General features: G+C 42.3%; 5 protein-coding genes and 1 pseudogene across 13 annotated transcripts; 3 read left to right on the plus strand and 3 right to left on the minus strand.

The window, feature by feature from the left end:
* Positions 1 to 10041: 10041 nt before the first annotated feature.
* On the plus strand, positions 10042 to 33808 carry LOC132900539 (G1/S-specific cyclin-E2-like). The gene is made up of 12 exons (XM_060942696.1): positions 10042 to 10124; positions 10972 to 11027; positions 11116 to 11182; positions 15361 to 15411; positions 18242 to 18372; positions 25963 to 26098; positions 26450 to 26596; positions 26698 to 26793; positions 26940 to 27074; positions 27596 to 27707; positions 29933 to 30090; positions 32661 to 33808. The coding sequence occupies exons 2-12, from the start codon at positions 11014 to 11016 to the stop codon at positions 32787 to 32789; spliced, it is 1176 nt and encodes a 391-aa protein (XP_060798679.1). The 5' UTR covers positions 10042 to 10124; positions 10972 to 11013; the 3' UTR covers positions 32790 to 33808.
* ints8 (integrator complex subunit 8) lies at positions 33625 to 83638 on the minus strand. 4 transcript variants are annotated; one of them, XM_060942689.1, is made up of 28 exons: positions 83514 to 83638; positions 82964 to 83099; positions 76749 to 76923; positions 70038 to 70178; positions 69770 to 69841; positions 69523 to 69574; positions 66421 to 66603; positions 64761 to 64868; positions 61573 to 61728; positions 59073 to 59173; positions 55298 to 55439; positions 55131 to 55201; positions 54863 to 55038; positions 54325 to 54455; positions 50879 to 50989; positions 50541 to 50736; positions 50300 to 50421; positions 49863 to 50047; positions 47243 to 47276; positions 46586 to 46645; positions 42373 to 42434; positions 42036 to 42154; positions 39593 to 39696; positions 35704 to 35754; positions 34460 to 34533; positions 34302 to 34366; positions 34064 to 34107; positions 33625 to 33795 (listed from the first exon to the last, which is right to left on the minus strand). In XM_060942689.1, exons 2-28 carry the CDS (start codon positions 83091 to 83093, stop codon positions 33679 to 33681), a joined length of 2982 nt encoding a protein of 993 aa, XP_060798672.1. In that variant the 5' UTR covers positions 83094 to 83099; positions 83514 to 83638; the 3' UTR covers positions 33625 to 33678. The 4 variants fall into 4 exon arrangements, with proteins under 4 accessions (XP_060798672.1, XP_060798671.1, XP_060798673.1 ...); XM_060942688.1 differs by having other exon boundaries at positions 83447 to 83638; XM_060942690.1 differs by lacking the exon at positions 66421 to 66603 and having other exon boundaries at positions 83447 to 83638.
* Positions 83639 to 86256: 2618 nt separating this feature from the next.
* LOC132900220 (zona pellucida sperm-binding protein 4-like) lies at positions 86257 to 95708 on the plus strand. The gene is made up of 11 exons (XM_060942243.1): positions 86257 to 86518; positions 86604 to 86722; positions 86796 to 86997; positions 87580 to 87702; positions 87787 to 87959; positions 88043 to 88140; positions 88220 to 88353; positions 88473 to 88650; positions 93113 to 93254; positions 93325 to 93399; positions 95673 to 95708. Exons 1-11 carry the CDS (start codon positions 86257 to 86259, stop codon positions 95706 to 95708), a joined length of 1542 nt encoding a protein of 513 aa, XP_060798226.1.
* Positions 95414 to 98555, minus strand: LOC132900221 (3-oxoacyl-[acyl-carrier-protein] synthase, mitochondrial-like; annotated as a pseudogene).
* On the minus strand, positions 96552 to 112336 carry LOC132899988 (cilia- and flagella-associated protein 20-like). Of its 3 annotated transcripts, none has more exons than XR_009656745.1 (7): positions 112176 to 112336; positions 101649 to 101728; positions 101457 to 101568; positions 99551 to 99739; positions 99302 to 99412; positions 96804 to 96866; positions 96552 to 96719 (listed from the first exon to the last, which is right to left on the minus strand). XR_009656745.1 is itself a non-coding variant. In XM_060942024.1 (5 exons), exons 1-5 carry the CDS (start codon positions 112257 to 112259, stop codon positions 99302 to 99304), a joined length of 576 nt encoding a protein of 191 aa, XP_060798007.1. In that variant the 5' UTR covers positions 112260 to 112336; the 3' UTR covers positions 98142 to 99301. The 3 variants fall into 3 exon arrangements, 1 of the variants encoding a protein (XP_060798007.1); XR_009656746.1 differs by having other exon boundaries at positions 96552 to 96724; XM_060942024.1 differs by lacking the exons at positions 96552 to 96719; positions 96804 to 96866 and having other exon boundaries at positions 98142 to 99412.
* An 11691-nt stretch (positions 112337 to 124027) lies between these two features.
* Positions 124028 to 143052, plus strand: azin1b (antizyme inhibitor 1b). Of its 4 annotated transcripts, none has more exons than XM_060942692.1 (12): positions 124028 to 124231; positions 127130 to 127273; positions 129748 to 129923; positions 133024 to 133197; positions 133322 to 133494; positions 133580 to 133708; positions 133793 to 133874; positions 134818 to 134892; positions 135002 to 135167; positions 139539 to 139654; positions 139775 to 139992; positions 140082 to 143052. In XM_060942692.1, exons 3-12 carry the CDS (start codon positions 129822 to 129824, stop codon positions 140155 to 140157), a joined length of 1311 nt encoding a protein of 436 aa, XP_060798675.1. In that variant the 5' UTR covers positions 124028 to 124231; positions 127130 to 127273; positions 129748 to 129821; the 3' UTR covers positions 140158 to 143052. The 4 variants fall into 4 exon arrangements, with proteins under 4 accessions (XP_060798675.1, XP_060798676.1, XP_060798677.1 ...); XM_060942693.1 differs by having other exon boundaries at positions 139542 to 139654; XM_060942694.1 differs by having other exon boundaries at positions 135002 to 135155.
* The last annotated feature ends 1127 nt before the right edge of the window (positions 143053 to 144179 follow it).

A 144179-nucleotide genomic window follows, 5' to 3' on the forward strand; every position in this document is an offset into this window, starting at 1 on the left:
ACCAGACGCCAGTTGTGTGTGTGGCTGTCTGTGTGTTGGATTAGATTGTTCGCTGAAAAGTGTGACAATAAAACCGTTATCAACCTGAGCTCTGTCCTGCCGTCTTCTGTGCTCCGCCCATACACGAAAACTGCCACAGTGGTGCCGAAACCCAGGACGGAGCACCAACGCCGAACCGCCCCATGGAGTCTTCCCCGTTCGCCGACCTGGTCCACGCCCTCGCCACGGCCCAGCAAAGCCAGCACCAGGTGTTAGTCACGCTCCGTAAGGAGCAGGAGCAGCGCTTCGAGGCCCTGGTGTTGGCCCAGCAGGAGGACCGACAGGCGTTCCGGCACCTCCTCGCATCGGCGGGGACAACCGACGCTTCCACCGCGGGCCCGTCCTCCCTCACTCTGACAAAGATGGGCCCGCAGGATGACCCCGAGGCTTTCATCACGCTCTTTGAGCAAGTCGCGGAGACCTCGGGGTGGCCAATGGATCAGCGCGTGGCGCGCCTCCTCCCCTACTAACGGGAGAGGTGCAGCTGGCCGCGCTACAGCTCCCTGCCGACCGCCGGCTGGCCTCCGCGGACCTTCGCCGGGCCATCCTCCAGCGGGTGGGGCGCACCCCCGAACAGCAGCGCCAGCGCTTCCGCGCTCTGCGCTTGGAGGAAGTCGGCTGGCCGTTCATGTTTGGTCAGCAACTCCGGGACGCCTGCTGGCGGTGGCTGAGGGCCAACAACCGCGACGCCTCGGAGATCGTCGATCAGGTGGTGCTGGAGCAGTTCATCGCGGAGTGGGTCCAGTGCCACCGTCCGGCATCGCTGGATCAGGCCATCGAGCTGGCGGAGGACCATTTGGCGGCTGTTCCGGCAGCAGGACAGCAGACAGCCTCTTCTCTTCTCTCCTCTTCTCTCTCTCTCTCTCTCTCTCTCTCCCCCCCTCCTTCTGTGTCCCGTCCTCGCCCCATTCCCCCACCGCGGAGGCGGGGGCCGGCACTACCCCAGCCGGCCCGCCGCACCCACGGTGCCCTCCCGTTTCACCCTTCTGTGTCTGTCTCCCCCCCCCTCAGGTGAGTGAGCCCCAGAACACCGGTGCAGAGAGGAAGCCTGGGCCGGTTTGCTGGCGCTGCGGGGAACCAGGCCACCTCCAACAACAGTGCACAGCAATGGAAGTGGGCGCGGTGGTTCAGATCCCCCACGCGCCAGAAGCCGCCCTTGATCGGGCCGGAGCGTATCGCATACCGGTGAGTATTCAAGGGGATACATATCAGGCGTTGGTGGATTCCGGTTGTAATCAAACCTCAATTCACCAAAGCCTGGTGCAAAACGAGGCATTGGGGGGAGCACAGGGGATGAAGGTGTTGTGTGTGCACGGGGATGTTCACAGCTACCCTTTGGTGTCAGTCCACATTTTTTTCCGAGGGGAAAAATTTATAGTAAAGGCGGCGGTTAATCCTCGCCTCACCCACTCAATAATTTTGGGGACTGATTGGCCGGGATTCGGGGAGTTGATGAGCCGTTTAGTAGAGAGTGGGTCCTGCCGTACTTCAGCAGGGGGAGGTCCTGGTGTCGCCTTGGCGGGAGCAGCTGTCACAGAGCCATCTACGTCATCTCCGCGTCAGAGTGAGGAGCCACAGGCTCCTCCTCTCTCTCTCGGGGAATCCCTTGCAGATTTCCCGTTAGAACAATCGCGAGACGAGACTCTGCGGCATGCGTTTGACCAAGTGAGAGTAATCGATGGTCAAACGCTCCCGCCGAACGCCACCCCGTCCTTCCCCTATTTCTCTATTATGAAGGATAGATTATACCGAGTGACGCAGGACATTCAGACGAGAGAGCAAATCACGCAGCTTTTAATTCCAAAGAGCCGCTGGGAATTGGTATTCCAGGCGGCTCACTTTAATCCCATGGCTGGACACCTAGGGCAGGATAAGACACTAGCCCGAATAATGGCCCGATTCTATTGGCCGGGGATTCATGGCGATGTTCGTAGGTGGTGTACGGCATGCCGCGAATGCCAGTTAGTAAATCCAGCGGCCATTCCAAAAGCGCCTTTGCGCCCTCTACCTTTAATCGAGACCCCATTTGAAAGAATTGGGATGGATTTCGTCAGGCCATTAGATCGGTCAGCACGAGGGTACCACTTTATATTAGTTCTGGTGGACTATGCAATGCGATACCCGGAAGCAGTGCCTCTGCGCAATATCTCAGCACGCAGTATTGCGAAGGCGCTCTTCCGCGTTATCTCCCGAGTTGGAATCCCGAAAGAGATTCTGACTGATCAGGGCACCACATTTATGTCATGGACACTGCGCGAACTGTATGGGTTATTGGGGATTAAGCCGATCTGCACCAGCGTGTGTCACCCACAAACGGACGGTTTAGTTGAACGGTTCAACCGCACCCTCAAGAATATCATTAAAAAATTCGTGAGGACGCACGTAATTGGGATAAGTGGCTCGAGCCCTTGTTGTTTTCAGTGCGAGAGGTCCCCCAAGCCTCCACGGGGTTCTCCCCGTTCGAATTATTATATGGGTGTAAGCCACGCGGCATTCTAGATGTGCTGCGGGAAAATTGGGAGGAGGGACCTTCACAAAGTAAGAACGAAATTCAATATGTTATGGACCTGCGCGCAAAACTACACACGCTCACCCACCTAACCCAGGAGAATTTGCGGCAGGCCCAAGAATGGCAAGCCCGCCTGTACAACAAGGGTACGCGCCTTAGGGAGTTCACACCGGGAGATAAGGTACTCGTACTGTTGCCCACATCGAGCTCCAAATTGGTCGCCAAGTGGCAAGGACCCTTTGAGGTCACACGGCGAGTCGGGGACGTCGACTATGAGGTGAGGCGAACGGACAGGGGTGGGGCGCTACAGATTTACCACCTCAACCTGCTTAAACTCTGAAATGAGGAGGTCCCCGTGGCGTTGGTGTCGGTGGTTCCGGAGAAGGCGGAGCTGGGGCCGGAGGTTCAAAAAGGGGCATTGGCATCGCATACTTCTCCGGTCCCCTGTGGAGACCACCTCTCCCCGACCCAATTCACGGAGGTCACCCAGTTGCAGACCGAGTTTTCGGATGTGTTCTCACCCCTGCCCAGTCGCACTAACCTCATAGAGCACCACATAGAGACGCCCCCGGGGGTGGTAGTGCGTAGCTGCCCTTACAGGCTATCCGAACACAAAAAAAAGGTAGTTCGGGAAGAACTTGAGACCATGCTCGAAATGGGCATCGTCGAGGAGTCCCACAGTGACTGGAGCAGCCCGGTGGTCTTGGTACCCAAGACCGACGGGTCGGTCCGGTTCTGTGTGGACTATAGAAAAGTCAACGTGGTGTCTAAATTTGACGCGTACCCAATGCCTCGTATTGATGAGTTGATCGATCGACTCGGCACTGCTCGGTTTTATTCGACACTGGATTTGACGAAGGGATATTGGCAGATCCCCTTGACTCCACTATCCCGAGAAAAAACGGCCTTTTCCACACCGTTTGGTTTACACCAATTCGTCACACTTCCGTTTGGGCTGTTTGGGGCGCCCGCTACGTTTCAGCGGCTGATGGACAGGGTCCTCCGCCCCCACGCCACCTATGCGGCCGCCTATCTCGACGACATCATCGTCTATAGTAATGACTGGCCGAGGCACCTCGAACATCTAAGGGCCGTCCTTAAGTCGCTGAGGCGAGAGGGTCTCACAGCCAACCCGAAGAAGTGCGCGATTGGGCGGGTGGAAGTACGGTATCTGGGCTTCCACTTGGGCAACGGGCAGGTGCGTCCCGAAATTAACAAGACCACAGCAATTGCGGCCTGCCCGAGGCCCAAGACCAAAAAGGGGGTGAGACAGTTCCTGGGGCTGGCTGGCTATTATCGTAGGTTTATACCTAATTATTCGGACGCCACCAGCCCGCTGACTGATCTCACTAAAAAGGAGGCACCAGACCCGGTCCAGTGGACGGAGCAATGCCAGCGGGCGTTTTCTGAGGTAAAGGCTGCACTATGTGGGGGGCCGCTTTTACACTCCCCTGACTTTTCTCTCCCCTTTATGTTGCGGACCGATGCGTCGGACAGAGGGCTGGGGGCGGTTTTGTCCCAGGAGGTAGAGGGGGAGGACCGCCCCGTCCTGTACATCAGCAGGAAGCTGTCGGTGCATGAGGGGCGCTACAGCACCATAGAGAAAGAGTGTCTGGCCATCAAGTGGGCGGTCCTCGCCCTCCGGTAGATACTACCTACTGGGGCGCCCTTTCACCCTCTGTTCAGACCACGCGCCCCTCCAGTGGCTCCACCGCATGAAGGATGCCAATGCACGGATCACCCGTTGGTATCTGGCACTCCAACCCTTTAATTTCAAGGTAGTCCACAGGCCGGGGGCGTAGATGGTCGTGGCGGACTTCCTCTCCCGTCAAGGGGGGTGGGGGGGGAGTCGGCTGCAGGCCAGACAGCCGCCCGGCCTGAGTCGGGCGGCGGGGGTATGTGGCAGCGGGGGCGTGGTCAAGCGCCGGTCTGTGACAGGAGGGCGGAGTCAGGGAAGGTAAGTGGCAGAATCACTACACCTGACGTTAATTAACCTGTGTTTGTGTGTGTCTTCCCAGTGACCGCGCCCTATTTAAAGAGGGAGAGCAGAGAGCAGAGGAGCTCTCCCCCGAACCAGACGCCGGTTGTGTGTGTGGCTGTCTGTGTGTTGGATTAGATTGTTCGCTGAAAAGTGTGACAATAAAACCGTTATCAACCTGAGCTCTGTCCTGCCATCTTCTGTGCTCCGCCCATACACGAAAACTGCCACAATCGTATTTAAAAAAAGAACAAGATTTATTTCAAACTTCAAAAGCTGCATGCAAATGTAATAAAGGTGCAGCACAGACTTGTCACTTATCTTTGCCAAGTCACATAAAATACTTTGTTTTGAAATCGATAAAATAAATCCCGACTCCACCTTACCTTTGAATAGTTTTAGACCAAACTTCGTAGAATCTTTAGTACTTTTAGGAACAGCATTTTCTTCCATCATTTGTAATTCTTCTTGACTTACGGTGACAAAGTGTTCGGCCGCTATTTTGCCGAGTCGCTCGAGGTGATTATCGAGAAATAGTCCGAATTTCTTGACCAATTAGCATGCACGATTTTCTATAATTATCTGCATATTTACACTAAATTATTTATATATATTTGATGGGTGCCATTGTAATAAGATAATCAATGTTATTCACCTGCCAGTGGTTTTAATACTATGGCTCTGTGTGTGTGTGTGTGTGTGTGTGTGTGTGTGTGTGTGTGTTTATAGCTGTACTTCCACTATTTTAAAAGCTACCAGTCATTGGTTCATTGTCACATGTTATGCCATCCAAAATCAATATATAAATTGTATATACCTTATTAAACTTACAGTTGTCAGTGTTAGGACTTGAAAAAGAGACCTGTTCTTTTTGTGATGTTCAAAGTTTCTATGGCGAGAAAGGAAGTTAGTAACTTCATAACTTAACATTAACCATATTTACTTATTTTTATAGTATAAATATGTCACATCTATACTGCATGCTGTTAGTGTACTATCAAAAGCAAGAAAACTAGGCACTTTGGATGATTACTTGGAGAAAAATTAAGCTGTAAGCTTGCTACATGCACTGTAAGAAGTGATTTTGGAGAGTGGTAAATATAATCTATGCAAACCAGATAAAATTTACTCGATTATTGCAGTCAGCCAAGGATGACTGTGCTGACGGATGATGTTACTTTATGGATTATAAAGTAATGGGTAAACTATACATATGCTACCTATTCCTTAACAGTAACAACAGTTACATGGAAAAATACGGTAAAATATACCCCAAAGCCGTGAGTCCTGTGCTCCAAATGGCGCATGCATCAGACCGCGCATTTGAGTGAGCGGGACAGGGAACTCTCGGACTGCCATCTTCCTCTCTCCGGCTGTTAGTTTAGTGAGTTATAAAACAGGTTCATTACTTGAAATGTTGTGTGAAGCTGTTGTACTGCACCTTATTTTGTGTTTTTTGATCATTTGGTGCATCATTGCTGCATATAAACAAGGCGGTTCAGTTATTTGTTGTATAAATGCACCTGGACTGCAGATTTGGTCAGTCCAGAAACAACATTTGAAGCTGTTAGTTAGTGAGTTATAAAACAGGTTCATTACTTGAAATGTTGTGTGAAGCTGTTGTACTGCACTTTATTCTGTGTGGGTTTTTTTTTTTTTTTTTGATGATTTTATGGATTAAAAACATTGAGATGATGAACCATCTGAAAGTCTTTTTTGGGGGGTACATCTTACCTTCTCCGAATAAGTAATGGTTACTGAGTGATATTAATTACCTTTGATTAGTAATTATCAGGTATTACCTACGAGCAAACAAGAGATAATTTTACCCAATTTCAGTGAGAAAGTAGCTGTTGAATAGATACATAAATGTGAGGTAAATTTTACCCAATTTATTTAAGTATTTCATAGCTTTTTATTTCAGTTATTTTATACTCAATATATGGAATTAAATCTACCCCAAACAAGTCAATGCAAATTGTTACCTTAGATTTATTGGGTAAATTCTATAGGTTACTTTTTTCAGTGTGCAGAAAGTGCTATTCACTTATCTTCAAAATATCACCTTCTGAAATCATTATAACTTCACGTGCATTTAGATTTAGTACTTTTGCAAAGGTTTTAGATTACTATCAACAACTTACAAAGTACATTAAATGTCCAGCTACTGATGTCCATCAAGAAAGTTAAATTATTAACAATGTGTACTAATTCCTTTAATAATAGTTGCTTAATTACCAAAAAATATTGAGCTGAATTACTCACCGCTGTCATCTTTAATTCATTAGTCATTATCGTTCTCACAGCAACTATCCTATTTCCTCTTCTAGTTTCCTCTCTTTCTCTTCTCACTTCCTCCAAAGCATGTTTTTTGTTATTCTATTGTGGTGAACTGTAGGATGTCAGGAATGTGCTATAATGCTAGAAAACATTGTGTAATGTCACTATACCTGATACACCTGTAACAAGACCACGTCTACTAAAATACCAGTACCATGTCAGTATCATTGATTAATATGATGGTACCCCGGACAAAAAATATCAGGTTAGTGGTGGAAAGATTAAAGAGGAGCTGATAGATTGTTCATAGCAACAGGTGAGCTACTGTCAGTCATGGCTTGCCTAGAAATTGTAACTGCATGAAAGGTATACTTAAATACTTCGTAAGTGGGGCACCATTTCTGACCCACTGATATTACATAGGGGGGCAGCACGGTGGTGGAGTGGTGAGCACCGTCGCCTCATAGCAAGAAGGTCCTGGGTTCGAGCCCAGCGGCCAATGAGGGCCTTTCTGTATGGAGTTTGCATGTTCTCCCCGTGTCTGCTTGGGTTTCCTCCGGGCGCTCCGGTTTCCTCTACAGTCCAAAGACATGCAGGTTAGGCTAATTGGTGTCTCTAAATTGACCGTAGGTGTGAATGTGAGTGTGAATGGTTGTCTGTGTCTATGTGTCAGCCCTGAGATGACCTGGCGATTTGTCCAGGGTGTACCTTGCCTCTCGCCCACAGTTAGCTGGGATAGGCTCCAGCTTGCCTGCGACCCTGTTGGACAGGATAAGCGGCTACAGATAATGGATGGATGGATGGACAGCAAATTCCCCAGTGTTGAATGAACACTTTCAGAGTTTATTTGTGTCCAATTGGACATATATAAACACAGAAGGGTGTTAAATCAACACTCTGGGTGTTAATTCAACACTGGGGATTTTGCTGTGTGGATGGGTGATATTACATAGACAAATATGTATACGAATTACAGGTAAAAGACATTGGTAAATGTCCTTAAAATATGAATAAAACATATGTAATTAGAAAATAACAACTGTGCCTGTCCCAGCCCACTGTAACTACACTTTACCTTGAAATATAATCATATAAATACCTTGAAAATCTTAACTTCACATTAATGTGTAAATCTATTTCTCATCCCATGCTTAAAACCTCCATGAGTCATCCATTAAAGGTTATGAATAATGAACATTTTAGTGTCCCACAATCAATCCTCAATCAATTCACTCAATCCTGTTATCTTAACACGTTCAATCCTATTAAATATTTGGAATATTTCACAAGTCACATGTTCACCAGGACGTTACATCATCTGAATTCCCTGAGGATCACTAGAAGAACATTAGTTTCATCCTTTTTTTTATTTATTTTCAATGTTCTGATATTGACTCACTAAGTGAATTTGAATGTAGACCCCTGTTACCCAAATTACAGATGAAAGCAAGTTATTAATTTCAAAATATTAATTAAAAACACACCACTCACACTGCAATCTTTGCACAGTGGACAATAATGCACTACTGCTTTACAATGTTTACAATGTCTCTCACACACACAAGGTTTACATTTATTTATTCCCTTTTCATACTACCTCAATATGTGCACTCAACTCTGCACTTTATGTTGTATCGTTTATTGTCTGCAGTGTTACACTCGTTGCACTTTGTGTGTTGTAGATTGTAGTCCTCATTCTCATCTCATCTCATTATCTCTAGCCACTTTATCCTGTTCTACAGGGTCGCAGGCAAGCTGGAGCCTATCCCAGCTGACTACGGGCGAAAGGCGGGGTACACCCTGGACAAGTTGCCAGGTCATCACAGGGCTGACACATAGACACAGACAACCATTCACACTCACATTCACACCTACGGTCAATTTAGAGTCACTAGTTAACCTAACCTGCATGTCTTTGGACTGTAGAAGAAACCGGAGCACCCAGAGGAAACCCACGCGGACACGGGGAGAACATGCAAACTCTGCACAGAAAGGCCCTCGCCGGCCACGGGGCTCAAACCCGGACCTTCTTGCTGTGAGGCGACAGCGCTAACCACTACACCACCGTGCCGCCCAGATTGTAGTCCTGTGATGTTTAATGTAGAACTATGGTCCTGGAGAAACGTTTCGTTTTAACTGCGTACTGTACCAACTGCATATGGATGAAAAGAACCTTAACCTTAGATTTTAAGTAGATTGTTAATGTTGTAATGCCCTCATGTCCTAATGCTATTAGCATGGATGCTAGTTCACTACATTTTGAAAATTCTATGCTAAATTTTCATCACTGTTCATTTCGATTGTTTATAAGTATTTAAGAGAAAAATGAATTGGAGTCTCGTTGTCAGCAACGAAACCTTGTTGAAAATAGGATAATGCCTCACAATTTGCTCAAGCATGATCATTTATGTCAACATGTGTCTGCATGACTTGAATAGCAGTAACATCGATGGTGTGGCGTGACTTGACGCACAGGCGGCGTTTTCAAATCATGAAAAGGCGTCTCAGGAAAGAGTTCCTTCTTTTATGAGGCACGTTCTTGGTGCTGCCGCAAAATGGCTCTCTCTCTCTGTCTCTCTCTAATTGGACCTAAATTGAAAGCCGAATTCATGAAGGCGAAATTCGATATTACGCTGAAAAAATATATTTATTTCTGTTACTTTCTCTACACGTTTTCTTCAGCTTTTCACTCTTCCACGTGGATCTCGAAGTTTGTTTACATTCTCAGCGAAACGCACGTGGCCATAGAAACTCGCTACGTCATTGGTCAATGTAGCTCCAAGCCACTCCTACTGTCCTACAGACATTTGCTTGTGCAGATAAAAACCCCGCCTACTTGTTACCTGTTCATAGATTGGTCCGTATGACTTTAACTCCTCCTACTCCGGAAGTTAAATGACAGCAGTACTTTTAACAACGCATAGATAAGTACAATTACGTTTAATTTAATTTTATTTTAAAGTAAGGGTTAAATGTGTAACGTGGCGGTTTCACGACGTAGTTGTTTTAATTAGAGCAGGACTCAGAAATATAATTAAAAAAGTAATAATAATTATAATAATCGCTTTGTTTAAAGGCTCACCGCTGGAAACTCATATCAGTGTTGTGTTATAATTAGTCATAAACGTTGAAATAAGAGCAAGTTATCGCTCACTGCACGTTATAAACTTGTTATTCACGTTCATAACGCTCAACCCTGCTAAAATGTAAATATAAACGCGGGACAGCGCATGCGCAGTAGCAGCCAAGTGCCTCCCCTGTATATAAAGTGTTGGCGCCGGCGCGAGACGTTCACTTCATTTCAAACTGAGCTAAAAGGTAAGATCAGGAAGTTTATTTCTGCACCATCTGCTTATTATACTGCATCGAGCTAATGCTTAAAATAATCTTATTTCTGTAATAGATTTCTAAATGCGTGTTAGTCGGGAATGCAGAGCGATTTGTGTCAGTAATCTGTAATAACAGGATGACTCTTGGAGCTGGCTAAGTAGCTCCTAAGCTAATGAGCTGCAAGTGTTTGTGTGTGCAAAATGCAACAAATAAATGCGTGCATGGATTATTTTTAATATATATATATAGAAATGACACGAATGTTAACCGAGATTAGAAAAGTTGGATGGAGGGTGAAAGTATTTGCTGAAGATTTGGAGGGATGATGATGATGATGATGATGATGAGTGGTGGGAAACAAATTATACTTATATAAAACTATCATGTGTTTGCATGTATATTTTAATGTATTTTTGCAGCTAGGCTTTATATATGTCGTGGCAGATCTTATAAATGGAGCATATCTGTGCTCCAGATGTATATTTATTGTTGATAAAACCCTGGTTCCTGTGTTTGCAAAAAGCCCGGCTTTATTTTGGCGCGTACCTCTTGTCGGAACTGCACAGAAACTACTAAACTATCTCTTTTCTTCACTTCAAACTGGCAACAAAACACCACTAAGATACTCACATACTACCCAACTAAACACTAATGTAGGTTATTTAAGTCCAGATGACTCTGAAGTATGAATATTAAGGTTAAATGGCGCCGTGTGCTTGCTATTGTTCCTGGCGGCTAGCTTGGTTTCACAAAGCTAACTTTATCTGCACTTTCATTGGACCGTCCTTATAGCATTAATATAAATAAAATATATATGTGTGTTTCCTTCTTTCAGAAAACCAGGAATATACAGCATTACAATCTGATCTACAGCATAATGACCAGACGAAGGTAAGAAGCAGCTTGGGAAACTCTTAATACTGTTTGTGAGTAGTTAAGCTGTGCGTCTGTGAAACTCTTCCCCCCTCCTGCTTTGCAGTGGACGCCTTCAAGCTAAAAACGAAAATGGAGCCACTCATACAGACAAGATAACAAAAATCAAGAAGGTTTGTACACTTTAATTCTTGTTTTAGGAACAGTACCTGTGTCTTACAAATGCTGTCAAGCAAAGATGCTGTAGATCCAAAATAATAAACTAAAGAACACACAACTTTTATTCATCACACACATACACTACCGTTCAAAAGTTTGGGGTCACCCAGACAATTTTTTGTGTTTTCCATGAAAAGTCACACTTTTATTTCCCACCATAAGTTGTAAAATGAATAGAAAATACAGTCAAGACATTTTTCTGGCCATTTTGAGCATTTAAAGGGGTACCAAATATAATATATACAGTTGCTGATGTGACAAAGTAACGTATTCTTAAGTATTCTATCAAATTTATATACTAGAAAACAACGAAATATCTTGGTAATCTCATCTCATTATCTCTAGCTGCTTTATCCTGTTCTACAGGGTCGCAGGCAAGCTGGAGCCTATCCCAGCTGACTACGGGCGAAAGGCGGGGTACACCCTGGACAAGTCGCCAGGTCATCACAGGGCTGACACATAGACACAGACAACCATTCACACTCACATTCACACCTACGGTCAATTTAGAGTCACCAGTTAACCTAACCTGCATGTCTTTGGACTGTGGGGGAAACCGGAGCACCCGGAGGAAACCCACGCGGACACGGGGAGAACATGCAAACTCCACACAGAAAGGCCCTCGCCGGCCACGGGGCTCGAACCCAGGACCTTCTTGCTGTGAGGCGACAGCGCTAACCACTACACCACCGTGCCGCCCATCTTGGTAATTGTAAATATAATACTTTATACGCTAAACTGCACAAGAGTCGCCATTTTTAAAAGACCGTGACGTCGGCGCTACCCACTGCACTAGCGGAACTCTCCGAAATAGAGGAGATAAGCGTGTAATCATGGCGTCGGGCGCATCAAGTGAAAGCGACAGCTCTGTCGAATCATACGAAGAGATCCCGCAAGACACACTGCAAGCAGGCTAAGGCTTAGAAGGGTACCAGTTTGAACCTAGGAGAGGTACTCTCGACTCCGGTGATGAAATAAGAGAAGAAAGCTCGGGTGACGGCGAGGATGAGACTGATGCTGACCATGGGCATGGCGAGCGTGGGGCAGAGCGTCTGCGTGCAGGTGACACGGCGTGGTGCTCGTGCGGAAAATGTAACGTGGAGTTGCTCACGAGTCCAGCAGAATTTATTTGCTGCAATGAGATAGGCGCCACCCGTGGACTTGCGAAATCGTCGCAAGAGGCAGAAACAGGTATTTCACACGTGCTATTCCCAACCTCAATGAGCCAACACAACTGGGCACATACATACGTCATGAGTGTTGCACAGAGAAAATGAACGTGCATTCTGATTGGATAAAATTAATATCATGGCGGGCTGTTCAAACTGCGGAAATAGTTTGCTCGAGCTACTTTCAAAACACTATAACTTTCCAACCTTAGAACAAAAAACTTTTGTAAGTCTTGAATAAGGTTCGTTAATGTGTGTTTTATTGTTATATTTACTCTATATATTGCCCTCTGTTCCCCTTTAATCGACCCCACAAATGTGATGCTCTAGAAACTCAATCTGCTCAAAGGAAGGTCAGTTTTATAGCTTCTCTAAAGAGCTCAACTGTTTTCAGCTGTGCTAACATGATTGTACAAGGGTTTTCTAATCATCCATTAGCCTTCTGAGGCAATGAGCAAACACATTGTACCATTAGAACACTGGAGTGAGAGTTGCTGGAAATGGGCCTCTATACACCTATGGAGATATTGCACCAAAAACCAGACATTTGCAGCTAGAATAGTCATTTACCACATTAGCAATGTATAGAGTGGATTTCTGATTAGTTTAAAGTGATCTTCATTGAAAAGAACAGTGCTTTTCTTTCAAAAATAAGGACATTTCAAAGTGACCCCAAACTTTTGAACGGTAGTGTACCCAGAGCAGTGGGCAGCCATGCGAACAGCGCCCGCTGTCACGGTCTGAATTTATCAGGTAAATTTATACTGTAGCAGCCACGGTCTAACCTTACCACAGTATAAATTTACCAACTAGTCTGAGTTTACCAGCCTAATATGAGATTTATGTTCATACTTGAATTATTTACACTTTATCTTGATGAATATTGATTTAAGTAAGACTCCTCATGATTATAATTCAGTTATTCTCTCAAATTTACCAACTTGGTATAATTAGACTGCTGTCATCGGGCCTAGTCAGAATTTACCAGCCCAGTATGATAGGAGATTTATGATCATACTTGATCTACAAATAAATTTTCACTTTATCTTGATGAATATTGATTTGTTTGAGTGAGACTTATCATGATTATAATATAGTTATTCTGTCAAATTTACCAACTTGGTATAATTAGACTCCTGTCATTGGACCTAGTCAGAATTGGGTCATCTCATCTCATTATCTGTAGCCGCTTTATCCTGTTCTACAGGGTTGCAGGCAAGCTGGAGCCTATCCCAGCTGACTACGGGCGAAAGGCGGGGTACACCCTGGACAAGTCGCCAGGTCATCACAGGGCTGACACAGACAACCATTCACACTCACATTCACACCTACGGTCAATTTAGAGTCACCAGTTAACCTAACCTGCATGTCTTTGGATTGTGGGGGAAACCGGAGCACCCGGAGGAAACCCACGCGGACACGGGGAGAACATGCAAACTCCGCACAGAAAGGCCCTCGCTGGCCACGGGGCTCGAACCCAGACCTTCTTGCTGTGAGGCGACAGCGCTAACCACTACACCACCGTGCCACCCGAATTGAGTCTTTCTTTTGAAAATGGCGAATCGCTGGTCTCGTCCCTCTTTGGACTGTGTTTTGCTGAGCTTCATTTTGTGACTGGGAAATGATTGTTTCCTCATCCATATTCAACAGCTTGTCTACTGATAATCATATGTCACAATTCGCGTTCTATTAGTCCACAAATGTGTTGAAATGCTCGGTACAAAATCGCAGCAAGAAATGGTAAATTTAGACTTCCCGGAAGTTGACCGGGAAAAAAAAAAAAAAAATCGGTCTGCGCATGGTAAACTTATACCAGCACACGATCAGACCGTGACACCGGGGAGCAGTTGGGAGTTAGGTGCCTCGCTCAAGGGCACCTCAGCCCAAGGCCGTCCCATATTAACCTAACCGCATGTCTTTGGACTGTGGAGGAAACCGGAGCACCCGGACGAAACCCACGCAGACACGGGGAGAACATGCAAACTCCGCACAGAAAGGCCCTCGCCGGCCGCTGGGTTTGAACCCAGAACCTTCTTGCTGTGAGGCGACCATGCTAATCACTACACCACCGTGCCACCCAACTATTTACAATAAACAGTAACAAATGAAATGAAGACAATATTTGGTGTGATGACCCTTTTCTTTGGGTGGTCAAAGAGAGCAACTGGACTTGCTTGAAGATATTTATATTGGGTAGGGCGTCCTTCAAGCAAGTCCAGTTGCTCTCTTTTACCACCCACAGTTTACTATGACCTGGATGACTGAGAATCTTCACAGACATGACCCTTTTCTTTAAAAGAAAAAAAGGTTTTACAAAGTAATTATCTGGTAAGTTTTGCTGAGCATCTTGCAAAACAAGCCACGGTTCTTCAGGAGACTTTTTGATCGTCGTACGTACTACTTATTTTTGCAGCAAAACCCATCAGCCTTCATTATTTATCTCCGCCATTTTTTTTTTTTTTTTTTGGAGGAGGTTATGTTTTGTTTTCGCTTTTTGTTTTTGTCCCCAACATAACTTTAAAAAGTAGTGAACGGATATTGATGAAACATGAGCCAAGGAACAATCGGTTAGATTTTGATCCAAATCCAGATACGAATGTGGATCCAGGATTTTTGTCTGTTCCCAATGTAACTCAAAAAGCAATGGATGCATTTTGATTAAATTTATTGTACGGCTTTAGGATTAATATTCGATTTTGGTGTTTGTGGCCGGGTGGAGGTATCCACTCTACCACGTATACATATATTGCTTTCTTTACTGACGCACCAACATTTTTCTGTGATGTTTAATTTTGTGCTGGAAAACTAATGTTTGGAAATCTAATGTTTTTGTACGAACTCGATAACGTAGAAGTCGTAAAATAAAATCTATAACAAATAGAGTGCTTAAGACTTTTACACAGTGCTGTATATTGACTTGAATCATTGATTGTTGCTCTTAACCAATTTCTTCATGTTTACAGCAATGCAACAGGAAGAAAGCCCTGACCAAAAGGCTAAATTGTGAAACTCAGGTATGTGACTCGTAAAATGCTGAATAAATATCCTCATTAGAATCAGTGTCAGGGTTGCCATGTCCAAGCAATATTTCTGGCCTGAAAGTATTTTTTTTTTTAAACTACCTGAAACTAGCCCCGGTGTTTGTGGTATATGACACAGCTCCATAATATAGTTAAAGTGGTCAAGGGGGTGGTGAAGACTCAAGTAACTGCTTTACTTGTCTCGGGTGTCTGATCACGGAGGCCATGTTCCACAGGCTGGCAGCCACAGCCTTCTCCCAAGCTGCACGGTCCTCTGCCACTTTGTAAAGTCCATTCAGTGGGTTACTCCAGAGTCCAGGTATAATATTTGTGCAGTGTAATTTGGGTAGGGCGTCCTAATCCCTCAACCATGTTCTGGAATCCACAACTTTGCTATTAGATCCTTCCTGGGCTGCTGGAGCTGGCGACCCAACCAGCGAAACTGTCTCTCTTTCACCACTCGGGAGAACTGATATTTTAAACAATGAGCTCTTCAGTTTGATGTCGACTTTTCACTTCCAAAACCTTTTGAGGGTCTAGAAGGCACCCCAGACTTTGCTATTACAGTGGTGCTTGAAAGTTTGTGAACCCTTTAGAATTTTCTATATTTCTGCATAAATATGACCTAAAACATCATCAGAGTTTCACACAAATCTTAAAATTAGATAAAGAGAACCCAGTTAAACAAATGAGACAAAAATATTATACTTGGTCATTTATTTATTGAGGAAAATGATCCAATATTGCATATCTGTGAGTGGCAAAAGTATGTGAACCTCTAGGATTAGCAGTTAATTTGAAGGTGAAATTAGAGTCAGGTGTTTTCAATCAATGGGATGACAATCAGGTGTGAGTGGGCACCCTGTTTTATTTAAAGAACAGGGATCTATCAAAGTCTGATCTTCACAACACATGTTTGTGGAAGTGTATCATGGCACGAACAAAGGAGATTTCTGAGGATCTTAGAAAAAGTGTTGTTGATGCTCATCAGGCTGGAAAAGGTTACAAAACCATCTCTAAAGAGTTTGGACTCCACCAATCCACAATCACAGACTGTGTACAAATGGAGGAAATTCAAGACCATTGTTACCCTCCCCAGGAGTGGTCGACCAACAAAGATCACTCCAAGAGCAAGGTGTGTAATAGCTGGCGAGGTCACAAAGGACCCCAGGGTAACTTCTAAGCAACTGAAGGCCTCTCTCACATTGGCTAATGTTCATTAGTCCACCATCAGGAGAACACTGAACAACAATGGTGTGCATGGCAGGGTTGCAAGGAGAAAGCCACTGCTCTCCAAAAATAACATTGCTGCTCATCTGCAGTTTGCTAAAGATCATGTGGACAAGCCGGAAGGCTATTGGAAAAATGTTTTGTGGACGGATGAGACCAAAATATAAATTTTTGGTTTAAATGAGAAGTGTTATGTTTGGAGAAAGGAAGACACTGCATTCTAGTATAAGAACCTTATCCCATCTGTGAAACATGGTGGTGGTAGTATCGTGGTTTGGGCCTGTTTTGCTGCATCTGGGCCAGGATGGCTTGCCATCATTGATGGAACAATGAATTTTGAATTATACCAGCAAATTCTAAAGGAAAATGTCAGGACATCTGTCCATGAACTGAATCTCAAGAGAAGGTGGGTCATGCAGCAAGACAACGACCCTAAGCACACAAGTCGTTCTACCAAAGAATGGTTAAAGAAGAATAAAGTTAATGTTTTGGAATGGCCAAGTCAAAGTCCTGACCTTAATCTAATCAAAATGTTGTGGAAGGACCTGAAGCGAGCAGTTCATGTGAGGAAACCCACCAACATCCCAGTGTTGAAGGTGTTCTGTATGGAGGAATGGGCTAAAATTCCTCCAAGCCGGTGTGCAGGACTGATCAACAGTTACTGGAAACGTTTAGTTGCAGTTATTGCTGCACAAGGGGGTCACACCAGATACTGAAAGCAAAGGTTCACATACTTTTGCCACTCACAGATATGTAATATTGGATCATTTTCCTCAATAAATAAATGAGCAAGTATAATATTTTTGTCTCATTTGTTTAACGGGGTTCTCTTTATCTACTTTTAGGACTTGTGTGAAAATCTGATGATGTTTTAGATCATATTTATGCAGAAATATAGAAAATTCTAAAGGGTTCACAAACTTTCAAGCACCACTGTATGCCACTTTAAAATCAGCCAGACTGCCTGATACATGCGAGCCAAAATACTCGAAATCATCCCAAAAAAAAAAGCACACCTCCTCACCATTAACTTGGAGTTTTTGGTTATACTGGATGTTTTTGCTAAATACCTCAGTTTTATCTGTCCTGATGACTCAACTTTACTTGAAAATGCATGAATGTCTTTCTTTTCTCTGACGTCCCATCTTTCTTTACTTAAAACTACGTATAGTCCTTGATTCACATTTTAGACTAGTGTTTGCCTCTATATGATAATGTAGACTCTCTTCTACCTACGCCAAAAACATACTGACCTGAGTTGCTGTAATATCTCTCTAGTTTTCACTATAGCATATTTCTGTACATCGTATATACTCTGTCTGTGCTTACACTTTCACTTTGTTTTCCATTGTCAATGCATGCAGAATTCAAGTTCTGTTATTTGCTTTAAAATAACATCTTGGTGGCTGCAGGCTATTTTAAACTAGCTTTTAAAAAAAATACATGCACAGAAACTGCTTAGCTTTTTCCACCAACAGTCCTGTCCAAAATGATCCCAGTCTGGCATAAAACCACAATCAGTGTTGCAAACAATCTCCTCCTTTAATCTGCTTCTATATTTTGATTATTATTCTCATGTATATCTTCATTTTAGAACCTCTTGGCCCAAGAGGGAACGTGCAAAGCTGAAGTCATCTCTGAAACCCCGGTGAATGGGCTTCATGATGCAATTGATCGGCCAGGCTTGTCCCAATGTTCTAGACCATCTCCTCTGCCCGGACTCAGGTCAGTCCTAACACTACTTTATAGTTTAGGTCAGGGGTTTTCAAAGTGTGGGAGAGTCAGCCCCCCCTCGGAGAGCAAATAAACAACAGCGCCCCCCCACAAGTTTTGTTGTTGCTATACTTAATGTTCCATTCGTATTTTTAAAAAATGGCTGTTGTACACATTTTTTTCTTTTTCACATTTTAAACATCTGTGCTTTTTAAACATCTTGTTTTACACATTTTAAACATCTCATAGCATCGTTAGCTAGCACCTCTTGGCAGACAACACACTGTGGCAGTGGAGCATCTTCAGATCCAGTCCATGAAAATCCAAACTTTAAATAATCGTGGTCATACTTCCTTCTTTTTCCAGTCCCCCCCAGGATTCCGCGGGCCTTTTTTGTGATTGTTGCGGGCTAAAATGTCTGATGTTGCGGGGGTTTTCCAAAAAATTGTGATGAAAGTTGCGGTGTTTTTTTAGGTTTTTGTTGCGATGACATTGCGGGAGGAAGTGAAAGTTGCGAGAAATTGTTGCGATTTTCTCTTTTTGTGATTAAAATTGAGTGATATGTTAAATATTAAGTTATTACTGAAAAACTATTGATAAAAAAAAAGACACTGAGAAATGGTCCTATAAGCATCTTTACCAATATAAAAGATTACCAGGACTACAAAAATGCAGAAAAATAGGCTTTACTTATCCAAATGCACCTGTTGGTTCAAAAGTTAAAGTGCATAGAACCTCTCAGCACAACATGAAGTTACCTTAAAATATAATATAAATGCCTCAGCTTTCATGTAAGAAAAAAAACTATTAATACTAGTACTGTGTGCAGGCAGTCTCTCCTGAAGACTAAATTAAACAATTATAAACTAATAAAATAAATGGCTCAGGCTTCATAGAAGAAAAAAAACAATTTGAACAGAATCTCACAGTATGATGCTGAAGCTGCCTAAACAATGGAAAATAAAATACCATTTTGGCAAAAATGTTGGCATCCATTAATTTCTTGTATTAAGTAAAAAAAAAAAAATGTAAAGTGCACACAGTCCTTCACTGTAAACATAACACACTTTCAGTAACAGAATTTAAGCCTACATAAACACTGACTCGCACATCATGCAATGTTGCCAGATACTGCTGACATTTTCCAGCCCAAAATATGTTCAAAACCCGCCAAAATGCACTTGAAACCGCCCAATCTGGCAACACTGCACGCATGCTGCTTCTCTTGAACGTATACACGGAAGTAAGGCGGAAGGTAGTTTGTCGACGTCACCTCAAGACGACGCCAATGATTGGTCAAATTTGCGGGAAAGTTGCGGTGATTGGATATAATTGGAACACCGCCCTGAATTTGTGGGGATTGGTTGAATTTGCGTTGAAGTTGCAAATCGCAACATCCTGGAGGCTCTGTTTTTTTGCTTGGCCCAGACTCTGTCTCCTCACTCACTGTAGCTTTAGGTACTAAAAATCGATCCATTTTGCCTCTGGCAAAGGCTAGCTGAAGTTCGCTAAATGTCCGCAGTAGTAACTTATTCTGGTTTATTTTCCTCACGTTGCAGCCCCCCCCCCCGAATAACTCTAGCGCCCCCCGGGGGGGGGCGCGCGCCCCACACTTTGAAAAGCCCTGGTTTAGGTCACCGAATGTGGCCTGTCAATAAATTGCTTAGAAGAGTAATTTCTGTGAAATTATTGCCCCCCCCCCAAAAAAAAGTAGCATGATTTAAGACTTTATCTCTTTAACCAAACCATGTCTCAGTCTAGATAAATTTAATGTGCCTCCTGAAAAAGCCTTTGGTTGACTTTGGACTTAAGTGCTGTGCCGTGATGTCACCATGACAAACTGTCAAAACAGATCTATCTAAAATAAATACACCCACACGTGTGCAAACAAATCATCTTTGTCACTGTCTATGAATAGAGTATTTTGAAGAATGGACATTAGGTCTAATTTGCAAAAGTACACGCGAATAATTTATGCTTTCAACCAGATGACAAGTAATACAAAACATGGCTGAAAAATCTAACCTGTGTATGCTAAAGAAGCAACTTTAGTGTTTATTCAATAAAAATATCATAGTAGATAAAGGACTCTGATTATTGACCAGGGATGGGTTTCCCAAAAGCCTCTTAAAGCTAAGATCATCTTAACTAGGAGAGAGTGTTCATTGTGATGCTCGCGCTACCATTTAACGATCTTTGTACTATGATGCTTTTAGGAAACCCACCCCAGTTCCAGAACTGGATACGCAGTTCCCCAAAGCGCATATATATATATATATATATATATATATATATATATATATATATATATATATATATATATATATAAAAATTATTTGCTGAAGGCAAAGTGAATATCGGTGAATAATAGCCAACACGAACCGCGAGTTGGCCTAGTGTTTAGCGTGTCCACCTCTCGATCGGAAGATCGCGAGTTCTACAGTCAGGTCATACCAAAGACCATCATAAAAATGGTACCTACTGCCGTCTGGCAAGGCACGCTGCAATACAGATGCGAGTGGGGAGTTAAACTCTCGCAGTTACCAGAGGACTAGCCCCCCACTGTAACCCTAGCTATGTAATAGGCGAGAGGCCGAGGGCTACAGAATTTGAGATCAGCGGTGCCATATGGCACAGGAAAGGACTTTAGGCTTAGAATAGCCGACACGAAATTGAGGTTATTATTCACTGAGCATGAGACGGATAATTGTTTTAGTACAACCCCATTTCCAGAAAAGTTGGGATATTTTCCAAAATGCAATTTAAAAAAAAAAAAAGAAAAAAAATTGTGACATGTTAATTCATGTGAACCTTTATTTAACTGACAAAAGTACAAAGGAAAGATTTTCAGTATTTTTACTGACCAACTAAATTGTAAATATAAATGAAGTTAGAATTTGATGGCCGTAACACAAAAAAAAGTTGGGACAGAGGCGGCACGGTGGTGTAGTGGTTAGCACTGTCGCCTCACAGCAAGAAGGTTCTGGGTTTGAGCCCGGTAGCCAAAGGAGGCCTTTCTGTGTGGAGTTTGCATGTTCTCCCCATGTCTGTGTGGGTTTCCTCCGGGTGCTCCAGTTTCCCCCACATGTGTTTAGGTTATTAACATGGGGCGGCCTTGGGCTGAAGTGCCCTTGAGCAAGGTACATAACCCCCAACTGCTGTAGCATAGCTGCCCACTGCTCTGGGTGTGTGTTCACTGCTTCAGATGGGTTAAATGCAGAGGATGAATTTCACTGTACTTGAGTGTGCATGTGACAAAATAAAGGCTCCTTCTAAAAATAAGACCTGAAAAGTTCATCGGCTATTCAAGTAACACCATATTGGAAGATTCCACAATAAGTAGGTTAATTGGTAACATGATTGGGTATAAAAGGAGCGTGCACCAAAGGCTCAGTGTTTGCAAGCAAAGATTGGTTGTGGCTCACCCCTTTGTGACAAAATTCGTAAGAGAATTGTTGGTCAATTTAAAAAGAACATTTCTCAACGCTAGACCAGGATAAAGTGGCTAGAGATAATGGGATGAATGAATGAGACTTGAGATCTTTCAAAATCTACAGTACATAATATTGTGAAAAGATTCAAAGAACTCCGAGGCATCTCAGTGCGTAAAGGGCAAGGTCGGAAACCACTGTTGAATGTGCGTGACCTTCGAGCCCTCAAACAGCACTGCCTGAGAAACCGTCATGCAAATGTGACAAATATAGCCACATTGGCTCAGGAGTACTTCGGGAAACTGTTGTCACTTAACACAGCCAGCTGCTGCATCCAGAAATACAAGCTGAACCTGTACTGCACAAGGAGGAAGCCATTCATCAATTCTATGCAACAACACCGATTTCTCTGGGCTCGAACTCCTCTCAGATGTACCGAAAGACAGTGGAAATGTGTGCTGTGGTCAGATGAGTCACATTTCAGCTTGTTTTCAGGAAAACCAGACATTGAGTTCTCTGTGCTAAAGGTGAACACGGCCATCCAGTTTGTTCTCAGAGAAAGGTGCAAAAGCCAGCATCTGTGATAGTATGGGGTGCATCAGTGTCCACGGCATGGGTGAGCTGCATGTGCATGAAGGTACCATTTGATATATTGGGAATTTAGAGGAATTTATCAAGGCAACGTCTCTTACTGGGAAGTCCATGCTTATTTAAGCAGGACTGTGCCAGGCCTCATTCTGCATGGGTTATAACAGCATGGCTTCATAGACAGAGTGCATGTGTTTGACTGGCCTGCTGCCAGTCCAGATCTGTCTCTTATTGAGAGTGTATGTATTTGGCATCATGAAGAGGAGAATCAGACCGCAGCAACCATGGACTGTTGAGCAGCTGAAGTCTTGTATCGAGCAAGAATGGACAAAAATTCCAATTGAAAAACTGCAACAATTAGTGTCCTCAGTTCCCATACGATTAAAAAGTGTTATTAAAGATGAAGTGAGGTAATACAGCGGTAATAATGCCGGTGTGTTGCAGCCATCAAATTCTAACTTCGTTTATATTTACAAAATACAATTAAGTTGGTCAGTAAAACAATTGAAAATCTTTTCTTTGTGCTTTTGTCAGTTAAATAAAGGTTCGCACAAATGAACAAATCACAGATTTTTTGTTTTATTGCATTTTGGAAACTATTCCAACTTTTTATGGAAATGGGGTTGTATAAATACAAATCTTTAGTGCTTTTTGGAACAGCATTTTCTCTCATGATTGATAATTCTTCCTCACTTACGGTGATGAAGCGATTGGCCGCTGTTTTCCTGAGTCGTTTCAAGCGATTATCAGGAAATGGTCCGAATTTCTCAACCAATCAGCACACGCAATTTCCTATAACCACCTGTGTATTTACACTAAATATATATAGATGAAAGTCTTCCGGATTTACCCGGAAATCCAGATATTTGACAAAACTCTTGAAAATCTCCGGTTTCCTGAATGGAGAAATTTTATTTTTCTGATTTTTCGCGTTCCTAGATGCGGCGTAATACTTTGCATCGTCCTTGCATGGGCGCAGTCCTTTAATAGCCCAAACATAGTTCATTGATTAAAGACAGGTGTTCTTTGTTAACAGCGTGCGTGCCAGAGCTCGTTAGGCACGCACGCCCAAGGCGCACCTTCAGGTGCACGAGCGAAGGCGCGCAGGACTGACACCGTTCTCCGCAAGCACAACATGATCACAGTAGAAAGCATGTTCAAGCTGCCAGTGTAGCTGCAGTCTTTTTAGTTGCGAATTACAAGTATTTCCTCGTGTTAATAATTCGCCATGTCGAAACAAGCGAAACTTTCCTCCTTCTTTCGACGTGAAGAGAGGTAAGCAATTTATTATATATATTTTTTTCCATCAAAGTTGCATTTTGTGGTTTCGAAGCGAAGTTTTAGTGCCGTTTCTAGAACATCAAGAAAACGTGGAAGAAACAGCAATAATGGAAGAGCCGGTTTCTAAGCTGCCTAAAACTAGCAATGGTAATTTATTTTTTGTTACATAATGCACTCAGGCTGCCAGTCAGCGTGTGACACACACCCTGAAAAATCCTAGCTACGCCCCTGATTTATATGAGAAATTTGGTATTCATTGGTGTTTAAATTTACAGACAATACGAACTAATGTAAACAATTGGCTTCAACTCGCATAAATATGAATTGGAAATGTTTAGTTCACTTTAGCTTACGCAAACGCACAACTCTACTGAAAGATTGAGCCTCGTTTATCACTGTCCCCATCATTGAAACCTGAAAGCTTTAGAAACTAACAGACATTTACTTTTTAACAGTACTGTTTTGGGATTTTGCTGAGTTTACCTTCAACTGTCTGATATTTTTCAAAGTAATGAACTGTGTAGCAGGAAAATCACCGCGTTTTCTAAATGCACTCCTGAAAATTACTCATTAACTAGGGGGATTAAATGTGATATTTTTTGACATGTTAATCATTAATGTATATGAAAGAAAAAGGCTTAAAAGTTATAACTTGTTTTAGTGAAAAATAAGTACTAAAATGCACTAGAATGCAGGGTTTTGCATGTTATTAAAACTTTTTCGGGGGACGTAGCCCCCCATCTTAGGCTACATCCACACGACAACGGCAACGAGATTTTTGATTTATTTTTTTTTTTAAATATTACGTCCACATGGGCAACGGATCAGTAAAATACCAGGTTCATATGGCAATGCAACGCTTGCTGAAAACGATGCAATACACATGCCACACCTCTACGTGCGCTGTAAGACGGTCCCATCGGAGACACCAGAACAATAGAAGTAGACGCATGCGCATAACTGCGCACAGTGACTATCACTGTCACACGCACACACTTTCTCACTCCCTATCCTATGGATATAGTCCCTTTAAATCACGTGCTCGGTTTTTGAATGGAGACACGGAAAGAGGAATGAACGGGGGTAGATGGAAGCCGGTACGCCAACATTCTGATATCCTCCAGAATTCTTTTAATGGTCCGGAATAAACATCTGAAGAGGTGAGATCGCTCCATTTTTTTTTTCCCCTATTTTTGCTGGCGGGATTGACTGTGCCCTAAGGGCTATTCTCTCTCTCTCTCTCACTGCACCATTACACAATAAATATCTCATCTCATTATCTCTAGCCGCTTTATCCTTCTACAGGGTCGCAGGCAAGCTGGAGCCTATCCCAGCTGACTACGGGCGAAAGGCGGGGTACACCCTGGACAAGTCGCCAGGTCATCACAGGGCTGTCACATAGACACAGACAACCATTCACACCTACGGTGAATTTAGAGTCACCAGTTAACCTAACCTGCATGTCTTTGGACTGTGGGGGAAACCGGAGCACCTGGAGGAAACCCACACGGACACGGGGAGAACATGCAAACTCCACACAGAAAGGCCCTCGCCGACCCCGGGGCTCGAACCCAGGACCTTCTTGCTGTGAGGCGACAGCGCTAACCACTACACCACCGTGCCACCACAATAAATATTCACAGTGAAAATATTTTGTAAGCGTGTTTCATGAACCAAGTTATAGGATTTGTTGACCACTCGCATCGAGTTCGTTACACTTCTACCCGGCGTGAAGCACATGTGGTTGTGACATCATCGTAAACAAATCCGTTCTACTCATCCAGACGACTTCGCAACGGCGCCGTTGCCAGATTTTTTCACTCTGGAACCCGTTCTCAAAAGATTTTGTTTTGGGGCACCCAAAACCCCGGTGCCGTGTGGACGCCAGGCCGAAATGATAAACAATTTTATCAGATTCACCTGAATCCGTTGCCGTGTGGACAGGGCCTAAGTTTGACTTTCAAAAGTTCAGGATTTTTTTCTTTGCTCCACTTTCATCTCTAAATATATGTAAAACGCACACTTATTGTTACTACTGCTTGCTTCTTAATGGCAATTTGTCATTTACAAGGTCACAATAGGAACATAGATTTATTGGTGTTGCTTTCAGAGCATTTTACACATATACACTACTACATTGTGCTGTAAATAGAGCACAATGTAGTCTTCATTTATTGCTCTTAATGCGAGAGTCTGTTGTGGGTGAGAATCAGGATGAAGAATTAAACCGGTTTTAAAAATCTGGCCAATAAAAATACATCTTTAATTGCGTGTTTCTCTTTTCTTGCTTTTGTTCTTGTAGCTGGGGGAGTTCGGAGGACGTGTGGGTTAACATGCTGAGTAAGGAGACGAAGTATAAACACAGTAATACCTGTTTGGAGACGCATCCGAGACTCCAGCCCAAAATGAGAGCAGTTCTACTCGACTGGCTCATGGAGGTAAACATGCTATAAATATCCCAGTTTTGTTAAAACGTTGATAATCCTTCAGTATCCATTGGCAGGTCTGGACTTACTTTCCTCACTCTGGTAACTGCCTTCCTTTAGAGTTTCATTTAACTCTGTAGACTGGATTAAGCTATTTTATATCTCTACTTTTATTGACTAAAAGATTTAGACTGATTTCTCAGTATTTACCAGCACTCCGTCCTCCATGATGTTTTCGTCCATGTCCGATAAAAGTTAACTTTGACCGGCTTTCTGGAAATTACGTGACTGATGTGCATTGTGCTTTGCAAACCCGGGGGGGGGATATCACACGTAATGGGATACAATTTTACCTCCCTTTAGGTATGTGAGGCTTATCTGCTTCACAGACAGACGTTCTACCTGGCGCAGGACTTCTTTGACCGATTCATGCTCACCCAGGACGACACGGAAAAGGAGCGGCTGCAGCTCATCGGCATCACAGCTCTCTTCATCGCCTCCAAAATCGAGGTAAAGGCTGAGCTGGAGAACGAGTAACTGTTTGTTTGAAGCTGTTGCGTTTCACTGTTTCAAGGAGAAGAATAAGGTCTAAATGGTGCGTTTTCATTCAGGAAATTTATCCACCCAAACTGACGGAGTTGGCCTACGTCACAGACGGCGCATGTCTTGAAGAGGAAATCCTGCAAATGGAGCTTATTATGTTAAAAGTATGTATTCATCAGTCTACTCGTACAGTACGTGCATTTACCGTATGCTGAAATTACATCAATGCAGCTATAGACGAGGAATAAGTATTTATATGGGAAATAGTATCTTGTTAAATTTATGCATGACATGTTCATGTGTTGAACAGGCATTAAATTGGGACCTGTGTCCTGAAACTGTTGTTTCGTGGATGAAGCTTTACATACAGATGGCCTCAGTGTATGATTTCACTAATCTACTGGTGCCACAGTTTTCCCAAGAGACGTACATACAGATTACACAGGTATAAACACTGCTCATTTTGAAGAATGTGTTTATTTATTTACTGCGGTCCTACACATTTATATCCGTGTGGCGGTCTGGGAAAACCCTTCGGATGTTGCGACATCTAAGTTCTCACAAAGATCACGTCGGGTGAGGAGCCAGTTTAGCAAACATGGTGGTTTAAAAAAAAAAAAAAAAAGGGTTAGTCTGCTTAAAGGTCTCTCTCAAACCTTGCTAGGTAAGTATGATTTCCCCACACAGTGAATGTCACAAGCTTAATCAATTCACTTCGTAACCAGATAACATCTGTGAAGACGCTCCTCTGTCACTGGTGAAATGAAATCTCACTTTTGGTGGAAGTTAAAATGCTAACTGAAGTCCATGCAAAACAGATGTATTTCAGTTCTGGAAAGACTGTCGCACTATAGATAGTAGAAAATGACTCCCCCACTACGTGAAGGGTTTTCCCAGGCTGCTACGCATACCATACACGTTTATATGCCTTTACCAACTGCTCAGACAGTTTTGCTTTTCCCTCAGCTTTTAGATTTGTGCATCCTTGATATCGACTCACTGGAGTTTAAATATGGCGTGCTGGCCGCAGCTGCCTTTTGCCACTTTATATCTTTTGAAATCGTACAAAAAGTATCAGGTAAGAAAACCTTTTATAATTTCACTTTCTGCCCCCCCTCTCTGTGTGTGGAATTTCTAGAGTTCACTAAATTGTAGCTTAGGTGGTACTCAAATACCCCTTTTCGACCAACAGGGAATGGGCTCTTGACCCGGGTCTGTTCAGGGTTCTTTGATCCTTGGTGCCAGCGAGCGAACTGGCCCATGTTTTCACCAGTTTTGAATGACACCATTGTCCTCAAGGATGCGTCATGAACAGGGCGTTGCACAATTCACAACAGGAGTAAACAGTAAGGGCGGCATGGTGGTGTAGTAGTAGGGCTGGGTATCACCAGATACCTCACGATACGATACTATGGCGATATTTTGCCCACAGCGATTCTGCGATAATCGATATATTGCAAGAAATTTCAACCACATCACAATATCTGTGTCACTGAAGAAAATCAGAATTTATTGACCACTGTAAAATTACATTTCACATACATAACTACACACTCTTGCCAGACATATATTTGTCTCTATTCTACTGCTGGCAAAACCAAGAGTTGCTTCACTACAACATACAGAAAATTCCCATTTCTGTGCTAGTATTATCAACTTTTCTGTAAGCATGGACACATCAGTGCTGCTTAACAAGCAGAATCAAATTGTTTTATGAAAACTTAAAACTTGCACTGCAGACTGCACATACATTTCAGCGCTAACACTAATATCAATTTGTTCTTTGTAAACTTGAGAACATATACCTGAGAACATTTAACTTGTGCTTATTTTGCAGGAACAACACACTGTCTGAAACACATTGAAAAGTGCAGTGGGCATCTTAATTGGAGCATCTTAATTTAATTGGAGCGAAACGGGTTTTGCAAAGTGCATTCTCTTTGTCCGGCTCACTTTTTTTTTTTTTTTTTTTCTCCTTTCCTTTGGAATCCAAAGTGCCTCCAAACATCTGCCTTAAAGTTCGGCGGCGTCTCTAGGTTTATGTTAACAGCCATGCTTGCCTGTTTTTTTTTCCTCACTGCAACCGCCGGGGGAAAAAAGATGAGTGCCTTGCAGTGAGGTAGCGGCACAGCGACACCTCGCGGAGCGGAGGTGCGGAAGTCGTATTGGATTTACAACCCGTCTGAAACATGATTTTATTATTTGAAAAAATATCGATATTCAAATTGAGTATCGATATTGAATCGGAAGACAAAGTATCGCGATATATCGCCGTATCGATATTTTTGCACACCCCTATATAGTAGTTAGCACGGTCGCCTCACAGCAAGAAGGTTCCGGATTCAAACCCAGCAGCCGGCGAGGCCTTTCTGTGTGGAGTTTGCATGTTCTCCCCGTGTCTGTCTGGGTTTCCTACGGGTGCTCCGGTTTCCCCCACAGTCCAAAAGCATGCGGTTAGGTTGACGTGGGGCGGCCTTGGGCTGAAGTGCCCTTGAGCAAGGTACCGAACCCCTGACTGCTCCCCGGGCGCTGTAGTGTGGCTGCCCACTGCTCGGAGTATGTGCGCATGTGTGTTCACTGCTTCAGATGGGTTAAATACAAAGGATGAATTTCACTGCTTGAAGTGTGCATGTGACAAAGGTGTCTTCTTCTATGATGGCAGTGCGCATTGATTACTTGCAAGCTTTTGTTCCGTTATTGGAGATATTTATTTTCGGTCCATTTTTTGCTGAAGATGTATCCTTTTCCGTTGCGTTCTCCATTGCTGCACTCTGCTTCCTCGCCAAACTAATGACACACCCACTGATCTCATAGTTCACACTGGGAAAAACCAGCTATATTTTGGTTCCAGCTGGGAACTGACTTTTCAGGTTCTGAATCAATTTATTTTTGGTCGAAATGCTCAGAAAGGTTCAAAATTTGATGCGCAAACAAGAAGGAACCAGTCCTCTGTTGGCTGAAAAGGGGTAAAAGTACTGTGTATCAGTTCCATAAGGTTCAGGGAGTTCAGGTTCTCTCTCTTTCTCATGTCTCCCACCACCTTTTGAAACTATAGTCTGTTTATTAAGGGAAAAAGAGAAAGAAAGAAACCGATCCAAATGCTTTCTAAAAATATTACTCAAGTCATACTTTCCCATTCTGGTTTCTGTAATGAACTATCACCTGCATACAGACTTCCTGTCCTGTTTCATATTTGTGTCACATTAGCTGATAATGAAGTTTAGTTATAGAGGAATGCTGATAGTTATAAAGTGGTGTTTTATACCAACTTTGTTTTTTTACCTCCTTTTCTTCCTGTGGCAGGTTTGACCTGGGAGGCAGTAGAGAGCTGTGTGAACTGGATGGCTCCTATTGTCGAGACCATGATGGGTTACGAGAGTGCAAAGCTTAAAAATTTTGCTAAAGTCTCTTTCGAGGACCGACACAACATTCAGACCCACATCAACTACCTCTCCATGCTGGTGAGTTACAATGGAAAATAGACAAACCAGATTTTTAGCAGTGTTTTTACTATAGATAGGCTTGAGCAGTATCTATTGTTTAAAAAAAAAAAATCTGTAAGCATTAGCCGTCGTGTACTGTAAACTCTGGAATCATTCAACAGTAAGGAGAGGACAGTCACTCGAGGGTTTTAATGGAGAGCAGTGAAGCTGAACTGGGGCGATTTTTCCTGTTGAGCCTCTTTGCCCAAAGTTAACTGGGATTGGTTCCAGCTCACCCATGACCCTGATTAATAAGCAATCTAGATAATGGATGGTGGATTTAATATTATTCTCCTTTTCACTTTAAAAAAAAAAATTAATAATGAACATTTTACAGTTTTAAAGCGCAGGTATTCAGTCAGTTCATAATTACTAAAATAAAACCAAAATTAAAGATATGATTTGTTCTATCCACATTCACTGGATATGAGCAGTCGTGCACTCTGATAGCCTAGTAGCCAATTGGCTCATATACCACGAGTAAAGAACAACAAAATGGCAGCGCGGGTGGCACGGTGGTGTAGTGGTTAGCACTGTCGCCTCACAGCAAGAAGGTCCAGGTTCGAGCCCCGTGGCCAGCAAGTGCCATTCTGTGCGGAGTTTGCATGTTCTCCCCGTGTCCGCGTGGGTTTCCTCCGGGTGCTCCGGTTTCCCCCACAGTCCAAAGACATGCAGGTTAGGTTAACTGGTGACTCTAAATTGACCGTAGGTGTGAGTGTGAATGGTTGTCTGTGTCAGCCCTGTGATGACCTGGTGACTTGTCCAGGGTGTACCCCGCCTTTCGCCCGTAGTCCGCTGGGATGGGCTCCAGCTTGCCCACGACCCTGTAGAACAGGATAAAGCGGCTAGAGATAATGAGATGAGAAAATGGCGGCGCACTTCATCCATCCATTTTTATGGTAGTCTTTGGTATGACCCAACCGCAAGTAGAACTCGCAGTCTCCTGATCGAGAGGCAAACACACCAAACACTAGGCCAACTCGCGCTTACCGGCGCACATCAAGTCAGATATATAGGTTCTTCCTCCCCCCCACCAAAAAAAATTTCTCCTGTTCCACACTCCAGCCTAGTTGATATCAGCAATGTACCTTTAAGTTGGTTTGCCAACCACCAAAAATGGAAAATGGCAAATCATGTTGCTGAACCAGGGCGGCACGGTGGTGTAGTGGTTAGTGCTGTCGCCTCACAGCAAGAAGGTCCGGGTTCGAGCCCCGTGGCCAGCGAGGGCCTTTCTGTGCGGAGTTTGCATGTTCTCCCCGTGTCCGCGTGGGTTTCCTCCGGGTGCTCCGGTTTCCCCCACAGTCCAAAGACATGCAGGTTAGGTTAACTGGTGACTCTAAATTGACCGTAGGTGTGAATGTGAGTGTGAATGGTTGTCTGTGTCTATGTGTCAGCCCTGTGATGACCTGGCGACTTGTCCAGGGTGTACCCCGCCTTTTGCCCGTAGTCAGCTGGGATAGGCTCCAGCTTGCCTGCGACCCTGTAGAACAGGATAAAGCGGCTACAGATAATGAGATGTTGCTGAACCAACCACGGACGAAATAAAAACTCTACTCAAAAACACCACCCCCTACAAAAAAAAAAAGCAACAAAATATGAAATAAAAGTATTTGATGGTAAGAATGACCCCCCAGGAATAATAGCATTTTTCACAAATTGCTACTGTCATTTCGCCGGTTTGTTTACATTCTAAGCTGAAATTGTTTTGTCGGGTGTTTTGTATCAAGTTATTTACACTACCGTTCAAAAGTTTGGTCACTTTGAAATGTCCTTATTTTTGAAAGAAAAGCACTGTTCTTTTCAATGAAGATCACTTTAAACTAATCAGAAATCCACTCTATACATTGCTAATGTGGTAAATGACTATTCTAGCTGCAAATGTGTGGTTTTTGGTGCAATATCTCCATAGGTGTATAGAGGCCCATTTCCAGCAACTCTCACTCCAGTGTTCTAATGGTACAATGTGTTTGCTCATTGCCTCAGAAGGCTAATGGATGATTAGAAAACCCTTGTACAATCATGTTAGCACAGCTGAAAACAGTTGAGCTCTTTAGAGAAGCTATAAAACTGACCTTCCTTTGAGCAGATTGAGTTTCTGGAGCATCACATTTGTGGGGTCGATTAAATGCTCAAAATGGCCAGAAAAATGTCTCGACTATATTTTCTATTCGTTTTACAACTTATGGTGGTAAATAAGTGTGACTTTTCATGGAAAACACAATTGTCTGGGTGACCCCAAACTTTTGAACGGTAGTGTATCAAATTGGCAAAAAAATAAAAATGATCCATTTCTCAAAATCCAGTGACTGGATAGAATAAAACAGTGATTCCACTCAATCTCGTCGTACATGGCTTATAGATGGCTTGTATATCCACACATATACAGTACAGCTCAATTTCATGGAATACCTTATGTATACAGTATTAGAAAAGTGCACTGTGAATTTATCATCATGACAGTCATATGATAACGGCACACATATCACCCAATTATTGCGATACGATTGTGAAATTTATTGTACCAATTTTACCATGTTTTGTTTTGACAGCATGAAGCGCAGCAAAAACGCGTTAGTCGCACAAATGGCATCTTACCACCGACACCACCGAGCAGCACAGAGAAATCCAGCGCACACAGAGATCAGTGCTGCAGTCTGGCCGGTGCTTCTCTTCACTAAAGCTACCGCACCAGGCTGAAACAGTCTTCATTCTACAGTGAGCGGGAGAATGAGATGTTGTATAATGTGAATAGGAAGGTTGACTTTTTTTTTTTTTTAAACTCAGCTTCTATGAACTGCATTTCACTTCACCCCAAAAAAAAAAATTTTACTATAGATATAATTCACTAAGATATAATTAAAGTACATCCTCAGGGATTTTATTTGCATCACTGCTAGAGTAGTTTATTAAAAAGTTTGATGACTTAAGAAGATGAACTTTTTAAAATATTTTTGAAACCAATGTGACCCTGGAAGACGTAACGATTTTAAATCTTGTCCATTCCAGCCATCTGTATTCACGTATAATGTGCAATATTCCATGCTATGTAACTACTAAAATGACCTGTAATGGTACTGTAAAAGAACCAAGTTACCAGTGTCTTAAAATATTATGTATAATTTTTAATTCTGACATTTGAACACCTGTGAGCCTGATTTTTTTTTTCTTAAATCATTTTGTAAAGCATGTACAGTATTCGATGAATTTGTACAGAATTAACCTATTTCAACTTTGCTATAGCTATTAAATTTTGATTTGTTACCACCCAAGATCCAAATTAGCAATTGAAGGTTTGAGATCAGTTCGACAGCATCCATTAACACACTGGTCATAATGTAGTGCTAGGCCTGGGTGTTCTGTGCTGTTGAGTTTAGCTTTATAAAATAGCAGATAGTCGCGTCGTCTCTCTCTCTCTCTCCCCCCTTTTTTTTTGTTTAAATAAGTGTGAATATGAATATTTTGATCACAGGTCAATAGTGTATATTTGTAAAAGAAAGTTACAGCGGAAAATACTGGAGTTACTGAATGTATTTATTTGTGGGTGGGGTTTTTTGCTGTGAATTTACTTTAAAAGTAAAGTTTTGCCATGGCTTGAAGGAATTTCTTCTTTCTCTTCTGAGCAGCGAGCTGCAAAACTTCCTCTGGGTTACTGGAGTTGAGCTCCGTCTGGCCGATAGCCTTGATCTGTTCAAATAACAGCTTAATATCAGTCACATGTCTTTAACTTGTGCTCAAAAGCAGCTTGATATCTTCGTAATATGCATTACAATACATATTTGCTTTATAATTTACAGTATTTCATGCAAAAAAAAAAGGAGGGGGGGATTAAATAATTACTACAAAATTAGCTTGACATCAAGTTTCCTGTACAATAAATTATCTAAAAAAATAGATTTAATAAAAATAGCCTTATTTTGCAATGTCCGTTGAAGTTACTTTATACAATACTCACAGCAACTTGTCTTTTCTCAAGCTCACCACGTTTGTGATGGATATCTGTAATGATGGCGAGTTAAGACTTAAATAATTAAGAGTGAACCATTTAGTTTTACTGTCTTTGTGAGGACATTGACTTCTAACTAATTAATGAATACATACACTTCACTTCAATTTATTTAAAAAATAAAATGAAATACAGATATTTGGGCCTCACAAAACAGCCAGCGACAAAGGAGCTTCTGAAAGGATACGGGTCAGATACTCCAGAATGGTCACGTCCCAGATGTAATCGTAAAACGAATCCATGGAATCATGGCTTGATTAAAAAAAAATTTTTTTTTTTAAAGTAGCTAGTTACAATTATCCATATAATTAGATAGTATAAAGCTAAATCTATCTGCCTTTATACCTGTTCTGCTCCTGGAGAGCTTTGAATGCAGTCATATAGTCGACTTCCCTCAGAAACTGGCAGAGAACAGCAACCTACAGAACCAACTGGGGTTACATCCATGTTTCCTTTTTTTTTTTAAAACACTTTAACCGAGTACCACTGATATGTAGTAGAAGTTCATTATGTCTGACTGTTTAAGATATTTTTAAGTTCGTTTCTTAGACAAGGATTTTAAGATCGTTACCTTGTTGACGGTTTCAGCGTGAATCTTCCGCCTTCCTCAGAACCGTCACCAGATGTCAGGTGGTGACGTGCCTTATCAGCTGATGTTACGTTACGAAAATAGATACCAGCGTTGGATTTTAGAGGCAGTGGAGATACGCAAGCGGGCACAAAGGATGATAAACCGGGATGAGGGAGCATACGCGCTGTCGCACACCTGGGGAGCGACCTGACAGCAGGAGGCGTGAACTACCTGTCAAATTGGACAGGACGTTCACGCCTCCATAATGTAACGTAACATCAGCTGATAAGGCACGTCACCACCTGACATCTGGTGACGGTTCTGAGGAAGGCGGAAGATTCGCGCTGAAACTGTCAACAAGGTAACGATCTTAAAATCCTTGTCTAAGAAACGAACTTAAAAATATATAGAGTACCATATCTGTGAAGATACTCAGTCGTCCAGGTACATAGTAATCTGTGGTTGGTAGAAGAGAGCAACTGGACTTGCTTGAAAAGTCTTGAAGATGTTTCGCCTCTCGTCCGAAAGGCATCATCAGTTCTGTCTGTCTAATAGGGAGTATCAAGTATTTATCCTCTCATGGATCATAATAGAATCCAAATCAGAATGCTGATGGCTGCATTGAAGGTGGCTGATAGATGTCATAGACCCCCACCTCTGTTCAGTGACTAGTTCACCTCTGACTAGTGCGGGAGTATGAGAGGACTTCCAGAAAACTGGCAGACATCTTAGCCAGAGAGGATCGTTCAATTTTGTCAGCCTGGAACGACCATCACTGAACAGAGGTGGGGGTCTATGACATCTATCAGCCACCTTCAATGCAGCCATCAGCATTCTGATTTGGATTCTATTATGATCCATGAGAGGATAAATACTTGATACTCCCTATTAGACAGACAGAACTGATGATGCCTTTCGGACGAGAGGCGAAACGTCTTCAAGACTTTTCAAGCAAGTCCAGTTGCTCTCTTCTACCAACCACAGATTATATAGAGTACCACTGAGTGTGGGACCTTACCTGAGTATGGCAGTTTAACAAAGAGCAACACTTAATCATTCTCTTGAGAACCTGTCGAAACATTACAGAGTGTAGTATAATAATAATAACATTTGTAAAAATGAATAACAGTTGTAAAGTCAGCTGCAAGATCCATGTTGCATTTGGCAGCACGGTGGTGTAGTGGTTAGCACTGTTGCCTCACAGCAAGAAGGTTCTGGGTTCAAGCCCAGTGGCCGAAGGGGGCCTTTCTGTGTGGAGTTTGCATGCTCTCCCCGTGTCTGCGTGGGTTTCCCCCACAGTCCAAAGACATGCAGTTAGGTTAACATGGGACATCCATGGCCTGAGGTTGGACTGAAGTGCCCTTGAGCAAGGGCACCTAACCCACAACTGCTCCCCGGGCGCTGTAGCAAAGCTGCCCACTGCTCTGGGTATGTGTGTGCTCACTGCTTCAGATGGGTTAAATGCAGAGGTTAAACTTCACTGTGTGCTTATGTCTGTGCGTGAGTGTACATGTGACAAATAAAAGGCTTTTTGGCTTGGCATTTCTAAAAAAGATAAATACCAAGCTTATATTAATGTGCTCATTGTAATGCAGTATCATTTCTATCAAGTCAAATCAAAGTTCAGGACCTGGTCTTCCCAGGCAGTCTCCTATCCCAATACTAACCAGTCTTTTGAGGCGCCAATCTCTGTTCCTATACCCCTCGGCCTCGCCTATTACATAGCTAGGGTTACAGTGGGGGGGCTAGTTATCTGGTAACTGCAAAAGTTTGACTCCCTACTCTCATCTGTATTGTGGCGTGCCTCACCAGATGGCAGTAGGTACCATTTTAATGATGATCTTTGGTATAACTCGCAATCTCCCAGTTGAGAGTCAGACACGTCGACCACTAGGCCAGCTTGTGGTCATTGTTTTTATAGTAACAACTAATTCACAGGAACTTGTACAGTGGATGGCCCCAACAATAAAAAAAAATGTTTTTCCTATGTGCTCTTTATTTAACATTTATGAAACTAGATAGAACTCGACGCCAACGGCATCGATGGGGATGCCTCCGCCTGGTAGACTACACGCCTTATTAAGTTGTGATTTGGGGATGGACATTTGACCTCACAGTAATCTTGACCTGTGACCTTTTAACCTCAAAATCTAAATCAGTTAATGTTTGTCCCCAAATGCACAAATGGTGAAAGTTTGGTGAAATTCCTTTCATTTGCCTTGGAGATATTGTGTTCACAAGGTTTTCGGACAGACATTTGACCTCACAGTGACCTTGACCTTAGACCTTTTGATCTCAAAATCTAATCATTTCATCTTTGTCCCAAAGTGCACAAATGGTGAAAGTTTGGTGAAATTCCTTTCATTAGTCTTTGAGATATCGTGTTCACAAGGTTTCGGGACGCACGCATGGACGGACGGACAGCCCGAAAACATAATGCCTCCTGCACCTTAAGGTGGCGGAGGCATAAAAAGCAAGTTTCAGAACTTTGAGGTAAAGCTGCTCATGTCAGCTTTCTGATACAGGGCTTTCGAGGATTTTGCACTTGCACTTTCTCAGCTGTGACCAATTTTAAGAAGAAGCAGCCTTTGTCACATGCAACCTCAAGCACAGTGAAATTCATCCTCTGCATTTAACCCATCTGAAGCAGTGAACACACGCGCACACACCCAGAGCAGTGGGCAGCCATACTATAGCGCCAGGGAAGCAGTTAGGGGCAGTACCTTGCTCAAGGGCACCCCATGTTAACCTAACTGCATGTCTTTGAACTGTAAAGGAAACCCACGCAGATACAGGGAGAACATGCAAACTCCACACGGAAAGGCCCCCCGTCAGCCACTGGGCTCGAACCCAGAACCTTCTTGCTGTGAGGCGACAGTGCTAACCACTACACCACCATGCCACCCGAGAGAGTAAAAAGAAAGGCTACTGAAGGAATGACCATTTATAGCAGCTATAACAAGCATTTACAGGAACAAGAACTTGTTTTGTTGATGTTCCACAACATTAAATGTAACAATAATCTGATAAAAATGACACCTCATTCTTGAACAAATTGTTTTAAAAATGTCATGGAGTTCAAATCCCAGTGATGAGAGCCAAGGGAGCACAATCAGGGATGAGAGTGGGTGGTCATCAAAAAAGCAGAAAACAAGATGCCCCCCAGGAAAATTTTGAAAAATAAGGCCTTACAAACCACTTGTCCTGCAATCTGAGCTGTAGTAGATTAAAAAAAAAAAAAATACATCTGTTGTCTTTTTTATATATTTACATGAAAATATGTTTCAAATCAATAGGAGTATTGTTTGAATTCAAGATAAAATCACATTCTACATTCAAGGGTATGGTTATAATTCATGATCAACAAAAACGACAAACTAAATTCACATTAAACGCAAGTTTTATTAATTATCAAAATGTTCATATATTAAATACAATTTTAGGGTGACTGACCTTTTCTCCCTATGTCCTCATTAGTTGCAAATGATTTCTTCAAAAAGTCTTTTGAAATATTTAAGTTTTCAAAACTGTCAGCATTAATTCAGATTTACTGACCATCTATCATATACATGTTCAATGTATTAAATCAAACGAATGCTAAGTTTATGGGATAATGTCTATGTACACTTTATACAATTATTTATAGTTCACAATCACTTCTTATTTTCATTTAATCATTTCAACTTCTTCAGCCTTTTGGCCAAAGACAAGAGCTTGTCAGTCCTCTCTCTGTTTTTTATACCAGCATTGATTTCACGTACCTTTGCTTCGTCTCGCTTGTCAATTGTATTCGGCATTTTGAGTAAAAAAGCCGATACGAAAGAGAAACGTATTTTTGAAGCGCAGCGACAATGAACATGTGCAAGTTTCGATAAAATAGAACAGATGTGGGTACTTTTGTAAGAACTGTTATGATTGGCTTTTGTTGGGGGCGTCGTGGCTCAGGTGGATAAGGCGCCATGCCATGGATCCGGGCGACCCGGGTTCGGTTCCGGCCCGAGGTCATTTCCCGATCCCTCCCTGTCTCTCTCTCCTGCTCATTTCCTGTCTCTACACTGTCCTATCCAATAATAAAGGTGAAAAAAAGCCCAAAAAATATCTTTAAAAAAAAAAATAAAATGATTGGCTTTTGTTCTCTCCCACACTCTTGTAAGAACTGTTATGATTGGCTATCATGCTCTCGCCAGCGATGTTTTGGCCAATTACATTGTAGAAAACACGTATTCTACCGCGAGACTTAGCGAGACTAAAGATGGCGAAAATGTAAACATGTAACATCGTCATAGGAATGAATTACGCTTGAGTATCACGAAGGAACATACCCCAACCCCCCTCAATAAATGAAAAAAAAAAATCTCAACGGATTTGGCATAATATAAAAAGGTCGATTTTTACTCAGAAAAAGCGGAAATCCGCCGAAAAGCGGAAAACTCTCATCCCTGCACAACAGGCCATGGTCTCTGGGTGGGTCGGTAGGAGGGATGGTATAACCTCTCTCGCTTATCAATCACAGCAATGCTAGCAAATCATGGGCATCTCTGAGCTCACGTATGCTGATGACTCTGAGAGCAGGGTGGTGGGTTCGAATTGGCGAGAAAAACGTCATCAGTAATTTGCTGTGGTTTAAGAGGAATTAAACACTTTGAGACATGCGGTTATAGGAAAATAAAATCAACTTCATGTGGTAACAGTAAGTCCACATTACATCGGACACAATCACACCCCTCAGCAGTGATTATTTACCTGTATCAGCACACTACGTTATGTTTTATACATTACATAATCGGACAAAGGAATTGGCATCAAAGGCTGTGCTTAAAACCCAGACTAAACAACTTGGATTTGCTGTGTAATGATAAACTGTTCTAGTGTAAGCAGTAAGTAACCGAGGTCTTGTCTGGTTGTACCTGGTCAGTGTAGACGTCAGGAGGGACGGGTTTGGTGAAGAAATCCGAGCACACAGTGCCTGCTTGGAGGTAGTAGTGCACGGCAGCAGAGTACTGGTTCGTCACTGTTCACAGAGAAAAAAAAAAAAAAAGAATAAAATATTAGCATTATAGAAATATATAAACTGCTGTCTTTTCCAGTGATTGGACTTTTTTTGCACGTAAATACTCCAGGATTTTTTTTTATTGGGCCTAGTCCATATTAAACACAGGTAAGCTTGAAAATAAATATTTTCTCATTCACTTTGCCTTTCCATTCACTCTAGAATCAAAAACATCTTTTTGAATGCGTTTTTTCAAAGTAGATAAATCTGAGAAAATCTTTCTGCAATGAATTGAGAATAATGGGGGGGGGGACGACATCGCTTTTGATAAAGCTGATGTATGAATGTTACAAGCATTTAATTTCATGATTCACCACACAAGTGATGCTGACAGAGTGAAAATGTTGGACTTGTTACAGTATATTCATATTTTAAACATTTATTAAGCTAAACTTTTATTATACGTGCTTAGATTAAAAACACAGCTCCTTCTGGTATTTGCACAGCGGACAGCTATTAATTTATTTAAAAAACACACACACCAGAGTACTACTTCCAGTGCTATTAACAAACTACATTCTTTCAGACCGTTCTTTTTTTTTTTCCAACAAAACATATTGGAATGCATTTATATTATGATATACAAGTGAAGTCAGTAGAAGTTTCAATATCTTTAGCACTTATCTTAAATTTAAAGGTGCCCTTCCACCAAAAATGTTTAATACTGGCTCTTTTTGAAATATCATATAGTTCACTCCGAGTTGCATATGCATGCTGCAAATGTAATTCTACTCCCATTCCCTGTATTAGCTTATGAAAGAAAATAGTCAGAAAAACAAGCGAATCTGAAAAAGCCCTACGAACTTATGTCACTTCGAAAATTAGTATTCATGGCCTTGCCCACCTTGGCTTGCCACTGCCCATGGGAAGAAAGTTCGGATTTAAGTGCGAGGAGAGATAGCAGAGCCCATCTCGTCAGTAGCTAACGAAGAGGACCTAACAGCAAGTAGAAAACATGTCTGAACAAGTTTGTGCCTGTGTTATTTGTGGCAGTAACACATCAACATTGCATGTTTGGGGAGGCTGGGACCTCCCCTGCGCGAGTTACGAGTGTTCAAAGTCGGGCTGGAGCCGCCGACAGAAATGAAACCTAAGCGGAGCGCCATGGCTCACCTCGGGGCAAATTACGTACCGAGGCGCGGGGCTAGCCCGCCCTGGCAGCACTGGTTCGTTATGGAGAGGGCAGAGGTCGCTGTCTGCCAAGTTTGGGGAGGCTCGGAGCCCCCCTGCCCGAGTTACGAGCGTCCAAAGTCGGGCTGGAGCCACCGATAGAAACGAACCTAAGCGGAGCAACGCTGCAAGATAGAAGAGCTGAAGAAGAAATGGTTGGAATTTATCTTTGGAACACCATCAGCGAAGTATAATGCAGCGTTAGTACTGTGTTCTGATCATTTCAACCACAGTGACTTTTCAAACTTCGGTGCCTTCAGTAGTGGTTTTGCTTCGAGGTTGTTTTTAATACTTGGATCTGTACCGTCAAGATGATCGACCACCAGCTCACAAGCTGTAAGTAAAACGTGAACTTTTTGTTCGAAGGTTTTTGTTACAAAATAGCATGTTCATATTCTCCACGTTAGCATGCATGACATGGTCACAAGCTAGGCAGGGATGAGAGTTTTCCGCTTTTCGGCGGATTTCCGCTTTTTCTGAGTAAAAAATGAGCTTTTTATATTATGCCAAATCCGTTGAGAATTTTTTTTTTATTAATTTCGGGGGGTTGGGGTATGATCCTTCATGCTGTTCAAACTTTATTAACTCCGATGTTTACACACATTATTTGTAAGTCGCCATCTTTAGTCTCGTTTAAATCTCGTGATGTAAAATTCGTGTTATCTACATTGTTATTGGTCAAAACATCGATGTCGAGACCATAATAGCCAATCAAAACAGTTTTTACAAAAGACACCCACAGCCGCTTGTTCTGACCCACTGGAGGTGGCGTCACAGTGCTGTTAGCCAATCAGAGGTAACACGTTTACTGATTGCTGTTAGCCAATCAGAGGTAACACATTTACATGTCATGAATATTAATGAGTAAGATCTGAAATCCTGTCGTTCTCCCGCCACCCACTCCTCCACCAAACTAGAACAGCCTGAAACAGGAGAACCACAGCATTTTTTTCGCCAAAACCGGCTCACAGGGCATTCATTCATACTAGAGACCACCGCACAGTTAATGAAAAAACGATGCAGTGAGACCTTTAAAAAATAAACAAGATCTCTGAAGTACCATGCACAGTTTGAAAACCACTGTTTTGCAGGCTGAGATCACCAACCAAGATTTATACAGCAACACTTACCAAAGTATATGTCGGCTTGGGTGATGAGCCAGGACTGGTTGTTAGGGTTGAGGGTGAGAGCGTAGGTTACAAGCTCCTTCACTGTTACTGCTACAGCCTCTACATCAACAGACTGTATACTGGGAGATGTGCATCACATTATCATCGTCATCATCATCCATGCTTATTTGAAACAAAAATAAAGCAATAGCCAAGGCTGCATTTTCATTCATTTATTTCAACATTAACTATAACTAGAATACACCGTCTTGATTCTTCTTGTAACTTATTGCTCTTCCAAATATCATCTTCAATATACTAAATGCTCTTTTCAAACCAGCAGGAGTGTGACTCTTACTTTGCCAGGGAGGAAGGCCATATGGATAGATGTTCTGCTGTCACTTCATTCACAATATCATCCTAAAAAAAAAAAAAAAAAAAAAAAAAAAAAGAGTTGACTACAATCGGCTCAATCCTTACATTTAGGTAAACTAAACTAGAGCGGTGGCTACAATTATAGACACCTTAACGATCTTTTGGCCGTTGCAAAAGTAGAAAAGACTTTCGGTACGCAAACTGTGCATGAATAGTTACTCAAACTTCCACTGGAAAAAAAAAATTAATGAGTTGATTCCCAATTACTTAGCGCAGTGTTTCCCAACCACTGTGCCGTGGCACATTAGTGTGCCGTGAGAGATCATCAGGTGTACCGTGGGACATTATCCAATTTCACTTAATTGTTCCGAAAATTATTTACACTACCGTTCAAGTTTGGGGTCACCCAGACAATTTTGGTGTTTTCCATGAAAAGTCACACTTTTATTTACCACCATAAGTTGTAAAATGGGCGGCACGGTGATGTAGTGGTTAGCGCTGTCGCCTCACAGCAAGAAGGTCCGGGTTCGAGCCCCGTGGCCAGCGAGGGCCTTTCTGTGCAGAGTTTGCATGTTCTCCCCGTGTCTGCGTGGGTTTCCTCCGGGTGCTCCGGTTTCCCCCACAGCCCAAAGACATGCAGGTTAGGTTAACTGGTGACTCTAAATTGACCGTAGGTGTGAATGTGAGTGTGAATGGTTGTCTGTGTCTATGTGTCAGCCCTGTGATGACCTAGCCTGGCTAAAGCGACTTCAAAGCTCTCCGAGCTATTGGTCTGGCCAAGATATTAAGCCCAACCGTTTCCCAGAGCCCATGGTTGACCCGCCTCCCTGAAATGCCTCAGTTTGCTACTGGTCAAAGCCATAAAAAGCTGTGACGAAGCTTAAACCAATCACATCACTCTTTCCTCTGACGTATGCGACGCGACGGGGCTAACTGGTAGATTAAACTCTTACCGAAGCCGGTCGGGAGCAAGGCAAAAACGTCCTTCCTTTCAATAAATACCTCCAGGGCTGCTCTTTGCTCCGTTTTCAATGAGAACTTCCCGTTGAATGCTTTCAATACAGCATCTGTGCGTAATAGATGCGGAAGCGTGAATGAAGCGCTTCTGGCATAGATTCTGTAAACAATCTATGGCTTCCGGTCGCAGTTCTACTACGTCACTGCCTTGAACACGCCTCTACCCAGGGCCGTTGGAGATGCTCAAAGTTGATTGGTTCCCGATTTTTCGGGAGCTTGGAAGAGCTGTAGATAGCTTGCCTGGCCAGACTAAGCTCGCAACAGGCCCTCGTGTTGCGTCACGCTTAGGATGGGTGGGCCCAGGCTAGTGATGACCTGGCGACTTGTCCAGGGTGTACCCCGCCTTTCGCCCGTAGTCAGCTGGGATAGGCTCCAGCTTGCCTGCGACCCTGTAGAACAGGATAAAGCGGCTAGAGATAATGAGATGAGATGAATGAGTTGTGAAATGAATAGAAAATATAGTCAAGACATTTTTCTGGCCATTTTGAGCATTTAATCGACCCCACAAATGTGATGCTCCAGAAACTCAATCTGCTCAAAGGAAGGTCAGTTTTATAGCTTCTCTAAAGAGCTAAACTGTTTTCAGCTGTGCTAACATGATTGTACAAGGGTTTTCTAATCATCCATTAGCCTTCTGAGGCAATGAGCAAACACATTGTACCATTAGAACACTGGAGTGAGAGTTGCTGGAAATGGGCCTCTATACACCTATGGAGATATTGCACCAAAAACCACACATTTGCAGCTAGAACAGTCATTTACCACATTAGCAATGTATAGAGTGGATTTCTGATTAGTTTAAAGTGATCTTCATTGAAAAGAACAGTGCTTTTCTTTCCAAAATAAGGACATTTCAAAGTGACCCCAAACTTTTGAACGGTAGTGTATTTACTGCAAATAATTTGTCTTCGTTTATCTATGCCAGCGACGTATAGTGACTGGCAGAACAATTAAATACTCCTCCAATAGATGGCAGCAGGTAGCTAATTAACCTGTGTATCTACCTGTTGCCATTCAAACAATAGAATTAATAATGCTTCAAGTGTGACAGCGGTGATAGCGATAGCAGGGATGAGAGTTTTCCGCTTTTCGGCGGATTTCCGCTTTTTCTGAGTAAAAATCGACTTTTTTATATTATACCAAATCCGTTGAGATTTTTTTCTTCATTTATTGAGGGGGGTGGGGGGTATGTTCCTTCGTGATACTCAAGCGTAATTCGTTCCTACGACGATGTTACATGTTTACATTTTCGCCACCTTTAGTCTCGCTAAGTCTCGTGGTAGAATACGTGTTATCTACAATGTAATTGGCCAAAACATCGCCGGCGAGAGCATGATAGCCAATCATAACAGTTCTTACAAAAGAGAGGACTGACAAGCTTTTGTCTTTGGCCAAAAAGCTGAAGAAGTCGAAATGATCAAATGAAAATAAGAAGTGATTGTGAACTATAAATAATTGTATAAAGTGTACATAGACATTATCCCATAAACTTAGCATTCGTTTGATTTAATATATTGAACATGTATATGATAGATGGTCAGTAAATCTGAATTAATGCTGACAGTTTTGAAAACTTAAATATTTCAAAAGACTTTTTGAAGAAATCATTTGCAACTAATGAGGACATAGGGAGAAAAGGTCAGTCACCCTAAGAAATTGTATTTAATATATGAACATTTTGATAATTAATAGAACTTAAGTTTAATGTGAATTTAGTTTGTCGTTTTTGTTGATCATAAATTATAACCATACCCTTGAATGGAGAATGTGATTTTATTTTGAATTCAAACAATACTCCTATTGATTTGATACACATTTTCATGTAAATATATAAAAAAAGACAACAGATATTTTTTTATCTACTACAGCTCAGATTGCAGGAAAAGTGGTTTGTAAGGCCTTATTTTTCAAAATTTTCCTGGGGGATCCCTCCCAGACACCCCCCCGGCTTTATATTTTTATATATATATATATATATATATATATATATATATATATATATATATATATAAATTTTATTTTTTTGTGATATTTTTGTTTGGTGGTGTGCTGTGGGATTTTTCAAATGTAAAATACGTACCGTGGCTCAAGAAAGGTTGGGAAACACTGACTTAGCGTATCAGATCAGGTGACACCGTTCTACAAGTACTGACACCTTTATCCACATCCACAGTTATCGACACCCAGATGATTATTTAAATAAATAAATAAATAAATAAATAAATATCATCGGTATGTCGTATTAAGTTAACAAAACAGTTATGTATTTAAAATTTGTTTTAAAACCGCATGAAAATCCAGGGCAACGGTCAGTTTTTTAAATTGAGATTTTAAATTTACATCTAAAAATATAAAATGTCTACTGATATTGTAATATGTGGTAGATATTTACAACAAACTGCAAAAAACATTTTCTGAATGGAATAGAAAAATCTGAATATTTCAAGTATGTCATTTTTTATATGCTAGGAATTTAATTCTGGTCTAATTCTATTTATTGCAATCGGATTCCAAATACTCTATAAACATTCCATTCTGTTATGAATCAGGGAAAAAAATTATTATAAAATGACAGCACTTTTATTTTATTTTATTTTTTTTTAAAAGTACTTCATTTACTTCAACAATGTTACACAAAGATCGATCCATAACAGTTGTAAATGTCACTTAATTCCACAGGGTGTCGATAATGGTGGACACCGGTGAAAGTGATCACTATTATGGAAACTCACGTGATTCTCAAACGTGCGTTTAGATACAAAATGGCGACTATTAAATGAAAGAGTAAGAAACAAGGTAGGTTTCGACAAGATCACGAAATATCGGTGAATTTGATCAGTAAAAACATGTCCATGATCTTTCCACCATGCTTACCTGCGATGATAACGTCCGGGTTTTCCTCAAATTGCTGATCGTGCTAAAAAAAATTCCATCTCAGGTAACGAGCTGTGTCATCAGACGACACGATCAAAGGGCAAGGGCGGGTCTTCCGGTTGATTAATTAACCAATAATAACTGTTGTAACTGAAACTCACCTTTGTAAAATTGTTTTTTATTGGTAAATCTGAAAAGGTGTCGATAATTATGGACTGTCGATAATTGTAGCCGCCGCTCTAGTCATTTACATTAGAGCTGAAGTTGAAGAAATAAGAAAATACGAGTGATTTGCTTATACGTACCCTGACGATACTATGCAGTCTCACAAATAAGGAGATGAGTGTGGTCAGCACCAAAGGCTCCTGGAGAAAAACATAATTAGTGGTGTTATAGCTTTTAAAAAAATTTTAAAAATACTTTAACAACATACAGTAAGTACCAGTCAAAAGTTTGGACACACCTAATTCAACGTTTTTACTTTTTTTTTTTTATTAATTAAAAGACACTTCATGCCTTAAAGTAATGATTGATGTCGTTTCTCTTTACTTAGTTGAGCGGTTCTTGATGTAATATGGATTACTACAGTTGTGGAATTGGGCCATTTACTGTATTTTTATTATTTACTGTTTGATTTCAAATGCATCAAGAAAGCAAGAACACCCGTTAATTGAAAAGCATTCCAGGTGACTATCTCATGAAGCTGGCTAAGATAATGCCAATAGTGTGTAAACCATCATCAAGGTAAACACTGGCTACTTTGAAGAATCTAAAATATGAAACATGTTTTGTTTACCACATAATTCCATCTGTGTTCCACGTTATTTCGTAGTTTTGATGTCTTCGGTATTGTTCTACAATGTAGAAAATAGTCAAAATACAGAAAACCCTATGAATGAGTAGGGGTGTGCAAACTTTTGACTGGTCCTGTAAATACACATACAAAAGCTTCACAAACTCACCCGCAGTTTTTTGACAAATGTGACGAATTTACTCCTGAGACCAAGCAAGAGAAATACAGGGCAAAAAAAGAAAGATTCAGTAATATTCTTAAACAGGACATTTTTCACCAACATGCCTTCACCTCATGTGTACTTACACAGAAATACAACTAATTCCTGCATATTAAAGGGCATATCCTGGACCAATTTCGGGGTTTTTTTTATATGAAAGTATGTCCCTTTACACACTCATCCAGAAGGGTAATTTTGCACAAGGCCATCTGTCTACAGCAGAAAAAAATAAAATAACAAAACGCGTCTGGAAAAATCCCAAGGGAGTCTGGAGCCAGATTCATGACGTTACCTGCGGAAGCGCCAGCAGGCTGCGAGAGCTTGCACGGTTTCAGTGCACAGCCTGTGTAGACCAAGCGCTCCCATTTCTCTCTCATTGTCTGGTCTTTTGGAAACGATGAGTACTAATCCCATCAAGATTGGTGTTGCTACACCCTCCTACGATACATCTGTTAACCATTTTAATAATTACGCAATAACGTTGAAGAAATTTGCAGAAAACCACCAGGTCGTTTCCTCAAACAAACCAGCGCTGACGTAGGATTCAGAAGGAGGCGTCCTGCACACGATGTCACGAAAACCAATGTTTGCCGGGAAATTCAAATGCCAAGTTTTTTCAGAGGCGGACCAATTCGCCTCCAATGGCTTGATTTCAACTGAATTTTTCTGGTATTGCGCAAGGTAAAAAAAAATTGCACAAAATGCAAAATGTGACAGATATTTGACCAAAGTTTAATATAAAATAGGAGAATTGCATTGATCTTGCTCCTGAATTTACCCATGATATGCCCTTTAAGGTACTTCAGTACTATTCCTCACATCATCTTCAGGAAAGCCACTGTTCTGAGTACTTCATATGCTTTGATACTTTATTTCTATTACACCACAAAATACAGCTCCTAGCTTTATTAGGAACACCAATCAGCCAATCATATGCAGGCATGAAAACGGGTCAGGGGTGAAAAAGGTGAGAAGGGTGCGCGAGTGGTGACGTGGCCTCTGGTGTTGTTTTATTTTGTTTGGGGGGTCCTCCCCCAGAATAAATATTATAGCCTCCTTACTAAGTATACTGTATTGACATTTGCACAAGGACATACAGTACAAATACAAATTCAAATACATGTAGTTATAGTGAAATTACGCCCTGGAAAAAAATGCGAATAATAGAACGAAGAAAGTGGAGAACACACAAGGAATAGTGATAATTTTTTCCTTTTATTTGCCTGGACCACCAGTGTTTCCATGGCCCGCTTTCGCTGAGTTGCCACATGTTTCAGCCTTGCCCGCTTCTCTCCTTCAGCAGTCGGTTTCTTGGCCTGCTGAGCACCGCAAGTTGCTTGAGAGCCATACTTGCTCTGCTGCTGCTGCTTTTCCTCCTTGTTCACCCTCTGCTGCTGTTTGTATGTGGCTGCTGCAGAGTTAATGTTCTTGCACAATGTTCTGTCCACTTCCCCAAACTTCACGTCCTCCCTTCTAAAGAGCTGCATAGCCGTCTTCCCCCGGACATCAGCGTGTACTTGACCGTCTGTATTGCATTAAATGTTTCCACATTCATGTTGCCACTCCTTTGATCAATTACATCATTCATCAGACTAAATGAGGACTCGACTCTAGGTCCATGAAAGATGGAGAGGCAACACTTAACCAGTGCACCCAGGGAGGGGTACTTGTCTGGTTTGTCGAAGACATGACCCCACCACTCCACGATGCTCTCTCCCTCCTTGAAGCTGGGGATGGTCAGGTCACCACTGAACCGCACAAGTTCCCTCTGGATATCCTGGTCTGCTGGCAAGAGGTGCCCCAGCATACCACTCAGCCTGCCGAGATATGGAAGTACCTGCAGCTTTCAGTTCTTTTTAAGTCAAGGCTGAATACTTTCTTCTTTGCTGCTGTCTTTTATTAAATCAAATTTGAGACTTTTAATTTGATTTCTTTCAGCACGGACAGCACTACAAAATGGCGTCTCCACTATACAGTGCCCTATATAGTGAGTAGCGAGCAATTTCAGACACAGGGATTGTCAAAAGACGCGCGCGCCCTCTTTCGAATGCTGACGTAATCAAGACGGAAGTTTTGTTTGTTTTGATAGCGATCAGGAAAGTTTGAAAAAAGTAGGAAATTCAGTCCGATGACTCAATCCAGCTTCCAGTGGTCTGGTCTGCACTCTGACTGATGCGTGCACACTCTGGCCAGCAGGAGAAGAGGCGCAAAATGATGCTGCTTGCCCTTCGCAGCGAGATGTACTCATCGCTATGGTGTCAATATCAAAGCAGGAGGAGGAGGCGCAAACCGGCACGAACTGTCTATGGGTGCGAAGCGACCTCCTTGCCCTTTGGGTCAATATCAAACCCCCCCCAATTTTTTTTCTCATCGGATCTACACGATTCACGTAGGTCACCCATTTTGGTTTCAAAACGGCGAATTTCGCCGAAAGGTGAGGGATTTTCATGTATGCATATGACAGCAGCACGATGCTCATGATACAGATCAAGAGCTTCAGGTAATGTTAACATCAAATACCAGAATGGGAGCGCACACTAAGCCAGGCCTTGCTGACTGTGTCTCTCACCTGGGCAGGATGCCGAGCGATGAATCTCTCTGTTTAATGAGGCTGACTCGACCATCGCTGGTCCGCTTGTGTTGGCTGGACACGCTGCAGATCTGCACCACCACCTCCCACAGTTCCTTAGCAGCGCGCCGACTCTCTTTAGGACCTGGGAGCTCCTTACAGGTGGAAGCAAGGAGCTGCCCGAGCTACACCCAACAGGGAAATGATCAAATGAGACAGAAACACAATCCACAAATGCCATGTTTAAAAAATAAAAGAAACCTATTAGACATTAGCATATTAGATCTGACTTTCATGTTTCATTTTGCAGATGGATGGTGGGTGGAGGGATGGATGGATGGATGTTAGTTAAAAATGCCCAGGGTCTTGAAATATTATAAGCAAACTCCATTCCCTCCAAATAACTTGGCAGAAGCACAGCACAGATATATCCTCACCTTGATATACGGGTTGTTGTTCACCAACGACTGAGGCACCTGTAATGTGAGATATTCGTTCTCTCTCCAGTTTAACATGAAGGCTACACACTCTTCCCCAATGACCTGCCTGAGTGGAATATCTGAAAGAAATTATGAACTTCACATCACATAACAGTAACCACTATGAACCTATGAAATCATGCAACAACTATTAATAAAACGCAAGGGTCTAACTGAAGAGAAAAAAGGCTTCCCTTACCGTGGATCCTCATCTCGAGGTAGCCTCGGACCCTGCTCACCAGGTCTGGAGGGGGTCTTTCCAGCCCAGCCTCAGCCTCATGTGCTCGCACCTCCAGCAGCAACAGCTCGTTCAGCATGACCTGCCGTAGCTTCGGCGAGAATTCAGTCACCAGCTCCAGGCAAGCCGAGAAAAGCTGGCGTGCATGAACAAAGTCCTGCAACAAGTGCGTTCTTCATGTAGCAGTGCAATCAAATTTTCTGAAAAAAATACTTTATAAAACTAACGAGAACAGAGCTCTGTATAAAGTCCAGAACAAAAAAGTTTCTGATACTAAATGATACACTGAAAGTACAGACCTTTATATTGACACAGTGAAGGCCTTTGGCCAAAAGGATGTACAAGAGATCCCGCGTGAGATTGTCCTTAACGGCGAGGATGACGTTTATGTAGTCTGTAGGAACTTCCCACTAGAGGCAAAGCAAACAGTAGAAACAAGGCAGTGGTTACGGAGTCATTTAATTACAACGTCTGGCATAGGCGAATAACTAAATAGAACTGTGTTCCTATAACGAACATAATCCAATAATAAAAATGCTATGCATCAGTGACTTTAGTTACTGATCCTTTTCACTATTAACTGTAAACCAGAGGGTCAGTGATGCAGTAGCTCACACGGCCATACCATGAGAAACCAGACTCGTTCATAATTAGCCAAGCTGCTCTTCATGAGAACAATTAGAACAATTTGATCTTTCAAACAAAACATCTATACATCCATTACCTGTAGCCGCTTATCCTGTGCAGGGTTCCAGGCAAGCTGGAGCCTATCCCAGCTGACTGTGTTTCCGTTTCCGGTTGAGAGTGCGTCGTGCGCGTTCTGGCTGCCGCTTCTCACCGGAGCTTTTTTGTTTTATTTTATTTCTTTTCTATTTTTTTTCTGTGTGTTTGTGTAGTTTGATGTTTGTTTGAGTGTTTTCTCCACCGGTTGTGGTGTAGCTCCGGACCTAGTTTTGGGCGTCGGTTCCCTCCAGGCCTTGGTTCGCTGTGGGTGATGCCTGTGCTCCCAGCTGTGGACTGCAGTGAGCTCGTTGCTTATTTTACATCATGGTTGTCCAGCGCTCTACGCTTTAACGCTTGGCGTGATGTTCCGAGCGATGTTGCTTGGTGGTGTCGCGGCGGCTGTGCAGGCGGTTTGGGACACACCAGCGCTCTGCGTGGCGGAGCTTCTCTGCTCGCTTTGTGGATCCATGGCGTGGTGTTCGAGCGATGTTGCTGACGGCGGCAGTGCTGGAGATGTAGGACTTGTTTTCGTGCGCCTTTTGGTGGGACTGTGGCTGCTACACCGCGGGAATTACATCCTGACCCCTAAATAAAATATTTTTTATTTTTTTTCTTTCTTTGTCTATTATTGTAAAGCGTCCTTGGGTTTCTTGAAAGGTGCTATATAAATTTAACTTATTATTATTATTATGGATGAAAGGCGGGGTACACCCTGGACAAGTCGCCAGATCATCACAGGGCTGCACATAGACACAAACAACCATTCACACTCACACCTACGGTCAATTTAGAGTCACCAGTTAACCTAACCTGCATGTCTTTGGAATGTGGGGGAAACCGGAGCACCCGGAGGAAACCCACGCGGACACGGGGAGAACATGCAAACTCCACACAGAAAGGCCCGTGTTGGCCACTGGACTCGAACCCAGAAGGTTCTTGCCGCAAGGCGACAGTGCTAACCACTACACCACCGTGCCGCCCCAAACAAAAAATTCAGAATCAAAATCCATTGAAAACTCAGGAAGGAATAGCGATTTTCCTGAACGTTTGTTAAGTGATCTAATTAGTGACTTGTTAATGAGAAATCACAAAACCAGGGAGTAACTTTTGTGCAGACTGATTCGATCTTCCAGTCAGAATCAAAATCCATTGAAAACTCAGGGGGGAATAAGTTTTTGTGAACTGTGGACGGACGGACGCCGCGTGATGGCAATAACTCACTGGCCTATAGCAGTGTGAGCTAATAATAAGAATAAGCATTTAAATGTGCACTATGCCTGCACTAAATTAAAAAAAATACATAAATAAAACTCCTATACTCTAATTTTACACTTGTATTAATTCTTCTCTCACAGGGATTTTGTTTAACAATATATTTAGACTCTGGATAATTTGCACTAGGATGAGGACATACTTGGCTTTCCACAAGAGTGGATATGTTTTAACAACAGTACTGTGCAAAAGTTTTTTTTTTTTATACAAACTTTATTATAGATTTCTATTTTATGACTTTTACCTTATCAAGTTCTCCCAGAGTGCGAGCCGAGGGTTGTTGCTAAAACCCGGGAGAGAACAGGACATATTATCGCTCGGGCAGTGACCTCCCTGCGGTTGTTGCTAAAACCGGTGACGTCCCGTTTCGTCCCGGGCTTTAGTAATTGCCTGAGCCGAGCAGTAATGGCGGAGTACTCAGTACGGATTAAATGGAGAATGAGTGGACCAGCTGTCTGATTTCTCCGCTGGATATACTTGCCTCAGCAGCAATATCTCACCCTTACGTGGAAGTAGCGAATGAACGGAGAACTGAACGAACAACGAAAAGTCAGATTGTTTCAAAACAATCGGCCACAAGATCGGCCTTCAAGAAGCGAGAACACAGACGGGTAAGCGCCGACTCTCATTTGGATACAAAACAACAACTCATTGTTTACCTGCATTTAGATTAATCCATGTAACTTGTATTGTGTATTTAAGTTACCGGTATAAGATTATTTAATTTGCTTCAGAATGTGATTGTCTCAGTTCATCTGATTATTTCATTAGCCTTTTACGTTTTATCAGTGAAAATGCATGCATGTACATGTTGCATAAGTTATAACACCTATCCTGTTTTAATGAGAGTCAACCCACAATCAATGAAGTCAAATCAGTCTTAGTTGAGCAAGTTGGTAACGGTAGTTCTTACTTTCACCATAAATGTTTATTTATATATGACTTTGGTCTATAGCTGTCAAAGGCCTCGGCCTTAAAACCGGTTACCGCTGTGACGTCACGCACTCAGGGCTGGCTGGCTCAGCGGGGCAGCTCCAATGCCAACTTTGCGGTCGATTTTAACTCTCAAAAAATATTCCTTTTTATTCCCATTTATGCAGCATACACGAGTCAAGGATGAAGATACACTACCGTTCAAAAGTTTGGGGTCACCCAGACAATTTTGTGTTTTCCATGAAAAGTCACACTTTTATTTACCACCATAAGTTGTAAAACGAATAGAAAATATAGTCAAGACATTTTTCTGGCCATTTTGAGCATTTAATCGACCCCACAAATGTGATGCTCCACAAACTCAATCTGCTCAAAGGAAGGTCAGTTTTATAGCTTCTCTAAAGAGCTCAACTGTTTTCAGCTGTGCTAACATGATTGTACAAGGGTTTTCTAATCATCCATTAGCCTTCTGAGGCAATGAGCAAACACATTGTACCATTAGAACACTGGAGTGAGAGTTGCTGGAAATGGGCCTCTATACACCTATGGAGATATTGCACCAAAAACCAGACATTTGCAGCTAGAATAGTCATTTACCACATTAGCAATGTACAGAGTGGATTTCTGATTAGTTTAAAGTGATCTTCATTGAAAAGAACAGTGCTTTTCTTTCAAAAATAAGGACATTTCAAAGTGACCCCAAACTTTTGAACGGTAGTGTACTATCCACTCAAATTTATTTAAAAATAAAGGTTCTGCGTGTCTCCTTTAAGGTGCAAAGTTCCATGAACAAACCATACACTTTCATATTTCTCACCTTGCTATTTACTCTCCAGAAGGAGCGTTCAGCTATGCCATGAAGCTCGATGAGGATCTGTCTGATCTGACGTGCATCCAGTGAGAGAATGAGCTGCTGCTCCAGCTGACCGATATTCACACTAGCAGAGGCTACAAATGGGTACATAGAAAGCAAATTGTCAATCAATGTTGACCATGTTCCATGCGTAACGATATGACTCCTCATCCAGCCATCATCTATACAGCTTATAAGGAAGGGCCGCAGGTGAGCTGGAGCCAATCCCAGCTGACTTCAGGTAAGAGGCGGGGTTCAGCCTGGGCAGGCAATTTAGAGTCACGAGCTGAACTAATCTGCACGTTTTTGGACTGGAGGAATGCCCCGGTGGAAACCCACACAGGGACGACATGCAAACTCAGCACAGTAAGGTCCCAGTCAGCCATGAGATTCAAACCCAGACACCTCTTACCGTGAGGCGACATTGCTAACCACTGTGCCATCCACTTTTCTCATCATAACATAAATGGCATGATCAAATCTTCTCCAGTACTTGGCATACCTGGGATGTCATAGAAAGAGGGCAGCGGCTTGGCACTGAGGTTGACTGTAGCTGATCTTCTCCTCATCTGATCCAACAGAGTTTTCTTTTCCTCATCTGAAAGCAGCTCCATGAAGAGCGTATGGGATGAAACCATGTAGGCCAGAGGAACCTCCTCTAACCTCTCGCAAAGATTCCTATGTATAAACATTCTTGGTCAGACCATATGGGCTTAGTACATTTCTGAACAACAAAAAAGTTTAACACTGACCCCGGTAAGAGTACTCACTTGAGAAAGAGAGCCATTTTCCTTTTGGATGTCTCCGAGGTATGCTCCTTATCTAGTGACCTTGTACATACCTACACAAAGACATGAGAGTTTAAACTTTAAACTATGAAAGAGATAAAACAATAAGTCTGCTTGTGTCAGTCAGTCTTTGGATTTCTCCCCTGTACCTCCAGCAGGAAGCTTATGGTGCGTTTACTGGGTTTTAGTAGCAGCTGATGGAAGCGGACACTGAGCACCTGACCTTCCAGAGCGTCCCGTACGGCATTACACATACACAGCTTATAACACACCTCCTCCAGAGTCGTGTCCCTGTTTACACACAAAACATTATATTTCCTCATATGTTTGTTTATCCATGCACATACGCGTGACAGCACTTCCACTGAAAACTCGCTCTAAAAATATTAAAACAACAACTCTTTACAGAACGCATCACCATATCAATTTTTTAAAGAATGTTTGGTTTCTTTATTACTATTGTTAGCCATACAAGTCCCTGATACGGGTTTATTACAGAAACAACATATTAAAATGTGCACATTAACATAAAGCTGTGGTTTGTCTTGCATGTAGAAAACTGTCAGAGCTGCTGTTAGAGAAAATCAACACCAGAAACGGGAATTCAGTAGCACTGTGGTACTAATTAACAGTTATTCCACGAAATCAATTCGCGCATGAGCTGATAGCAGAGTCCGCTATAAACCATGTACGACAAGATTGAGTGGAATAACTGTGTTATTCTATCCACATTCACTGGATTTTGAGAAAAGAAGCATTTTTATCTTTTGCAAATTCAATAAATAAAAAAAACTGTACAAAATGTCCAACAAAATCATTTCCGCTTAGACTGTAAACAAACCGGCAAAATGAGAATAGCAATTTGCGAAAAATGCTGCAATAATAATTCTTGAAAAAAAATAATAATACATTCTTACCATGAAATACTTTCATTCCATATTTTGTTGCTTTTATTTTTTGTATTTTTTGGGGTGGGCGGCACGGTGGTGTAGTGGTTAGCGCTGTCGCCTCACAGCAAGAAGGTCCGGGTTCGAGCCCCGTGGCCAGCGAGGGCCTTTCTGTGCGGAGTTTGCATGTTCTCCCCGTGTCCGCGTGGGTTTCCTCCGGGTGCTCCGGTTTCGCCCACAGTCCAAAGACATGCAGGTTAGGTTAACTGGTGACTCTAAATTGAGCGTAGGTGTGAATGTGAGTGTGAATGGTTGTCTGTGTCTATGTGTCAGCCCTGTGATGACCTGGCGACTTGTCCAGGGTGTACCCCGCCTTTCGCCCGTAGTCAGCTGGGATAGGCTCCAGCTTGCCTGCGACCCTGTAGAGGGATAAAGCAGCTAGAGATAATGAGATGAGATTTTTTGGGGTTTTGTTTTCGAGTAGAGTTTTTAATTTTACCCTCGGCTGGTTCAGCAAAACACACCGCCATTTTGTTTTTCTCTACTCACGGTATTTGAGGTGATAGCCTAGTAGTAGAGTAGCCAATCAGAGTGCACGACTGCTCATCTCCAGTGAATGTGGATATTATAAAAGGTATTTGTGGCAGCGGGGGCGCGGCCAAGCAGCAGTTTGTTAATGGAAGGCGGGGTCGGGGAAGGTAAGTGGCGAAGTCATTACAACCCCAACTCCAAAAATGTTGGGACGCTGTGTAAACTGTAAATAAAAACAGAATGTGATAATTTGCAAATCATGAAAACCCTATAGTTCATTGAAAACAGTACAAAGACAACATATCAAGTGTTGAAACTGAAACATTTTATTGTTTTTTGAAAAATATATGCTCATTTTGAATTTGATGTCAGCAACACTTTTCAGAAAAGTTGGGACAGGGGCGTGTTTACTACTGTGTTGCATCACCTCTACTTTTAACAACACTCTGTAAACATTTGGGAACTGAGGAGACCAACTGCTGTAGATCTGAAAGAGAAATGTTGTCCCATTCTTTGCTGATATACAATTTCAGCTGCTCAACAGTTCGGGGTCTCCTTTGTTGTATTTTGCACTTCATAATGCGCCAAATGTTTTAACTGGGAGATAGGTCTGGACTGCAGCAGGCCAGTTTAGCACCCGGACTCTTTTACTACTGAGCCATGCAGTTGTAATATGTGCAGAAAGCAGTTTGTTGTTATCTTGCTGAAAGAAGGAAGGCCTTCCCTGAAAAAGATTTAGTCTGGATGGCAGCATATTGCTCTGAAACGTGTTTATATCATTCAGCATTAATGATGCCTTCCCAGATGTACAAGCTACCCATGTCATGTGCACTAATGCCCCCTCATACCATCACAGATGCTGGCTTTTGAACTGTGCACTGATAACAAGCCGGATGGTCCCTCTCCTCTATGTCCTGGAGGATATAGTGTCCATGATTTCTAAAAAGAATTTCTACTTTTGATTCGTCAGACCTCGGGACAGTTTTCCACTTCGCCTCAGTCCATCATAAAAGAGCTGGGGCCCAGAGAAGGTGGCGGTGTTTCTGGATATTGTTTATATCTGGTTTTAACTTGCATTTGTAGATGCAGTAATGAAGTGTTTTCACAGACAATGGTTTTCTGAAGTGTTCCTGAGCCCATACAGTGATTTCCACGACAGACATATGTCTGCTTTTAATGCAGTGTCTCCTGAAGGCCTGAAGATCACAGACATCCAGTGTCAGTTTTCAGTCTTGTCTCTTGCATACAGAGATTTCTCCAGATTCTCTGAAACTTTCAATGATATTATGGACCATAGATGATGTGATCCACAAATTCTTTGTGGTTTAACATTGAGGAATGTTATTCTTAAATTGTTGCGCTGTTTGCCCATGCAGTCTTTCACAGAGCGGTGAACCCCGCCCCATCTTTACTTCTGAGAGACTGAGTCTCTCTGAGATGCTCTTTTTATACCCAACCATCTTACTGATTGGCAATAGGTTAATACTGACCTATTGCCAATTAATCAAATTATTATTATTTTTTTTACCATTATGCAACTTTTTCAGTCTTTTGTTGCCCCTGTCCCAACTTTTTTGAAACTTGTTGCTGATATCAAATTCAAAATGAGCATATATTTTTTCAAAAAACAAAATTTCTCAGTTTCAACATTTGATATGTTGTCTTTGCACTCATCTCATCTCATTATCTCTAGCCGCTTTATCCTGTTCTACAGGGTCGCAGGCAAGCTGGAGCCTATCCCAGCTGACTACGGGCGAAAGGCGGGGTACACCCTGGACAAGTCGCCAGGTCATCACAGGGCTGACACATAGACACAGACAACCATTCACACTCACATTCACACCTACGGTCAATTTAGAGTCACCAGTTAACCTAACCTGCATGTCTTTGGACTGTGGGGGAAACCGGAGCGCCCGGAGGAAACCCACGCGGACACGGGGAGAACATGCAAACTCCGCACAGAAAGGCCCTCATCGGCCACGGGGCTCGAACCCAGACCTTCTTGCTGTGAGGTGGCAGCGCTAACCACTACACCACCGTGCCGCCGTCTTTGTACTATTTTCAAAGAAATATACAGTTTCCATGATTTGTAGATTATCTCATTCTGTTTTTATTCATGCTTTACACAGCGTCCCAACTTTTTTGGAATTGGGGTTGTACATCTGCTGTCAGTTAATGTGTGGGTTTGTTGCAGGGACAGAGCATAAAAGGAGGGGGAGAGCAGAGAAGAGTCTCTCTCCCGACCACAACGCATGTGTGCGTGTAGCGTGTGTGAGATCGTGTGAGTGAGCACAGCTGAAAAAAAATAAGTCAAATTAAAAAAAAAAAAAAAGTGTGTATGTAAACATCAACTCTCGCCTGCCCTGCTTCTGTGCTCCACCCACATCAGGAACTGCTACAGTATTATTACAGATCTGAACTTTATACACACACAACATTTTTCACAATCCAGAATCAGTTATTAAAGGAAATCATCTGCTGATGACATGTGATCACATTGTCTCACCCTTGCTGAACCTTGTGCAGCAGCTCCAGCTGAACTGAGTGTCTGAAGTTGTTTGGTAGGTTGTGCGTAATGTTGTCTTTGATGAAGGCTTCAATCAATGCCTGCAACAAATACATGCATAAAACGTACAGTAAATAAATAATAGATCATGGAAAAGAAATAACTGCACTCCAACACGGAGCGAATAAAGAATACATGACAGATAAAGTACAATATTGATACTGATACGGCTTTGCCACAAGGTCGGTTGTTAAAAGCGCTATACAAATAAAAACTGACTTGACTTGTAATTGGGGGGTTGGGGGTGTCCACAATCCAAGTCCACATTTTATTGGTCAAAATGGTCTGATCAAAATTATGCTAGACCATGTGACCCTGATGAATGATGAAATCATTGAGAAATTCCCATCTGAAACATCTGAGCTAATGCGCACAATTAAACCCTGGTTACAGAACTTGTTTCTGTAAGTACTAAATTAGCAGTAGATAGTGCAGCCTTCTACTATGCAAGTATATCAAAGCCAGCACTGTAATAAATAAGACAGAATCATCTATATCCCCCGCCCTATATACCAACTATATACCAAGTTTCAAGAGATTATTTGTCACGTTTCAAGTTCTGCTGCAGGAAACCAACCCTACCTCTTTATACTGACCTCAGCAGCCCATGGCATAAGCCCCATCAGACCTTTTAGCTCACCAGGTGAGCTAAAAATTAAAATTTCTCACATTTCATAGTATCAAAAGGCACATATACATTACTTAATCAACACGTATAGCAACTTTCCAGACCATACCACTCAGTTTTCAAGTTCTGCTCCGGAAACAAAACCTACCCCTAAGACTAACCTAAGAGATTAAGTCTGAAATTGCTTCCATGGAAACATGAAAATTAATTTCTCAAATTTCTTAGTATGAAAAGGTACATCTACATCACCTTGTTAACATGTATGCAAAGTTTCAAATCCATATCATGAATAGTTTTGGATATATGCTCCAGAAACAAACATTGCTCTTAGAAACTAAGTCAAAATCTATTTTTTATGTAAAAATTTGAAAAATACTTGTTTTTTTTTTCAAAAATCCAAAATAGCAAAAGGCACCAGTTCACATGTTGCTTGATATGTATACAAAGTTTCATGAAGATATAGTCAGCAGTTTTAAAGATATGGCCCAGAAACAAAAACATGACCGGACGGACAGCTGGACGGATCCCGTTTCTATAATGAATGATTTACGGTATAGCCCAAGAATTAAGTAGATTTTTTTTTTCATTCATATGTTTGGTTTAAAAGAATTGATATTATAGATCACGGAGCATTTGCATTTATAATTATTCATTTGGCAGATCCTCTTTCCCCTCCCATGAGGCAGTATAATATAATCCAAGCATACAGCTGAGCAGTTGAGGGTTATGGGCAAGGTCTGCCTATTAATCCTGTGACTTGGGCTCACCATTTGCAATCAGTGGCTCAGAACTTTAACCACTGATTCACCACCATCTTGTGGGTGTACTACAAGCCCGATTCCAAAAAAGTTGGGACAAAGTACAAATTGTAAATAAAAACGGAATGCAATAATTTACAAATCTCAAAAACTGATATTGTATTCACAATAGAACATAGACAACATATCAAATGTCGAAAGTGAGACATTTTGAAATTTCATGCCAAATATTGGCTCATTTGAAATTTCATGACAGCAACACATCTCAAAAAAGTTGGGACAGGGGCTCAGTTCAGAAGCCTGCATCTCTGATGGTATGGGGTTGCATTAGTGCGTGTGGCATGGGCAGCTTACACATCTGGAAAGACACCATCAATGCTGAAAGGTATATCCAGGTTCTAGAGCAACATATGCTCCCATCCAGACGACGTCCCTTTCAGGGAAGACCTTGCATTTTCCAACATGACAATGCCAAATCACATACTGCATCAATTACAGCATCATGGCTGCGTAGAAGAAGGGTCCGGGTACTGAACTGGCCAGCCTGCAGTCCAGATCTTTCACCCATAGAAAACATTTGGCGCATCATAAAATGGAAGATACGACAAAAAAGACCCAAGACAGTTGAGCAACTAGAATCCTACATTAGACAAGAATGGGTTAACATTCCTATCCCTAAACTTGAGCAACTTGTCTCCTCAGTCCCCAGACGTTTACAGACTGTTGTAAAGAGAAAAGGGGATGTCTCACAGTGGTAAACATGGCCTTGTCCCAACTTTTTTGAGATGTGTTGTTGTCATGAAATTTAAAAATCACCTAATTTTTCTCTTCAAATGATACATTTTCTCAGTTTAAACATTTGATATGTCATCTATGTTCTATTCTGAATAAAATATGGAATTTTGAAACTTCCACATCATTGCATTCCATTTTTATTTACAATTTGTACTTTGTCCCAACTTTTTTGGAATCGGGGTTGTATATAAGGTATGATTACTGTGAGTACTCCTGAGCACTAGACAATACCGTATATTGAAAGAGAATTATTCTGGACCTGGTAGTTGTGAGTTTTAATCAAGTTGTTGATGAGGCAGTAGGGGGTGAGCTGGCTGTCACTGGAGTCTGAAGAGCCGGTCAGCGTTCTACATGCCATCCAGTAGCCGGCCAACCGTTTCTCATCGAGATGACAGTGTAGTGGATCTGAGCTCAGCTGCAAACCAACATTTGAAAAGGGTTAGGCATTATTTGTAGATATTAGGGAAGCTATGGCGTAATGGTTATAGAAGCAGCTTTGGGATCAAATGGTTGCCGGTTCAATTCCCTGGACCAGCAGGAATAGGTGAAGTGCCCTTGAGCAAGGCACCTAAGCACAACCGCTCCCCAGGCTAAATAAATAAACTGGGGGGCGGGGAGAGATGCATATAAGGGTAATTCCACCCCAAATCACCAGATTTAGAAAAATGTTTGCCACTGACCATCTCAGATTTGCTTCATACTTTCTGGAAATATTGTCAGTGTGCCCAATAAATAGTGTACAAAATTTTAGGCTTGTACCTTCATTAGTTTCTGAGATATAGGGCTTAAAAAAGGGGCATGGCCCCAATTTCACTGTTAAAACACGTGCTACAGAAAACGGACCTAACTTCCATAAGTCATTACTTTTAAACTATTCATGCAAGATGCATGAAATTTTCAAGGATTTTTCTTCAATGCCAGATGCTTTTAAATACTAAAATAGAAAGTTCACAGTTCAATATTTGCCAAGTTATGGCTTGCTGAAAATCATTTTAAAAATGTCTATCGTGCTTTGGAGCAACTTTGACGCCCCATATCTCCACATTAAAGCACACCAGATCTTTCAAATTTTTTTACTTATTACTCATGTTATAGTACTCTTTAGGCAACTAGGTATGTGTTCAAAAGAAATCAAACTTTCTGATTTATTAGGCTTTAAAAATTACAAAAATTAAAAAACATTTTGCACCTATAATTTAAATGCATATTACAAATGTATGACAAGGTCTACCATAAAAACAATTATACCACTGGAAAGAGCTTGTTTTGATTAGCAAATGCACAAAATATGAAGTTGGTACCCTAAACCAAACTATAAATATTAAGGTATCAAGTACGGCATGTTTTACAATAGACGGAAATGCTGTTTTAAAGGCATATAATCTACTTGGATGCATCCAGAGTTGCATAAAAACTGAAAAACCACAAAATTCATGAGGATTTTTTATCACTATCCCTTAGAAGCACATATTTACTTCTCATGGTAAATCACCCTGTGATGGTATTGCTGACTGTAAAGCGGTCAGCAGCTTGAGCTAGCTTACGGGCAGTCACGAGTGATCACATACTAACCCCATCTGATCTGTTTTTGTGGGCAGAAAAACATATCAAGAACATCCATTTCATCTGGGTTGGTACAGGGGAAGTTATGGAGAGTGGAAAAGCATTGGAGACAAGATTTTCAAGGTCAGCTACTATTCCTGGAACAAGAGACAACCACTCATTCGTTCCAATTATGTCCAACCAGCTGCAGGTCAGCAGGGTGTCAGGTGGTCCTAGCTTCATGAGTGGGAATCGGCCATAAGTAATGCATAAAACCCCTGTTAAATCAGCAGTCTCTCTGGCAGATACAATTCCTGGTAAATATGTTGTATGTTTGTATGACAGACAGTGGTGGATAGGCAACATTTGTGCATTATCAGAGGAGGAACAAGATGTACAAGTAACATTTATGCATCCTCATGGTCCCTCTCAGACTTACAGCTGGCCCAGGAGAGAGGATAACTGTTGGGTCCTTCTGGTGCATGTCATGAAAATCATTGATGCCCCACTTACATCAACTGGCAGGCAGTATAAACTTCCATCTGATGTGGAAAAGCAAATCAATACACTGTTTAAGCTCTTCAAATGAAGTATTTTTAAGGTTGTTGTTTTTCCTACACTGTAGGTTTGTAATTGTAATGCCTTAAAACAGCATTTCCGTCTATCGTAAAACATGCCGTACTTCATACCTTAATATTTATAGTTTGGTTTAGGGTACCAACTTCATATTTTGTGCATTTGCTAATCAAAACAAGCTCTTTCCAGTGGTATAATTGTTTTTACAGTAGACCTTGTCATACATTTGCAATATGCATTTGAATTATAGGCCCAAAATGTTTTTTTTTTTTTTTAATTTTTAAAGCCTAATAAATCAGAAAGTTTGATTTCTTTTGAACACATACCTAGTTGCCTAAAGAGTACTATAACATGAGTAATAAATAAGAAAATTTGAAAGATCTGGTGTGCTTTAATGTGGAGATATGGGGCGTCAAAGTTGCTCCAAAGCACGACAGAAGACTTTTTTTTATGATTTCAGCAAGCCATAACTTGGCAAATATTGAACTGTGAACTTTCTATTTTAGTATTTAAAGGCGTCTGGCATTGAAGAACAATCCTTGAAAATTTCATGTATCTTGCATGAATAGTTTAAAAGTAATGACTTATGGAAGTTAGGTCCGTTTTCTGTAGCACGTGTTTTAACAGTGAAATTGGGGCCACGCCTATTTTTTAAAACTCCTATATCTCAGAAACTAATAAAAGGTACAAGCCTACAATTTTGTACACTATTTATTGGGCACACTGACGATATTTCCAGAAAGTATGAAGCAAATCTGAGATGGTCAGTGGCGAGGCCTCTGGTGATTTCACATGGATTGAACCATAATCAGAAGACGTAGTCTGACTTTAATTATATTTCATTAGTATTTCATACTATTGTTAACATTCTGCTTGTAAATTTATATGATTTATTTATTATTATACCGCTAGACCGCCAGTGCTAGGATTAGCTATGCTATAATTAAGCACTAAATAAATAAACTGAGAAAATTGAGAATAGGCTGCTCTGGGTTTGTTGTACGTCACTCTGGATAAGAGCGTCTGCTAAATGCCTGTAATGTAAGAGCCTCAGAATACTTTTGTGTCCACTGAAAATTTGGAGAAATATATACAAATAAAAAAAAAAAAAAAAGTGTAAGAAGGAAAAGCAACAACTGGATTTCATTTCAAAACAGAATGAATATGGCACTGGAGGAGATGTGTAAAGCTAATAAAGGCATATACCAGAAGCCTTGCAACTGTACCAAAGTACCACTTACTGTAACCGAGAGAGAGAGAGAGAGAGAGAGAGAGAGAGAGAGAGAGAGAGAGAGAGAGAGAGAGCACGAGTGCATGAATTTCATCTACCTTTGCCAACAATTCCCTCGTTTTGCGGAAATGTTCTTGAGCCTTCACATAGGCTGAAGGGTCAGAACAACCTTGCTGGAAGTAAATTCCTCCTAAATCATAATGCACCTGTAAAACCAGACAGACAATCATCCTAATGTTATCAAAACAACTTTGAAATGAAGGACAAGAAATCAGATCAGAACTTAGATGTTGAACAAGCCAAACATTTTCAGTTCCATGAAGGCATAAATCAGAGCATCAACGACGCAGTAGCTCACACGGCCATATCATGAGAAACCAGACACGTTTATAATTAGCCAAGTTGTTATTCATGAGAACAATTTGATCTTCCAAACAAAACAATCAGAATTAAAATCCACTGAAAACTGAGGCAGGAGTAGCGATTTTCCTCAAAGTTTGTTAACCGGCCTAATTAGCAACTCATTAATGAGAAATCACAAAACCAGGGAGCAACTTTTGTGCAGACTGATTAGATCTCCATCAATACATCCATTATCCATAACCGCTTATCCTGTGCAGGGTTGCAGGCAAGCTGGAGCCCATCCCAGCTAACTACGGGCGAAAGGCGGGGTACACCCTGGACAAGTCGCCAGGTCATCACAGGGCTGACACATAGACTGATACCCCTTTTCCACCAAATCAGTTCCAGGGCTGGTGCTGGTTCACAACTCGTTCAACTTGCGAGCCAGCTGAGAACCAGTTTGCTTTTCCATCGCTCGCGGTGCTAAGAGAAGACACGTCATTACTTCGCTGTATACGTCATTATGTCGCTGTATACGTCAGTTACGTCGCTACGTTTGCATAAACCTTGGCGCGAATATCGAAGCAAAAACAACATGGAAGAAGCAGCAACAACAACAATAATAATAATGGATGACTTCGCGTTTGTACAGCTGCTGCTTCTCGTCGCTTAAAAATGGCGACCTTTCGCGGTCTTGTTATTGTTGTCAGTCTTAACAACTCCGCCCCCCCACTGACGTAAGCGGTTCTTTCCTCTGGCCCAGCAGAGAGTTGGTGCTAGCCTGGAACCGGTTTTTCTGGCCCCAGAGCCAGTTCTTTGTCAGTGGAAACAGAAAACCCAGTTCCAAACTAAGCACTGGCCCCGAACCAGCCCTGGAACTGCTTTGGTGGAAAAGGGGCAACAGACAACCATTCACACTCACATTCACACCTACGGTCAATTTCGAGTCACCAATTAGCCTAACCTGCAAGTCTTTGGAGGAAACCCACGCGGACACAGGGAGAACATGTAAACTCCACACAGAAAGGCCCCTGGGCTCGAACCCAGAACCTTCTTGCTGTGAGGCAACAGTGCTAACCACGACACCACTGTGCTGCCCCGATTAGATCTTCTGAACAAAACCATCAAAATCAAAATCTACTGAAAAATGAAGGAGTAGCAATTTTCCTCAAAGTTCGTTAACCGGCCTAATTAGCAACTCGTTAATAAGAAACTCACAAAACCAGGGAGTAACTTTTGTGCAGACTGATTTAGATCTTCCAAACAAAACAATCAGAATCAAAATCCATTGAAAATTCAGAGAGGAGTAGCAATTTTTGTGGATTGTGGACGGACGACACGTGATGGCAATAACTCATCGCCCTACAGCTGGTGAGCTAACAAATGCCTGGTTCTTCTCAGTCACACACATTCTACCTGACAGTGGAGCTCATCAGCACTAATCCTAAGGCCAGCTGTGGAGGACTCTGTCTCTCCGTTGGCTGTACTGGCATCAGCTGCCAACAGGTCCAGCGTTCGCACCGTGTGGACATAAAAATCCTTCTTAATGTTCAGAGCTCCCTCCAGCACTGTTATGGAGTCTGTAGCCTGCTCCTTCAGCTGTCGAATAGAGCAAGAAGATTTCAGACATGCTACAAGTCACTCAATCGTCAAGCTGTAACAGACATTAAAGAAAAAAAAAAGATTTTAATATGCTAACAATTTAAAGGATAACAGATCACTTAGTTAAATTTGCAGATCCTGATACACAAAATGAGTCAAAAAAATTTTTTTTAAATAATTAACAAAAGAAGGCTGCTGAAAGGAACTCCCACATACAATAGAAGGTTTATTCCCAATCCAGGATACTGCATGGGGAAAAGCTTAAAGGAACAGTCCACCGTATTTCCATAATGAAATATGCTCTTATCTGAATTGAGACGAGCTGCTCCGTACCTCTCCGAGCTTTGCGCGACCTCCCAGTCAGTCAGACGCGCTGTCACTCCTATTAGCAATGTAGCTAGGCTCAGTATGGCCAATGGTATTTTTTGGGGCTGTAGTTAGATGCAACCAAACTCTTGCACGTTTTTCCTGTTTACATAGGTTTATATGACCAGTGACATGAAACAAAGTTCAGTTACACAAATTGAAACGTAGCGATTTTCTATGCTATGGAAAGTCCGCACTATAATGACAGGCGTACTAACACCTTCTGCGCGCTTCGGCAGCGCATTGATACGGAGCTCAGATATCAATGCGCTGCCGAAGCGCGCAGAAGGTGTTAGTACGCCTGTCATTATAGTGCGGACTTTCCATAGCATAGAAAATCGCTACATTTCAATTTGTGTAACTGAACTTTGTTTCATGTCACTGGTCATATAAACCTATTACAAACACTGATTTTCGTGACGTCGCGTGCGGGACGCCTCCCTCTGAATCCTACGTCAGCGCTGGTTTGTTTATGAGAAAACGACCTGGTGGTTTTCTGCAAATTTCTTCAACGTTATCGCGTAATTATTAAAATGGTTAACAGACGTATCGTAGGAGGGTGTAGCAACACCAATCTTGATGGGATTAGTACTCATCGTTTCCCAAAAGACCGGACAATGAGAGAGAAATAGGAGCACTTGGTCTACACAGGCTGTGCACTGAGACTACGCAAAGCTCGCGCAACCTGCCGGCGCTTCCGCAGGTGACGTCACGAATCTGACTCCAGACTCCTTTGGGATTTTTCCAGATGCGTTTTGTTATTTTATTTTTTTCTGCTGTAGACAGATGGCCTTGTGCAAAATTACTCTTCTGGATGAGTGTGTAAAGGGACATACTTTCATATAAAAAAATTAAAAAAAAAAAAAAAAACACGAAATTGGTCCAGGATATGCACTTTAATCTCTTGAAAACCTTTGGATGGTTTATTTATTATTTTGACGTCCTATTCTTGTACCATTTCATTCAAGTTGTTTCTAACATGCTTTGTAAATAAACATTACAGTACGTACTTTTAGAAGTTCTTTCAGAACTTGACTGAAATGTTAACTGCATCTTATTTTAAAAGGATAGTTCGGGATTTTTGACATGAATCTGTATGGCATCCCCATCAATAGTGTCGTGCAAACACACTGACTTACCCCTGACAGCATCCTGTGAGTCCAGTTCTTGTCCAGTTTTGGTCCAGACGAAAGTAGTCCGGCAAGTTTGTTGGGGTCACGAAAGTAAAACGTTTTTCGTCTCAAAACAGTATGTGTTCAAAAGAGTGATATATTTGCATCACAAAACCGTTGCCGAATAAAAAGTCAGACCTCGAAATCGCTTGGCACTATTTTCTCTCCCTCGGTATCACTGCGCGCTGCCGCCAGGTGACAGCCACGGCTGTTTCATTCATTGTTTACTAGTGATGGGAATTTCGGCTATTTTTCGGGAGCCGGCTCTTTTGGCTCTTCTTACTATAAGGAGCCGGCTCTTTCGGCTCCTGAGATTTTATTTTTGATTTAAAGGAATACGCCACCCCCAGATGAAATTGAGTCAGTCCCTGCAGTCCCTAGAGTTGGATGAGTGAGCCAAAGCGTTTTGTAGCCGACCCAGACATTGTCCTTATCTATAAACGCCCAGGTTAGTTTAGCTTAGTCGCTGTAATCCGGCGTGTCCAGCTAGCATTGTCGTTGCAAAAGTGAATTAAATAACTCAAGATTGTTTATAATTATTTCTCATGACTTGTACATTCACATCGAGTACACATATCAATGCAAATTAACACGAAGGGATTTACTAGACCTATTTATATCTGGAACTATTTTCAGCCACAGCACAGGCAAAGCACCGCTGCAGGCGCAAAGACACCGCGCAGCGCCTGAAAACGGGTGCGCAGCGCCTGAAAACGGGTTTTCAGGCGCTGTGCACCCGTTTTCAGGCGCTGCGCGGTGTCTTTGCGCCTTCCTTTTCCTACCTATTCCTTTAACTGCTGCAATTAACTAGTTAATTCTGATTCTATTTCTCCTCTCAGTTATAATCTGTCCTGCTTTTGAAAAGATCCTCTCTGGGGGGACAGATGCTGCCACTATACACATCCTCCGTGCCATCACGTGTGTAAGCCGTGGATAGAGTGCAGCCTTGGTCTCCCACCAGCTTAGTGGGTCTGCGTTTCGCTGTCACCTGGCGGCAGCGCGCAGTGATAAGAAGGGAGAGAAAATAGTGCCAAGCGATTTCAAGGTCTGACTTTTTATTTGGCAACGGTTTTGTGATGCAAATATATCACTCTTTTGAACACGTACTGTTTTGAGACGAAAAACGTTTTACTTTCGTGACCCCAACAAACTTGCCGGACTACTTTCGTCTGGACCAAAATTGGACAAGAACTGGACTCACAGGATGCTGTCAGGGGTAAGTCAGTGTGTTTGCACGACACTATTGATGGGGATGCCATACAGATTCATGTCAAAAATCCCGAACTATCCCTTTAAAGTGTAAGCCACATCAAATAAAAGAAAATTTACCGAATACAGGCGTGCAAGTGTGCGAGAATCTACGAAGTGTTCGGCTTACCACACTCAGTATGTTCTCAGTCAGCTCCTTCTCTTGCTGAACCAGATTCATCCTGGCGCAATAAATAAATAAATAAATAAATAAGAAAAAAGTTCAGATTAGGAGTAAAGCATATAATCTCGATTCATTTTCCCAAGTCACAAATAAAGCTTCGATTAAAACCTTTTTGGCAGAAACCTCATACTGTGTGGAACATTACAGTCAAACTCAGTTTACTATTTGACCCAATGTAACATACGTAACTTACATGTTCAGCTGGTGCGGTCCAGGTTTTGCCTGTTTCTCAGGAAAGCTGCTCAGCACGATAGTACGTATGGCCCTGTTAAAAGTAACAGCATGTCTTTTTATACCAGAAGATCTGGATCTAACAATGAAATTACAATTTCACTTTCCTATACTCTGTGAATAATACTGTACGGTGGTTGATATATTAGATAAGTGGTGCATGAGGATAAAATGATCATGCGGAGTTTCATCCAAGGCATCACGTTATTCCTGAATCCTTACACGCTTACCAGCGATTGTATATTAGAACTGCCATTGCAGTAGTGGGAGGTAGTGTGGACAGATCCAAGTCTACGTGTTTGACTCCAGGAGGGACTTTACTGACACACAGCAGCTCATTCAGTAGCATGTTCAGCACAGGAGTGGTCAAGCTGAAGACAGACACACAACACGCACAGCATTAAGAGATGATGACATGACAACTTTATATCACACTTTGGACCTGAAGCCCAGGGTCCTGCTTTAAAACCCAGAGGTGGACAGTAACGAAGTACATTTACTTGAGTACTGTACTTAAGTACACTTTTTGAGTATCTGTACTTTACCTGAGTATTATTTTTTTTGGAAATTTATGACTTTAACTTCACTACAGTTGAAAGACAAATATCGTACTTTTCACTCCACTACATTTCTATCAAGGTCCTCGTTTCTCGTTACTATGAAACAGCTTAGAAAGTGGATGTTTTTTTCTTTTCTAAAACGTGATTGTTTTTTTCGCAGGTGACGCTGAGACAGCCTGTCAATAATCACTAGGATCACGTCACGTCCATAGACTGTATAAAACCAAGTTCAGTGATTTCTCAGCAGCATTATTTAAACACGATCAGTTGATGGCTGAATAGAAAGAGGCGGCTCTTCTGGAGAATGCACGCACCCGTGGCCCATGAACCCATGTTTCAGTTTTCTGAAAGGATTAAAGACTCATTTCATTTTAAATGTTTGTTTTGTTTGCCGAAAATGAACCACATCACGGCCTGCAAAAACTCGCCGTCCAACCTACGGAAGCATATTGAGGGATGTAAACGTTTTATTCCAAGAGAAAGCTTGCAATGAAGTTGTTTGTGCTTTTAGAGCTAGCGATAATGTTGCAATAGCTATGCAGTCTGGTTAGTCAAATGACTTTCTATGGATTTGCCTGCCATTGTCATCGCCTTGTCCACGGCTAACGTTAACACATAGCTAGTTAACTTGGACACTGTTAGTTAGCATGTAAAAACAGTTACGCTAACATGAATAACGTTAACTTATCTGAAGTCCTGTCAGAAATATGTTTTAGCATAATCTTGCCAAATAAACAGAATGTAGAAATGCTTATTTTCTAGTAGCATTTGCTACCCAATATGATTTCGAGTTTGAAAAGAGTTTGCTAGCATGTCAGGTGGAGCTTCACTGACTAGCTAGCATACATGTCAACCTATACGGAATGTCCGTATTTTCTACGGATTTGATTCAATAAACGTAGTATACGGGCGTACAAATAAAGTTATACGGATTCTTTAAAAAAACTTCAATATTTATTTAGAGCTATAATCAATTCCCACGATGATAAAAGAGCGCACAACATTTACAAACGTACTGTACACCACAGAAAGCACAAACAGCCAGTAAAGAGTCTTATGAAATCGCGCGTTATCTTGTGGTAGCGAGACTTCGTTCCACTTCTGATCATGCGCACACCGCATTGCGAGAATCCCGCCAACCGGGAAGTAACATTTTGTTTGAAAAGCGTATTTCCACCTGAGCGACTTTCAATAGCGACTGAAAAGATTCTGAATGGGCACTCCAGCAAAGAAATTCAAAACACAATACAGCGGTAGGTTTCTCCCTGAATGGAAGGACCTTTTCAATGGCATAAACCAACCGGCAGCCTCCAAAAACGAAGAATACGCACACTGCACACTGTGTGTGCGTGACATCAAAGTTGCAGCATCAGGAGTGTATGATGTGAAAGAACATTTCAAATCAAAACTACATCAGCGGAATGCAACCCAAAGGCAAAATCAGCCACTGATGACAGTATTTGTGCGCTCAAAAATTGATATGCCAACAACTGAAAAAGACAGTAAACACAAGGTAGTGGGCGTTTTAGTTCAAGTTAGGCAGTGCTCTGTTTACCCCACAGTAATGCTGACTGTGAGAGAGTTTTCTCTCAAGTCAGGAAGATACACACAGAGAGCAGAAAGAACCTGAATGCAGACACACTGACCTGGCCTACTGCAGTGTAAGATCAACACAGCTAGACACTTGCTGTGACATGCAGCCTAGTGAAGTATTGGTGCGGAATGCTAAAAAAAGCTGTCATGGAGTACAATTCAGAACATTAGAGTGACACTTTGTGTTTTTGTCAAACATTGGAGCTTTGTATTCATTCTGAAGGTTTATTGTTATTAATATTGAATACAAAGTAACTGGGATATATCATTGTTAATTATCATTCAAATTTTAGGTAAATTATTTTAATTTGCATCTTATAAAGGATTTTATAAGGGAAATAAGGATTTTGGAGGTTGGTTATACAGGTTTGATTGACCAAAGGTTGACATGTATGAGCTAGCTTAACGTTAAACCTCCATGATGGCACAGCATGCGTTCATTTTGTAAATCCAGTCGGTTGCTTCAGAGGAATTCGGTACTGTAAGCATTGTGGCAATAATACAACAATGCATTGACAGAAAATGTACTTTTAATATTTAAGTATTTTTAAAAGCAAGTATTTCAGTACTTTAACTTAAGTAAAAATTTGACTGTACAACTTTCACTTGTATTGGAGTAACATTTGACCAGTGGGATCTGTGCTTTGACTTAAAGATCATAGGCAAGGGTCGAAGGTGGAACGTAGAATATCAACTTTATTTTCTAGAACAACGACCCAAAAAGCGAATTCAATCTTCCTGGTGTCTAATTTGCACCCGAAAATTGAATAAAACGGTTAAAATATACTGGTTTGTGCAAGTTCCGAAGGTTTGTTTACATCTCACTTATGAGCACTTTTACTGCCAGGGGACAGTCGTTGTGATGTCATTCAAGGCAAACAAACTGGGAGCAGCTCTGTGTTTACTTGCGAACCAAGCACATGTGTACAGATTTTGGTTGTGAGAGGTTGTGTAAAATGTCTGAAAGCGATAGCGATTTTGAAGTAGGAACTCTCCAATTTGAATATCGAGAGGTGAAACCATACATGTATGAACCTATGGCCGTTGCGAAGCCACAGTGGATATCAGTAACGATTACTTGACAGTGTGCCGGTAGGCCACGTTAGCCTGCCATCCGCGGTATTTCCCGGTGTCAATATATCGGGCCTGACATCTCATCTCGTCTATCAATTATTTTTTTTCCAACTACCGAGCATTTAAATGAAAAAGGTAAAAATGTTTACCTCCAATCTTCTCCTTTTTGCTTGAGCGTTGCCGGCCAGTTTCTTCTTTGACTGCTTGCTTTTGTGCTCGAATTTTGTCGGAACAGCGTCAGGTTTGAGCTTCTCTGTCCGACACTGACACCTAAACTCTCCAACAGATGGGGATTCTTCAAAAATGAATCGCCGTCGAAGTGATCGGAGCACACAGTGGCATATTTACCCGGCTGCCAACCCTTTCGCTTCACGTGCACAATCCACTCTCTCCGCCTCTTCTCCTCTTTCAGAAAAAGGTAAAAACTTCTTCCTGAACCAGTCCCGTTGTTACAATTCACTACACAACAATAAGGCCTGGTTTTTCTTTGGAAATTCCCAAACGCACATCTGCACTCAAGCCGAATGGCGATGCAAGTAAATGGAAGTGGACTCAACTCAACGGTTTGTTTGTCTTGAATGACGTTACGCGCCGAGTGGTCACGAAAATCGCCGAACAGAAATTCGCCGCGATCCGTGCTAACTTATTTTAATTATTATTTATTAACAATACTTCTTGAGACCAGAAGAAAATTACAGAGGGGTTTTTAACATATAAAGTTTCAAATGTGCATAAATTGAAAACCGTTGCCTATGAGCTTTAAGTAATGAAGTTGGGTAATTTGTCCACCTCTGTTAAAACCACAAATCTCTTCAATTCAGCATCAGAGAATTAAATCTCCGAATGTACATCATATTTAGCCTTCGGTTTTAGCAATATACTGTAACAGGTGTAATTAAGGAGGTTCTGAATTACCGTTTGGTGATTACATGGTGTCAGGTAAGTGCTAAAGATACTTCCAGGTTATTGTCCAGTTCAATGTCTCAACTTTGTATTTTTGGAATTAATAATAAGGAGCAATAATCAAGGATCAAGTCATCTTCTTTCGGCTGTTCCCATTAGAGGCTGCCATAGCGGATAACGTCCCTCCATCTCCTCCTGTCCTCTGTATCTTTTTCTGTAGCACCAACCGTCCTCATGTCCTCCTTCGCCATATCCATCAATCTTGTCTTTGGTCTTCCTCTTTTCCTTCGACCGGACAATTCCATCTCCAGCACTCTTTTCCCTGGATCTCTCCTCCATACGTGTGCAAACCATCTCAATCTCGGCTCTCTCACTTTGTCTCCAAACCATACAATATCGCTGGTCTTACTACTGTCTTGTACACTTTCACTCTTGCTGGCAGCCTTCTGCCACAAATCACTCCTGACACTCTCCTCCATCTATTCCAACCTGCCAGCACTCTCTTCTTCACTCTTCAAAGATCAAGTAAATTTACTAAAACATGCAAATTGATCTATATCTGCCTGGCTTATTGTAACTACTCATACAATTCATTTAGTCTTCATCCACTTACTATGGACACCCTCAGCTGCATGGTGTGCTGTACGTTAATCATTAGGACACTGGTATTTACAATACTAACACGTTAGAAGATACTGTAATATGCAAATGATCTCAGGGATCATCCTGACCAATCTTAAATGTTCAAGCCAAGTACTTCCTTGGGTTGTTTTAATCAAATCACATGAGTCAGGATTCACATGATCCAACAAATCAAAACATTTTGGTCAACATAATGCAAATGATAGTACATCAGGAGTTCATGTCAAAGATTCTCCAAAATTCGAGAAAATGCTGACGTTAGTGAATTTTCCTGCCCTGATTACCATTTTATTTGCTTTGTCTTACTGACTAAAAAATTAAACCTGGGGGGAAAAAAATTCCTAGCATTCCACAGACTCGAAACGTGTTTGTTCACATCCTTATTATGTAGCCAAAGTGTTTTAGTCCTGCTGAACTTAAAACATCAAAGAAATATCCCAGATTTTTAGAGCAGGGACAGTCGACAGATATTGTTCGCGTTTTTACTGGGTTATGTTAAATTATCTTTATTTACACTTGTGGTCAGAAGTTTACATACAGTGACATGAATGTCAAGTTGTCAACTTGGATATGAATGTCATGGCGATATTTGGGCTTTCAGTCATTTCTTTGAACTGTTCTTTTTCTGTGGCAGAATGATTGTACAGCGTACATCTTTAATTAAAAAAAAAAACACTAGAATTTGGTGCGCAAGTTTTAATTTTCTTTGGGTTTTCTGAAATCAACACAGGGTCAAAATTATACATGCAGGGTCAAAAATATACATACAGCACACCTAATATTTGGGTAAAATGTCTTTTCGTAAGATTCACCTTGACCACGTTTTTGTTTACCATGAACAAGCTTCTGGCAGAATTCTGGTTGGATATTTCACAACTCTTCATGGTAGAATTGGTAGAGTTCAATTAAATTTGGCGGGTTTTTTTCTTGGCATGGGCTCGACTTATAAGCACGGTCCATGGGTTGAAGTCAGGACTTGTTTTAAGCTTAATGTTAGCCTGCTTTATCCTCCACAACCAGCTCTGATGCGTGTTTGGGTTCATTGTCCTGTTGTAACTCCCAAGTCGTGTTCAAGTTTCTGATGGTTTATGCTGAAGAATTCTGAGGTAGTCCCCCTTCTTCATTATTCCATCCACTTTGTGCAATGAACCAGTTCCACTGGCAGCAAAACAGTCCCAGAGCATGATGATCCTCCCACCACCACCAGCTGGTACAGTGTCCCTCTGTACATGGTGGTCATCGTGGCCAAACAACTCAATCTTTGTCTCATCTGACCATACAGCTATCCTCCAGAAGGCTTTTTCTTTGTCCATATGGTCAGCTTCAAACTTTAGTTAAGCTTGAAGGTGTCAATTTTGGAGCAGGGGGTTATTTCTTGGATAGCAGCCTCTTAGTCCATGGTGATCTGAACTGTAGACAGTGATCCATCAGCTTCCAGTTCATGGCAGGGCTGTGCCATGATGGTTCCCAGGTTGTTCCTGACCATCCAAACCAATTTCCTTTCAGCTGAGGGTGACAGTTTGGGTTTTCTTGAAGCAAAATGGCTTGGCAAAGTGACTACACCTCACAATAACTTGTATACAATTGTTTGAACTGATCTTGGAATTTGCAGTTGTTTAAAAATGGCTTCAAGAGACATTCCGGAGTTGTGTACATCTGCAATCCTCTTTCTCAGATCTGCACTGAGTTCCTTGGACTTTCCCATTTTACTGTGTGTTGGTCAATCCAATGAGTGCTGTAAACAAATCCTTTTTATGAAGGCACAGAGAAGCTACCAGTTGGAGTCAATCATGATCACTAACAGGAAGTTAAGAGACATTTTGGAAGTTTTAGCACCTCTGAATTAATAATCTAAGTGAGTGTATGTAAATTTTTGACCCTGTGTTGATTTCAGAAAACCCAAAGAAAATTAAAACTTGTGCACCAAATTCTAGTGTTTTTTTTTATTAAAAGATGTATGCTGTACATTCTGCCACAGAAAAAGAACAGTTCAAAGAAATTACTGAAAGTCCAAATACTTCCATGACATTCATATCCAAGATGACAGTCATGTCACTGTATGGAAACTTCTGACCACAACTGTATGCTGTACATGCTAATGTGCAAAGTGTATCCATAATATAATTGTTAGAATATTAGTATTCTGTCCACATCCTTAAGACCCCTTACCCTTTCTCGAGCACATCCAGATCCCACCGAAGATGTGCTGCCACTTTAAGAGCGAGCAGCTTGAGAGTATGGTTGCGCCGGTTGTCTGGTGGGGGTTGGACCTGGTTCTGCTCGTTCACAGAAGGCTTAGAGGCTTGCTCCAAGAACTGGATAATCAGCTGCACTGGAAGAGGGTCTGTTTGTGGCACAGAAGAAAAAGATAAGGTGATTCTGCTCATGGATGAAAAGCTTGCAATGGTAATCCAGCAAGCAAAGTTCTTAGAATATCAAATTTCAAAGCAATAAAAAGCACAACAAATGTAATAAAACTTTCATTATTGTAAACATTAAGAGATTAGGGGCGGCACGGTGGTGTAGTGGTTAGCGCTGTCGCCTCACAGCAAGAAGGTCCTGGGTTCGAGCCCCGGGGCCGGCGAGGGCTTTTCTGTGCGGAGTTTGCACGTTCTCCCCGTGTCCGCGTGGGTTTCCTCCGGGTGCTCCGGTTTCCCCCACAGTCCAAAGACATGCAGGTTAGGTTAACTGGTGACTCTAAATTGACCGTAGGTGTGAATGCGAGTGTGAATGGTTGTCTGTGTCTATGTGTCAGCCCTGTGATGACCTGGCGACTTGTCCAGGGTGTACCCCGCCTTTCGCCCGTAGTCAGCTGGGATAGGCTCCAGCTTGCCTGCGACCCTGTAGAAGGATAAAGCGGCTAGAGATAATGAGATGAGATGAGATGAGATTAAGAGAAGATACTAAAACATTCCACTACACTCACTGGCCATGTAATCAAGTACACATATAAACAAGAGGGCACTTTATATGTATACAACAGTTCATTTGCAAAGTGATTCAACTGCAGAAATTGTGCCAAATACGAACTACATGAACCATTTTCGGTGGTAAGTGACATTTTGTGAATGCCAGCTGTTAACTCAGAAGTTTGGTGCAAAGTAAACCACAGGACAGAGACGTAGCAGTGCAGAAATGAGATATTCTACATAGCTGGGATGAATAAAATCATAAATTAAATGCTGGATGCAATACACAAAATAATTTTCGAAATAAATTATTGGAGTTGACGTCATGTTATCTGCACTCAAGTAGCAAGTGAATCAAAAGCATCCATTTCAATCAGTAAATGGACTAATACTCCTGAAAGCACCCTAAAAACCCAAGTAACACTGATGTTAGAAAGAAAGAAAGCATAACTTTATTCATCACACACTTGTGAAATTTCCTCTCTGCATTTAACCCATCTGAAGCAATGAACACACACATGCACACACACGTGGGCAATGAGCACACACACATACCCAGAGCAGTGGGCAGCAATGCTAACAGCGCCCAAGGAGCAGTCGGGAGTTAGGTGCCTCGCTCAAAGGCACCTCAGCCCAAGGCCGTCCCATATTAACCTAACCGCATGTCTTTGGACTGTGGGGGAAACCGGAGCACCCGGAGGAAACCCACACAGACATGGGGAGAACATGCAAACTCCACACAGAAAGGCCTTTGCTGGCCGCTGGGTTCGAACCCAGAACCTTCTTTCTGTAAGGCGACCGTGCTAATCACTACACCACCGTGCCGCCCACCTGTTGTACCACTGCAACAAATGCTACCATGCCAGTGTCACTGCTGTGCCAAGAATGATCACTGGCCAAGTTATCAGGGCTCGACATTAACAGTAGCCCGATTGCCCGGGGCAACCATTCAACAGATTCGGACAACCAGACTCTCACAAATGCTTGCCCGATCGGGCAACTACCCAAATATGTCAACTTACGTGAAAAACGATGTTTATTCAGGGGCGGCACGGTGGTGTAGTGGTTAGCGCTGTCGCCTCACAGCAAGAAGGTTCGGGTTCGAGCCCCGTGGCCGGTGAGGGCCTTTCTGTGCGGAGTTTGCATGTTCTCCCCGTGTCCGCGTGGGTTTCCTCCGGGTGCTCCGGTTTCCCCCACAGTCCAAAGACATGCAGGTTAGGTTAACTGGTGACTCTAAATTGACCGTAGGTGTGAATGTGAGTGTGAATGGTTGTTTGTGTCTATGTGCAGCCCTGCGATGACCTGGCGACTTGTCCAGGGTGTACCCCGCCTTTCGCCCGTAGTCAGCTGGGATAGGCTCCAGCTTGCCTGCGACCCTGTAGAACAGGATAAAGTGGCTACAGATGAGATGAGATGAGACGATGTTTATTCATTCATATTATGATGAAATTCCATCACGATTTGCGATTGTTTGACTCGGAAAGATCGCGTCCATGTTATCATTACAGGATGTTCAACAACTAGCGGAATTCACATTTGCACATCGCGGGCTCGCAATGCAGTTTCCCACTGCTAATAATTATCGCGTAGTGCATATTCAGTGTTCTATTGGTATGTCCTTCACTACATGACTAATTACCGCATTACTCGCACGGAGCGCTAGTGTCAATGCTTGTTGATACAGACAGCGTCTGAGACGGTTGAATGTATGATGACTTTGTGGTTGAAAACAAGTTACAACAATTACAACAGAACATGCCATTTGATCAGAAAAACTGCATTTCATGATATGTATGATGACTTTTTTGTGGTTGAAACATGATCTGAATAAAGGCATAAAATTTCCAGACATAACATAATTCATAAATCACTTCATGAAAATTCCAACAGGTCCAGATGATGTCTGTTTTGATCTTTTGTGCATTGATATCATATATTATCACACCTTCCCTCCCTTTCAGTTGGTACTATTTTCATCAGACTTTTTGTGCCCTCACCTTTAATGACTTGGGACAGGCATGAATGTGCAAATTTGAAAACAATTATTTTGTTCAAATGGCGTAGAAATGAAAACTTAATGGTACCATCACCAGAGAGCAAATTGTAATTGTGGAATTATAGAATTATGAGCACACAAAAAGAAGAGCACAATGCACATTCATGGTGGTTTACACAAAAAGTGGTTAGACATGATATAACTGAACCCAGAAACCAAGGAAACACAAAGAAGGATAAGAAAATCAACAAAATAAGCTTTTAAAGTGCTGATGACACGTTTTTGACATCTTTGGCGATGTTTTATAACATAAAAAGTAATTCCCGATGATCCATATATTAATTCATGAAGGCGCCTATTTTACAAGTTATGATAAAAAACGCGGCTATTTGGGCAAATTTGACGGGGCTGCAGCACCCAGAAGACGAAAGAGGAGGAGGGGCTATATGACGTCAGCGAAAGAACCTTCCTCCTAACTTACCAGTTTGTTGTTGATGCAACAGGTGTTCAGTTTGTCATTATTAGTATTATTATTATACATTATTTTATATATATATTAGTTATTATGCCTTCGCGTTGTGTTGCCAGCTTTTGCTCCAAAACCCACAAGGATGGGGTAAGTTTATTCAAGTTTCCCAGAGATCCCGAGCTGCATGCGAAGTGGGTGAAGCAAGTCAGGCGCACTCGTGACAAGTGGGAGCCCTCACCAACATCCGTCCTGTGCTCTGAACACTTCGATTTGGATTGTTTTGACACCCTTCCCAGCTTAAAAGAATCTCTTGGGTGTTCAGTTCAGCACAAACGTGTGTTACTACCATCAGCAGTGCCTACACAGTGTTGCCAGATTGGGAGGTTTCCCGCCCAGTTGAGCGGTTGCACTTGAAACCGCCCATTCTGGGCAGGATTCCTCCCAATCTGGCAACACTGCCAGTATTCCGGAGGGGGTCTACTCGTAGCTATGCTGGATCCAAAGACAGTCCTCCTGTCAGAACATGTGTTGTGAAACGACATAAGATAAAGGTACATAGAGCTATAGATTCTACATGATAATCATAAATGTAATCATAAAGTCGGCATGATATCAGTCATGTATTTGCTTGTGAAAGCTTGCGGCTTTCATGTAACCGCCGCCTAGCAACGAGAGGCAAAGGGTAAAGAGGGTAGGCTGTCATAGATTCTATTCAGAAGAGATCAACACAATTCTAGACTCCCAGAAGAGGAAGAGCTAGCACTAGAGAGTTCACCGGCGTTTTCATGCGCCATTTCCATTGAGTAGAACCAGAGTAGAACAGCCAGTGAACTGCAGCGTGTTCTTCCGCTGACGTCACAACATGGCCGCGAGCCACGGACCCAGTTTTCTTGCGCTGTGCAATTAAAAGTTGGATATTTGTGGGGGCGTCGTGGCTCAGGTGGTTAAGGCGCCATACCATGAATGCGGGCGACCCGGGTTCGATTCCGGCCCGGGGTCATTTCCCGATCCCTTCCCGTCTCTCTCTCTCCCGCTCATTTCCTGTCTCTACACTGTCCTATCCAATAAAGGTGCAAAAAGCCCAAAAAAAATCTTTAAAAAAAAAAAAAAAAAAAAAAAGTTGGATATTTGCGTAACAACAGCTTCTTTTCACGTAATTATAACAGAAATCTAACATGTTTGCCATGTTGTATAGTTTATTTAAGAAATTGCATAGAGTCATGTTCGTGTCATCAGCCCTTTAAGAGGCGTTAGTAGAGCATGCAAGTGAACATTCTGTTGTAAGCATGTGTTTGTGGCATATTCAAAGGAAATAAGTATGTAATATTTGGGCAACCAGATTTCGAATGGGCAACCATGTCTCAAAGTTAACGTAGAGCCCTGGTTATATCTGGTCAGAAGTGATGCTATGATGCTGTCTTTCCACTGGTGAAGGGGACAAATGGTGGATAATGTTGTGTAGAGCAACAGATGGGATACACTGACTAACTATATACCTCCATTAGGTGGTGGGTGAGAGGAGGATGTTAGCCAAGCTGACATCAATCATGGATAACCCCTCTCACCCCCTACATGAGGCTGTGGGGACTTTAAGCAGCTCTTTTAGTAGTAGACTGCTACACCCACGGTGTAAGAAGGAGAGATACCGCAGGTCATTCATACCTGCTGCTGTCAGACTGTATAACACCCACAACTTGTAACGCAGCAACAATAGCCTGTTTGTTGTTTAATTTGCACTACTTCACCACTACTACCTCTGCCATCTCTCATCAATGCAATTATTATGTGCAATAATATAGGCCCTAAACTATTTTTATGCATACTTATACACACACATATATGTGTGTGTGTGTGTATATATATACAGAGTCTTAGCCTAGTAAACTAGACCCACCTGCCTAGTGGCCAAAAATATTTTTGCCTACGAGTGGGTCTAGCCTCGCACCATATCAACAAAACACCCCGGGCATCAAATCGTGCCCGCCAATCACAACGCAAGGTTTTTGTTTGGATTCTTTGGGTGGGCTTTTGCAGGAGTGATGACAAAGCTGCACGACGCTGGAGAAAGCGCAACAGGAAAGATGGCTATGGGCTAGTGAACAGCGCACGTTTGACTCCGCTTTGGAATCAGTTTTAGAAGAATTAGACTTGGAGTTTTCGTTGAAACATGAGCAGGAAGAGGCTCTCCGCTCATTCCTTTTCAAGAAGGACGTTTTCGCCGTTTTGCCGACCGGCTATGGCAAAAGTCTGATCTACCAGCTGGCTCCGCTCGTAGCCAAAAGGATGGGGCTAGTTTGTGCAGTACGAAGAATTAATAAACAGCTTTGAAACATTACTTTTTGATTGTTTCTTATTTTCCCGTTATTTTAAATTTAAGGGAAATTATTTCACCAAACACCACTAAATAAAAACTCTCAAAAACAGTTTAAGCAAACCCTTGAAAAACACTTGGAAAAAAAAAAAGTGTATGTTAAGTATGTGGTACAGACTCCAAACTTGTGGTCATTATCTCCAAACTTCTTAATATCTAGAACCTGTTTATTAATTAATACGCATTTTGAAAAATTATTTAATTTCAAGGCCTCCCCCATTGCTTTCTGTCGCTCTGACTACGTCACAGTCACTGTTGCGCTGATTGGTCAGAGCGTTGGCCTATACGCACAGAGACAGTTTGAAAGACAGCAGGTTGTTCCACCCACACCCTTCGGAAATGTCTACGAACGAGGCCAGACTAAATATTCACGTTTAGTCTGGCTTGCCAGGCTAACAGAGTCTACCTGTAATGTGCAATTTTTCCGAGCCTCTCAATAAGGCAATTTTTCTATACTTTTTCACGGTAGATAATGCAAATAGCCCTCTGTATTTAATCTTTCGTTTGTCTAATTTTTATTTCAGCTTTATTTGTTATCTGTTTGACATTTTCTTGCTACCGTAACACGTGAATTTCCCCGATGTGGGATGAATAAAGTGAATCTAATCTAACGTGAACATATGAAGAAGGTATAGTGACCTGGGCTGGTTTTTTGTAAGTGATGCTCAAGTAAGGATGTATCGAGCAGAAACTCAAACCAGGCGGTCTGTGGTGGTGTACTGGGTCGACTGACACTCACTGCCTCCCTGTCCGCCGCCTCAGCACTCATCTTCACCTGAAAACACACACACACACACATTTGTCTTCCTGGGTTTGTGATGACCATTGGCATAATTATTAATGCAGCAAACTACTGCAATGCCTATACCTAAATCTAACCCTGATCTTAGGCTCATTAAGTAAAAAGAAATCACAATGTCAAAATCCTTGTGGGGACATTTGGTCCCACTAAGAATGAAAACACACAGACAGAGAGAGAGGGAGGGAGGGAGGGAGAATTCAACAAATAGCCTCTTCACTTCCAAGTGAGAACCTTACTTTAAGTTTAACCATTTGTTCAATTGAGTGTTAGCACAACAGTGCACCTGAGTGTTGAAATAAAGTGAAAGCTGCAGCACCAACCTTCTTTACTCTCTAACAGCAGGGAGCTCCAACACTCAGCAAGCATACAGTCAAAATACCAACTCACCGGATTTCCGTTTTGTGAAGGAAAAATTTTGAGCACTTTTGTTAAAAAAATATATATATGTATGTATAAAAATGTAAAATTGAAATACTGCTGCTAAAAGAATCACTCGTTTACATCTTCCTCTTTTCCTCTAATTCAACAATGCTAGTTTATAGCGCGCGTAAAACTTTAGAGCGCCACCTTGTGCATTGGAGGATTCACCCCCTTACATTAAAGCATTAAAAAGGGAGCATGGAGTGTGGGGCACCAGGGGATGGATGTCTCATTCTCATCTCATCTCATTATCTCTAGCCGCTTTATCCTGTTCTACAGGGTCGCAGGCAAGCTGGAGCCTATCCCAGCTGACTACGGGTGAAAGGCGGGGTACACCCTGGACAAGTCGCCAGGTCATCACAGGGCTGACACATAGACACAGACAACCATTCACACTCACACCTACGGTCAATTTAGAGTCACCAGTTAACCTAACCTGCATGTCTTTGGACTGTGGGGGAAACCGGAGCACCCGGAGGAAACCCACGCGGACACGGGGAGAACATGCAAACTCCACACAGAAAGGCCCTCGCCGGCCCCGGGGCTCGAACCCAGGACCTTCTTGCTGTGAGGCGACAGCGCTAACCACTACACCACCGTGCCGCCCCGGGGATGGATGTGTATATATAAAAATATATATATGAGCCCCGTGGCCGACGAGGGCCTTTCTGTGTGGAGTTTGTATGTTCTCCCCGTATCCGCGTGGGTTTCCTCCAGGTGCTCCGGTTTCCCCCACAGTCCAAAGACATGCAGGTTAGGTTAACTGGCGACTCTAAATTGACCGTAGGTGTGAATGTGAGTGTGAATGGTTGTCTGTGTCTCTGTGTCAGCCCTGTGATGACCTGGCGACTTGTCCAGGATGTACCCCGCCTTTCGCCCGTAGTCAGCTGGGATAGGCTCCAGCTTGCCTGCGACCCTGTAGAACAGGATAAAGCGGCTAGAGATAATGAGATGAGATGAGAGATATACACACACACAGGTGGCATGGTGGTGTCGTGGTTAGCACTGTCGCCTCACAGCAAGAAGGTCCGGGTTCGAGCCCCGTGGCCGGCGAGGGCCTTTCTGTGTGGAGTGGAGTTTGCATGTTCTCCCCGTGTCCGCGTGGGTTTCCCACGGGTGCTCCGGTTTCCCCCACAGTCCAAAGACATGCAGATTAGGTTAATTGGTGGCTCTAGGTGTGAACGTGAGTGTGAATGGTTGTTTGTGTGTCGACCCTGCGATGATCTGGCGACTTGTCCAGGGTGTACCCCACCTCTCACACATAGTCAGCTGGGATAGGCTCCAGCTTGCCTGCGACCCTGTAGAACAGGATAAGCGGTGACAGATAATGGATGGATGGATATATACACACACACACACACATATACTGTGACCTGGGTTCAAGCCCAGTGGTTGATGGGGGCCTTTCTGTGTGGAGTTTGCATGTTTTCTGATACTCTAGTTTCCCCCACAGTCCAAAGACATGCAGTTAGGTTAACCGGCTACTCTAAATTGTTCATAGGTGTGAATTGTTGAGAGGAGAAAACCTCTATAACAATCCAGTGGAAGGCAACGAGAAACCACTCATTGTAATTCTTCCCTAGAAACTGTCAGAGTGGACCTGCCATATATATATACACTTGCATTTTTCTTATGACATACATCGTGGCTCTCATACATTTTTAACAGTTATTCCATGAAATCAAGTCGTATGTGAGCTGATAGCTGACGAGGTGCGTAGCACCGAGTCGGCTATAAGCCATGGATGACGAGATTGAGTGGAAGAACTGTTTTATTCTATCCACATTTACTGGATTTTGAAAAACAGAGCATTTTTATTTTTATTTTTTGCAAATTCGATAAATAAAAACTTTATACAAAACGTCCGACAAAATCATTTCCATTTAGAATGTGAACAAACCAGTGTAATGCCAGCAGCAATTTGTGAAAAATGTGATAATTATTCTTGAAAAATAAAAAAAGATACATTCTTACCATCAAATACTTTCATTCCATAGTTTGTTGCTTGTTTTTTGTATTTTTTGGAGTTTTGTTTTTGAGTAGTTTTTATTTCATCCTTGGTTGGCTCAGCAACATGTTCTGCCATTTTATTTCTCTCTACTCATGGTATATGAGCTGATAGCCTAGTAGTAGATTAGCCAATCAGAGCGGGCGATTGCTCGTGTCCAGTGAATGTGGATAGAATAATTCCTGATATTTCACTCCGATGACGTCACTCCCAGTGTTTTCCCGCTGACTAGACACGTCTTGTCAAAATGGCAAACCAGTTCAAAATTAAAAATCTTTTGATTAACTTGCTTTTTTTTGTGGATGTGTCCATATAATATAAAGAACATTACATGGTGGCGTAAAGATCCAAAGTTTATCTTCTTGTATTGAAAAATATTTCACCCGTTCCCTTTGCTCACTCGTGAATATGTTCACCACTTGAAGATAAACTTCATATCTTCATGCAACCATGTAATACAGGATATGTGGTTACAGATGATGGATGGATGGATGGATGGAATAAGTGGGTTGGGAGCAAGGAAATGTACAGGACCAGGATTGGGAATCTGTGAATCAGTTGAGAAAACATCAGCCTTGTCAGTTAGGGATTGGGCCTAATTTGTGACAGGTGTATTAAATCATGGTGAGTCAGCCAACTTTTTAAATATGAGGGTGGCAGGTAAGCGGTTAGTGTCTGTGTGGTGTTTGGAATAGTTGGATGATGGCAGTGAAAACAGTCATACTTTTATTATGCTACATTGGGTTGTTCATGATGCAAGCTTTTAAGTATGGCAGTTTCATGTCTGAGTCCTTTGATTATTCTTCCCAAAATGGTCTCTTCAGTGAAGGTGTGCCTGTACCCTCTCCAGACCACAATCAGGAGGCTTGGCCCAGACAGCACCAGATGTTTTCTGTCTCTTGTGGTAAAGATGCTGTCCAAGTAGTCTTGCCCTCAGGTTCTCTGTCTGAGGTGAAGATTTTGGGTATGTTAGTTGGCTACTCTATTCTTGTCTTTACTTTGTGTATATTGTGGTGTCCCTTTTATCTTGTCTTTCTAATCTTTGTCAGGTTCCTCCATCTGGGACTCTGTTCTAGAAGCAAAAAAAGAATGTGTCTACTCTCTGACAAAGGAACAAGGGAACTATGTTCTTCGTGTCAGCTTTTCTGGCTGTTATGCCACTGTTGAAGTGGGTGTTGGTATGCACTTATTTTTCCAGCATAGAATCTTCCCTTTTCATGGTTGCCTTCTGTTGTTGCTAGGAGGGCAGATATACCTTACAACTGCTGTATCGCAATAACCTGGGATTTCCTGAGGTTGTTGCAGTGTCATGTGATGTAAACTCTGACATGGTCTTGCGAAAACTCCGGCTCCCTCGTTCAGATGGCCAACCTGGTTGTCCACTTACTCCAATGCAAGACCTGACACCAAATCAAAAGCTGCCTCAGACCTATACAAGAGGAGGTGAGCAAGGCATGCCTACACTAACGATACTGGACATCTGTAGGTTTAACTAGCTGTAGCATGCCCTGTCCTTAATGGATGAGCACAACTGTTCATTACTGGATGTAACTTGACAGTGGCCATTAACTGCCCAGGCTCTCTTGTGTAGTTTCCAAATGCTAACGTGAATTATCAAGTTGATTTAGTATTTTGCAACTTGGTTTAATTAAGTTTTGTATAATCTTGTCTGCATGTTTAAAGTATCTTGGTACAAGTTGTGGGACTACTGTACTTTAGTGGGTGCTAAAATATGTGAAAAGTAACCCTCAACCAATCCCAAACCAGACAAACCCAGTTTTGAAGACTTCAACATAGAATAGAATAAGGTAAGCTTTCCTTTATTGATAATACGGAGGCTGCTGCCCCCCAACCCCTGCTTAAATTTGCTCAAACACCATTAGGTGGACTTGCGCCTGCTAAAGTGCAAACCATCCCAAGTTGCTTACCCAACCTGTACTTTTAATTGGGTGTACAGTGCCTGTACCACATAGGACTAATATTTTGTATGCAAATGGAAGTAATGAACTTGTCTTGACTGTATAGGCTGTGATATTCCTAATAGTCAAAGATTGCCCTGTGGTCTTTCTGAAATTACGGCTGCTGAGTGTGTGAGTAAAGGATGCTGCATGGATGTGACGGATTCCTCCTGTTACTACCCAATGGATCGTAAGTTGCTGTGCCTTGAACTGCAGAGGTGGTTGTCTTGTCCTAGTCTTACTTTGATTGTTTTTGTTTGTTTTTCCCTTGAAGAATGTACAGCTGATGGGCAGTTTGTGTTTACTGTTTACGCTAACGTCACAACTATTCCTGTGAACCCTGTAAGCTTGTTTGTGGTGACCAAGAACCCCTGTAAACCAGTCATTGCTAACAAGGAGTTTGCCACCTTCAAGTTCTCAGTGACAGAATGTGGGACAAAGACTTATGTGAGTTTTGTTGGTTTAATGTGCAAGTCTCTAAATTTGGACCAGTTTGGTTGGACCAATTTGAGTTTTGTCTTCCCTTCCAGAATATTGGTGACTCCACTATTTACATGGCTGAAGTGCGACCAGCTCTCAAAGCACTGAACCTGAAGTATGGTGTCATCACCAGGGATCACCCTGTCAGGCAGGTGTTTAGTGTTTTTCCCCTCTTGGCTTTATTTTAGATTGGCTTTAGTTTTAATGTTGTAATGGCAACCCTTTAGGTTGATGGTTGAGTGTCGGTACTCAAAGGGCAGTCCAATGAAAGCCAGTGCTGGCTATGTGGTGGTGAGCCCAAGTGTGCCAGCCTCTGTGACCTCTAGTGGACTATATGGTGTTCAGCTCCGGATAGCAGATGGTATGGTTTTCTTGCATGTTTGTTTCCCTATTGACTTAAACGTGAGCATAATTTGCTTGTGCAGTGAGCCTATGCAAGTTATCCACTGACTTGTCTTTTTCCTTTCTCCACCCATTCAGATGAGACCTTCTCTTCATTCTCTGCACATGGTCATCTGCCCTTGAAGGTTCTCTTGGGTAAACCACTGTATTTGGAAGTGCGAATAAACTCTCCAAAACCTGGGGCCACACTAATTGTACACTATTGTGTAGCCTACACACGCTCGGCAACAAATGCCTTGGTTCTACTCTATGAAGGGTAGGTTTGGCTGAGTGGGAATTGGTCTCAAATGGTGGTAGTGGTTGATTCTGCATCAGGGATGACCTAAAATCAGCCTGACTGGTATGATTCAGTGTTGTGCAGGTAGAATACATTTTAGTTCCTTGAGTAGGCTACCTTGCTTTTAGTGGGAGGGGTGGGTACAAATTTGGGGAGCAAAAGAAAATGCGCACATGTTCAGCAGGGTCAGGACAACTAAGATGTGCATATAGAATTAAGACCCCTGATGCACTTTGTATATCTGTAATGCCAAATGTTCCTGTGTGAACTAACACTCTTGTTGGAGATCTTTTGTCAGTTGGAATAGGAACTACAGTACTGTTGTATGCTTTTGAGGATGGTTAATGACTAGCTTTGACTTGAGCAAAATTGCCTACAGTTTAAAGGTGCTTTAAGGAATGCAAGCAATTGCTAAAATTAATATTTACTTTATTAACAATATCTCTCAACAAATAAAACTACAACATACAAATATATTGAATAAAAACTCATTTAAAACCCTGTCCAGGGATCAAAATATACTGTCCACAAAATTGAAATAAACTACTCTATTGGATAATTGACTGTCCGCATTTTCAAAGTAATTGTTCAGTTTCTTAATGGTTCTTGATCCTCTAAGACTTAATACAGCTGATTTGATAAGAATGAGTGACAGTTTGACTCTTAGCCAGTGTAGAACAGTACTGTAATCTTGGTCCTTTTTCTTTGAAACTTTTAATCGATAATTCGCTAATGAAATGTTCTGCTTCCATTCCCTCCATAGGGGGTAAAGACTAAAGGGGTGAAGGAGCTCTGTTCAATCTGTATAACACGTTGGTTGTATTGGCGTTTCTTTTCATTCTCGTTAGTGGAGAATGTTGTTTCTGGTTCAAGTGGCTCTTAGCAAATGGGTTGAACACCCTTGTGTCAAAAAATGCTCGTTGCCCCCTTATCCAGAGATCTCTTACAGACATCTAGCCTGGCTTCATCTGATGAGTTGGTGCTACTATGCAAAGCTTCGCCGGTTAGCGTTTCCAGTTGTGGCTCGATTTCAACATCTTGACAGACATCGTTAAGTAAATCTGCAAAAAGATCTCTTACTTCATCATGGCGTCTGTGTATAAAACCGCCTTTCATACATGACATGGCGTGGTCGACATCAAAACGTTTACCACAAGTACACATTGTTGGTAGATACTTTGGAGTCCAATGGTATCTAAGGCAAAGAGCATCATAGAATTCTCTTTTGCTCAAGTTGAGGTTCCCTGATTGTACTGGTAGGGTAGTTAACCAGCTTGGGGCTCCCTTCATCATGTTTAGGTCGTTTGCTCTTAGTTGCTCTTTATTCATCTTTTCATGGACTTGCTGTAAAGTGGCTTTGTGGTGTTCCTCTCTGGCTTTCACAATATTCTTTCTGGTCTGCTTCAATAGCTCATGATCCATCAGTGCTACGCTGTCTTGATTCTTGATATTTGTAATTAGTTGGTCAGTTGCTGACTGAGAATTTGCATACTCAGTCTGTGATATTAGTAAAGATGGGTATTGCTAGACCTCCTTTCTTTACTGGTAAAGACAGCAAGAGTCATTCTTCAACAGTGCAGATATGACCTTCTGTAATTGCTGGGATAAACATTGTCTATCACTTCATCTACTTTAGTTAGGTATTGCTTGATGTTTGGAATTGTTCTGATGTAGTAGGTCAGTTTATGTCTAAAACCACTGGTAAATGCGGCATGTGGTTCAGATCTTGCTATTTTGGACAGAAGTATCAATTGATTACACCACGAGTCTACTAGCCCATCAATGTATTCGGACTGTCCAGCTTCACTACCGACAAATCCTCCGAGACACTGCCTTCCTTCGGTTGTTATCTTGATATCCATGCCAGCAAAAACTTGATATACTTCATCTTCTACTTCTGGTTTTACCACCAACCAAGATTTAGATGCCTTGGGGTAGTATCCCAGTTTAGGTCCTAATGTTACCAAATTATCCCATGTTCTAAGGGGGGCTAGATTGCCTGCACTGCTCAAATCCTCTGCAAATGCAACATGTTTCACACTGTCATTGTCTAATTTAATGACTTCCAGTAAAGGAATCATTCCTATAGCATACACTGGCATTGCAAGGGGATCACCTTGCGTGGTTCCCTCTGACGACAAGATTTCAGTACCACCAAGAACAAACAGGCGAGATGGAGTGCTATAGCAGTTCCTTATGTATGTAGCCATTGGGGGACATAAGTAACGTATATTGTGAAGTAGGACAGCACGGTTGAGAGAGTTGAAGGCATTATCTGCATCCACAAGAAGTACTGCATCAGTAGACTGGGCATCAAAAATATCTTATTGCATGTACAGCAGCTTCACATCCACTTGCCTGACCAGCACATGGCTGTAAATTTCCTGCTGAGCTGATGTCCGGCTTTATGACTGATAGAATAGCTTTACCTACAATCCTCCGCAGCATTTCTCCAACACCTATAGGTCTGACTCCTGGATTCTTGTCCAAAGGTATCAATTGGCAAGCTAGATATGCTTCAAGATTAGTACAGCTCCTGTTATCTTCCATTGTAGTTTCAATTTCTATCATGCTGACTTTTTGTGCGAAGATGGCAAGTGCACATCTAAGATCTCGGCCAGCAGTTGCAAAGTTCTTTGAGACGAGGATCCTCCTCCATCCATCAGCATCTAGACCCGAAGGTCCACTTGACCCTTTTGTTTTTAGTGCTGCATTCATGATAGTAGATTGTTATGTTTTGAAACATAACCGGGTCAACGAATGGTATTGGACCATTTATCAGCACAGATGTTTCCGCTTCAATAGCGTCTGGGTGTTTTCGTATTAACTCATCTATTGTGGTTTGGGATAGTGGCAAAATGCCCCTACTGTTCTGTTGTTCGAGAAGTTTTAATGCAGCATTAATTTTTCCTTCAAACACAAGTTTGGCAAAAGTTTTTGCCAAACGTTCCTCCTTAAGGCTATTCGGTGTTGGGGAGTGTAATTTATCTTGAATTGTACAGGCCTCTCGAATTAAAGCAGCTAAATCCCCACATTCCCATTGTGCTAGACATCTTGATAAGCATTGAGAACGTTCCTTTGATGATTTGAATGATGGTTTTTGCAGAAGTAGTGGAGGCATGACCATTAACACTTTGAAAACAATATCTCTAAAGTAAAGTCATTGTTCCAATATTCAATCCATTTAGTGGTTTCTATGATTAATTTCTTTCCTGCAGCTCCACTCGGTAACATAAATAAATTACGTTTCCAGTAAACAATCTCACTGTATATTTCATCAATTACAGAATAGAGGTCTTTAGTCAAAGAACCCCAAATTTGTGTAGCTGATTGACTACACACAAATGAGCTAGCATTGTTATTTAAATCATTTAGTGTTCGATTTTGCTCTCCTGAAGTCAGTATCAGGCTGTGAGAAACCCAGCTGTTTTCTACATGTACTTAGATGAATGTTTTTACCGTGATTGGTAGCAAATGTTCGTGGACAAAGATCACATTTTGAAGTAAGCTGGAGGCATACCATTTGGCATACTAAATGGCATACCATTTAGCAATTGCTAAATGGTATGCCAAGTTGTTTGAACAAAAACCCAAATGTGCCCCACTGCATGTTTAAATTTAAAAACTCTTGATGGTTATTCTTAAAATGGGCTTACCTGGGTGCAGCCATTTGTGTTGAAACCAGACATCTACAGATGTGACTGCACTGTTTACCTTCATTAAAATAAAGGCTTCTAATCCAAAAAAAATCCCCTGGGTGCTGCTTTAGATGGGTTAAAATGCAGAAAGAACTTCACTGTGCTGTAATGTATGTGAAAGGCTTCCAAGTCTAAATCAAATTTTATGTACCATGACTTTTACTGGCAGCAAAATGCAGGAATAAAGACTTCACTCTTGAATTTCTCATCCTGTTCAGTGAGATGATCCGTATGCAGTACTGAGGGATGCTAGTAAACTGATCATAGACTGCAAGAATCCCATTGCTAAAGATGATGGGGTGGGGTTATGGTCCTTTTTTTTGGGGGGGGAAGAAAGTTTTATAGGCAGCAAAAGACTCCTGTCTGGGTACAAGTCTACCCACTTTAGCCATGTATTCACTGCCATCAGGCTTATTTTTCCACCCAAATGCTTGACCCCATCTTCAGGGTGGCATTTAACTTGGTGATAAGATTCCACTAGATCTCTGCCTCCAGTAAGTGTTATGTCTTGGATTCTTTCATGTAACTTGTACTCTGAGCACAATATTTGACTAGATGTTGGTGCCCAGGGACATTGTCCTTAATCTGTATACAGGTAAAATATGAAGTCCATACTCAAACATGTATGGATGTCTGTATAAAGGAGTTTATCTTTGTTTTAAGTAGTTATAAAGCAAAAGCTACTGCAGATTGCATTCCTGTCTTGGCTCCTATGAACCAACTGTTTAACTCCATCTCTGCAGGTGTCCTGACCCTGATCTTGCCTCAGCACGGTTTTCATTCCTCTATGTGCTAGACCTGCCACAGACTCCTTACCAGCGCCGCTTTGTGGTGACAGCCTTCCAGTTCATGAATGTAACCACTCAAAGATACATCAATGAGGAGGTGCAGTATCACTAGGTTTCTTCAGTTGACTATGGCTTTAAGTTGGCACTGAATTATCCTTTCTCTCTAGATTTACTTCATGTGCTCCACTGAAGTGTGTATGCCTTCTGAGACTCCATGTCCTAAGACTTGCTTTGATGGGAAGGTATGTTCATTATGCTACACCTAGTTCACCAAACTAGGTTTGAGAACCATTGCTGCAGTGAACCATAGTGGCTAAAGTGACCATTGTCTATTCCTAACCAAACTGGGAGCAGATACTATGCCTTTCCTTATGGGCCAAATGTCTTTTAATCCAGCCTTTGGCCCAGTTATGCTTGCTACAGATCCATGCCCAAGTCTTTGACCTAGCAATTGTTTGCCACTGAAGTACTGCATGCTGGTTCTGACTTTAGTCATGTTTAACTTCATTCCAGGCATAATGGCTTCTTTCCTGCCGAAGGTGGACACTGGGCTTCAACATCAATATAAAAGCTTCCTTTTTAAAAAAATAAAAAAACTTAAGCCTTTTACACATGACCTTGATGTGTATCATTTTGCCTAGTGTGGTAAAGCTTTGAATTGAGGTTTAAGTAGTTTAGCCCACTTGTTATAACTAGCCAGTTTTCCAATCTTGGGCCTTTCATGGTTTGAGAGGTGGTTTGATCTAAAATTGGTTAATGGGTGTACTTCAATGACCACTTGTTCCTGATGAAACAAGAGCAGGAATTCCCTTTCTAAAGTTTAGTGAAGTCCATGATCAATTTTGTCGACTCACTTGGGTAATCCCTTAATGTGAGGATACGTACTGACCCGTTAGACAAACTAGTACGTCTAAAACTTCAGCCCCAGTCTCAAACCTACATCACCTGAAACAAGCAGCTGACTGGACTCCACTTTGTGTGTGGAGTCCCAAAAGGGACCTGTGGGGGGGGGGAATAAAGTTTTAATGTAAACACTAGTGTGCAGTGTCTGTCCCTCTGTACTTTTCCATACTTATGAAGTACAGATTTCTCAGTTGTTTTATGTACACAATGATACTGTGGATTTTTCTCCCCCCTTCTTAAAGGGGCTCCATAGAAAACAATAGTCTTGATTTCTATTTCAAATTGCAAGCTCTTTGGTTATAGTTGTGCTCAGGCTTGAATCAGTGGTTGGTCCTGACATGAAAATGGGCTTTGCTGGTCAGGATTGAAGGAAAGATGGCTGGCACTAAATACAGGACAGTTCTAGGGCAAAACCTTGGGGTCAGCCAGAGGTGTGAGACTAGAACAATGACATGCTGCTAAAGTGGCACAGGAGTGGTTTAAAGGGAAACCCTTTAAATGTCTTGGAATGGCCTAATCAAAGCCCAGACCTCAATCCAATTGAGAAATTTTTTGGCATAACTTGAAGATTGCTGTACACTGACAACCCATTCAACTTGGAGCAGTTTTGCCTTGTGGAATGGGTGAAGATCCCAGTGGCCAGATGTGCTAAGCCAGGGGTTTTCAAAGTGTGGGAGAGTCAGCCCCCCCTCAGAGTAAATAAACAGTGCCCCCTTACAATTTTTGTTGCTGCTATACTTAATGTTCATTTGTATTTAAAGTCATTGTACACTTTTCTTTTACACATTTTAAACATCTGTGCTTTTTTTTTAAAAACCTTTTACACATTTTAAACATAGCATTGTTAGCTAGCACCTCTTGGCAGACAACACACTGGCAGTGGAGAATCTTCAGATCCAGTCCATGAAAATCCAAACTTTAAATAATCATGGTCGTACTTCCTTTTTTTTGCTTGGCCCAGACTCTGTCTCCTCACTCACTGTAGCTTTAGGTACTAAAAATCGATCCATTTTGTCTCTGGCAAAGGCTAGCTGAAGTTCGCTAAATGTCCACAATAGTAACTTATTCTGGTTTATTTTTCCTCATGTTGCGCCCCCTAGGGGAGGTGTGCCCCACACTTTGAAAAGCCCTGTGCTAAGCTAATAGACATACCCCAAGAGACTTGCAGCTGTAATTGCAACAAAAGGTGGCTCTACAAAGTACTGACTTGGAGGGAAATACCCATGCAGACTCCAGATTTGGTTTTTTAGCTTATTGTTCCACAAGTTTTATTTAAAAAAAACTGCACCTTTTTAAAGTGGTAGGTGTGTTCTGTAAATCAAATGGTACTAGCCCCCCAAAAAATCCATTTTAATTCAGCTTGTAATACAAAACAGGACAAACACCAAGGGCATGAGTATTTTTGCAAGACCCTGTATCTGGTTCATAAGGGACCAGGAGTCCCTAACTGCATATTACAGTACCAAAAGTGAATTTCTACACCAGGCTGAGCTCTTCACTGCTTTACCTAAGCAATACAATTATGATTCAACTTTGTTTCTAAGATGAGCCTTTATTAAAAAAATGTATGCAATATAAATATCTCCAGTCCACAGTTGTCAACCTTTGACAGGCTGTAATGGAAGGCAGCATGGAGGACAGTCTCTAGTGCATCACTCAGTAAAGCTCTCACACTGGCCAGACACAGGTGTTCATACCCTGTAAAAAAAAAAAAACACACACTGTGACGCACAAATACCAAATCAGGATGTTTCTCGAGATTACTTCATAAAGATTTATTCTGGTTTCACCACAGTACCTGAAAGCGCCATCTGCAGAAGGGGCCATGATGTGACTGGCATCTACTGAAAGTCTGTATCCCAGCACCTCTACATTAAACCTGTACTCCTCTCTATGGCATGCTGACACTCCTCCAGAACCAGCATGGCTGCACTTGCGCCCATTACAAGTCCTTCTTGGCCTAGGTAAAACCATTGCGGCGCCACCTTGGCTGATCATTCCAGCTAGTACTCAGAGCCTACTATGGAAAGTGGGCTGACGCAAGCGTCAGTTCCTCTGGCAAGCATCAGCAGGGTGTCTCCATGGTTGATGAAGCAAGCGGCATCTCTGATAGCATCAGACCCTGTGGTGCAGGCAGTGGACACAGCATGGTTGGGTCTCTTCAGCTTGTGACCGTTGACCAGGATGTGAGGGACAAAGAGACTCATTTTGCTGTAGCCATGTGTCGGAAAAGCAGCAACAATGCTAGAGACCTCCTCCAAAAGGCACCGTGCTTGCAGCCACCCCGTGCTCAGCTGCTCCTCAGTGGTTCTGAGATACCACCCACAGTCCTGCAGGGCCAGCTGAGTTTCACTGTGTCCTCCTGGAACCCAAGCTACTACTTTAGAGTATTGCTTTGTACTTGTCTGGGTCCAGGGCCACGATCCCGCTCTCTCCAGTGATCAGACGCTCCCGAGGCAGAGCTGTCCCAGTCCCCAATGGAGACACAAGTCCAATTCCGGTAATGACCACTCTCTGGAGACATTTGGTCAGGCTATGTTCACTGTTATGCCTCTCAAGTTTTGTACATCCTTGTAGGTCAGCACTCTAGTGTACTGCCTCATGGGCAGCTTCCGCCAACACAGCAAAGATATTTCTCACCTCTGAGACCCTGGAAGTTCTAAACTAACCCAAAACACATTGTCAACATGTTGATAGTATCTTATTAGCATGCTGCATAAATATTAAAAATGGTGAAACCTACCGTCTTTTTGTCTGGGATGTTAAAAGAAACTTGTTCTCTTACACGGTCTTTTTTTTTTTTTTTCTGAAAAAAAAAAAGTTTTAGCCCATGTGAGACTTATCCCTATGACTGTAAAACTCCCCTTATACAGTTGCTATATCACAACTGAGAACAGGAACCTATTTCCACAAGGTAACTATAAATGGTTAAGTATAGAGTATCGTTCTTTAATAAATAACTGCTGTGGTATAAGAGCAATAAAACACCTGTTACAGGAAAGTGATCAACTTCAGAGTGGTTAACAGCTGCATTTCAATACTCTATTTTCTTATACCAGCACACCAAGTGTTTTATTCCTTCCCTACAGACCCCTTGCACTAACGTCACACTTACATTAGCAACCGTTGCTGGCCTTGTCCTGGGGGACAAGCAAACTTTGTTTATTTACTGAAGACAAGCAATATTGATGTCTGTAGTTTGAAGAAAACTACAGCTTTAAAAGCTTTACTAGCAGATTACTTGGATAATTTAAGTACGAAGGAAGCAACCGCTAGATATACATGGAAATTAGGGTTTATTAGTGGTTATGATCTGTACAAAATTCCTTGAAACGATTGGAGTGATGTAGATTTGTGGTCTAAAGTTGCCTACATAGATGTTGGACTGTACCTGCTCACTGCATTTTCTGTTTTTTAAAGCTAGACGGCCTTTCAATTTCATAATCTGTGAAATTTAGTTCCCTCAGAACTTTGGTCATTGTGATATGTTTCTCTGTAATCTCACAAAATATCAGGCCATTCTCTAACTGGGAAGTTATTTAATTCGAGGGGATTCCTGAGCAAATAATGTGCATGAAATCACTCGCTTCGTGCAGACAGAGGAAGTCCATGTGCCCAGGTTTACCTTTTTCTTCTTCTTTTGGGTTTTACGGCAGCTGGCATCCACTGTTGCATTACTGCCATCTACAGGTTTACCTTGACCGTGCACTGACAGTTCCATCATTCTGTCACTAAACGAACAGCTGATCACACCGAGGTGCTCGCTGACCGCTGATATTTATTAGTTTGGTCCTGCATTTCCTTTCCTTCACAACATAATGTCTTTTCTTCTCACTTTCCGTTACTGTAGTCGGTCTTTCATGTTTCATTCACATCCTTCATTGTTCTCTCCTGTTTCAAATTTGTATCCCACAATGCCTTGCATGAACAGGGAAAGCCCACCCCGTGATTCATGACGTAGTATCTTGAATTGGGTCATGGTGAAGCAGGGAAAAAAAATAGAGAATTTAGGGCCACATGGCCCTAAATTCATTAATTGTTCTATTTTAAAAAAATAAATAAAATTGGGAGTCTGTGATTCAAATTCAGTAGCTTTCGGTCCACTAAACAAAAATTAGTGTCAGGGAAAATTCTTTTTATGACCTACACTTGAAAAATCTGAAAGGCAGTCTACCTTTAATTAAAAAAAAAAAAATTTGCTGGAAGAGAAGAGCAGGGAGGATTGTGAATCGAGCGGCTGTGGTTTGTTTACACCCGATACTAAAACTTGCGTCCTAGCAACCACAACAAAGACGTACAAAAATGCCTCCTTACCTGGGCATAAACGATTCAGGATTTATCTTGTATCGTGATCCCCAAATCTTTAACTCAGCCACATATAAAAAGTTGTATGCCTCCATGCTCTTCCAGGTTTTCCATCTGTGTGTCCGTGTAGAACAATGTCTGCAGCACCAGGTAGTTTGAGATGTCGGAACTCAGATGGATAACTTTCCATCTCCTAGGAAAAAATCCTTTACTAGCGTGTAAGGATTTATCGCATTGCAAAGAGCAACTTTCTGAAGGTCTAAAATGCAAAAATAATCAGAGACTGTTTCACTCGCTCTTTGCATCCTGGCAGCCAGATCGGTTTGTCTGACCACCACTTCATTCACCTGCAGTAAACTCGCAAGCAAAAGTTACGTGACTGAATACAACCTATATTCAATTCCAGGTTAACCACCCACAAAGAATGACCCAAAAACCTTTAACTCCATGGATTGTCAGTGAAAAATAATGGTAAGATCCTGGCCACATACTGACTGTATGGCAGGCCTTGGAGAGAGCGCTTCTCACATAGCATTGTTATGGGTTCGAAGCTGGAGTGGAACAAAGGGATTCGCTGACAGTTACAGATAAAAAGACGTATCGGGTTCTTTCTACTGTTGTAAAAAAAAAAAAAAAACCTCAGACTCCTGGGTCAGAGATATTTCCTTTTTAAAGAAATGCCCAAGTCAAGTTCCTAAGCTACGATCATAAGTTCAAGACAAAGTTCCAGGGAGACAGTAATATCTGTCTTTTTCTCTATTTGAATGATTGGAACAAACAAAAATGGCGCAAAAATGAGCCATATTTAAAACCGATTAAGCCTTGCTTACAGGAAAGACGGTGTCTGGTTGTCCCCCAGGAGAAATGATCACGTAATGCGTGTTGTGCAAAATGTATATACTGGAGGAAATATCATGCTTGTGAACGTGCACTCACCTATGCTTTGTTTTCTACCGGCAAATAGAGTTTAAACTCTGCTGGGAGCTCGTCCTCGGCGTACAGCCTATCAGAAAAGTACACTCTTCTTATGCGACAGTTCGCGTGGATCTGGAACATGATTGGACAGTTCATTAATATGTTGAGCACAAATACTCTAATGCAAATAGATTTTTCATTTAAGAACAGTCTGTTCATTATAAGTCAGAGGCTTAAATAAAGACGTTCTGCTCCATGCTCAGAGCGCACCTGTACTCGCAGCACCTCGACGTAGTTAGTGCCGTAAGCTCGCTGTGTGAAGTCAGCCAGGTTGAACTGGATCTGGTTCCAGCCTTTGTCCAGCCGCATGGGCATGGTGCAGATGAAGGGCTTCACCCGTGTGGTGCTGTGGTAGTTACTGGCTCTGAATCTCCGCCGCAAGTTTTTATCATCCAACACCTGAAATGAGAGAAATGAGCAGCTTGGAGATAATGCACAGTGCTCTTGAACAAACAGGTCACTCGGTACCGATTGTAGCCTTCAGCTTCTGCTGAAATGGAAAATGAGTCCTGTCTCTTTTCCTTGCAGTGGCGGCTGGTAGTCTTTCAAACAGGGGAGGCTGGTCGGTTACGATATTTCCAGATTTTAAAAGAAAAATCATCAATTTTGCCCATACTCTTGCCTCTGATCTGGCTGATTGTTGGCAGCGTCACAAACTGTGAAATAACAGGTTCTTTTGGCCCATTAGCCTGCTGTCCAATATACATGATGGTGGTGTTGGGGGGGTATATTTTAACATTTTATATTTTAAAATTGTGGCATGTTGTTTAAAAATTGATCATTACTGAAAGCAGCTCTTTGTCAGGAACCTCAGCAGTAGAGCTGGGTGCCACACATTTCATTCAATGACACTTTCCCTATATTTTACTTATTTTGACTGAAATGTTTTGACAATTTTGATAACCCTTCACTTTTAATCCAGGTCTGTAGTGTGAAATGTTCTCGGCTGTGTTTTTGTTTAAAAATGTTTTCCAAATTGTAGCGGTGTTTAATTCATATCCAGAAAAATATATATTCCAATATAATATACTCAGCATAAACATTTTAAATAGGTTCTATATTTTTGGTCCATCCATGACATATTACTAAAGTAGCCTATTTACTGTTGTTGATGTGGGTCACTTGCTGTTAGCCAATTCACTTTCTCGTACCAGGAGAGCTGAAAGGAACGAGTATTATTCCCTACCTTTTTCACCAAGTCAATTTGAGGCGTTGGTCTACCCTGCTCTTTAATTTTAATTTTTTCCTCGAAAGGAAGACTGGCAAATGGCTTCGCCAAAGTTAAATCAGCAATGCTCGGCATCCGTGCGCAGCATTCTTGCTAGCTGACTAGCCCCCTCAAGTTCAAGTTCAGTCACTCAAATAAACGAAATTTCTGGAACTAAGATAGCAAACTTGACAACACTATATTTACACTTTATTTACAATGAAAATATATACAAACTAAAAAAACTGGTAGAAACCGTATGTAATGAATGAAATCGAAATGTAAGCTGATCTCTTACAATACACCACAGCACTTGCGAATCCGCATGGGACTGAACTGAAATTCGCTGCTGCCTGTCTATAGTTGAAACGAGCTGTCAAAGAAAATATCCGGCCGCTTTCACCAATCACCAGTCTCCTCGCAGAAAGCTTTGCCATGTCCCTCCCACTGTGAGGCTGGGAGTCCGGTGGGCGGGCGTTTTCGCAGTATTTGTCCAATAACCGTCTTGCATTTTGATATTGAAAAGCGCAGAGCTCCCAAATGCCACTGAAGTCCACTGAGGCTGGGCTGCATCGCGCTGTCACGAGGGGGAAAAACTCACGCACACATTAGGCGAACTGGGGAAAGTTATAATGGAATGATTTCGCACTGTAGTTGGGTTGAGCACATATTTCTATGATTCTGGATCTGAAATGGCAATGTTATAAGGTCGGCTATAACATAAGCCTAGCGCAATTCATCCTACACGATGTTCGTCATTTTTAGAGGAGGCTGAGCCTCCCTCGTTGTCTTAGAGCAATCGCCCGTGTTTCCTTGCATCTATTAAAGGAAAGTGAGCACCACTGGGCAGAGGTTGTTTGGCTGGATCATTTGTTTGGTGGTGTGTGTGTGGCTCGATGTGTCATTTACCTGAACTTCAAATGTGAAATATTTTTTCAGATTCTTGACGATCATAATAAGGAAGGGAAGTTTGATGCCCAGGGTTTTCTCTGGCTCTGCAGGGCATGTGATGTAGGTCGTGCTGTGGAAGTGAGTGAGAAAATTAGATAAATCTTAATGGCTGAATAGGAACCTGAGGTTCAGCCGTGTGTTAATGCTTACTTGACGTTGGCTCCTTCCACCTCAAGCACCAAAGACTGGATGTCTTCATCCGTAATCCGCTTTATATGTCCATTATTCACCTGCAAATACAGTTTATCAGAGTTATTCCAAGTGTACGGGCTTTTATTCAGCAGCTTCACTTGAGACAGTTCATCTGAAATTCTGGTGTATAGTTTTGCCTTTGCTGGTCATGTATCATATTTTAATGATTCACAGCAGAATTTAAGCCTGCATAGACAGATGGACAGACTTGCCAAAAGTATGTGGACACTTGACCATTACACCATGTGCTTGTTGAACAGGTCATTCCACATTTAGTCCTCACTAGACTTATTATAAGCTCCACTCTTCTGGGAAGGCTTTCCACTGGATTCTGGGGTGTGGCTGTGGGATTTGTGCTCATTCATTCGTGAGATCAGGTACTGATGTTGGGTGGGGAGGTCATTCCAGTTTATTACAAAGGGGTTCGGTGGGGTTGAGGTCAGGGATCTGTACAGAACACTCGAGTTCTTTTACACCAAACTTAACAAACCATGTCTTCATGGAGCTTGCATTGTGCCCAGGGGCTTTGTCATGCTGGAACAGGTTTGGGTCTCTTATGCCCCTTTCCCACCAAAGCAGTTCCAGGGCTGGTTCGGGGCCAGTGCTTAGTTTGGAACCGGGTTTTCTGTTTCCACTGACAAAGAACTGGCTCTGGGGCCAGAAAAACCGGTTCCAGGCTACCACCAACTCTTTGCTGGGCCAGAAGAAAGAACCGTTTACGTCAGCGGGGGGGCGGAGTTGTTAAGACCAACAATAGCAAGATTGCAAAAGGTCGCCATTTTTAAGCGGCGAGAAGCAGCAGCTGTACAAACGTGAAGTCATTTATTGTTGTTGCTGCTTCTTCTCCGTGTTGTTGCTATGATGTTCGCGCCAAGGTTTATACAAACGCAGTGACGTAACTGACGTATACAGTGACGTAACTGGCGTGGTTCTGCTTAGCACCACGAGCTATGGAAAAGCAAACTGGTTCTCAGCTGGCTCGCAAGTTGAACGAGTTGTGAACCAGCACCGGCCCCGAACCAGCCCTGGAACTGATTTGGTGGAAAAGGGGTATTAGTTTTCAGTGAAGGAAAATTATCCTACAGCGTGCAAAGACGTTCTATATACAATTATGAGCTTCCAACTTTGTGGCAACAGTTTGAGGAAGAACCACATACTTTTGGCCAAATATATGTAATATTGGATCATTTTCCTCAATAAATAAATGACCAAGTACAATATTTTTGTTTCATTTGTTTAACTGGGTTCTCTTTATCTACTTTTAGGACTTGTGTGAAAATCTGATGTTTTAGGTCATTTATGCAGAAATATAGAAAATTCTAAAGGGTTCACAAAATTTCAAGCACCACTGTACATAGTGTACAGTACATACATAGAAAGACAGCTATATAGTAGGTATTTGAAAATCAAGTCCATCCTATCACTGATCACCTGGTTCACTGCTGCTGATTGGGTTTGGATCACACGTGCTACCATGACAACTCTCCTCTAGTTTTGAAGCTGTATTTTAGGACGACCCAGAGCACAGGAAGCAGTACTGATTATGTAGTCCACAAAATCTTCCACCAATTTGTCTTTTTTTTGGTAGATGGACGTAGAAGTGTGTGAACAAAGTTGCCAAAGTTCTGGCTCATTAGTCATTGACGTATTACAGGAAAAGTTTTAATTGTCAAATCTCAATTTTATATTTCAGTTAATACAACCATCTGGCTCACTTGTGACTGTATTTTCAATCAGTTGGAGTTTTTGAGGTTCATACACACTGGATGTCTGGGCAGAAGTTGCAGGAATTTGGCTGGAGTTTGCCATTGAAACGGCTCCGTTAACCATGACTACGTTCAGACTGCACCCTGAAACGACCCATATCCAATTTTTTATTTTTTTTTCCCATATACAACCTGTATCCGATTTGTTATTGACAATCGTAACGACACAGATCCGTTTTTTTTTCCCACATGCGACCCAGGCCGCTTGGATATGTGGTCCTAATTCCGATGCATATCCGTTATTTTCACATGCGACTGCAGTCTGACCGGACAGGCCGCATTCATGCGACCTACACGTCATCAACAAGAGACAAACGTCACTATTCTGCGTTGGCTAATCCCGCCTCTTTGGTGGAAAACATTTTGTACAGTTTTCAGAATTTAAATAGACTTTTTTATAGAATTGATCAAGCTAATGGTGGATTTGGTAGGGACCTGGATGTTGATCTGTTAGCCTGATTAAATAAAACAGTTTCTATAACTGATTTATAACTTAAACCATCCTGTATTACAAGACTGTTCTGAAAATTTCCAGTAATTTGACACCTTCGGTCTCATTAGTCTGCTGCCCACATTAATCAGATTTATTGTGTGAGTTCCGCCGCCGCCACAAAAACCACATCGCCAGGTCTCGCCTCATCTCCATGCTTTACTTGCAAACTTGAAGAGTGCGCGCTTTTTTTTTTTTTTTACGTATTACGTAGATGTGCTTATTACGTGTCAATTTGCGCATGCGGGACACTTTTGGGTTGTTTTCCGTTCATATTGGAGATCGCATACAAGTCTCATATAATTGGTAATGTGAACGGCCTAACAAAAAAATCGGATTTCACAACAAATCGGATATGGGGTCGTTTCAGGTTGCAGTCTGAACATAGTGCATGATATGTTACGCACATCATGCATTTGTGTTTTTGTGGTTGTTGACTATTGATTTACAGTCAAACTTTTAAACAATTCTGAGATTATTGAAGATTTTGACAAGGATCATCTACTGAATAGTGAAAAGTTCATTAAATTCCAAGTAGTATGATAGTTATGGCCATTTCTTTGGTTCATGCTGAGGTTTTAACTAATTAAGTAGATAAATGACATTTTTATTGAGACATAGCACTTGATATCCTATAGATAATATACACATGGCTCTCAGTTAATGAAAAACAAATAAATGACAACAGTAATAGGAAGAAAAAAAGTCATAAAATTTTTAACCAAAATTATTTACATTGATGCATAGTTAATTAATCTGTTTTAATTAATGAGTAATTAGTCAGCATAATATTCCATCCATCCATCCATTATCTGTAGCCGCTTATCCTGTTCTACAGGGTCGCAGGCAAGCTGGAGCCTATTCCAGCTGCTACGGGCGAGAGGCAGGGTACACCCTGGACAAGTCGCCAGGTCATCACAGGGCTAACATATAGACACACAAACAACCATTCACATTCATGGTCAATTTAGAACCTAACCTGCATGTCTTTGGACTGTGAGGGAAACCGGAGCATCCGGAGGAAACCCACGCGGGCATGGGGAGAACATGCAAAGTCCACATAGAAAGGCCCTCGCCAGCCACGGGGCTCGAACCCGGACCTTCTTGCTGTGAGGCGACAGCGCTAACCACTACACCACCGGCATAATATTCATGGACTTTAAAATTACCTGGTACCTCCATTTTATTTTATTGAGCTATGTCAAAAGATTTCAACGTTAAAACATTTACAGTAGTATATTTCTAGGAAAGTGGTCCCACTTTCTCTGATCATTTTACTTTGTCTTTTTATGCAGAAGAGTTGACCAAAACTAGGCTGATTTTTTTTCAACATTCAAAGTGGCATAACTTTGTTTATATTTGTCACAGAAGGGAAATCTAAACAAATTTTTAAAAGTTTATTTCAAACCCTTTTCAGTGGTACTATTTATGATAGACACATCAAGTTCATTTCTTTCTCTCACACACACACACACACACACACACACACACACACACACACACACACAGTCAGTGCCATAGAGGTATGTGTGTCCTTTAAGTGATACACATTACAATTTAGGCAATTGTATGCAATCACTATTTTCATACTGTAGACAGATAGAATAGAATAAATCTTTATTGTCCACCAAGGTGGAAAATTATCTTTAGCTCACCATCACAATAACATGCAAACAACACACATTTCAACAACACAACTTGACAGACAACAACACAGAGGGTTGTGCAAAATAGAATAAAAAAGTAAAAAAGACAAATAGCAGTTATTAGTGTCTGTGGATCACACTTTGTTGAATTAAGAATGCTAATCTCTCATCTCATTATCTCTAGGCGCTTTATCCTGTTCTACAGGGTCGCAGGCAAGCTGGAGCCTATCCCAGCTGACTATGGGCGAAAGGCGGGGTACACCCTGGACAAGTCGCCAGGTCATCACAGGGCTGACACATAGACACAGACAACCATTCACACTCACATTCACACCTACGCTCAATTTAGAGTCACCAGTTAACCTAACCTGCATGTCTTTGGACTGTGGGGGAAACCGGAGCACCCGGAGGAAACCCACGCGGACACGGGGAGAACATGCAAACTCCGCATTGAAAGGCCCTCGCCGGCCACGGGGCTCGAACCCGGACCTTCTTGCTGTGAGGCGACAGCGCTAACCACTACACCAACGTGCTGCCCGAATGCTAATGGCATTTGGAATAAAATATTTTGTTTAAATACACTTTTAGCCAGGGGCAGCACGGTGGTGTAGTGGTTAGCGCTGTCATCTCACAGCAAGAAGGTCCGGGTTCGAGCCCCGTGGCCGGCGAGGGCCTTTCTGTGCGGAGTTTGCATGTTCTCCCCGTGTCCGCGTGGGTTTCCTCCGGGTGCTCCGGTTTTCCCCACAGTCCAAAGACATGCAGGTTAGGTTAACTGGTGACTCTAAATTGACCGTAGGTGTGAGTGTGAATGGTTGTCTGTGTCGTGTCAGCCCTGTGATGACCTGGCGACTTGTCCAGGGTGTACCCCCCCTTTCGCCCGTAGTCAGATGGGATAGGCTCCAGCTTGCCTGCGACCCTGTAGAACAGGATAAAGCGGCTAGAGATAATGAGATGAGACTTTTAGCCAGAGGGGCCCTATAGCGCCTCCCAGACTTCAGAAGCTGAAATTGGCTAAAGAAAAGGATGGAAACAGTCTGCCACTATTCTTGTAGATTTCCTCCTCAACCTTTCAGTGTAGAGGTTAGCTAGATGTTTTTGGGGTTTTCCCACTATTTCACTTGCCATTGCCACAATCCTATTTAATTTATTTTTACACTTACAACTTAAGTGTCCAACCAAGCAGGGAGATGGAATGTTAAGATGCTCTCAATATGTGTTGTGTACACAAGCTTTAGAATCTGAGGGCTAACCCCAAGACAGCTCAACCTTCTGAGAAGGTTGAGTCTCTGAGAACACTTCTTAAAAATATAATCTGTGTTGTCAGTGAAACACAGCTGACAGTCAAGAAATGTGCCAAGATATTTAAAAAAGTTTGCACAGTTCCAACACATTGACCATTGAGTGAGACTGGCTCTGTTGTCAGGCCTTGTTTCTTACAGAAGAGTAGCTCCTTTGTTTTTGTCACATTTATTTCTAACTGGCTGTGGTTACACCATGCTTCCATAGATAGATAGATAGATAGTCATGGTCAGTGTCAGGGTGGCGTGTGATGCTGGTGAGCGGATTAAAACTACAGGACTAATAACAATGAACATAAGCAAATAAAATAATAAAAGGAAAGAATGAATAAACATTGAGCATGCAGGTGTCTTCAAGTCCCATTACACACAGAATCGGAATCGGAACCAGAATCGAGTTGACTGCCAAGCATGCGCTCACATACAAGGCATTTGTTTTGCTGGTTAAAGAATTCAAATACAAATAATTTCCAACAGACAAAAGTACTAACATAAATAGAATAAAAATTGAATAGGAATCTAAAACATAGACACAAGTGTATAGGTTACAATGTGCCTGATGTCCTAAACCCAGATTTGGACTTGCATAGATACTTTAATAATCCCAGAGGGGAAATTCAAGGTATCCAGTAAAATTTCCGCATTGCACAAGATCAAGACAAAAAATAAATAGCATTATACGTATAAAAAACTAAAACACAAAAAACAAAATACCAAAAGAAATAAAACATTACCAATAAGAGCAAGTAATAAAATATACAGCTCTCAGTGTGGGAGGTAGTGCAGTTGGCAGTAACCAGTCACAGTGCAAATAAGCATGTAATGAGCAGTGCAAATACTTGGTGGACAGTTACATACATGTGCAGTGTGTTTAGTGGTATATGGTAGATAAAAAGCATAGTATATTACACGATAGGCATAGTTAAAGTATATATCAGTACATATTTACACCTCCAGATGCCGCAGGAAAGCAATGGACATTTCAAAAGACTCTTCACACCCCGGTCATTGTCTCTTCCAGCTTTTGCCATCAGGCAAGAGATACTGAGCAATGAAAACCAGGACAAACGGCCTAAAAAACAGTTTCTATCCCAAAGCAATCATGGCTTTAAACTCAAATGTGCAACAGAACTATTCTTGGCCCTATCCCCACACCAATTCCAAAAAAGTTGGGACAAAGTACAAATTGTAAATAAAAACGGAATGCAATAATTTACAAATCTCAAAAACTGATATTGTATTCACAATAGAACATAGACAACATATCAAATGTCGAAAGTGAGACATTTTGAAATTTCATGCCAAATATTGGCTCATTTGAAATTTCATGACAGCAACACATCTGAAAAAAGTTGGGACAGGGGCAATAAGAGGCTGGAAAAGTTAAAGGTACAAAAAAGAAACAGCTGGAGGACCAAATTGCAACTCATTAGGTCAATTGGCAATAGGTCATTAACATGACTGGGTATAAAAAGAGCATCTTGGAGTGGCAGCGGCTCTCAGAAGTAAAGATGGGAAGAGGATCACCAATCCCCCTAATTCTGCGCTGACAAATAGTGGAGCAATATCAGAAAGGAGTTCAACAGTGTAAAATTGCAAAGAGTTTGAACATATCATCATCTACAGTGCATAATATCATCAAAAGATTCAGAGAATCTGGAAGAATCTCTGTGCGTAAGGGTCAAGGCCGGAAAACCATACTGGGTGCCCGTGATCTTCGGGCCCTTAGATGGCACTGCATCACATACAGGCATGCTTCTGTATTGGAAATCACAAAATGGGCTCAGGAATATTTCCAGAGAACATTATCTGTGAACACAATTCACCGTGCCATCCGCCGTTGCCAGCTAAAACTCTATAGTTCAAAGAAGCCATATCTAAACGTGATCCAGAAGCGCAGACGTCTTCTCTGGGCCAAGGCTCATTTAAAATGGACTGTGGCAAAGTGGAAAACTGTTCTGTGGTCAGACGAATCAAAATTTGAAGTTCTTTATGGAAATCAGGGACGCCATGTCATTCGGACTAAAGAGGAGAAGGACGACCCAAGTTGTTATCAGCACTCAGTTCAGAAGCCTGCATCTCTGATGGTATGGGGTTGCATTAGTGCGTGTGGCATGGGCAGCTTACACATCTGGAAAGACACCATCAATGCTGAAAGGTATATCCAGGTTCTAGAGCAACATATGCTCCCATCCAGACGGCGTCTCTTTCAGGGAAGACCTTGCATTTTCCAACATGACAATGCCAAACCACATACTGCATCAATTACAGCATCATGGCTGCGTAGAAGAAGGGTCCGGGTACTGAACTGGCCAGCCTGCAGTCCAGATCTTTCACTCCTAAACATTTGGTGCATCATAAAACGGAAGATACGACAAAAAAAGACCTAAGACAGTTGAGCAACTAGAATCCTACATTAGACAAGAATGGGTTAACATTCCTATCCCTAAACTTGAGCAACTTGTCTCCTCAGTCCCCAGACATTTACAGACTGTTGTAAAGAGAAAAGGGGATGTCTCTCAGTGGTAAATATGGCCTTGTCCCAACTTTGAGATGTGTTGTTGTCATGAAATTTAAAATCACCTAATTTTTCTCTTTAAATGATACATTTTCTCAGTTTAAACATTTGATATGTCATCTACAGGGTTCTCCACGAGGGGTTTTAGAGGTGCGGGCTGCCCCCCTTTCTGTGATTCCCGCCCCCGTTTAATTTCTGCCGCCCCTTTACAAAAGGAAGAGACGTCCCTTTGTTTTCTTTGTGACAGATAGCCTTTCTCTGTTGGAGTACCGACAACGCGACAACACCCAAGTGTGAAACCCATTTACCAGCAATTAGTTTAGTCAGTCTGACGATTATAGTCTAAGAAAAGCGTTTCACACTTTGGCGTTTTTGACACATTGTTCTTGCGCCGGGAGATAACACGCCTTTATAATAACGTGTGAATCAACACCAAGTTCGAGATAACTGATTGTTATTGTCGGCAGAGAAATAAAGGATAAAAACAAAAAGTTCAAAGTTGGTGAGTTTAAATTACAATGTCATTTTTCTTTTTTATCTTCTTAGACTGTTAACTGGTGAACATGGATGGAGCAGTATAAATATAGCCATAGAGCAGTGTAAATATAGTTAAAACAACATCTTTTCAATGTACTTTACTCTCTAAAAAAAAAAAAATTTTTTCCAGTGGTGCCTGCAATTACATTTCCATTTCCAACAATGTCAGCTTTTGTGGAGCAGTGAGAATATAGTTAATACAAAAACTTTTCTGTAATTTTCTGTTCTTTTTTTTGTAGTTTGCTAAATAAATTTTTTTTTCCAGTTCCATTTCAAACAAAGTGTCTGAATATGATGTGTAAGTGTATAATGTTTGATATATGATGTGTTTTGTACCAGTCCAATTGATTCCTCTATTCTAGATGATTACTATATGAGAGTATTTATGCAGATTTTATGCAAATGACATATGTAGATTTATGCAAATTTGTTTCAAGGTCATCCGATTGACCCCCACCCCCCTATATTTTCAATCCGTGGAGAACCCTGATCTATGTTCTATTCTGAATAAAATATGGAATTTTGAAACTTCCACATTGCATTCCGTTGTGTCTGTGTATCAGTGCAATCTGTGTAGATATAGAACCAATACAATATAATTCTGTTTATATTCTGTTTATACTATTTTACCAGTGCAATTCTGTATACTTTACTATTTATTTTTATACTTTATTTGTTGGGGCGGCACGGTGGTGTAGTGGTTAGCGCTGTTGCCTCACAGCAAGAAGGTCCGGGTTTGAGCCCCGTGGCCGGTGAGGGCCTTTGTGTGCGGAGTTTGCATGTTGTCTGCGTGGGTTTCCTCCGGGTGCTCCGGTTTCCCCCACAGTCCAAAGACATGCAGGTTAGGTTAACTGGCGAGTCTAAATTGACCGTAGGTGTGAATGTGAGTGTGAATGGTTGTCTGTGTCTATGTGTCAGCCCTGTGATGACCTGGCGACTTGTCCAGGGTGTACCCCGCCTTTCGCCCGTAGTCAGCTGGGATAGGCTCCAGCTTGCCTGCGACCCTGTAGAACAGGATAAAGCGGCTAGAGATAATGAGATGAGATGACTTTATTTTTTCTATAACTCATAATAAGTCAGCAACACCTTCAATTTCGTTGTACCTTTTGAAAAAGTGACAATGACAATAAAGACTTATCTTGTATAGTATATGTAATAGATTAGATTAGATAGAACTTTATTGATCCCTTTGGGAGGGTTCCCTCAGGGAAATTAAAATTCCAGTAGCATCATTATAGGATAAACAGAGAATAGAACAGAAAAAAAGAGAGAACTTCTAGACAAATTAAGTCTTTAGAAAACTTCTAGATAAATAAATCATTTACATCTACAAATATATTAAAAAGATATGAAAAAAGTGTGATAGTATATGATATATAATATTAAGTTAGTATATGAGTGATTCTACGCTTATGGGTACTGAAATGGGGACATGAACTTATTTTTAAAAATTCACCATCAGGTCACAAAACATGTAATCTTTAATGAATGATATGTTAAAAGATAACTTTAATTTTCTGAGATGTAATAAAAACATATTTATATGCCAAAGTCAGAACGTAACAGAAGTGTTGTGGACATGTATATTCTCAATTTTAACAATGTAGAATTACTTTTTGAAACATAGGAAGGTGATGTTTTAGCAAATATAATTAATAAACATGTGTAGTGGAATAAACATACACATTCTTTCAATAAGATTAACATGGTATATAGCTAGATTGTAATTCATTTGTAACAGACGCGAGATGGACAATCGTAACAGAAGTAATGTAACAGACATCATTTTGGAACTCATAGGCTTGACTTTGGCATATAAATATGTTTTTATTACATCTCAGAAAATTAAAGTTATCTTTTAACATATCATTCATTAAAGATTACATGTTTTGTGACCTGATGGTAAAAAAAGAAATGGTTTTAGGTGAATTTTTAAAAATAAGTTCATGTCCCCATTTCAGTACCCATAAGCGTGGAATCACTCATATAGCAGTATGTATAGTATATAAGTAGGTACGTTATAACAGTATATAATAATAAAGTATATAATAAGGTAAAGTACAACATACTAGCTTGTCTACAAATATCTGTATCTACCCATCTATCTTAATCAGAGTCTCTATGTTCCCATTTCTGTCTCTTTAGTTGTCCATCTCAGTCTGCAGTTGATCATTTCAGACTCAGAAAATTAATTTAATGACAGTTATTCTGTACATGAGCAGATGCTTACCTTTTTATCCCATATTTGTAGAGGTTTGCTCCCAATGCTGTATAAAATGGACAAGAAACCGCTCTGGAATGTATTTTTAAACATCCTTCACTCTCAAAACTCTGCTGTATCTCTGTTATAAAGCACACACTGAACCGCGCTTCTGTTTACAGTCCTCCGCTTCTTGTACAACTCTGTGCTTACGCAATAAGTGACGCTTCCGGGTAGCAACCATTGATTACAGTAGCAACAAACTGTTAGGTTGCATATGACGTCACATCTGCCCGAGCAACCGTTCTTCTTGGCGGTTGGAATCCGGCTTATTGGTGCATTACTGCCACCTTCTGCTCCGGAGTGTAGATCAGACATTTGCAATCTAATAACCGAAAAAAATAAATAAATAAACAAGCAAACCTTCACATATTCCTGAGTCTACATTTTGTCCTCCATATTTAACAGCCTGGCCATATCCGTGTCGTCCGTCTAACACCTTATTCCCACTCATCCATCCATCCATCCATCCATTATCTCTAGCCGCTTTATCCTGTTCTACAGGGTCGCAGGCAAGCTGGAGCCTATCCCAGCTGACTACGGGCAAGAGGCGGGGTACACCCTGGACAAGTCGCCAGGTCATCACAGGGCTGACACATAGACACAGACAACCATTCACACTCACATTCACACCTACGGTCAATTTAGAGCCACCAATTAGCCTAACCTGCATGTCTTTGGACGAAACCAGAGCACCCAGAGGAAATCCACATGGACAACATGCAAAGTCCACACAGAAAGGCCCTCGCCGGCCGCTGGGCTCGAACCGAGGACCTTCTTGCTGTGAGGCGACAGCGCTAACCACGACATAACCATGCCGCCACCCTGCATCCCTTTAAAAAACAACAACAACTTCACAGTACCCTAACCTGTGCCCTCTTACCCATAATCAATACTTTTAACGTGAACTCCTGTACAGTCCTTGAAAAAAAATCTCCCAGCCTTACTTGCCCAATGGGCAAGCAGCACCCAAAACATACTTGCCCGAAAAACAATTCCACTTGCCCAGAGCTTCATTTTATTTTGGAGAGGACAGAATGCAGTTCTCATCCCATTCTCATTATCTCTAGCCGCTTTATCCTGTTCTACAGGGTTGCAGGCAAGCTGGAGCCTATCCCAGCTGACTACGGGCGAAAGGCGGGGTACACCCTGGACAAGTCGCCAGGTCGTCACAAGGCTGACATATAGACACACAAACAACCATTCACACTCACATTCACACCTACGGTCAATTTAGAGCCACCAATTAGCCTAACCTGCATGTCTTTGGACGAAACCAGAGCACCCAGAGGAAATCCACATGGACAACATGCAAAGTCCACACAGAAAGGCCCTTGCCGGCCGCTGGGCTCGAACCGAGGACCTTCTTGCTGTGAGGCGACAGCGCTAACCACGACATAACCATGCCGCCACCCTGCATCCCTTTAAAAAACAACAACAACTTCACAGTACCCTAACCTGTGCCCTCTTACCCATAATCAATACTTTTAACGTGAACTCCTGTACAGTCCTTGAAAAAAAATCTCCCAGCCTTACTTGCCCAATGGGCAAGCAGCACCCAAAACATACTTGCCCGAAAAACAATTCCACTTGCCCAGAGCTTCATTTTATTTTGGAGAGGACAGAATGCAGTTCTCATCCCATTCTCATTATCTCTAGCCGCTTTATCCTGTTCTACAGGGTTGCAGGCAAGCTGGAGCCTATCCCAGCTGACTACGGGCGAAAGGCGGGGTACACCCTGGACAAGTCGCCAGGTCGTCACAAGGCTGACATATAGACACACAAACAACCATTCACACTCACATTCACACCTACGGTCAATTTAGAGCCACCAATTAGCCTAACCTGCATGTCTTTGGACGAAACCAGAGCACCCAGAGGAAATCCACATGGACAACATGCAAAGTCCACACAGAAAGGCCCTTGCCGGCCGCTGGGCTCGAACCGAGGACCTTCTTGCTGTGAGGCGACAGCGCTAACCACGACATAACCATGCCGCCACCCTGCATCCCTTTAAAAAACAACAACAACTTCACAGTACCCTAACCTGTGCCCTCTTACCCATAATCAATACTTTTAACATGAACTCCTGTACAGTCCTTGAAAAAAAATCTCCCAGCCTTCCTTGCCCAATGGGCAAGCAGCACCCAAAACATACTTGCCTGAAAAACAATTCCACTTGCCCAGAGCTTCATTTTATTTTGGAGAGGACAGAATGCAGTTCTCATCCCATTCTCATTATCTCTAGCCGCTTTATCCTGTTCTACAGGGTCGCAGGCAAGCTGGAGCCTATCCCAGCTGACTACGGGCGAAAGGCGGGGTACACCCTGGACAAGTCACCAGGTCATCACAGGGCTGACACATAGACACAGACAACCATTCACACTCACATTCACACCTACGGCCAATTTAGAGTCACCAGTTAACCTAACCTGCATGTCTTTGGACTGTGGGGGAAACCGGAGCACCCGGAGGAAACCCACGCGGACACGGGGAGAACCCTAGAGCAAGATATTTTGTTATTTTACAAATAACACTTCAGATATTGTTTTAACAATAATAAGCACTGTATAAATGATAGAGTGCAGATAGCTGTGTAACTACATGTCCTTGAGGTTGATGAGACATGGAGGGGTGGGGATACCATCTAGCCCACAGTTTAGGTCAGAGCCCTTTGAGAGTAAATGCTTTGGCTTTCGCAACATTCTGTTCCCAAAAGCTGTCGGGAAAAAGTCTTTACACAAAGGTTTTCTTGCTTCTGTAGTTTTTTAAAACTGTTCTTCCATGTCAGGACTTTTCAGGAAAAAGAATGTATATTCCAACATGTAGCTAATGCTAATGCTAGGCCACAAATCTGCACCGTCACTCCAGTCATTTTGAGGAATTTTGTACGGATCATAACCACTTAATAAACTCTAATTTCCATGTATATCTATACTTCGCTTCGTTCTGACTAAGATTGTCCAAGTAATCCGGTAGTAGAGTTTTTTTTAGCTGTAGTTTTCTTCAGACAACAGCAACAGATGCCAGACATCTCCACTTGGCTTCAGTATGTGAATAGCCAGTCAGTGGGTCCCGTATGTGTTTACGATTTTTATGTCACGATTTACAACTAGTGGGAGACATCTTTTGTCAGCTGTCCACCAATCACAGGCTCCCTTATATGAATTATAACCAAAAACAAGGAAATTTGAATGATTTCCTCAAAATATTTTTTGTACTTTTATATATTGTCATGTCGATGAATGAATAAAACTTTTTTAATGCATTTCCCGTGAAATGAGACGAGCTACTTTAGACTGGCTCCTTGCTCTCTTAGCGCCTGTGTGCCTGTGTTGCTTAGGTTGCCAGGACTAACTTTTGTCGTCCGATCGGACGATTACCATTAAAGTTTTACTCGTCTTTGCACAGACTTTCATCGTCTCGGACAATCGGACATGAGGTTTATCGAGCATTGCTGTAGCCCTAACTCCCTCAGCTTATCCCTCATCACTTCTCTCTGTGTCTCATACCTCCTACAGGGTACGGTCTCCAATCCATACATCACAGCTGGTCTCACTACTGTCTTATACATCTTACCTTTCACTGTACTAGAAGTGTAATGCACTAAAATGAAAGACACTTGGTTTATATGTACATTTATACTAAATTTGGAAGGCGACATGAGTACTATGTGTTGAACTATTCAAAGACTTTTTTAAACCTGTAAACTGGACGAGTTGAGAAATCGGCATCCTCTGGTAGTACTGTATATGTGCTGAAACTAAAACTATAAAATATTGATATGAATCCTAACCTTCATTGTATCTGTCTTCCACCTTTGATGGACACAAAGGACACTGATATTTAAGCTCTAGGTTCTTTCAGTACTAAATTGAAAATTTAAAAGCCAACACTTTCGTTTTCTGACATGAATGCTAATTTTCAGAGGATCTTTGGATTAAAATGGAACATTTGCATACTGAAATGCAGCTTTTATGCACAGTGTGCTGAAACATGTCAGACTTGGAGGGTCAGAACTGCCCTTCTCAGTCAAATGTCAACTATTTCTTTATTTAAACTCAGATTTTCTTTGGAGAAAGAATTGATCCCAGTGACAGCAGAGCAGAATCTATAAATGGTCTTACAGATCATGGTTGTGTCATGAATTATTTTGGATGTAGATGATAATCCACATCTTGTGATGTGTGCGTGTGTGTGTGTGTGTGTGTGTGTGTGTGTGTGTAGGCAGGTAATCTGTGCCATGTTTTATCGATGGCAAAATTTGTATTTTTTTTTAAATAGACGGCAACATTTATTTAGCAGCTCATAGATTTCATGATTTTTTTTCTGCTTTACCAAGAAATGCCATCACAGAGATAAGGAATGTGGTCACATTCTTTACATTTCTGTGATAATGTTGAAACTCAAAATGATTTGTTTTAAATGTTAATCACTTCAGATAAAAAATGCTGGTGTTATTTGGTGGATTCCCCAGCATGGGCTATGTAGCACTTTGCAAATTTGTGATGGGCATTACACGCTCAACAAAACAAAGTACATCCTTGTACCTTTAGGGGTGCAATGGCTTGTCACTGGGGCAGTACCCCCTAAGGCACTTATTTGTAGCATTTATATACTGATTGGGAACATATATGTACACTACCGTTCAAAAGTTTGGGGTCACCCAGACAATTTTGTGTTTTCCATGAAAAGTCACACTTTTATTTCCCACCATAAGTTGTAAAATGAATAGAAAATATAGTCAAGACATTTTTCTGGCCATTTTGAGCATTTAATCGACCCCACAAATGTGATGCTCCAGAAACTCAATCTGCTCAAAGGAAGGTCAGTTTTATAGCTTCTCTAAAGAGCTCAACTGTTTTCAGCTGTGCTAACATGATTGTACAAGGGTTTTCTAATCATCCATTAGCCTTCTGAGGCAATGAGCAAACACATTGCACCATTAGAACACTGGAGTGAGAGTTGCTGGAAATGGGCCTCTATACACCTATGGAGATATTGCACCAAAAACCAGACATTTGCAGCTAGAATAGTCATTTACCACATTAGCAATGTATAGAGTGGATTTCTGATTAGTTTAAAGTGATCTTCATTGAAAAGAACAGTGCTTTTCTTTCAAAAATAAGGACATTTCAAAGTGACCCCAAACTTTTGAACGGTAGTGTACCTTTTCAACTCTAAAAAGGTACACATGGTTACCGTGAAGTCCAATAATGAGCCCTATGGGGTACATTAGTGTAGATTGTACCTTGGGGGACAGAAATAGACTCCTACTATACCCCTATTTCTGATGTGTACAAAGTACAGGTCCCCAACAGCAGTGTAAACAGAACATATTTCACATTGTGAACCTGACTGGCTTCTGTTTTATGTATTGATTTGTCCTAAAATATGTAATGATTTGTATGCCTTATCCTAAAATATGTAATGCTTTGTATGCCTTGAGTAGTCATTTTGCTTGCTTAGTTTGATTATTAGTGGAACTTTAATACAAATAATGATTTGAAAAATACAAGACAAAACTACCAATTGCACCATTAAAATTTGGGTTTGATTCTCAAACCTTGCCGTAGCATGCCAGCAATGCATCAGCTGGCAAGTCTGATCCAGTAAAACTGGAAGAGTCTGGGCGACGCCTTACTTTTTCTGTGCCATATTTAGTTGCCAGATCTGGCATCCAACTAATTAATCAGAACACGTTGTGTTTACTTGGATAGTATGTACTGTATACTACACCATAATGTTCACTTTAGTGCTCTGTAGCAAAATAACAGCAAACTTCCTGCCTTATTTAATGCCAGGTCTGTCAGTGCCAGGTCTGTCACTTTGCTGTTTTCCAACTAACAAACTATGGTTTAATGGTAAAAATAAAATATCTCGGCTATTTGGACTATTTCTGATAGATGCAAGCAGAATGAGTGTTGCCTAAAGCTCAGATTCACATAAATGACATGGTTTTGTGACTGAAATATCCTGTGACTTTAGTGGTTTTTGGAATCTTATGTTCATGTGTAAATAGCCAGCGCTGGCTATAATGTTCAGTCGCAACAACAACCATGATGTACGTACTGTAAGGCCTACAGTAAGGAAGACAATGGAGAAAAGCATTCTGTGTTGGTACCTGTACAATTGTGTGCCAACCTGTGGTGAAAACCTGTCAGATGTTGGCCAAATTCTTGGGAAATGGTCAAAAAATGGCAGATTATTTATTTATTTATTTATTTATTTATTGGAAAAAATGGACACCGTGTGCTCCAGACCAAAGACAAAAAAGACCATCCAGACTGTTACTAGCAATACGTCCAAAAACCAGGGTCTGTCATGGTATGGGGTTGTGTCAGTGCCCTTGGCAATGGTAATTTACACTTCTGTGATGGCAGCATCAATGCAGAAAAGAACAGTGAGGTTTTGGAGCAACACATGCTGCTTTCAAGAAGACATCTTTTCCAGGGATATTTCAACAAGACGATGTAAAACCACATTCTGTACACATTACAAAGGCATGGCTGTGGAAGAAGAGGGTGTCTGTCCCCTCTGTCCCCAATAGAGAATGTGTGGTGAATTTTGAAACAAAAAAACATGGTAACAATGACTTTGTACTGTTGCCTACTTTAAGACCTGTTTGCAGGAAGACTGGGACAAAATAACACCTGAAATGCTTCATCACTTGGTGTCTCATCTCATCTCATTATCTCTAGCCGGTTTATCCTGTTCTACAGGGTCACAGGCAAGCTGGAGCCCATCCCAGCTGACTACGGGTGAAAGGCAGGGTACACCCTGGACAAGTCACCAGGTCATCACAGGGCTGACACATAGACAACCATTCACACTCACGGTCAATTTAGAGTCACCAGTTAACCTAACCTGCATGTCTTTGGACTGTGGGGGAAACCAGAGCACCCGGAGGAAACCCACGCGGACAACATGCAAACTCCGCACAGAAAGGCCCTCGCTGGCCACGGGGCTCGAACCCGGACCTTCTTGCTGTGAGGCAACAGCACTAACCACTACACCACCGTGCCGCCCCCACTTGGTGTCCTCAGTCGTGAAACTTCTTTTAAGTGTTGTGAGAAGGAACAGCAACATTATAAAGTGGTGAATGCTTTACCACCCAACCTTTTCTGTGTTGCAAGAATCAAAATTGAAATAGGTCTTTATTTTGGAAAAAATAAAATTCATGAGGTAAAACATAAAATTATGTGCTGTTATATTGTTCTGAATGCAATAGATACAGTCGGGGTCTAAGTCATAGTTTAGCAGTGGAGTCAGCATGGGGGGAAACAATCCTTTCCCCCATCCTGGGAAGGCGTGGTTTTTAAACTGCAAAGGTGTCATGTCTTACATAGAGGGCTTGCTGTCAGTTCAAAGATAAAGATACATCCAAAAACTGAAGAGTTGGATTGAAATGCTGTCCATATTTGATGAAAGACTATGTAAATAATCCAACCAAATCGTCCGAAGTGTCATTCCTGGACATTTTTCGTTATTTAGTTGAATTGCCTGGTAAGAGACACTTACACTATTTACCATATTTAGACTACCATAGGTATGATTAAGTAAACTAACCATAATTTATATTATTCAGTAAAATAATCATAATAACATCACCCTGTAGCCATGTATGCAATGATGAAATGGACTAGCATGTTTTAGTGAATTCCATTCATCCAGACACAGTTTCGAGACAGCGGCAGCGCTAATGTTACTAGGTGCATTTCGACGATGTGCTGATCACACAGGGATTCACACACAGTGCAGCCTAAAGAACTACAGGTCCTTGGAGGCTCATAACTTTTTCACCAGTAGCTTTGTGGGGGGGGCGGCATGGTGGTGTAGTGGTTAGCGCTGTCGCCTCACAGCAAGAAGGTCCGGGTTCGAGCCCCGTGGCCGGCGAGGGCCTTTCTGTGCGGAGTTTGCATGTTCTCCCCGTGTCTGCATGGGTTTCCTCCGGGTGCTCCGGTTTCCCCCACAGTCCAAAGACATGCAGGTTAGGTTAACTGGTGACTCTAAATTGACCGTAGGTGTGAATGTGAGTGTGAATGGTTGTCTGTGTCTATGTGTCAGCCCTGTGATGACCTGGCAACTTGTCCAGGGTGTACCCCGCCTTTCGCCCGTAGTCAGCTGGGATAGGCTCCAGCTTGCCTGCGACCCTGTAGAACAGGATAAAGCGGCTAGAGATAATGAGATGAGATGAGATAAGGTTTGTGGGGGTTGTGCTCCATCATAAAATACCTGGGTCAGACGCTTGCATATTTGAAGTTCATTCTTCTCTGTTGGGGAACAGCGAGGGTCTGTAGTCCAGGTGAGTTATATCATCCTTTTTTAAACCTACAGCAAGACCATTCAAAACATGGTAATGAACGGGGCGCTCAGAGAGTACATTTTAAATGAAGGGAGCTAGAAAACTAGAATTGTCATGTTGTTGCTGTGAAACATATTACTAAATTACTTCAGTTGATAAGCTTATGCTAATCATGGTAGTTCACTTGAATTAGAATGATTAATTAAAAATTCATGGCATTCCTGAAAAAAATCTAACACTTTGGCCAAAGTGAATGTGGTTAGCATCACCTGTAATGAAGTTGGGGTGGCATAGTGATGCAGTGGTTAGCACTGTCGCCTCACAGCAAGAAGGTTCTGGGTTCGAGCCCAGTGACCAATGGGGCCCTTTCTGTGTGGAGTCTGCATGTTCTCCTTGTGTCTGCGTGGGCTTGCTCCAATTTATCCCACAGTCCAAAAACATGCAGTTAGATTAAAGGGGAACTGAAGGCAAATTTTTTATTATCAAAATTCTCATCTCATTCTCATTATCTCTAGCTGCTTTATCCTTCTACAGGGTCGCAGGCAAGCTGGAGCCTATCCCAGCTGACTACGGGCGAAAGGCGGGGTACACCCTGGACAAGTCACCAGGTCATCACAGGGCTGACACATAGACACAGACAACCATTCACACTCACACCTACGGTCAATTTAGAGTCACCAGTTAACCTAACCTGCATGTCTTTGGACTGTGGGGGAAACCGGAGCACCCGGAGGAAACCCACGCGGACACGGGGAGAACATGCAAACTCCGCACAGAAAGGCCCTCGCCGGCCATGGGACTCGAACCCAGGACCTTCTTGCTGTGAGGCAACAGCGCTAACCACTACACCACCGTGCCGCCCCTATCAAAATTCTATTTATCTCATTTTATTAAATATAGGAATGCATTTCTGACAGCTATTTTGTCACTGCTATAGCAAGTTATGAGTGTTTGAAATATGCTATGTAATATATCAGTCCATATGTCAAAGTAATGGCTGTAAACGAGATAAGAAGAAGAAACCTTTATTTGTCACATGCTCACTTCAAGCACAGTGAAATTCATGCTCTGTATTTAACCCATCTGAAGCAGTGAACACATGCACACACACCCAGAGCAGTGGGCAGCCACACTAGAGCACCCGGGGAGCAGTCAGGGGTTCGGTACCTTGCTCAAGGGCACTTCAGCCTAAGGCCGCCCCACATTAACCTAACTGCATGTCTTTGGACTGCGGGGGAAACTGGAGCACCTGGAGGAAACCCATACAGACAACATAAACTGATAATCAACGGTAGCAGTTTTTGACAAAATAGCATAAAGCTTGGCGCTACGGTAGCATTTTTCAGTAGGGCAGCACAAGTCGTCAGAACACCGGTTCCAGGAATCGAACCAGCCACCCTGTGGGCCCAGGGCTGCCCAGATCAAAGATTTACAAATCATTGTTTTCAGTTTTAATTTCAATTCAGAGCATGGGGAGAATATTGGTATATCAAAACGTGCTACTTTAAAAATGTCATTATCAAAACATGCAAGCCAAGCTCTGACAGTACACGCGATCTCGTTTGTAATGTAAATAAGTATGTAATGGGGGCGGCATGGTGGTGTAGTGGTTAGCACTGTCGCCTCAGAGCAAGAAGGTTCTGGGTTTGAGCCCAGCGGCTGATGAAGGCCTTTCTGTGTGGAGTTTGCATGTTCTTCCCGTGTCTGTGCGGGTTTCCTCCGGGTGCTCTGGTTTCCCCTACAGTCCAAAGATTAGATTAGATTAGATTAGATTCACTTTATTCATCCCACATCAGGGAAATTCACATGTTACAGTAGCAAGAAAATGTCAAACAGATAACAAATAAAACTGAAATAAAAATTAGACAAACGAAGGATTAAATACAGAGGGCTATTTGCATTATCTACCATGAAAAAGTATAGAAAAATTGCCTTATTGAGAGGCTCGGAAAAATTGCACATTACAGGTAGACTCTGTATATATATATATATATATTATATATATATATATATATATATATATACACACATATATACACACATATATACATAAATATAAGTATGCATAAAAATAGTTTAGGGCCTATATTATTGCACATAATTGCATCGATGAGAGATGGCAGAGGTAGTAGTGGTGAAGTAGTGCAAATATAACGACAAACAGGTTATCGGTGGTACGTTACAAGTTGTGGGTGTTCTACAGTCTGACAGCAGTAGGTATGAATGACCTGCGGTACCTCTCCTTCTTACACCGTGGGTGTAGCAGTCTACTACTAAAAGAGCTGCTGAAAGCCCCCACAGCCTCATGTAGGGGGTGAGAGGGGTTATCCATGATTGATGTCAGCTTGGCTAACATCCTTCTCTCACCCACCACCTCAATGGAGTCCAGAGGACAGTCCAAGACTGAGCCAGCCCTTCTGACCAGTTTATTAAGTTTCTTCCTGTCCCTCTCTGAACTTCCACAGCCCCAGCAGACCACAGTGTAGAAAATCGCTGATGCCACCACAGAGTCATAAAAAGTCCTAAGCAGTGTCCTGCACACACCAAAAGACCTCAGTCTTCTCAACAGGTGGAGACGACTTTGACCCTTCTTGTACAGGACATCTGTGTTGTTAGTCCAGTCCAGTTTGTTGTTGAGGTGAACACCCAAGTATTTGTACTCCTCCACGATCTCGATGTCCAAACCCTGGATGTTCACTGGTGCAATTTGGGAAAAGACATGCAGGTTAGGTTGATTGGTGGCTCTAAATTGACCGTAGATGTGAATGTGAATGGTTGTTTGTCTCTGTGTCAGCCCTGCAATGATCTGGCGACTTGTCCAGGGTGTACCCCGCCTCTCACCCATAGTCAGCTGGGATAGGCTCCAGCTTGCCTACAACCCTGTAGAACAGGATAAGCGGCTACAGGTAATGGATGGATGGATGGATGGATAAATATGTAACGTAACTTGTTGTGAGTTATATCTTTAGGAGATATACAAAAATCGTACTGATAATCAACAGTAGCAGTTTTTGACAAAGTAGCCTAAAGATTGGCGCTACGGTAGCAGGTTTTCAGTCGGGCAGCACAAGCCGTCAGAACACCGGTCCCAGGAATCGAACCAGCGACCCTGTGGGCCCAGGGCTGCCCAGATCAAAGATTTACAAATCATTGTTTTTAGTTTTAATTTCAATTTCAGTATACCATCCCAACTTGTTCTGATTCTGGATGAAGAAGAATAAAATTCTGAACAAAACAAAAAATACTCGAACCTTTAACAATAACGTGGATAGATAAGGAACCACCTTGTCAGCATGTGTTGCGTCACCAGAGTAACGGTCAGTCACAAGCAGAGACTTCCCCTCCAAGCGCGCGGAAATGCATATTTGGCAGTCTTCTTCAAACATCTCCTGCGTTTCCGATTGGCTGATGAAAAATAAGATTGACAGTAGCTCCATCCAGATATATTACTGTTCTATGACAGCACGCTAGACTATTGGTTCTTATTGTTAGGTCACGCCCACACACTCTTCCACTACCTCATTGATCTCCTTTCTAAGGCGACCATTTCTGTTGGCTGTATGCGAGACGGAGACGCTTGTGTGTGCATTTCACTGGCCTTTCGCGAGTATATGGCAAAAACGGCCGCTTTTCTTTCTTACCCTGGTGTTCCCACTACTCTTTAAAAATTCCGCCGAAAAAGAGGAGACGATCTTCCAAATCCTTCAGGCCGTTATCTCACGTAAGTCGGGTTTTCCCCTCCGCGTCTCCGTCGTGCAGTCGGCGCTGACCGCTGTGGAGGGGATCAGCTTCACTTACAACATGGCGGCCGCTGTTGTCTGTGTCGGTTCACGCGCTCATACGGTTTAGCTGTCAGTAAAATGTTTGCTTATCCGCAGTTTGTTCCGTCACTGTTTCCTGAACATGAAGTGAGTGTTGGGTGTAAAATAAGCGGGATCCACAGAGCTGAATGGTGAAAGGAGGTTTTGCAGTTGATTGATTGGACTCAGTCTCAGCCCGGCTGATTTGTGCCGTGTGTTTGGGTTTAGTGGACGGAATTCAGCTGATAAATAGCGCTGTTTCTGTGCTTCGTTGGGATAATCGGTGCTGGTTTCCCCCGGAGATGCTTGGCGTCTTAATAAAGCCGGCCTAATGTTAGTAAATAACGGACAATGTTCTGATCTCAGCATAGATTAACCAGCTATTCAGATTACAGACTGTTAGCCTACTTTAAATCATTTTGGGTTTTTTCAAGTTATTGACTTTTTTTTTTAAAGACAGGAAAATGTACAACTTCCTATCAGAAACACAATGTGGCTGGTGACTCAGGCTTATTTAAGAACTATTTCCATACTAACTTGTAGATCCTTACGTCATTTCATTGCCTCCTATTAACACCAGTAATAGCAATAAATACCACTGCTACTACTAATAATAATATTAATAATAACATTATTATTATTATTAGTAGTAGTAATAGTGGTCCCCATTTGAGAACCATGGTTTTACAGTGACCCAAAACATTTTAAAATGTTTGTTTATTTGTGTGCCCGTGTCTGCCCCTGTGTGCCAGTGTCCCTGTGTGCCCGTGTCTGCCCGTGTCCCTGTGTGCCCGTGTCTGCCCGTGTCCCTGTGTGCCCGTGTCTGCCCGTGTCCCTGTCTGCCCGTGTCCCTGTCTGCCCGTGTCCCTGTCTGCCCGTGTCCCTGTCTGCCCGTGTCCCTGTGTGCCCGTGTCCCTGTCTGCCCGTGTCCCTGTCTGCCCGTGTCCCTGTCTGCCCGTGTCTGCCCGTGTCCCTGTCTGCCCGTGTCCCTGTCTGCCCGTGTCCCTGTCTGCCCGTGTCCCTGTCTGCCCGTGTCCCTGTCTGCCCGTGTCTGCCCGTGTCCCTGTGTGCCCGTGTCTGCCCGTGTCCCTGTGTGCCCGTGTCTGCCTGTGTGCCCGTGTCCCTGTCTGCCTGTGTGCCCGTGTCTGCCTGTGTGCCCGTGTCTGCCTGTGTGCCCGTGTCTGCCCGTGTCCCTGTGTGCCCGTGTCCCTGTGTGTCCCTGTGTGTCCCTGTGTGTCCCTGTGTGCCCGTGTCTGCCCGTGTCCCTGTGTGCCCGTGTCCCTGTGTCTGCCCGTGTCCCTGTGTCTGCCCGTGTCCCTGTGTCTGCCCGTGTCCCCGTGTCTGCCCGTGTCTGCCTGTGTGCCCGTGTCTGCCCGTGCCCGTGTCTGCCCGTGTCCCTGTGTGTCCCTGTGTGCCCCTGTGTCCCTGTGTGCCCCCGTGTGTGCCCGTGTCCCCGTGTGTGCCCGTGTCCCCGTGTGTGCCCGTGTCCCCGTGTCTGCCCGTGTCTGCCCGTGTCCCTGTGTGCCCGTGTCTGCCCGTGTCCCTGTGTGTCCCTGTGTGCCCGTGTCTGCCCGTGTCCCTGTGTGCCCGTGTCCCTGTGTGTCCCTGTGTGCCCGTGTCTGCCTGTGTGCCCTTGTCTGCCTGTGTGCCCGTGTCCCTGTCTGCTCGTGTCTGCCCGTGTCCCTGTGTGCCCCTGTCCCTGTGTCTGCCTGTGTGCACGTGTGCCCGTGTCTGCCCCTGTGTGCCCGTGTCTGCCTGTGTGTCCCTGTGTACCCCTGTCTGTCCGTGCCTGCCTGTGTCTGTCTGTCCCTGTCTGTGTCTCTGTGTATCTATTTCTGTGTGTGTGTGTGTCTCTCACTCTCAGGAACTACTATCAGGAACTTGCACATCAATTAGTGCACAAAGTGTATTTGTGTGTTGCGAAAGGTTTTATAACAGTGTTTTCTGCTCTGTCTTCATTTTCTGTTTTCCTAATGCGATAACACAATCTGCCAGAATTATGAGATTAGATAATACTTACCTATATCTTGTTTGTTTTATACCTGGGAAAACGTCATTAAGACTCAGAGTGCAGTTTGCAGTGACGTGTTTAGTTTGTTCTGGAGTGAAACCTTTTGATTCCCTTCAGAAATCTTTGAATATGATCATGGGCCTGCTTTAATCTGAACTTGGATCTGCTGACAGTCTGTTACTGCTATCTTATCACAGATTCTGTGTTAACTTATTTTATTGGCTAATCTATGACCTTGTTTAGACCAGCATACAATTATATATGGGCTTCCATGATTTTGCAAATAATATATTCCTTATGTTTGTGATCGGCCCTGTCCATAATTTTCCAAATAAACACCCATCCATAGTGTGGCATGGCAATTTTTAGTGTTAGTAACCTGTGGTTGCCTGATTTTTATCTGATATAATGGGTACCAAAAATGTCATCATGCACTTGGGTCAGTAGATTAGTTCCGCATTGTTGCTTGGATTTAGGGGAAACTCAGGGGAGGAGGTAGGTTTTGTCTTATGTAAGCTTGAGGGTTATTCTTAGCTACCACAATAGCTAGCATGTGGTGTGTTTATCAGTGACACATACTGGCTTCCAAGCTTTATCATGTCCACAAATGTGGATGTTTTTAAAACGACCCCAAGTCCTGATCTAAAAGCCTTATTTGTCCTGCATCATTGATGTATGTTGTGGTCAGACCTTTGAAAAAGGCAGGTATTTCCCTTTAGGTATCTGCGTCAGATATTGTTTAAATACTGTAATAAGAACACTATGTTGAAGTCAGTTTTCCCAATTGTCTATTTATCTTCTCTTACAGGGCTCCCCTCTTTCTGTACAAGTGTATAAGCGCTACCCAGAAGGCCTAGGGAAAGCACTCTACCGCGAGCAATTCGACTTCAACGCGGAGCCGCCTTGGGATCCTAGCTGATAGCGGGAGAAATCCATCTCCCAGCTTGTCCATGTGAGTGTCAAACAATTCTGAATTACTCAGTTATGCTGAATAAGTTATAAGTAAATAATCCTGCTAAACAAATCATGCGTATACATGCACACACTTTATTCTAAAACTTTATAAGCTGTTTAAAAAAATTCCCCTAAAAATGACCCATACTAACTGTCTTTTCCCAAAAAAAAAAAAAGAAGAAACAACAACTTTATTGAACATGTACTAACCCTACTACCTCATTTTATGTTTGGGTCATTCTGATCCGAGATTAAAACATGGTACAAAAAGTGATGAAATATCAGTTGATGCCGACTGCTATTTTTGTAAAAAAAAAAAAAAAGGGTGAATACAATCCTATACACACACTTCCTGGTGTAAACATTCCTGCACGTGAGAATTGGATTTGTGTATCCCAAAAACAAACTAATGCATTCAAGTTTGATAACTTTCAAATATTATCGTCAAGCTCAGCCACCCAAAATCAACATGATCTGTGAATAGTACACCCGTTTTTAAATAGTGAATAGAACACAGGGATTAAAGTAATCAGCATGATCTGGGCGGCACGGTGGTGTAGTGACTAGCACGGTCGCCTCACAGCAAGAAGGTTCTGGGTTCGAGCCCAGCAGCCGGCGAGGGCCTTTCTGTGTGGAGTTTGCATGTTCTCCCCATGTCTGCATGGGTTTCCTCTGGGTGCTCCGGTTTCCCCCACAGTCCAAAGACATGCGGTTAGGTTAATATGGGACGGCCTTGGACTGAGGTGTACGGAAGCCGCGAGAGGCCCTTCATATAATCATTTTTTATTCACCTTGTTATCCTGAGATAACGACATAATTAATTCAGGATCTCGAGAAAACAACACAACTAATTCGAGATCTCGAGAAAACAAAACAATTATTCCGTGATCTCGAGAAAACAGCTGAGATTTCTAGCAGAGCTGAGCCCCCCCGTGGGTCAGATCAAAATATTGCCTTATTAGGTGATCGATTATTCCAGACATTCTAATGACCAAAGTTGCGTCTATAGAGATCTTGCAGTCACGTGACCGGAAACTTAACAGCCGCCATCTTGTCGGGCAACAACACAGCTGAATACTGCTGCACTCGTGTACAGAATGGATCAATTTCAACCGACGGACTACACGGCTCATTTTTCTAATGAACAGATAACTAGATATATGTCTAAAATAAATAAACGATCTACAGATTAGTGACCCTTATGGCTTACCGGACGTAGTTTTCACGACCGTGTCAGTGGATATTGAACTGCCAGAGGTGGAATACCCGGACGTGTAGAATTACCTCATCAACTTTCCCTCGCTGTTCAGTGGTAAAGCACTGCGTGCTTATAAATCTCTGGACAGTTATCTTTACAGAAATTCAGGATTTGTCAGCCGCCCTCAGATGTGGCATCTTGTAAACAAGAAAATAATCCTCATTGGACGGTAAGTCACTTAAGTATTATTAGTACTGATAGCACTGACCAGCCGATTATAGAATAGAATAAGGTAATTCCAACTGTAATTCCAAATCGTCCGTCTTGTTTACCATGGATCTGGCGTTGGAGAGATAGAGGCTTAGCAGTGGAGATTTGAGTGGCTGTTTTCTGAGCTTAGTCAACAGGCCGCCTCCGCTCCCGACGCCGCCTCCTTCGCTTTGCTTCCGATAACAATCCACGGAGACCCCGCTGGTCTCGCTATCTCGTCCGGAATGTTGTGCATGCGATGGAAATCGCTACAAACCGTCATTTTCTGCTGGAAACCAATGTCCAGTAAGTCCATACGGTTGTAGTGGATATTGAAGTCCGGTACAGACGAACAACGCGCAAAAATACACACAAAAAACATAAAAACCATGCACAGGTAGGGAGAGCTTGTAGCCGCAGCCGTTATAGTAGAATTGTATATAGTAGGGTTTTCCAGAAGAAAAGGTAGAAGCAGAAGTAGAAGGTGGAAATATGGTGTTTGTCCAACAAAATGGCATCTGTCACAATCTGGATCGGCTGTGACGTCACATGCAAGTGCTCCATACAGAATGAGAAATAGCCCTAAAGTCGCATATCACAAGTCTCTTGGCGCACCTGAATGAACCATTTCTCAGCTGTTTACTCGAGATCATGAAATAATTGTTTTGTTTTCTCAAGATCTCGAATTAGTTGTGGTGTTTTCTCGAGATCCTGAATTAATTGTCGTTATCTTGGGATAACAAGGTGAATAAAAAAAAAAGGATTATATGAAGGGCCTCTCTCGGCTTCCGTAGAGGTGCCCTTGAGCGAGGCACCTAGCTCCCGACTGCTCCCCGGGCGCTGTTAGCACGGCTGCCCACTGCTCTGGGTATGTGTGTGTTCACTGCTTCAGATGGGTTAAATGCAGAGAGGAAATTTCACAAGTGTGTGATGAATAAAGTTGTGCTTTCTTTCTTTCAATTTATGTAAAAAATAAAAAAATACAAAAGCTTGTAGTGATTTTAAATATTGTCTTTTCTTCGCAGTTTGTTGCATATTAACAGGACCCAAAGGCTTAGTACACTCTCTATGATTGTCGGATCTGCGGACTACGGTTGAGATGAAAGGATTTACTGATGAACTGAACTACATTGTTGAACTGCTTGAGGGAGGAACAACCCTCGAAGATGTCATTGACAACCACATTTATGAGCAAGCTTTGGTGAGTGGGTCTGTCTATTTTGCTGTTCCTGGAAAGGAACTTCACCGTCCTGCTGCATGATATGTAGAGATGCATCCACATCGTTCCTGAAAATCCTCTTTACTATTAAGCAGTCTGGGGTGTCTTGGTGCACTGTTTATGCAAACATATATTAACTGTTTATGGCTGTGATAAAGTGCACGTGTGTTCCTGCACTTGGTCTAATAATAAGTTCATTAGGTATAATGTTAAGTAGCGTATTTTATAAATAAATTGTGTTCGCTAGCTGCATTAAGGCCGATTTATGCTGACAACCCAGTCCTCGCAGATGGCCTCGCAGATAGCGTCTGCGTAGCCCTCCCACCTTCGCAGACGCTCTGCGCGCACCTCCCAAAAATTGTGACCACCGCAGAAGCCTCGCAGACAAGAGGGCTCTGATTGGTCCACTCTACATCCGCTGTACACGCACTTCTGCTTCCCTACTTTCCCGGTTGGTTTGTTTTCACGACCGCCATTTTTAAAAACACGAGCGAAGATGGAGCAGCACGAAGAGCGGTTGATCGAGGAAGTGAGGAAGTACGTACAGCTATACGACTCCAGTTCTAGTCATTATAAAAAAAAAAAAAAGTTCTAGTCATTATAAGTAACCGGAGGATAAACACTCCACTAACCACACCCACCAACTACTCCTAGCGACTTCGCACCCCCTTGCGTTGTGGCGGTGAATAACATCGCGCACGCCTATTACTCCCCGCTCAACGATAAATTACAACTGTTTGCGAAAAGCTATCTGCGAAAGCCTTGTCGCAAGAGCATGCAGAGGCCTTAAGTTACCATAGATTGAGTAGGGGGGCTGCAATGGAAAAGGGTGGGGTTTAAAAACAGAAAAGTGCTGTCAAGTTTATTTAAATAGCGCTTTTAGCAATAAACATTGTCACAAAGCAGCTTTAAAGAATTTGAATAACTTAAAACATGAGCTAATTTTATCCCTAATCTATCCCCAATGAGCAAGCCTGTGGCGATGGTGGCAAGGAAAAACTCCCTCAGACGACATGAGGAAGAAACCTCGAGAGGAACCAGACTCAAAAGGGAACCCATCCTCATTTGGGCAACAACAGACAGCATGACTATAACATTAACAGTTTTAACATGAAGTCAGTTTCGTTGATGTTATAACTCTTCATTGATGGAAACTTGAGTGCAAAACTGTTTGTCAACTGCAGTCCTAGAGTTAGCAAGTCAGCTGTAGTCCTCAGCCATAAAAGCATTACTGTAAGGCCCAATCCCAATTCTAATTTCTACCCCTTCCCCTCCCCCTTCCCCTTGGCCCTTCCCCTTGAAACTGAGCTACAAGGGATAGGGCTTGAAATTCAACCCTTACGTATTGGGATAGCCCTTCAACGATCGCATACGTCATCGCGTACCTCCGTCAGCGTTTACGTTAGCAAAACGCGACCAAATGCGTCATTGGCTGCGACCAGCCGCTACAGTCAGAGCCAGAGGCAGAACCAGAAATCTCTGCTGGCAGGGTGTGATTTGTTAACTAACACCACTGAATGGGATATCTTTGGCGCTTCGTGCACCACATCCGACAGAATGAGGTGTCAGAACACTCATGTAAACAATAAAAGCGAGAATAACAGAACACAACGTACGCAGTCAAGCAACCGAAAACAATACTCACTCCCAAAGCTTTTTAGCAGCAGCTTGGATTTCAGAAATCGCTGCTCATTCTCAGCTCGAAAGCGAATCAAGCGGCGTGTTTCCTCTGGATAACAACTTAAAACACGTAAATAATGGAGAAAATACATTTATGACAATCTTTCGCCGCGGGAACTGCCATCTTTCTGAAATCCGCATGAAATCTCGCTGAAATCCGCATGGCATTGTGGGAAATCACTCAAACCCCTTCGTTCGGAGTCAGCTCCAGGAAAATCTCCGTTTGGAGGGGTACAGAAGCCCTACCCCTCCGCGTTAACTGGGATTGGGATACCCCTACCCCTTCACGTGAACGCGCAAAATGGAGGGGAAGGGCCAAGGGGTTGGTCCAAGGGGTGAAATGGGATTCGGCCTAAGAGTCCAGAGCGTCTTCCAAGTGTGATTTTCAACTGTCCATATGGGGCCGTCGTCCACAGGAGCGATGTGATGAGACTCCAACCAGACACAGGGCATCGGGATGGATCAGGCAGGTCCGAGGAGCAGAAGAGGTCAGCACCTCGATCTCAGTGCTGTCTGTTTCATTGCATCAGAATTCCTCTTTGTCGAGGACCAGTGGTGACTGATCGTACAGAAAGTGTTGTATAAGAGTTATTTGCACTCAGCTTGGTTTGTCTGTAGAGCTTTTCCTCACCTAGCAATCCCTTGCTGGAGTGTTGGTTGCTGCTAGCAGTGAACACCTTGTGTTGAGTTTTATGGTTATGGTCTTGGCATCAGTTGAGTTATGAGCAACGTGTAGACCCTGGAAGTGTGTTTCATTGCTTGGCGATCTGAAGCACTCTTGTACCTTGACAGTTTCTCGGCACTGCTTCATGATTGGGAATGTTTTCTGTGTGAGCAGTTCATTGCTATTTGCACTCATGAGGTTAACGAGATTGAGATTGGCCTCACTTGCACTCTGGTTAAATTGCTTTATTGCCATCCAGATGTTTTATGAGGTTGTGTGTGGTGTGTCGTCCCCCCCACGGTATTTTTGCAGAGCACAGTTAGATATTTGCTTTGCTTTGTCATCACTCATGAAATATATCCAGATCACTGTCATGTTTGTTATTGTGACCGTGTACACTTGTGTTGCATCACGCAGTATTAGATTTTAGTACAAACACCAGTATCATGATGAATGCATCCGGAGTTGTTACTACGTTCTGTTTAGTGTAATAAATGGAACGCAGTATGCTGTCTATTTGCATTTAGTCATTTGGCAGACATATTGTTATATAAAGCAAAATTGAGATGGGATGCAACCCTGGCATACAGTTGAGCAGGTCAGGTTGAAGGATTTGTGCTGACAAGCTTCCAAGTCTTTTAATTGCTGAGCCTACACTGTTTCTTATACTCATGTTACTGCGATCTCTCTTTTTTTTTTTTTTTTCTCTCTCTCTTCTCCATCCTGTCTTGTCTCCAGGCTGAAAAAAACGCATTTGTTGTGGCTGACCTCGGCGCATTGCTACAGCGGCATGTTCTCTGGCAGAGCACCCTACCCCTAGTTCGACCGTTCTACCCTGTCAAATGTAACAGCAGCCCTGCAGTCATCGAAATCCTGGCTGCTCTAGGAGTCGGTTTTGTGTGTACAAATAAGGTGACGTTTCCTTCCTTTATTATTCCACACTGGTTTAGTTGCATGATCAGGATTGCACTTTGTTTCAGCTTTTATCTAATTCCATTTGTTTTGGGTTTTTTTTTTTTCCTTGCAAATCTTTCAGGCTGAAGTCGCAATGGTACTCAACCATGAAGTCTCTCCTGAGAACATCATCCTGTCTGGTATTTGCAAACAGCAGTCACACATCAAGCATGCCGCCAAGAACGACATCAACTACCTGGTGTGCGATAATGAGGCCGAGCTCGGAAAAATCGCCCGCGCTCACCCAAACGCTAAGTCAGTTTCTACCTATTAACATTTGGGATTTTCATGATTGATGTTCATTATCCTGTATAACAATCCATCTTTTTTTTTTTTGCAGGCTGCTCCTGCAGTTGTGCACCGAGGCTCAAACAGAGGAGGCAAGTATGGTGTTTGGCTGCTCGCTGAAAAGTTGCCGGCATCTTTTAGAAGCTGCCAAAGAGCTGGGCGTGGATGTGGTTGGAGTAGTGTAAGTCTTTTATTTAGGGCAAGCATAACATCTATAATAAGCCCAGAGTTTCACTTGACTCACCCAGTTCTTATAATTCTGCAGGTTTCATGTACCAGTGTCGTGCAAAGACCCTCAAGTGTATGCCCATGCCCTGTCTGATGCCCGCTGTGTGTTTGATATGGGGGTGGGTGGACAAATGAATTCATGTACCTAAATAATGCAGGGCTTTCCACTAAGGCTCATACTAGCCAGCCATGACAAATAAGTAGCCAGCCGGGGGGGGGGAGTAAACACAAAATAAACTCCTGTGCACGCAGTTCCCAGGATTAAATGTATTTTCCACAGACCATTTATTTATTCACTTTACTCAAATACAAAGTAAAATGGCAGTAAATCTTCTTTCTTTTCTTGCGTATTGCATCATGAGGCGTTCCTGGCTTGTAAATCTCTTCTTTTCGGTGCATGACACATTCACGCAACCGAGCATGCTATGAATTAACAACGACAACGGTCTGCAGTGGTGGCTACACAATTAAACACTCAGCGAGCATTTCTCCATTTGTGTATGCAAATACACTCCAACCACTCAGTTTGGTTTCATTTACAACCAGCAGTGTCTTTTGATGCCAGCACGTAATTGAACGAGAGAAGACTGGTTTACCGGAGACAAAATAAGCATCATCTCTGCTTCTGTTCCCTCCGATGTCGCCCCTGATGGCCCCGACACACTACTGCCTCCGCCGAGTGCGCGCGCACACCCCGCATGTCGGGGCCGCGGATGAGTTACTCTCCCTTGATCAACGAAGTCGGCGGGGAATTTGTGGTTGTTATCGGTACAAACAGCGCGAATCACAACTTAAATGAGTGCGGTTCAGGTTGACATTGTCAGTCCGTTAGATAAACATTTAATTTTATTAAAATCGAAAATTAATATTTAGAGCCTGTGGGCTACAAAAATAAGTCATTAAAGTAGCCGGCTGGACTTAATTGTGTAGTCGGCTGTATGGCTGGCAGCTGGTGCTTGTGGAAAGCCCTGTAATGCATATGGAAATTAGAACACTTTTTTTTTTTTTTTTTTTCCCCCCTCTATTATCACTGATTTGATTGTATAATTTGTTCTTTTACAGGAGGAGCTTGGGTTTAATATGGAGATTTTGGATATTGGGGGTGGATTCAGTGGCTCTGAGTATCAGTTGAAACAGGTGATATTTTCTCTTCTTAAATATGGCTTTGTTTTCTAGCATGATTTAACATTGTCACTTTCCAAAAAGTTAAACTATATGCTAATATCTTATTTACTTCCTTGAACAGACCCATGCTGCTATTAGACCTTTGCTGGAGGCCTATTTTCCTGTTATGTCTGGTGTGCGAGTGATTGCTGAGCCAGGAACTTTTTACATGTCTTCCTCTTTCACCCTGGTTGTAAATGTCATTGGCAAGGAACTGGTAGCCAGAGATGTCCATGGTGAGTCGAAAGGTGGGTTCCTTGACATCAGTGCTGACGTTATTTAAAGTCTTTTCCTGCACCATATAGTGCATCGGGCGGCGCCGGTCTCCGTTTCTGTAGCCCTCGGCCTCTCGCCTATTACATAGCTAGGGTTACAGTGGGGGGCTAGTCTTCTGGTAACTGTGAGAGTTTGACTCCCCACTCATCTGTATTGCAGCGTACCTTGCCAGATGGCAGTAGGTACCATTTTTATGATGGTCTTTGTATGACCCGACCGCGAATAGAGCTCGCGATTTCCCGATCGAGAGGCGGACACGCTAACCACTAGGCCAACTTGTGGTCAGTGTTGACATTATATGACATGGTAATGTTGATTATGGTGAGGACGGACAAATTATTTATCTTCGGGCCAGGTTATGGATCTGCACTCACTGTCTGCATACACTGTCAGTCAGAACCTTTATTTGAACATCTGGATTTTCTTTGGTTTTGTTACAGTTTAGCCAAAGTCATAAAGTATATTGATTACATAAGGAACCTAAATCTTTGGGGAACTTGTTTACTAGTCAGTCTCAGATCGACCAGTGATTTCTAAACGTAGGCACACTTTCAGAGTAAACCCAAAGCGTATAGGTAAGATTTATATACAGTGATTGGAAAACTGCAGGACATAAGTATGTAGTGCCTAATTAGCATGATTTTAAGGATTTTGTCCTTTTTTCAGATTAGATCAGATATACAGTAGTTTGTTCATGAAAATTCATCTGTGTTGGTAAAAGACATAAATGATGTTTATTTTAACTTTTGATCTCAACACGAAATGAAACCTCACTTGGGAATTTTGGATTCTTCTTCAGCCGTGATGAACTGTGGCTAAGAAGTGACGTCAGAGCGCATATGCGCTCCGACAAGCTTGGTGTAGATCTCCGGAAGTTTGTAACACCCCCCCCAATCTCTGTTGAGGGTCGGCTGCAGGGTATGGATGTAGATTGCCTCCTTAACACTATGCTCAAACTTTAACAGCCTTGATATTGACGCCTGTGGTCAGGACAGGCCTTGTGTATGTGGTATGACACCTCAGAGGAGTTGACTGAGCTGTTTGAGGGCACGCTCAGTCTCTCCAGTGTGTGTGTGTGTGTGTGTGTGTGTGTGTGTATATATATGAATGAGACAGTATAATACCAACTTCCGGAAATCTATACTAAGCTTGTTGGAGCGCATGTGTGCTCTGATGTCACTTTTTAGCCACAGTTCATCATGGCTGAAGAAGGATCCAGCTGGATCTGAAAACTCCCAAGTGAGTTTTCATTTCTTTGTGTTGATTGAAAGTTTAAAAAAAAAAAACATAATTTATGAGATATAGTTTGTTTTTAATAAAATATTTTTTTTTTTTTTTTTTTAACATTTAATAAATTAACCAAGGAGTATGGTAGTCCTTCTGAAAGGTGCCCTTCCACCAAAAACGTTTAATACTGGCTCTTTTTGAAATACCATATAGTTCACTCTGAGTTGCATGTGCATGCTGCATGTGAAAATGTAATTCTACTCCCATTCCCTGTATTAGCTTATGAAAGAAAATAGTCGGAAAAACGAGCGACTCTGAAAAAGCCGTACAAACTTGCGTCACTTCAAAAATTAGTATTCATGGCCTCGCCCACCTTGGCTTGCGACCGCTCACGGGAAGAAAGTTCGGATTTAAGTGCGAGGAGAGATAGCAGAGCCCATCTCGTCAGTAGCTAACGAAGAGGACCTAACAGCAAGTTGAAAACATGTCTGAACAAGTTCGTGCCTGTGTTATTTGTGGCAGTAACACATCAACGTTGCATGTTTGGGGAGGCTGGGACCTCCCCTGCGCGAGTTACGAGCGTTCAAAGTCGGGCTGGAGTCATCGACAGAAACTAAACCTAAGCGGAGCGCTGCGGCTCACCTCGGGGCGAATTACGTCCCGAGGCGCGGGGCTAGCCCACCCTGGCAGCGCTGGTTCGTTGGGGAGAGGGCAGAGGTCTCTGGCTGCCAAGTTTGGGGAGGCTGGGACCTCCCCTGCCCGAGTTACGAGCGTCCAAAGTTGGGCTGGAGTCGCCGACAGAAACGAAACCTAAGCGGAGCACCGTTGCAAGATAGAAGAGCTGAAGAAGAAATGGTTGGAATTTATCTTTGGAACACCACCAGCGAAGTATAATGCAGCGTTAGTACTGCGTTCTGATCATTTCAACCACAGTGACTTTTCAAACTTCAGTGCCTTCAGTAGTGGTTTTGCTTCGAGGTTGTTTTTAATACTTGGATCTGTACCGTCAAGATGATCGACCACCAGCTCACAAGCTGTAAGTAAAACGTGAACTTTTTGTTCGAAGGTTTTTGTTACAAAATAGCATCTTCATATTCTCCACGTTAGCATGCATGACATGGTCACAAACTAGGCAGGGATGAGGGTTTTTTGCTTTTTCTGAGTAAAAAAACGAGCTTTTTATATTATGCCATATAATATATATAATTATTATTTATTAATTTCGGGGGGTTGGGGTATGTTCCTTCATGCTGTTCAAACTTAAACTCCAACGATGTTTACACATTATTTGTAAGTCGCCATCTTTAGTCTCGTTTAAATCTCGTTAACTGTGATGTAAAATTCGTGTTATCTACATTGTTATTGGTCAAAACATCGATGTCGAGACCATAATAGCCAATCAAAACAGTTTTTACAAAGACACCCACATCCGCTTGTTCTGACCCACTGGAGGTAGCGTCACAGTGCTGTTAACCAATCAGAGGTAACACGTTTACTGATTGCTGTTAGCCAATCAGAGGTAACACGTTTACTGATTGCTGTTAGCCAATCAGAGGTAACACGTTTACATGTCATGAATATTAATGAGTAAGATCTGAAATCCTGTCGTTCTCCCGCCACCCACTCCTCCACCAAACTAGAACAGCCTGAAACAGGAGAACCACAGCATTTTTATTTTATTTGATTTTTTTCACCAAAACCGGCTCACAGGGCATTCATTCATACTAGAGACCACTGCATAATTAATGAAAAAACGATGCAGTGAGACCTTTTAAATGTTAGAATATTGAAGATGATTCCATTTAAGCAAAAGTCTAAACTAAAAACTTTTGACTGGCAGTGTTATAAACTCCCTGCTTCAATACGCTATTATCGCTGCGAATGCACATAAGGGTCAAGGTTAGGATTTTGCATGCAGGTCACAAAAGGCAGATTACAAAATTACAAACTGCTCCTTGAAATCAAACAATAAAATGAAGTCAGATAATTGATCAAGGATATAGCCTCTGAGCCTGAAAGCTGCTCATCTGTTATCTAGTCTTAAAGGAACAGTCCACCGTATTTCCATAATGAAATATGTTCGTCTCTGAATTGAGACGAGCTGCTCCGTACCTCTCCGAGCTTTGTGCGACCTCCCAGTCAGTCAGACGTGCTGTTACTCCTGTTAGCAATGTAGCTAGGTTCAGTATGGCCAATGGTATTTTTTGGGGCTGTAGTTAGATGCGACCAAACTCTTCCGCGTTTTTCCTGTTTACATAGGTTTATATGACCAGTGATATAATGACAGGCGTACTAACACCTTCTGCGCGCTTCGGCAGCGCATTGATACCTTCACTCGGAGTTGTACCTTTTTTTTTTAAAGACAGGGCAGACGGACCAGGGCATTCGCCCGCCTGGCCGTGCCCGACGAGGAGCACTCTCGGCCGGCTTGGGAGGCAGACAGCAGCCCCTCCTGGAAGTGTGGTTTTACCATGGGCCTCATGCGGAAAAATGACAAAGTCCTAGTTTTACCATGGGCCTTAGGCTGAAAAAATGACCAAGTCCCAGTTTTACCATGGGGCTCGAGTTGTACCATTCTTTTTAGACAGGGCGGACGGACCAGGGCATTCGCCCGCCTGGCCGTGCCCGACGAGGAGCGCTCTCGGCCGGCTCGGGAGGCAGACGGCAGCCCCTCCTGGAAGTGCAGTTTTACCATGGGCCTGTGAAGGTATCAATGCGCTGCCGAAGCGCGCAGGTGGTGTTAGTACGCCTGTCATTATAGTGCGGACTTTCCATAGCATAGAAAATCGCCACGTTTCAATTTATGTAACTGAACTTTGTCACTGGTCATATAAACCTATGTAAACAGGAAAAACGTGGAAGAGTTTGGTCGCATCTAACTACAGCCCCAAAAAATACCATTGGCCATACTGAGCCTAGCTACATTGCTAACAGGAGTGACAGCGCGTCTGACTGATTGGGAGGTCGCACAAGGCTCGGAGAGGTACGGAGCAGCTCGTCTCAATTCAGAGAAGAACATATTTCATTATGGAAATACGGTGGACTGTTCCTTTAAACTTGCAGATCCTTGTGTCTCACTTTTTTAATTTTGAGTTTTGTGTCACTTGAACTCTCAGCAGAGCTGACTCCAAGCGATGACCCCGAGTTTTTGTACTATCTGAGTGATGGTGTATTTGGATCTTTTGTCGGCAAGCTGCTGGGAACCGTCATTCCATCCCCCACCGTGCACAAGGTAAAGAACCTGGCACAAATGCACATACACAAGTGTAGGTGTGTGTGTAGATAGACTGGTATAGGTGTGCCTGCGCATATGTGTCTGTCATGTGAGCTCTGGATTTGTTGTTTTTTGCAGATGCCCCTCTCAGCAGATGAGCCAGTGTTCTCCAGTAGCCTGTGGGGTCCGTCCTGTGATACTTTGGACCAGGTGGTGGAGCACTGCCTTCTTCCTGAGCTCTCTGTAGGAGACTGGCTCATCTTTAAAAACATGGGAGCCAGTGGTCATGAAGAGATGGCGGTCATCAGCGACTCAGAAAAACCACCTATGTATTACACAATTTCTGAAAGCTCCTGGTAATTAATGACTTTATATATATTTCTGTTAATTTTAGTATTAAGCTTTTTGTATGTAGTCGTCTTACCTTGCATCTTGTATCCCTCAGGTTTGAGATGCAGCAGGCTGGAATGTCGCTTGATAACACCATGAAGAACTTTTCATTAGTCCCGAATGGCTTGTAGTTGAAAGCTCTGGTTCCGACCCCTAGCCTGGGCATTTGAACGGCCTCTACAGCGAATAAACTCACAGCCATAAACAGAACAGTTAATGCTTAGCTACTAAGAAAACCTGATGACCAGTGGCATTTGGAATTGCAAAATAATTGTTCTTGTCTTAGGTTCTCACAATTTATTGGTCGAAATGTTTTTTTTTTTTGTTTTTTTTTTCTTGTCAGCCAAACAGAAGAGTCAAAAGCCTCATATTTAGTAATAACATATGCAACAAAATGGAAGGCTGTGGAGATGGAATCCTGTCTTTGGATTTCTTTATCAAAACTCGTTTACATAATTGTTTAATTTAATTATTTACTGATTACCTGCTGACAGTCTTGTAAAGTTGTCTGTTGCACCATTCTGCACTTGTGTATATTAAAATCAAATGTGATTTTAAGGAGTTATTTTAGCATATAGAATCAAGTGTGTTACAGCCCTGTGTGTAGATTGACACAGTGAAATTTAGATATTAATTTGTCGTATTAGTGCTTACCCCTTATTGTTGACCATGGGTTTCTAGGACTGTGGAGTGCAACTAAACTCATTTTGGTAACTTTCCACTGCAAGGCTTGTGGCACTGTTTCCCAACACTGACATGTATTTCAAACTGTTCCTTGGTTGTGTGCCATGATCAAATTTATGACCTCAAAAGACTCTTAGTAAGAACATTCTTGGTAGGCACTTGCCTTCTTTTTTTGGGTAAATACCACAGATGTATGTTTGATATTAAAGGAACCTCTGGGATTGGGGAAGGTGATCCTAAACATGATTATTCAACCCCATGCTTGAAGTACCAGTAACAATCTCTATTCATACAGTGCTTTGAAAAAGTATTCATACCCCTTGAACTTTTTCACATTTTTCCACCTTACAACCATGAACTTAAGTTTTTTTATTGAGATTTGATGTGATAGACCAACACAGAGTAGCACATAATTGTGAAGTGAAACGAAAATGATAAATGGCCTTCAAAATTTTAAACAAATAAAAATCTGAAAAATGTGATGTGCATTAGTATTCAGCCTGCCTGCGTCAATACTTTGTAGAGCCACCTTTTGCTGCAATTACAGCTGCAAGTCTTTTGTGGTATGTCTGTACCAGCTTTGCACATCTAGACACTGAAATTTTTGCCCATTCTTCTTTGCAAAATAGCTCAAGCTCAGCCAGATTGGATGGAGAGCGTCTGTGAACAGCAATTTTCAAGTCTTGCCACAGATGCTCAATGGGATTTAGGTCTGGACTTTGACTGGGCCATTCTAACACATGAATATTCTTTGGTCTAAACCATTCCATTGTAGCTCTGGCTGTATGTTTAGGGTCATTGTCTTGCCAGAAGGTGAATCTCCTTCCCAGTCTCAAGTCTTTTGCAGCCTCCAACAGGTTTTCTTCCAGGATTGCCCTGTATTTTGCTCCATCCATCTTCCCATCAACTCTGACCAGCTTCCCTGTCCCTGCTGAAGAAAAGCATCCCCATAGCATGATGCTGCCACCACCATGTTTCACAGTGGGGATGGTGTGTGCAGGGTGATGAGCAGTGTTAGTTTTCCGCCACACATAGCGCTTTGCATTTAGGCCAAAAAGTTCAACTTTGGTCTCATCTGACCAAAGCACCTTCTTCCACATGTTTGCTGTGTCCCCTACATGGCTTCTGGCAAACTGCAAATGGGACTTCTTATGGCTGTCTTTCAACAATGGCTTTCTTCTTGCCAGTCTTCCAAAAAAGGCCAGATTTGTGGAGTGTACGACTTATAGTTGTCCTGTGCACAGATTCTCCCACCTGAGCTGTGGATTTCTGCAGCTCCTCCAGAGTGATCATGGGCCTCTTGGCTGCTTCTCTGACCAGTGCTCTCCTTGCTCGCTCTGTCAGTTTAGGTGGACGGCCATGTCTTGGTAGGTTTGCAGTTGTGCCATACTTTTTCCATTTTTGAATGATGGATTGAACAGTGCTTCTTGAGATGTTCAGAGCTTGGGATATTTTTTTTTATAATCTAACCCTGCTTTAAACTTCTCCAGAACTTTATCCCTGACCTGTCTGGTGAGTTCTTTGGTCTTCATGATGCTGTTTGTTCTTCAGCGTTCTCTAACAAACCACTGAGGCCTTCACAGAACAAGTGTATTTATGCTGAGAGTAAATTACACACAGTAGAACTCTATTATCTAATTAGATGACTTCTGAAGGCAATTGATTGCACTGGATTGTATTTAGAGGTATCAGAGTACAGGGGGCTGAATACTAATGCACACCACATTTTTCAGATTTTTATTTGTTTAAAATTTTGAAGACCATTTATCATTTTCGTTTCACTTCACAATTATGTGCTACTCCGTGTTGGTCTATCACCTAAAATCTCAAACTTTTAAGTTCGTGGTTGTAAGGTGGAAAAATGTGAAAGTTCAAGGGGTATGAATACTTTTTCAAGGCACTGTACATTTCATTATAAATAGTTGTTTAAGATTTGGTCATGTCCTTTGATTTGCATTTGGTACCAAATTCAGTCTTTTTTTTTTTTTTAAGTCATTGTTTTTGAAACCGTCTTTCCCAAGAGCCCTTTTTCGGACTTGTCTTTTTATATGGATGTAAAATTAGACCTACTGAGTTAGTTAGGATATTTTTTTTAAGCTGAATTAAGTTAATTTTAAAATGTATCAATAAAACTTGATCATATCTTAAAATGCTATTTACATTCCCAAAACTATTGTTAAAATGCCCGTATGTCCACAGTGGGAAATGAAATCACCCTGTTAGAAATGTGAAATATTTTTGTCTAAGGAAATAATCATGGACCATGGCCTGTTTATGACTGTAAAATTGTGTTAAAGTAATGAAACTACTAAGCTTAAAATAATACATTTCCTAGTCTGGAATATCTCTGTCTGTCTGTCTCTCTCTCTCTTTTTCTCTCACACACACGTGTTTCGGCAGCCCTAATAATCGTTGCTGGGTGTTTTTCTTGGGCAAGCTATTTTTTTTCCTTTGCTGGATTCCAAAGGAATAATAATTGCTTGCTGTTATGGTTGTTTAATTTCAATGATGGGTTCTCTATTTTGGATCCAAAGATTTGGTGCAAAGGATTCAGCCATTTATCGTGGTCTTGTTATTAAAGCTAAGATATAATAATTTGCAGGATTATTCTGCTTTTACTATGTACTAATATTGTAAATAAATACAGGATATGGTCTACTATTTAAGAGATTCTCATGTACATTAAGTTGCTAGTTTCATCTTCTACCACGTCATATTGCCACATATTATCCCTTTAGATTTTCCTGACCTAAAGCAAAACCAAATTCATATCAGTAATCCTATTTTATCACAAAGGAATCATGTCTTGGGCTTCTAATATTTCACTATCATATACTGGTAGAAGTTGGTTCCATAATGAGCATAAAAGCATGTTCTAATCTAGCAAATAATAAAACATGATGAGGCATGCTGCTGGGTGGCACGGTGGTGTAGTGGTTAGCGCTGTCGCCTCACAGCAAGAAGGTCCGGGTTCGAGCCCCGTGGCCGGCAAGGGCCTTTCTGTGCGGAGTTTGCATGTTCTCCGCGTGGGTTTCCTCCGGGTGCTCCAGTTTCCCCCGCAGTCCAAAGGCATGCAGGTTAGGTTAACTGGTGACTCTAAATTGACCGTAGGTGTGAGTGTGAATGGTTGTCTGTGTCTATGTGTCAGCCCTGTGATGACTTGGCGACTTGTCCAGGATGTACCCTGCCTTTCGCCCGTAGTCAGCTGGGATAGGCTCCAGCTTGCCTGCGACCCTGTAGAGCAGGATAAAGCGGCTAGAGATAAAGAGAGAGAGGCATGCTGCTATAAGGAAATAATCAACAACGAAGTGTTCGGATGCCACCTTGAAGTTTGTTTATTTTCCAATAACAGCACGTACTGATATATTCATCCTGCTTATACCACAGTTTTGAATTCATTAATAAATCACACAATGTTAACTTTTATCGTCAAAGGAATACTGTTAAATATTCTTATGAATAGTCTCCA

The sequence above is a fragment of the Neoarius graeffei genome, chromosome 16, assembly GCF_027579695.1.
Source record: "Neoarius graeffei isolate fNeoGra1 chromosome 16, fNeoGra1.pri, whole genome shotgun sequence".
Taxonomy (NCBI): domain Eukaryota; kingdom Metazoa; phylum Chordata; class Actinopteri; order Siluriformes; family Ariidae; genus Neoarius; species Neoarius graeffei.

What these genes read in the sequence shown, in the direction of transcription:
- LOC132900539 (XM_060942696.1), top strand. An exon ending in AGATAACAAAAATCAAGAAG is followed by an intron (nt 11,183 to 15,360) that starts GTTTGTACACTT and finishes TCATGTTTACAG; the next exon opens with CAATGCAACAGGAAGAAAGC. An exon ending in TCAACTACCTCTCCATGCTG is followed by an intron (nt 30,091 to 32,660) that starts GTGAGTTACAAT and finishes TTGTTTTGACAG; the next exon opens with CATGAAGCGCAGCAAAAACG.
- ints8 (XM_060942689.1), bottom strand. Translation starts at nt 83,093, where the DNA reads ATGAGTGCTGAGGCGGCGGACAGGGAGGCAGTGAGTGTCAGTCGACCC. An exon ending in GACTGCATAGTATCGTCAGG is followed by an intron (nt 42,435 to 46,585) that starts GTACGTATAAGC and finishes TTTTTTTTTTAG; the next exon opens with GATGATATTGTGAATGAAGT. An exon ending in CTGACGTCTACACTGACCAG is followed by an intron (nt 35,755 to 39,592) that starts GTACAACCAGAC and finishes ATGTTTCGACAG; the next exon opens with GTTCTCAAGAGAATGATTAA.
- LOC132900220 (XM_060942243.1), top strand. Translation starts at nt 86,257, where the DNA reads ATGGCAGTGAAAACAGTCATACTTTTATTATGCTACATTGGGTTGTTC. An exon ending in AATGTGGGACAAAGACTTAT is followed by an intron (nt 87,960 to 88,042) that starts GTGAGTTTTGTT and finishes CTTCCCTTCCAG; the next exon opens with AATATTGGTGACTCCACTAT. An exon ending in ACCAGGGATCACCCTGTCAG is followed by an intron (nt 88,141 to 88,219) that starts GCAGGTGTTTAG and finishes GCAACCCTTTAG; the next exon opens with GTTGATGGTTGAGTGTCGGT.
- LOC132899988 (XM_060942024.1), bottom strand. Translation starts at nt 112,259, where the DNA reads ATGTTTAAAAATACATTCCAGAGCGGTTTCTTGTCCATTTTATACAGC. An exon ending in TACAAATATGGGATAAAAAG is followed by an intron (nt 101,729 to 112,175) that starts GTAAGCATCTGC and finishes CTGTATTTGCAG; the next exon opens with GTGAATAATGGACATATAAA. An exon ending in TCGAGGTGCTGCGAGTACAG is followed by an intron (nt 99,413 to 99,550) that starts GTGCGCTCTGAG and finishes ATCATGTTCCAG; the next exon opens with ATCCACGCGAACTGTCGCAT.
- azin1b (XM_060942692.1), top strand. Translation starts at nt 129,822, where the DNA reads ATGAAAGGATTTACTGATGAACTGAACTACATTGTTGAACTGCTTGAG. An exon ending in CGCGCTCACCCAAACGCTAA is followed by an intron (nt 133,495 to 133,579) that starts GTCAGTTTCTAC and finishes TTTTTTTTGCAG; the next exon opens with GCTGCTCCTGCAGTTGTGCA. An exon ending in ACAATTTCTGAAAGCTCCTG is followed by an intron (nt 139,993 to 140,081) that starts GTAATTAATGAC and finishes TGTATCCCTCAG; the next exon opens with GTTTGAGATGCAGCAGGCTG.